This window comes from Pseudonaja textilis, chromosome 3 (genome assembly GCF_049901715.1).
Source record: "Pseudonaja textilis isolate UNSWEBS1 chromosome 3, rPseTex1.2, whole genome shotgun sequence".
NCBI classification, from domain to species: Eukaryota; Metazoa; Chordata; class Lepidosauria; order Squamata; family Elapidae; genus Pseudonaja; species Pseudonaja textilis.
Genome location: NC_141992.1, coordinates 21,159,527 through 21,303,705, shown reverse-complemented (window position 1 = coordinate 21,303,705; position 144,179 = coordinate 21,159,527). Strand labels below are relative to the sequence as shown.

The following is a 144,179-nucleotide window of genomic DNA, read 5'->3' as shown; positions in this document are numbered from 1 at the left end:
AAGAATGGTGTCACAGCATGTATCTTCCATGCAAAATCTCTCAGGCCCATTGTTTGGCTACTAGACAGAGTAGAGAAAAACTTCCAAAACTTCCAGAAGGACAATGTCAATCAGGATAGATAACTTTGAGGCAGGGGATTGAAAATTCTAAGGCTGTTTCTTATGTTCCAATTCATAAGCTGCGCAAGTTTGACCATCTGCATCTGGGACAAGTTGACTGTCCTTAGTCTAGCTAAATGTTTTACTGGCTCCAGGCTGGGTTACAATGAATTCAGTTTGGTTTAGTACAATGTTGGGAATTCTGAGAATTGAAGTCCACATATTTTAAAGTTGCTAAGATTGAGAAACACTGATTTGGTTGTGAAGGTCCCGGGAGTAGAGACCAGGAGACCTTGAATTCTAGTCCTGTCTTAGCTATGAAAGCCAGCTGGGTGACTTTGGGCTCTCTGTTAACTCATCCCACCTGTCAGACTTGTTGTTGTGGGGAAAATAGGAGGAGGAAGGAGCATTAAGAATATGTTTGCTGTTGTGAATTATTTGTTTAAAACAACAGTGAAGGCGGGATTTTTTAAAAGAATCTAAAACTATAAGTATTTACACCACTCCACAAAGCCAGAATGATAGACGTTGCCATATTTTTCCCCTTAGAAAAGCAGTGTCAAATTAGATAGAGAACAAAATCTGATTCGTAGTCTTCTGTAAGGCTTATGCAATCTTTAATTAAGAGAGAAGAATCTCAGATGCTTCTGGTTAGTTAGACGAAAGGGCCCAATTAAGTAGGCTGCTGAATCTCTGCTGCCAGCTGGTGGCTTCTGAGGGAGTCTGAGGGAGGCGGGCACAAAATGTGACACCAAACCAGAGCTTTGACTGGAAACCAGAGTGCTTTTCTGAGTTTCAGAAAAGCTTTCTTCCTCTTCCTGGGGAAGCATTGAGCATCTTCTGGGAGCAGATGCTGGGGTAAAAATAAATAGGGCTGAAATAAGGCTGATTTCTCTTCTCTGCCCACAAAACTATAAGCACCAAGTTCATTTCAAACAGACTTAAGCTTCTTGTGGGGGAAAAAAAAAAAGGAAACCCCTTAGCTAAACCCCTTAGTTTCAGCCCTCTGGGATCTATCATATTATTTTTTAAATTAGAACTCAAGATGGATAGAATCAGATACAAAAGACATGCCTACAACTTCAGATCAGAGCCCAAGAATTTGTTTAGAAGCACAACCTCTGGTTATCTCCCAAACATTTCTCATTTTGGCAAGATAGGGAATCCCACCCCCCTTTCTTGCAAATTAGTAAATGGGAGTGAGAAATTCTTTGCAATCTTTTAGTAGATTCCTATTAACAACCCCCACCACCACCACACACACACACATGCCTTCTTTGCATCCACCTTTTAGGGTGGATAAATTAAAATTCTCCCTCAAGCCTCATTTCTCAATCCATATTCAAATGGGTTACACCAGAGATGTCAAACTCGCATCATCACAGCGTCATCATGTGACGTATTGGCCAGTGGTGGGATTCAACTTATTTTATTACCGGTTCTGTGGGCGTGGCTTGGTGGGCATGGTGTGGCTTGGTGGGCGTGACTTGGTGGGCATGGCAGGGGTAGGTTACTGTAAAATCCCATTCCCCACCCCCACCCCACTAACCTGCTTTCCAGCTCCATTCTCTTATGCAGGGCAACAAAAGAAGAGAACAGATGGGGGTGGGGCTAGTCAGAGGTGGTATTTTCTGGTTCTCCAAACTACTAAAATTTCCGCTACCGGTTCTCCAGAATTGGTCAAAACCTGCTGAATACCACCTCTGGTATGGGGACTTTTTCCCCCTTCACAGGTGGGGGCAGGGCCAGCACGTGATGCATCCAGCCTGCAGGCCGCGAGTTTGTCACCCCTGGGTTACACTATCTGTGTTTAAAAGGGGGGAGTACCTAGAATCTTTCCTACATATCAAATTAATTCAGAAGGTGAGCTTTTACCATATTTTTTTAAAAAGCTTATTAAGGAAGAGAGTTTGCTTCAATCTTAGCATATCTGCACAATTAAAGGGTTACGGTTACGCTGTCCGGTTTGACACCAATTGGATTGAGACTTTGGTGCTGAAGTGGGGAGGTGAACAGTAGGATCACATTGGAAGTATGATAGATTTTTTGTGTGTGCCTGTATATAATCACTTTCAAAACCTCAAGTTTCCCTTCTTTCTTTGACTGACTTTCATTAAGCCTGAACCAGTGATGGGATTAATTTTTTTTACTACCGGTTCTGTGGGCGTGGCTTGGTGAGCGTGGCCGGGGAAGGATACTGTCAAATCTCCAGTCAGAGGTGGTATTTGCCAGTTCTCTGAACTACTCAAAATGTCCGCTACTGGTTCTCCAGAACTGGTCAGAACCTGCTGAATAACACCTCTGACCTGATCCCTGATTGAACAGGTAGGAAGATTACCTGAAAACATTTGGGCAATTGGACGGAGGATATAAACACTTCAGGCAAAAGAAGAACAGATGGATTTCCCCTTGAAATCAAGAGTCAAACAGAAAATGGGGAGAATTTCATGATGAAACCAGCATCACTTGAATGTAACTGTAACAATGAAAATTGAGGAATCAAACATTCCGTTTTTCTAATTACTACTATAAAGTTTTTTTTTTCTTTGTGCAGGCATCAGCAAACTCAAACAGCCATTGATTTGCTATTGTTTTCTCCTGGTATGTTGTGCCTTTAATTATTGTATTATTATTGTATTGTGCTTACTCTTTTTTTTTAAAGTACAATCTCAGCTTTGTAACAAGCCTCAATATTTCTTTTTGACTTCTAAGGTACATCCTGTCATTCTGTGGGATTTAACATACTATATACCCATACCCATCCTCTCCCACTTGTGACTGTATGACTGTAACTTTGTTGCTTGTATTCTTACTGTTTCTTAGTATGATTAGTATAGTTTCTTAGACTGTTTCTTAGTATGATTTGATTGCTTATTGTACCCTATGACTATCATTAAGTGTCGTACCTTATGATTCTCGACTCTTGATGAATGTACCTTTTCTTTTATATATACTGAGAGTACTTACACCAAAACAAATTCCTTATGTGTCCAATCACACTTGGCCAATAAAGTATTCTGTTCTATTCTATTCTATTCTATTCTATTCTATTCTATTCTATTCTATTCTATTCTATTCTATTCTATTCTATTGTGGCACTTCGTCTGCATAATTCTTGTGGGGTGCGAGTCCCTTGAAGCAAAGGAATCTCAGCCAAAAGACTGTCTGGAAATCACTTGGCAGCTCCCTCAGAGGCATAAAATCTGCCAATTCTGAATTTAGGGTCTTGCAGTGGTAAACAGATGTCTGCAAGAGGATCCTAGTGATTGGATCCAAACATCTCAATCCATTTCTGCCAATTCTTTCCTAGATCCCTGGGTTGTAATCCCTTGCTTAGTGAGTTAAGGCTTGGCTGTTTTCTTTCCTCTTCCAAGCAAACATTGGGTTTATATATGGCAGCTGAACTAATAAGCGAAGGGACTGTACCACTCAACCTGGAACTAAAAGCTACCACATCTTAATCTTGCCCATGAACAAATGGCAGCAACCAGAGCAATGCTAACAAATTCAGATTATGATTGCATTCTGGTCCTCTGGCTAACCTATTCTGGTTTTCGTTTTGCATGGGTGGAATTTTTAACGATCATGCATTAAAGTCATGTTTCGCTATCGGCACCATGAAGTGCTATCTCGGTTCTTTTAACACATTTTGCTGCAGGTAGAATTAGAGTTAATAGTTCCTGATTTAATTAAAATGCAGATAGTCCTTGACTTATGACCATAATTAAAGACTTACGACTTTCCATTGTTAAGTAAGCTGTTTATTGTGAGTCTGCCCCACTTTTGCAACTTTTGCCATAGTTGTTAAGCAAATCGCTGCAGGTATTAAGTGAATCACATCGTCATTAAGTGAATCCAGCTTCCTCCTTTGACTTTGCTTGACAGACACTGGATGGGAAGGTCTCAAATCGTGATCACATGACACAGGAACACTGCAACCATCATGAATACACACTCAAATGTGGGTCATATGACCATGGGATACTGCAATAGTCTTGAGAACTGGTTATAAGTCACTTTTTTCAGTGTCAGTGTTGCTAAACCAATGGCTGTAAGTTGAGGACTCTAGTCTATTTGTTGTGGGCTGTGCAATGAGAGGGAGATGCTGTTCCACAGCAACTGCACTGAAGTAAGATTGAACATTAAGCTGCCACTCCTGTCCCCTACTCACAGCCACTCATGCCCTAGTCACTTCCCATCTTGACTACTGCAATGTGCTCTACATGGGGCTGCCCTTGAAGAGCATCTGGAAGCTCCAGTTGGTGCAAACTGCAGCGGCCCACATGGTTGTGTGCACATGTATCTCCTCTCCTGCAGAAGCTGCATTGGTTGCCAATTTGCTTCCGGGTGCAATTCAATGTGCTGGTTGTCACCTTTAAAGCCCTTCATAGCTTGGAACCAGGTTATCTGAAGGACCATCTCTTGCCGGTCATATCTACCTGGCCTATCAGAGGCAAGGAATGTTGCGGGTCCCATCCCCGAGGGAGATACACCTGGTGAATCTCCCTCGGGGATGGAGTGAATCTCCCAGAAGAAGGGCCTTCTTTGTGGTGGCTTTGTCTCGCTGGAACATCATCTCCCCCAGAGATTAGAATGGGCCCCCACTCTAACACTCTTCCGGAAGGCACTGAAGACCTGGTTCTGCCAGCGGGCCTGGGGATCCCAGAGCAGAATTAAATGGCTCATGTGATCTGCTGTCCCCGGGGCAGGGGCGGGTTATTTTATTATATTATTTTATTTATTATATGACTATTCTCTTTTATTAGTTTTGTGGTTTTATATTTGAGGTTTTTATATTCCTGTAAACCACTTTCAGTCACTATGTGTGAACAGGCGGACAATATACATTTCCACAAACAAACAACAAACAAATAATAAACAAACAAACAAACAAATAAAAATGAAATGAAATGAAATAAAATAAAATATCAGGGAGACAGAATGCCATCTTGTCCACTATGGGCAGAAAAATGCCTTTGCCTGATTTCACCTTCAGCTTAAACATTCAACCCCTATAAAAGCACATGCAACCATTGTCCTTACATGGTAACTTCTGTTAAACCTTCAGGATCCCCTTTCTGGCAGATCTTTCCTCCAACAATTTGTAAACTCGAAGCAGGTTGATTGCATGATTTCCTCAGGCAGCTTCCAGTCACAGATAATTCATTAGCTACACCTCCTTAATTAAAATGCTGCCTGGAAGGCTGAACAGACTTGGAAATTGGCCAAATGTTCACCCTGAATTGGCCGAGGGTCAGGGCAATCCAATATGGCTTGCATTTGTGAATGGACAGAGTGCTGCAGGGGAGGCAGGAGCTTTTAGTGAGATCATCCAGGACCTGGAGGGTTTGGGGCATGAAGGGGAAAAAAAAAAGAATGAAAGTCATTCAAACAGCAGTATCAAAGTCCCTCTAATTCTCATCCTTAGAGGTCAAGGAAAGAGGCTACCGCTTGATTCTCATATTGTGCCAAACCAAAATGTGATTTAGTTGAATCTTATATAGGGACGCAGTCCTTATATAAGATAGTCAATAGTCTGTAACCATGGTTGATAGCTTGGCATGATGTGGAACCCTGCCAACAGCAATTAATTCAGCAAACTATAATTAAAGAAACCATTATGTGTGAATCCAGTCCCTCGATTTAAATAATCATAAAGAAGAGCAGGAGATTTGGGGCTCATTGTGCTCCACCTAATCTGTGTTGTTGTTGGGTAAAGGATGAAGGAGAGCAATTTAAGTGATCTCAGTTCCACTTAGAGCAATCCAATACCCTACATCAGGGGTCCCCAAACTTGGCAACTTTTAAGACTTGTGGACAGTTGAAGTTCACAAGTCTTAAAGTTGCCAAGTTTAGAGACCTCTGCTCTACATGATCTGTTCCATGTGTCTGGGAACATGGGCTTCCACATCTCTCAGAATTCCCCTATGCACAGAACTGACTTCTTAAAAGGGTATTTTAGAACTGGCAGCAATTTTATTTAACTTGAAGGAAGTTCCTATGTCCATCAACCACCGAATCTCCAAGTTGCTTTCACAGAACAGCTTGGTTTGATTCCCCACTGAGTTGCTTTCCACTTGGATTCGTCTTCTTGTATAGCACTTTGTTTGAAGCTGGCATCTTGCCTTGGGACTTGGGAGGAGAGACGGTGGCGGGCAGGGTGGCGGGAAGGCACACCAGAGAGGGAACTGGTTACATTTCCAGCTTTTTACTAATGAGATCTCCAAATGCCCACGGTGGGCTGTTCTCAGCATGAAGCTCTCGACAGCGAAGACAGCCAGGGCCATTTTAATCATTTCCAGATTCGTGTGGGAGGTCAAAGCCCAGGGGTACCGCTCCATGTCAGTTTTATAAACAGTGCAGTTTTTCCAGATGGTTACTGGCTCCAGCCTGGCTAGCAGGTTGATTGGGCCAGACCAAAATAACAACAGGTGGAGAACAGGCCACGGCAGGCAGCCTGACGCTATCTCCGTTTTCCATCCATTCCCCCAAATATTTTTTTAACAAAAAAGAAAGCAATTACAGATACAGGCAGATCCAGGAATGTGGAAAAGCAGCTAGGCATCTCAAAGCAGGGACTTTACTAAGCTAACGGTATGGGAACTGGCTTGTTATCACCGGCTTTTAATACAGCTTTCTCCAATTGGGCACCCTGCGGATCTGTCTAGATTACACTCCCAGAATTCCTTGCAGGCTGAGCTTCCTGGGTTTGGTTGTCCCATCCCATCTGGAGATGTCAAGCCAAGAGAAACTTCTTTAGTATTTTGAATCTTCTTCTCTGAAAATGGAGCCACTTGCCCTTAAAAATGCCAAAAGTATCAAAGGAAGTTATGAATCTTTATTTTCATTGGGGCATGGCTGGGGATGAAGCATGGGGAATCCTCTCTCCCCAAACACCACAGTCTCTACTAGAGAGCTGCTATTGATTTTTCAAAAACACAACTAAATTCCATTAGATGAAGGAAGATGAAGCACACCTAAACAATATGTTGGAATATATACATAATTAGGAAGAGATTTAAAATTCATACTTTTAAAGAAAGAAAAAAAGATAACATATGAAAGAAAGGGCTGATGACTAAACTCCTGGTCTCTGCAATGTCATCTATTAACACTTATGGAGTTGACACTATGCATTCAATATGTATGAAAGCTCCCAGGGGTTCACTTGTTGTTATGAATTCCTGATTATTATTCCATATATTCTCAGATTGGCAGAACATGTGACTATCTCCAGGAGATGCTGATCCAGAGGGTAGCTGCTGTGACAGAGAAGACAGGTCCCATTTGTGACATTGTTTAATTCAATGAATAAACACACTGTGCCTAATTATAAAGGAGTCCCTGTGGATTTTATTCCACTAGTCGTTGCTGATTATGGGGGGCAGGAATGATCATCTCTGTTTCAAGGCCATTAAGCCAGCGCAGTCTGAAGACACCTCTGTGGTCATCTGGCAGCTTGACATCACAGAACACTGTTAACTTCCCAGTGAAGTGGTACCTATGTATCTACTTGCATTTGCATGCTTTTGAACTACTAGTTTGACAGGACTTGGAGGTGAGTACAGAGCTCAGCCCATCGCCTAGCATTCGGGTCTCAAACCTGGGCTGCCGGCTTTCCAGCCAACAAGTTTCCTGTACAGGACAATACAAAAAAATTATCAGAAAAAGGCAATCCCAAATATGTCCCTCAAATAGTGGTTAAGGTATTGGAGTGAAACCAGGGGTGGGCTCCAAAAATGTTAGCAATGGGTTCTCTGCCTGGTTGAGGGTGGGCATGGCCATGGTGGGCATGGCCTAGTCAGCTTCTTGTACCATGGTAAGTGGGGACATTTTTTGCCTTCCCCATCCTCCCAGAGACTTTCCACAAGCCTCTGGGAGGATGAAAACGGCCCACCTGGGCTCTGGAGACTCTCTGGAAGCTGGAAACAGGACTGTATCTGGCCTTCTAGAACTTCTAGGAGGCCCGTTTTTCTCCCTCCCCAAGCTTCTGTGTGCACCCTACACTTATCTACATCCAAAACGGGCTGCATGGGGACTCCTGGGAGGGGCAGGGTGGGGTGGGCAAGGCCATCCAGGAGTGGGATTTGGGGGTCCTTTGAACTGTGCAGAATCTTAGCTAGGGGTTCTCCCAAACCCCCGCAAACCCCCAGGAGCCCACCCCTGAGTGAAACCAAGGTAGGTTCCCATTGGATCATGGAATTCACTGTGTGATCTTTCACCGGTCATTTGCTTTCATGTTGTGAAGGTAACACAAGAGGAACTTCTCTCCCATGCCTTAAGATCTCAGAGGGAACGAAAGATGATATATGTCAATTTAAAGTCAGAGGGGTGTTGTGATGACCCAGGGCATGGCACAAAGGCAACACAGTCAAATAAGCAATAAGGGTCCCTTTATTATCTCCAACTATCTGCCCCCATGTCCAGGTTACCTTTGGCTGGAGAAAAACTCTCCCAGGAACAGCCTTTAACTGTAGAAAATTCAGTCCAAAACAAGGTAAATACAAACTGTAACTAAAAATCCAAACAAACGAAGCTGAAGTAATTAACTCGACAGGGCAGGAGAAGGAATTTCAAACTTGAAAGCATGGCAAAACTCACACAGTTGGGAAAATGCCAGGAACACAGATAAGCCATGACGATACAAGATAAATTCACTTTTGCTCCCAAGAACTTGCTGTGCACAGCTTTCTCTTTTATACACTGGGTTCCTAGCTGCAACTAATGAAGGGAATCAGGGCCCCTTCCTCCCTCAAAAGCCATGCAACTCACATTGTTCCCTTCTCTGTTCCTCCCTGTGTGCCCTCAGATGAAGAGGGGGTGGGCCTGGGTCTTCCCCTGAATTCCCTCTCCCTTGCTCTATCTCTCTCCTGCTCTGCCCAGATGGACTTTGCCTTTCCCCAGTTTCTACCACAGCCAACGGAGCCACACTCCCACTCCCTGTCAGCTATTCGTCTTCCTCTTTGGAATCAGACTCCGATAGGAACATGACAGGTGTCCTCTTTTGACTTACCACAGCAGGGTTTCTCCATCTCTGAGACCATCGCATCTCCACCCTCTTAAGGCTGGATGGAGAACTCTGAGCATTGAAGGCCGCACATTTTAAAATTGCTGAGGTTGAGCAACACTTCATTACAGAATCTTTATTTCCAGAAAGGGTTCCTTATAAGTTTTAATGCTGACTAAGATGCCATGAAACAAGGAGCAGGTAGCAGAGCTTGTCTGGCTTCTCCTTTGGAAACCTTCAGAATTATCACTTGCTCGTTTTTATGGACAGTTACAGGAACTAAGCTGCAATCATTTCCTGCCATCCTACAGATCTTCAGTTAAGCCTGACTGGATTCAGTGAGATTGGCTTCTCTGTACAAAACATTTTAGAACAGGAGTCTCCACCTTGGCAACTTTAAGCCTGTGATGGCTGGGGATTTCTGGGAGTTGAAGTCCGCCAAGCTTAAAGTTGCCAAGGTTGGAGACCCCTGTTTTAGAGCATTGCAGATCTCTAGCCCTGATTTGATAAATTATCCTGTGCAGGACATAACAAAAAGGAACAGCAAAGGAACAACTATCAAACTCTTAATTGGTAAAAAAGCATTATACCAAGAAACTCAAACTGACCACATTGACTGGAACTGACTGTCCAAACATGCAGAATACTTGATCTATTATAAAAATGAATAAATATGTTCTTCCCTATAAAAACATATTCAGCAGTAAATAACTTTGATTTTTATAATGCAACATAACTTCCTCCCTTCCTTGAACACTGAAGAAGCGGGATAGAAAGGATATTGATATGCTTTTGAAGTTCTGTCAAATTTTTGAGAAAATTCCTTGGACCCGGACAACCATGAAAACAAACAAATGAATAATTTAAAACAATTAGTCTCCTTTATTAATTTAAACAGTACAATTAAAAGATGAGCAGTGGTAGATACAGGCATTTCATATTGACTCATCAGTATTAACCTTACAATAATATGGTTAAAATCAGAATAAAATAAAATAAATTATGTTAATGCTTAGCAAATATTATTTGTTTAATTAATTTAATTAATGCTCTCACAAGATTCTATATTTTATTCTGATTATAACCGTGTTACTGTAAGCTTGGCATTGAGTCAATACAAAATGCCTGCATCTACCACGGTTCATCTTTAATTGTACTGTTTAAATGAATCATTGAACAAATCAGTCTAGTGTTTTCATTTGAGGTACAAATTACCAGGCTAAAGGATTCTAATTGGGACACGTTATATGAAGGATTTAATATGGGGAAAGGTAAAAGAAAAAAGAGAAAAAAAGAAAAGAATGACTGCCAGGAATGAGGTACAATGATGTCACCTTTGGAAGAATTTAAAGATTAGGTTAAGGGAGAGATTGTCATGTAGAAAAACTATCTGTGTGGTCACTAAAAGTCAACAATGACTTGATGGAACATAAACAATCAGAAAATATAAAACCAGGAAAGAAGACAAGGTTACAAAATTATCATGTTTTAAAGATTGTGTGACAGTAATTGTATTTTTAAAAAAGTGAAAATTTTAGAAATATTTGCATGTGGTAATCAAGTCCAACCTATTGATAAAAGGCACAATTTAATTTAGAAAAAGAAACAGTTGTACAATTTGCCCATCTTCCATTTTATTTTAACAATGTGAGGTCTGATCTATCCAGGGGGTAGATGGCACACTCTCCATTCTATTCTCCAGGTGCAAGTTCTTTCTCTGTTTTGTTTTGTTTAAATTCTTTTATTATGGCTTTTCCAATTATTATCATTTCTCTATACTACCAAGTTACACGAGTTCCATGTAGTCATAACTATGTAACCAGGTGGGAGTGATTTTAAAGCTGTAGAATCTGTTTTGAAAAAAAAAAAAATCCCCTCTTACTTTGCCTCCAGTTTGGGGAAGAAGACAGGAATTGTTGTTGTTATTTGAATTGTACATTTACACAACTGCACTGCTATATGTACAGGTAGGACAACAACTGAGCTCAAAATTTCCATGGCTAAGCAACACAAAGGTTAAGTGAGCTGCGCCCAATTTTACAATCTTTTTTTTGCCCCTATTGTTAAGCGAATCACTGCAATTGTTAAGTGAATCCCACGGTTGTTAAGCGAATCTGGTTTCCCCATCGACTTTACTTGTCAGAAGGTCACCAAAGGTGATCACATGATCCTGAGACACTGTAACCATCATAAATACATGCCAGTTGTCAAGAGTCTGAATTTTGATCACGTGACCACAGGAGGCTGCAACAGTTGTAAGTGTAAAAAACAGTCATTAATAACTTTTTTCAATGCTGTTGTAACTTTGAAAGGTCACTAAATGAACATTTGTAAATCAAGGACTACTTGTAACCCCCCCTTTTTTTTAAAAAAAAATCTGCATTCTGTGTTGAACTGTGCAAGTAAAATATTTTTCAAAGCAGAGACAACAGAACAAATGCAGAAGCAAATGGAATTATGAACTTAGTAGATGGTAGTGGAGACCAAACTGCCCCCCCAAGTAGCTATGAATAGAATAGAATAGAATAGAATAGAATAGAATAGAATAGAATAGAATAGAATAGAATAGAATAGAATAGAGTAAAATAGAACGGAGTGGAGTGCAATGGAATGGCATGGCATGGCATGGCATGGCATAGAATAGAATAGAATAGAATAGAATAGAATAGAATAGAATAGAATAGAATAGAATAGAATAGAATAGAGGGAAGAATGGAATGGAATAATGAATGAGAATAGAATAGAATAGAATAGAATAGAATAGAATAATGAATAGGGGGAGGGGGGGGGAAGAATGGAATGGAATAGAATAGATTAGAATAGGGAGAGGGGAGGGAATGGGGAGAATAGAATGGAATGGAAATGGAATGAATGGAATAGAATAGAATAGAACAGAATAGAATAGAATAGAATTCTTTATTGGCCAAGTGTGATTGGCCACACAAGGAATTTGACAGGCAAAGCTTTATCTAAAGCAAATAAACAATCACTCTCAAACCATGAATCCTGCATTTCCAGCTGTGCTGATGCTACAAAATGCAAATAGTAAAACAGGTGACCTTCTTCTGTAATTAGAACGCCAAACATTGCTAGGTGGAATTAAGACCACATCATGGATATGTTACAAAATACACTAAATTCATGAACTTGCTCCTACGAAAGAGCCGCTGTTACATTTTGGTTAAATATCAGCATGATGGTGTATCGGAAATGAAAGGGTTGAAGGGTAGGATTTCCCTTGAAATGCTGCCGATTTCAACGAAGCGTGAAGCACAATCCTGTATAGCAACGTTTCTCATCTTTCCCAAAATGTAGATGTGTGGACTTCAACTCCCAGAATTCAGCATGGCAAGCCTGTCTAGGGAATTCTGGGAGTTAAAGTCCACACTACTTCAAGTTGCCAAAGATGAGAAACATTGCTACACAGATTTATATATACAGTATGTTTTATAAAGTACTACTTTGGGGATTACCGTCTAGGAAGCTTGTTTCCAATTTCAGATTTAGTGCAAACTACATGTTCCATTAAATTAATAGCATTCCTTTTTTTAATCCAAATTAGGGCCATCCAGCATGTAGAAGGACAAATTAATTCTTGTCTCCTCCTTGAAAAAACGTCTCCCTCTTTTGCTCAAACAAAAATACCCACTGTAGATCCTGCACTGCTGTCAATGGGATTTTTTTTTAAAAAAAAATAAGACTAAACTATTGCAAGAGGCTATATATGATTCTAGGCAAAGATTAAAGAAAAATAATATTTGGTAAACGGAGGTGATACAGCACATCAGATGGGAAGCAGAAGAAAACTGCTTGCAGAAGAAAACTTGCAGAAGATGTGCAAAATGAATTGATCATGAGGGACCATTTATATGCACATTGAATTTAGTTTCATGCCTGTTTTCAAATTGCTGCAATATTTTTTTTATTGCACCCTAACCCTGGAAACTTCTGAAAGGGCAGCCCAAATCATGCTTGATTCTGTCAACAAACAGGTTACGATTAAATTCTAGGTTTCTGAGCGTGAGAACTTAAGACAATTAAACTTGGACAACAGGGCTGCAGCCAATTATGGTTTTGCTACAAACGCAGCCAAGGGTTCCTCCTTTCCACCCCCCACCCTCAAGTGCCACGGCTGCAAACCATCTGTCCATGATTTGGTCTTAGGCTGCTATGTAGCCCAAAAGTGATGTGTTCACACTCAGACCAGAACAAGCCCATCAGAAAACTCTAGTTGTGCTTATTCTTTCTCAGAGGACTCCAATGTATTCCATTTGGATGGAAAGCAATCTAACAAGATACCACAAATGGCTGATTTGTAACCAAGGCACCCAAGGAAAGGATATCTAAGATGTTCTTAGCCAGCCTAGAGTTGTCAGGTTAAAAAATAAAAGTAGAAAGACTGAGAAGTCCTTTAGGTCCATGAATCGGGTCTTGTTCTTAAAGAGGAAAAGGAGATTCAGTACAGCATCCCTAGTCAGGAGTGCTGGATAGGTGACTGGAAATAAGACTGTTACCTTATGCCCTGCCTATGACTTTCCTGGCTAGGGTTTTACAAACAAGTGAATTCAAGGCAAGTCATATATTAAACACACCAACAGATTCCTACAAAATACATTGAGTAAACCAGATGGCATTGCCGTCTCCTGTTCCTTTATGATCCCTGATTTTTAATGGAGCATAAAAGATCACCTGAAGGCCCTTTAGAAAGGAAGGAAGGAAGGAAGGAAGGAAGGAAGGAAGGAAGGAAGGAAGGAAGGAAGGAAGGAAGGAGAGAGGAAGGAAGGAAGGAGGAGGAAGGAGAGAGAGAGAAGGAAGGAAGGAAGGAAGGAAGGAAGGAAGGAAGGAAGGAAGGAAGGAAGGAAGGAAGGAAGAGAGAGAGAGAGGAAGGAAGGAAGGAAGGAAGGAAGGAAGGAAGGAGGAAGGAAGGAGAGAGAGAGAGAGAGAGAGAGAGAGAGAGAGAGAGAGAGAGGAAGGAAGAAACTCTAGGGAATAATTTCACAATGCAAGTTGACCATGAACTAAGAACAGAGAGAGGAAAGTAATATTGAGCAAGCAAGAGTTGCATGCAAAAGCTATACTGTACGGAGCTTTCTTAGAGATTAGATTCTTCCCATTCCGTTGATCCAGAGGAATTCTTTTAAATGCTTATTTATAAGGACCATACGCAATCACATTCCTATACAGAAATGCTTGCAGATGCCTGCAGAAGGATGCCTGATTTTAAGAAGGTTCCAAAGGAGAACTGGTTGGTTGGTTGGTGTTTGTTTGTTTGTTTGTTTAAAAAAAGAATGTTGATTTGAGTCCCAGGAAAGTTTGAAGAATATACAAAAGGCAAGCTGTATTGTTTCTTTCAGGGTGAAAAATTAAATCTACTTCATCAAAAAAAAAAAAAAAAGAGCATTCATGGATCAAAGGTCCTTTTCTTTCTTCAAAAGGCAACTGGATTTTTTTCTTGAGGAAGAAGAAGAAAACGTTTTGCTTCTCATCCAAGACGTTTCGCCAGGGTGGATAGAAGGATAGGTGCTGACAGTTGAGTCTGGATGGTGGGGAGATGGAAGGATAGGTTCTGATAAGATGGTGGGCGGTGGTGGAAGAATTGTATCTTTGCAGTCTTCTGGTTGTTAGCACTCTCTGAGAGCTGTTGAGGCCACTTGGGGTTTTTATCTGTGTTCTCAAGGTCACCTGAATCAGGGTGCAATTTGTACCTAACCTTCCATCTCCCTGCTGAAGCTTCTTGGATGAGAAGCAAAATGTTTTCTTCTTCTTCCTTAAAGAAAAAAACCCAGTCCAGCTGCTTTTCGAAGAAAAAAAAAAGCACCTTTGAAAGAACCATGACCTACGCGACTGAGAAGCGCCGCAGATAACATTTGTGGATGTTTGCAACAAAAATAACAATGCCCTGTTTCCCTGAAAATATGACCTATCCTGAAAGTAAGTCCTAGCTTGATTTTTACATCCAATATAAGCACTACCCCCAAAATAAACCCTAATTAAGATCCCACCCACTCCAGAGTGCAAGGGTAAAAATTAAGCTAGGGTCGGGATGAGGGGGTGGAGCTGCCCTACTATTACCTTTGGACAGTTGTAGCCAGGCCTTGCACACCCCAACACCTGCCTTGCCGGCCCATTTCTTCTGCAGCCGGCAAGGCTGGCAAGATTTTCCTAAAGGTCTCTGTAGCTGATAACAAAGCAATATGGAGCTCTGTAATTGGCTGCAGAGGCCTTCAGGAAAGCCGTGCCAGCTGCAGAGAAGTTCCTGAAAGCCTCTGACAGAGAAAAGGAAGCTGGGGGTGATGCTTGCAAGTGAGGTTAGTCAGTAGATGACATCCCCCCAAAATAAAACCTGGTGCCTTTTTTGATGGCAAAAAAAAATCTAAGACAGGTTCTTATTTTCAGGGAAACACGGTACTTTACACACCCTGCTGGCTTCAATGGTGGCTCAGAGCGTTTCAGAATTCTTAGTATGGTGAGAAACCAGTGAGACCAGAAACACAACAGCCAATCGATATATGATTGTCCTGATTTTGATTTAATGCCATTTAGGAAGTCAGCCACTGCTGCAGGCAGCATGGAGTGACCCTGATCAGGAGGTTCCATTCCAGCCCTTGTTCCCAGGTTTCTAATTTCTTTCCCACATGACATGAGGTAGCTATTAACATCATCACTTGCCTTCATGGTTGGAGGGAGTGATGAAATGAAGGAATCTAGGCACAGTGCTGAATGAAGTGGTTAACCTCAGCCTAGATTCTACCACTTCAGATTGTAGATAAGTGGAGCTCAAATGATTGGATGCTTGTATATGCAATAAGAGATCTGTCTTGGTATACTACTGTGACAGGGGAGAATCATCTAACAATGTTCTTTCTGGCATTTACAATTCGTTTTGGTAAATTAAATTGTCATGGCTGCTGTTGCTGTTGTCTGGGGAATTCAACCATCGCAACATCTTTAAATTCCCTGTTCTTTTAGAAGCCAGAACCAATATTTTCAAATGTGGCCTGTAGTTTTAATTTAATTTGGAAAAGGAGGTTTCGTTGATTAGAAGTTCATTAAAAAGCACTGCACACATTCAAAAACACGTATGTGCTAAACCTTCCCCTTCTCTGCCCTCTCTTTCCCAAGCCAAAAATATCTTAAATTCTACAAAGCCTCAAAGATTGCAATAAAAAAAGATCGTGCATATTCAGCTACTCTATACAATTGGGCTTTGTTTGATCATTTTATTCCACATGCCAACTTAAATCTCTTTGGCACTGAATTTGCCCAACATTTTGGACTTTTTCAGGTAAACATACTCAAACAATCTGTGCAGTTTACCACAAAGGCTTAGAAACTCTATTTAGGGCAATGGGTGTGCACCTGAATTTGGAAGGTGTGTGAGCACTGTTTGGTCTGAAATATTCATGACTACTAAATAAGCATTAAGAAGAAATGGGAAAGCTTTGCTAAACAGAGTTAGCAGCAGTTCTCATCGTAAAGTTGTGGGATCTGACCAATTTAGGAGAAACTTTTCATCCCTCTCAGCTTCATCACTGCAAGGACTTTTAATAGTCCCTTGAGTTTTGTAATATGCTTAGCAGGACAGGAGAATTTCCTATCCAGCTGCTTTATTCCATACCAGATAAGATAAAAAGATGCAGAAGAAAGAGCTTTGAAACCCTTCAAACCACTTGGGAAGCTTTGCTAAAGTCTTGTGTACCGAGACACTTTTAAAAATATGTTTAACCATCAGATTGGCTTGCCCACAAAATATAGCTTTCACGTTCTCTCTCATCTGAGAAACATTTCTGTTAAGAAACAAGGTCACCCTAATCTTGCTGTTTTCAGTCTTCTGTATCCTAAATCTTACCAATCACTCCGTCAAAGGACCTGGGTCCCACCAAGATAGGGGAAAAACATTCTATTATTCCAAGAAGGAGAGGGAAAGAGAAGGAGAGAGAAATGAATTAAAGTAATTTTATTACAGTGTATCATTTCTGCCAATTTCATATCAAAGTGGGAGTTAATTAGAGCTACAGCAGGGTCCAATAGTCAAACCCGTCAACAATGAGAACTACAAATGCAATTTTATTATTTCATATTTAAATTTTATTTTATTATTTTAGTTATCTTTTGCTCCTAAGCCCCAAATGTGCAAGGTTCTTGCTGTGGTAAATGCACTTTAATGCACTAGTGCTTTGCTATTCTTCTTTGCTCTCTTATGTCATGGGCTGCATCATGATTTGGAGAGTGAAATCATGCCTCATTAGTCTATTTCTGCATGCAACCAATGCTACACTGTTAGTCATACAAGTGCTTGAGAAACACCATCTTGCTCAACTCTGAAGAACGGTGGTAATTCATATGTCCAATGCTCAAATAAATCTCCCTCCATGTCATCTCAGGTAAGTGGTCTGACTTGGAGCTGCTTCTGTCAATGCAGCAACTTCATCAGGTCTGCCCTTTTCTTTTAGACATCATCATGCTATGATAATACATGCTTTGGATATCTCCAGGTTGGACTACCATAATTTGCTTTAGATGGATCTTCCCTTGAAACATATCCAACATCTTCAGGCCACGCAGAAGCCAAAAGCACAGTTTGTCAAGAAGGAAGGGAGGGAGGGAGGGAAGAGGGAGTCAACCTATTTTCCAAAGCACCTTAAGAAACAGTGGATGGAAACTAATCAAGAAGAGAACCAACCTAGAACTAAGGAGAAATTCCCTGACAGTTGGAACAATTAATTAGTGGAAAGACTAGTTGTCTCCAGAAGTTGTGGGGGCTCCAATACTGGAGATTTTTAAGAAAAGATTTGTCTGAAATGATATAGGATTTCCTGCTTGAGCAGGTAACTTAACAGGGAGGCAAGATGGCTGCCATGCAATAGCATTTTTAGTGAGCTCCCTATCCTCCTATTATAGCTACTTTTATATGGATGCAAAATAGTTTTTTTAAATTTAATATTTTCTATCAATTACTTAAGTTAGTTTTATTTTATTAGGTGTAGTAATATTAGATTTTTAGATTTAAGATTACATAGCATTTAGGTTTAGATGACAAGTTCCGGAACTTATCAGCATTTGCCAATACTGTGGGAGTATGTTTTTTTAAAAAAAATTTAAATCACCCAAGAATGCAGAAACAAAGGCCAGCAGCAAAAGCAAAAAGGGTCTTGAAAAGAAAGCTTAAAAGGAGACATAAATTGGAAATACAGTTGGGAAGAAAGCCCAAATACAAAATGGCGGTGATGACAACCAGATAACCAAAGATAAAGGACTTATTTCAAATAATGGACTCTGCTTGAACAGGCAGCTGAACTAGAAGACTTCCAACTCTGTTGTTCTGTTACCACCATGTTTTGGAGCTTCATCAGTATACAATTCAGAGTTTTATTACCTGTATAAAGCCTTTAATGACTTGGGATCTCTATGTCTTAACTGACTATCTTACACCCCTCTGTTTCCTCATGCAAATTTGATCACAAGAGGGAAATACTCAGATTGTTCCATCACACTGTCTGAATTTTGTGAGAATAGCATGTTTTCAAGAGCAGATTCTAACTAACAAAATATTTCCCTGTTGTGGGTGGGTAGATTCTAACACTTGGACATTCTGAATTCTGTTCTGTGTTCTCTTCTGATTTGATACTTGAGGAGAGTTTAATATTAAATTTTCTTTTTTCAATAAAATGACTGAATTGAGGACATGTACATTTCTGCTTAAATTGTGAAGCATCCAAATGTGTATGTGATTGGATGCTATATAAATATCTAAATAAGTTTAAGAAATGCTTTTTTACACCATTCAGCTTAGATTGCATTCAGAGTTTGGAAGTGGATGTTATTGAAGGAAATGCCAATAGATTTCACATTCTGCTGACACTTGCTTCAGTGTAATACAGAGGTTTCAACTTGATTGCTTGCAATTCTCATTTATTTATTTAGAAAATCGATATCTTACATATAATAATCCTAGGCAGCTTACAGCATTTCAAAAGAAAAAATCAGAATAAATATAACCTACAAAACCCCACAAGACTATCACATATTCCACCGCAGTGCCACAACATCTCGCCAATTCCACATTTACTTTTGCTGGGCTCACTTCCATCCGAGCCCACTGTCTGAGTGAATAGCCAAGTTTTCACAGTTCTCTGGAAAGTTAATAGGGTGGAGACCTTCCAAAAAATTTTTTGGGGGTGGGGATACGGTTCCAAAGGATTAGGGCAGTTACAAAGAAATAAATAAATCATTTTTGAGGTCCTACAGGATGGCAATCTTTAAGGGAAGCGACCTGCAATGCACCCATTCTATTTGAACTGGCGGGACAAGCATAGGATATAGAATAATAGAGTTCAAAGAGACCTTCAGCAGATTCTGACCAGTTTGGAGAATAGTCCAACCCCCTGCTTGATCAGGAGACCAGATACTGTTTCAGAGAAGTGGTTGTCCAGTCTCTTTTTGAAAGCCTCCAGTGATGGAGCATCTGCAACTTCTGAAACTAAGCTATTTCACTGGTTGATTGCTTCCACCATTAGGAAATTTCTCTTAAGTTCTAGGTTGCTTGTCTCCTTGATTAGTTTCCAGCCTTTGTTTCTTGTCTTGCCTTTTAATGCTTTGGAAAAATAGTTTGACCCCCCTCATCTTTGTAGGAGCTCCTCAATATTGTAATCCTCAAGGAGAGGTGATACCACAAATAAACCATCTCCTTCTGTTTCTCACACTGATATGAATACATGACATCCATAAGTATTATAACTTCAGTTGTTGTAATCCTCCTTGGTCCAAGGGCCTCAGAGTAGGAACTGTCTGAGGAATAGCCAAGCCTCACCTTTAAGCAGTCTGTAATTATGGCTATACATGTGAGTTAGCCACACTATAAGCTTCATGAATGAATAAGAGTTAAACATCTTCCCTGGGTCCAGTTCCTCCTTCCTCTAGGCTTCAATGAAGTATTTCTACAAGAGGTATGTTTGTCTGAGTAGGGATGAGTCTACGTGCCCAGATGCTTCTGCTGTCATCCCATTCTGAAACACACAGGAAACCAACCAGTTCCAGATGTGAGCATCTCTACTGAGCATCTTAAACACTCACAGCAACTGCATTTCGTAATGCTGACCATATTCCTCTAGCGTGCATCTTTTTAATAGATGTGACTGGTGTTGATTTCTCAGTCCCAGCTGACATCTCCCTCTTCACACAAGGCTATTGCCAACTGATGTAGTGACTGTTGCCAATTGACGTGCTTTAAAAAAAAGTAATCTGTGCTGTTTTTTTTAAAAAAAACATAATCTCTTCTGGCCTTGCTATCAGTAGCATGATAAATACGGTTATTTGGTCTAAATGTGGAAATTCTCAATCATCCAAGTCATGATTGTCCCAAAGATACTTTTTTAAGAAGCAACTGGACTTTCTGGTTTTCTTTGAAGAGCTGAAGAAGCTTATTCGATAAGAAGTGAAACGTCTTAAAAAAACAAACAAACCAGAAAGTCCAGTTGCCTCCTGAAAAAGCTTTTGGGTTATTTGGTCTACTTATCAACTGCTTATCCAATATTTTTTAAAAAAACAACAGAGAATGACATATACTATGGTCCAGTTTTCCACATCGGAAAAACAAAAATGACAGTGAGAAGAATGATCACGACAGTAAAGGGGCATCCAGAACCACTATAGAAAAGCCCATAAGAACCACTAATGCAGAATAGATTAACACAGTTGGAAGGGACCTTGTAGGCAGAGGTGGTATTCGGCAGGTTCTGGCCAGTTCTGGAGAACTGGTAGCAGAAATTTTGAGTAGTTCGGAGAACCGGCAAATACCACCTCTGACTGGCCCCACCTCCATCTATTCTCTGCCTCCCGAGTCCCAGCTGATCGGCTGGGTCTTCTTTTGTTGCCCTGCACAGGAGAACAGAGCTGGAAAGCAGGTTAGTGGAGTGGGGAGGGAATGGGATTTTGCAGTAACCTTCCCCCAGGAGTGGGGTGGGAATGGAGATTTTGCAGTATCCTTTCCCTGCCACGTCCACCAAACAACGCCCACCAAGCAACGCCATACCCACCAAGCCAGAACTGGTAGTAAATTGTTTTGAATCCCATCACTGCTTGTAGGTCATCTAGTCCAACCCCTCCTCCCAAGCATATCCTACACCATTTTTGACAGATGGCAGTCCAGTCCTTCTTGAAAGCTTCCGGCAATGAATGTCAACATGTCAAGGCAAGATGCCAGCACCACTTGTACCAATGTGCCGCACCTTGTCTGCATGAAGCTACTTAAGCTGCAGTAAAACAATAAATACCTTCAGAGTAGAAGAGCATCTAAACCAATCCTCAAAGCGCTTTAACCTCCTGCCGACCTTGAGATGAGACAGACCAAGAAGAAATTCCAGGGCTGTAGGCTAGACAATGGGTTTTTTTTCAAAAATCACAAAAGAAGGCAGTGACAAATAATTTCTTAGAGTTTGCCAAGGATGTGAAATCTCTGAAGGTTGAGTCTCAGTCAAAGGACACTGTACACTTTTACTTACAGAACAATCCATGCTTAGCTCAACATGAATTCAGACTGGGACTAATTTATTACTCTGTCCATAGATTATCACGTTCACCATTCTAGAAGCAACCCTCACCTACTGGGATGACAAGCTAGTCCGGGGGTGGGGAATGATGACCCTTTGCTGGCTCAGGAATTCGGGGAGTTGAAATCCACAAGTCATAAAGGGGCCATTGTTTCCCACCTCTAAGCTAGCCCTTTGTGACTGAGTGCCATACAAAAGAGAATGAATACACACCTTTCCTGTTTTGAAGTTTCGGAAACAATCACACAACTGGTTTCAACTTTTTCTCAAGTCTTTTCATCTATGCCAACTCTGAGCAGAAAATGAAGCTCTGAATCATTCCCCCAAATATGGCCAACTAAGCTCTTTAACCTAAACTTTACTTGTGTTCTAGGTGTGGTATACAAAACGTCTTAAGTTGCAACATCAAACTTCTAAGAAGTTTGTGAGAATGTTTTGATCCTTACGAACCTTTCCCCTGCCATGCCACCCCACATTTGAGATGCCAGGACACCCAGACATCAGACATCATAATTGATTCTGTGGAACAATTAGGGTAGGGCTTTCTTTTTTTCTTTTTTTTCCCTTTATTGCAACCCTACCCATTTCGAGACTATATGTGCCAGAAAGAAAGAAAGTTGCAGAAAGAAAGAAAGAGAGGGAGGGAGGGAGGGAGGGAGGGAGAGAGAGAGAGAGAGAGAGAGAGAGAAAGAAAGAAAGAAAGAAAGAAAGAAAGAAAGAAAGAAAGAAAGAAAGAAAGAAACCAGGAGTATAGGGATTTTAAAGTGAAAAAGGAGAAGTGAAGGATTTCTAACTCTTAATCTGCTTTTCCTCAAGTCTGGCAAAGTGTGAAAGTAAACATATATTTGAAGACCATCAGAGGTTCTTCTCTTACCTACCCCCATAGGTGTGTGTGTGTGTGTGTGTGAGAGAGAGAGAGAGAGAGAGGGTGGTATTCAGCAGGTTCTGACCAGCTCTGGAGCAAAAATTTTGAGTAGTTTGGAGAACTGACAAACACCACCTCTGACTGGCCCCACCCCCATCGGTTCTCTGCCTCCTGAGTCCCAGCTGATTGGCTGGGTCTTCTTTTGGTGCCCTGCACAGGAGAACAGAGCTGGAAAGCAGGTGAGTGGGGTGGGGAGGGAATGATATTTTGCAGTAATCTTCCCAGCCACGCCTACCAAGCCATGCCCACAGAACCGGTAGTAAAAAAAATTTGAATCCCACCACTGTTATATCCACACACTAGCTTCTCATGGCATTTCAATATTTTTTTTTGTCTGTACAGTATTGTTTTGTATTAATTTAAGACAGTGGCCTGGTGATCAAGACAGCTTTGTTGGAGGGGGAGGCTCAACATTTTGTCCTAATTCAAGGGATTATGTTTTAAATGGATCATTTTAAAGCCTTGAATGAAAAGAATTTGTCTTTCTGGACATTTGAAAACAAAACTATAATATGGATGGCTTTCCCAATTTCCCAGCTGTTTATAAATACTTTTAAAAGGTGATTGTTCTATAGGGAATATGGATACTGGTGGTTTAAGAGCTGTCTGAGTTGGTCATACTAGATGTGATTTTTGTTTTGTAGTTTTATTGATTATAAATGGCTTCAAATCCTTTGTAGAAGGGGGCATAAATACTTGAACAAACAAAGGAAGGAGCAAATTAGTGGAGTCTAGTCTAGACCATTTGTTCCTTATAAAGTGGCCTTGATTTGCAACCATACAAAGACAAAGCTTCCATAGGAGGGAAGGAAAAAAGTCACTATGGCAGTTGCAACCGCATTGGTGGGATTCAAAAATTGTTACTAATGGTTCTGTGGGCATGGTGTGGCTTTGTGGGCGTGGCTTTGTGGGTATGGCAGAGGAAAGATACAGTAAAGTCCCCATTCCCTCCCCACTCCTGGGGGAAGGTTACTGCAAAATCCCCATTCCAACCCCACTCCACTAACCTGCTTTCCAGCTCCGTTCTCCTGTGCAGGGCAACAAAAGAAGATCCAGCTGATCAGCTGGGACTCGGGAGGCAGAGAATAGATGGGGGCGGGGCCAGTCAGAGACGGTATTTGTCAGTTCTCCAAACTACTCAAAATTTCCACTACCGGTTCTCCAGAACTGGTCAGAACTTGCTGAATACCACCTCTGTTGTGGTCAAGTCCACCATTTTGATTTGTTTTTTAAACTCCCAGGATGAATATTCCTGGAGAAAAGAGAAACATCTGAAGCATACAGGAGACCATCAAGGCACAGCTCTTCCCTTCTTCTCTCTTCTCATTCATTCCTCCTCCTAATGATTAAGTGTGCACACTCACATTTACAACCATACCAGAAAGATATATTTAGTGTGAGGCTTTGTGTAATATGCATTAACTCTTCATACACAGTACCAAAATACTGTTATTTGCTTATATAGTTCCAGTCTGACCTGCGGAAGTGGCCTTTTATTTCCTTGTGGCTTATTTTAAAGTTATGCTGCTTGTAGACGTGTCTTGTAAAACTTTGCATGTCGTTTTGCTTGCAGCTGAAAAAAAAAAGATGTTTGAGTATAAGAATAGAGGCGAGAAGATAGAGAAAGATGCTATTTTTCTCAAGCTTTTAAAAACTAGTCACTAAAAGAACTTCCTCAGTGAGAGTTAACAGAGAGAGAGAGAGAGAGAGAGAGATTAAATATGAGCCTCTTTGCCCATGAAAAATTACTAATTTAAAAGCTACTGGATTTTGCAATGCCAGTGACATTGGTTATCTAAAAAAACACGATTATCTAAAAAACATAAAATGTGCCTTGTGCTCATGTGTTAAATAGGAAGATGCTGCACTGTACTCTTTTGTGATTTGCCCTCTGAGGAGTCATTTTGTTTTGAAAACTATCACCGCTTTGAAGAAATAAGATTTTGCATAAGTACTATTCCCCATCCTTTCAGTCTGCTCAGAAATCATCAGTAAAGGAAAGAAATACGACATAGCTACAAAATGCTGTTTTTAAAGTAACACTTGGCCTTTTTCATTGGAACCTCCTCTGTGTGAAAAGGCTACTTCAGAACTTCCTATTACTGACAAAGTTGAGCTGCAAAACAACATACCCAAAATTCAGGAAACTGCTTTATATCATGGGGCCTATGCTGGAGTTGACTCACCTTTGTGATTAAAGGGCTTCATTCCCAGCTAGACAATGCAGACTGCCAGCTAGTGGTGGGATTCAACGCTTTTTACTACCGGTTCTGTGGGTGTGGCCTGGTGGGCGTGGCCTGGCTTGGTGGGCTTGGCAGGGGAAGGATGCTGCAAAATCCCATTCCCTCCCCACTCCACTAACCTGCTTTCCAGCTCCGTTCTCCTGTGCAGGGCAACAAAAGGAGACCCAGCCAATCAGCTGGGACTCGGGAGGCAGAGAATAGATGTGGGAGGGGCCAGGCAGAGGTGGGATTTGCCAGTTCTCCGAACTTCTCAAAATTTCCGCTATTGGTTCTCCAGAATTGGTCAGAACCTGCTGAATACCACCTCTGCTGCCAGTTAATCAGAATGAGTTAATTTGGATTCCCTTAGCAAGGGATTCAATCCTACGATCTCAGTGGTCCTTTTAAGTCTAGGCTTTTATTATTCTAATCTGGGATGGGTGATGATGTAACAAGCAATAAATATGTCCACAGCCAAGAGTGGATTGAGGCACCCCCTTTTTTTAAAACAACAACAACCCCTGCCAATTTGGTCTTCTTTGGAGCCTTGTTTTTCCTTTCTCCCAAACAGCAGAGGAAAGGCCGGGTGCTCTTACCAGAAGTTTGACCAGATCTCAACCATAGAGGATTTTGTAACTTCAGCTCTTCCTCACCAGTGTAAAAATACCAAAAAAATGTGTTTTAAAAAATGGGAGGGCTAATGATTTGGGGATACGGGTTATGCAAGAAGGGAAATGCAAAAGGTTTTGGGTTTTTTTAATATTTTCCTCCTTCTAATTCTGAAAAGGTCAAAGAAAACAGAGGGAATGTTCTCAGGACTATGGCAATATAGACTATGATTTAGAATTCTTCTCCTTTCCTTTCCTTCTTCCCTTCCCTTCCCTTCCCTTCTTTCCTTTCCTTCTTTCCTTTCCTTTCCTTTCCTTTCCTTCCCTTCTTTCCTTTCTTTTCCTTTTCTTCTTCCCTTCCTTTCCCTTCCGTTCCATTCCCTTCCCTTCTTTCCTTTCCTTCTTTCCTTTCCTTTCCTTTCCTTTCCTTCCCTTCTTTCCTTTCTTTTCCTTTTCTTCTTCCCTTCCTTTCCCTTCCATTCCCTTCCCTTCCCTTTCCTTCTGTCCTTTCCTTTCCTTTCCTTTCCTTTCCTTTCCTTTCCTTTCCTTTCCTTTCCTTTCCTTTCCTTTCCTTTCCTTTCCTTTCCTTTCCTTTCCTTTCCTTTCCTTCCTTTCCCTTCTGTTCCCTTCCCTTTCCTTCAGACAGCCTACACAGGCCATCCAGCTTTGCTTTCTTACTTTTGGAGGAATTTCTCTAAAACAATAATAGTGACATTGTTCCTCTACTTCGCTGGCGGTTTTATGGGGCTTGCCTGGGAGAAAGGTGACTGCGGATGCCTCTTGGTCCACATGTGTTTACATAAGGAAATGCATGTGGGTTTTGGGGTGGCGCCTGGTGTCAGCAGCCGCTCTCTGTACTCCTGACCCTGACAGAGCTGCTTTCTTGCTTCTGGGTACGTTTACTGCACTCCAGATGTGTGCTGGCTCCAGCATGGCTGCGGAGCGTCAAGGATCTGGCATCCCCTGGCTCATCGGTCTGTGGGGTAGAATGCCATGGTGGTTGTTTTAAAAGCTGTAATGTTTCTTGGTAACACATCGTGATTTATTCAGTCCTTGTTTGACAGAGCTGCTTTATCAAAAACTCATGTGAAGGATTTGCCAGGAGGGGCTGGGAAGGGGGAAAACGTTGGAGAGAGAATCACACACACACACACACACACAGAAAGAACACAAGTCATCCCTGGATTCAGGGCTTTTGTATTCTAAAAAAACCCACCTCTTCTACACACTTGAGACAGATGCAATGGGAGAGGAGCCAGTTCTTTTGCCTGGCCAAAACTTGCCCTTTACTTACTGCCATCTTTGAAACCTATCAATGGATTGGGATGGCTTCTCCAAACCACGGAGTCTTGGGATGAGTAGTGACAATGCCTGAGAAGTGGAATGGGAGGACTGATCATTTGCTGACTGAGATTTCTCAGAAAAGCTGACCACTGATTTGAGTGGTTGCTCAACCATATTTATTTATTTATCCATTTGTAGCCTGGTTGGGTTTGCATTCTATGGAGATTGTTTTGTAGCTATGACTTGTAAACTTTGTTCGTTATTTTGTTTGCAGCTTTAAAAAAAAGATATGCTGTTTTGTCAAGTTTTTAAAAGCTTGTCATTAAAAGAACTTCCTCAGTGGGTGTTAACAGAATTATTAGATTTGTTTTTGTTTGTTGGCTTATTTCTAGAACACAACCTATCTGCTTATGGCAGGAGTGATGCAGTGGTTAGAATGCACTCCTGCAGGCAAATTTTTCCCACAGCCTAGAGTTCAATTCTCACCAGCTCAAGGTTGACTCAGACTTCCATCCTTCCGAGGTTGGTAAAATGAGGATTCGGATTGTTGGGGGCAATAGGCTGACTCTGTAATATGATATTTGCTATCATAATGCAATTTTTCAATTTTTTGAAAATTTTCCCCAAATTTTCTAAAATTTTCCAAAAGTCTGGAACCTCAGTGGGCCAAGAATCATGCTGCTTGGAAGCTCTATTCTAAACTGGAGGAACCTGGGTTGAGTTTGTTGACCTAATGGAACCATCATATTAAGAGAATGTAGAATGCCAGGAAAGGCCATTGTTAGAGTGCAACCAAGAGGGAAATAGCCTTCACACTCATTGTCTAATAGTTTCATTCTATGGAATTCCTATGGGAATTGAGGTCTTAGATGAAAGTTTCTTTAATATGCTTTTGATTGATTGTATACATCAAGTCATTTTTGACTCCTACCAACCATAGAGATAGATTTTCTCAATCCCTAACCTTGTCTTTCATGTTTCCCAATGGTGCAGTCATTGGTGTACTTGAACTGATACCATCTACCTGGCGTTGATCATCCTTTTCTCTTTCTTTCTTTTTATCTTTTTTAAGCATTTGAGCCTTTTCCAGAGAGCTGGGTTTTCGCTGATAATGTGTCTGAAGTAAGAAAATTTCATCTTGGACATCTGTGCCTGGAGTAGAATACCGGGTTGATGTGTTCAATGATCGATCAATCTGTTACGTGGCTGTCATTCTCAGGAATCTTCTCCAACAGCAATGTTCAGAAGCATCAATAGTCTTCCTATCTGGCTTTTTTAAAGTCCAACTTTTGCTTCTGTAAAATATCACAGGAAATACCATGGCTTGCATGATTTTGATCTTTGTAGATATAAACATAACATGGCATTTGAATGTCTTTGCCCAGGCCTTCACTGCTGCTCTACCAAGTGCTGGTCTGCACCATACTTCTTGACTGCTTGTTCCTTTACTGTTAACCATTCATCATAAAAGGCAAAAGCTATTTTATATCATTAATCATAAAAGGCAAAAGCTATTTTTAATATTTTCATTGCTGCTTCTAAGGTTGGCTGTTCTATCTGTTGTTAGTTTGGTCTTAATTGAATTTTAGTTTCATTTTTTTCCCATGGGACTTTTTGACTTAGAACTCTATTGGGCTTCTGTAATCTCCAAGTGATAGGTTAACAGAGCTGGAAGGAACCTTGTAGGTCATCTAGTCCAACCCCCTGCCCATGCAGGAGACCCTACACCATTTCTCACAAATGGCAGTCCAATCTCTCCTTGAACGCTTCCAGTGGTGAAGCTCCCACAACTTCCAAAGGCAAGCTGTTCCATTAGTTGATTGTTCTCACTGTCAGAAAGTTTCTCCTTATTTCCAAGGTAAATCTCTCCTTGTTCAGTTTCCATCCATTATTCCTTGACTGAACTACAGGTGCTTTAGAAAATAGCTTGACCCCTTCCTCTCTGTGGCAGACCCTCAAATATTAGAAGACTGCTATCATGTCTCCCCTGGTCCTGCTCTTCACTAGACTAGCCATGCCCAGTTCCTGAAATCATTCTTCATATGTTTTAGTCTCCAGTCCTCTAATTATCCTCATTGTTCCTCTCTGCACTTTTTATAGAGTCTCAAATCTTTTTTTATAGTGTGGTGACCAAAACTGGATGCAGTACTGTAGCTGTGGTCTTACTAAGGCTTTATAGAGTGGTGTTAGTACCTGACTTGATCTTGATTGTATCCCTCTGTTAATACAAGCGTTGGCTTTTTTGGGCTGCCGCCACACACTATTGGCTCATATTTAACTGGTTGTCCACTAAGACTACAAGATCCCTCTCTTTTAAGAATAGAGCTTGAAGGTCCTTTGCATTTTCTGCTATCAAAACAGTGTCATCAGCATAGTGCGGATGTTTCAATGTTTTTTTTTCCTGCAAACCACACCTTCCCAATCCAGCTTCCCTTGATACAGCATATATTCAGCATATAGGTTGTATAAATAAGAAGAGGGCCTTCAGTCTTATTACACTACTTTGCCAGCCAGGAGCCACTCTGTTTCATTATCTTCTTTCCAGATTGGGGCTTTCTGACTTGTATATAAGTTTCTTGTGAGGACAATTAGATATTCTGGGACTCTTATTTTTCCGACCACATTCCACAGCTTGACATGACTAACACAATCAAAGGCTCTTCTATAACTGATGAAGCACATATTAACATCTTTTTGGTATTCTTTGACTTTTTCAATTATCAGCAATAATGCCTCATCCTTGCAATAGGTCACCATAGAAATTGTCTAGAAGAAGGTATACAGGCACTTCAAATTTATGTTGAACATATGAATGAAATGAAACATACTTAACATGTTTGGTAGACAGTAAAAAGGATTAGAAAATTTTGGATTCAAAGATTTAAAAAAATTAATATACAGTTGAGACCAGAGGCTTTTCTTTTGTTATTGTTGGATAAACAATTGGAAAAGTTATGGAACTTCATTTTTTGTATATTGCAATGGCAACATGATTATTGTATGCACTGAGATGGAAAGACTCAGCAGTACATGCCAAATGAAAGAAAGGTGGGGAAAATGCTAGAATTTGCTGAGATGGCTAAATTGACTTCTTTGATCAATGGAAAAAAATGTATTTACATTTATTGCTGACTGGAAATTTCTCATAAACTTTCTGCATGAAAAAGAAAAAATGAACATATGATTTATCATTTTAATTATTACACAGGATATATTATAAAAACAACAGAATTATTTTATAACCATAAGAGGTAAATCTATAATTGTAGTTATAACCAGTGGTGGGATTCAAATAATTTAACAACCGGTTCTCTGCCACAATGATTTCTTCCAACAACCAGTTCAACAAACTACTCAGAAAGTTAACAACTGGTTCTCCTGAACTGGTGTGAACTGGCTGAATCCCACCACTGGTTATAACTGCTGCAAAGAAGAATTGAATAGAATTCTTTATTGGCCAAGTGTGATTGGACACACAAGGAATTTGCCTTCGGTGCATAAGCTCTCAGTGTACATAACAGCTATATGTGATAAATCATGATCATAGTCTTCATAAAAATACATACACCTTAAATCATAACATCCAACACTTAGTGACAGTCATAGGATACTAAATAAGCAATCAACAAAATCATAGTAGGAAATGGAAGTTACTTCTCTATATCTTCTTCCTTTCTTTTCTCTTAGTTTATTCCCTTTTCTTGCATCTTATGTTTCTCTTTGATGTCTGTTTCTTACTTCATATTAGTTATTATATATACTCAAAGAGACGGGGGCGAAGGAGGGAAGGTGGGAGGGTGGGGGTGGGAAAGAGAGAGAGAGAGAGAGAGAGATGGGGGTGACTGACTCCTATCTGCATTATGTTGTCTTACAGGAAGTCCTCAATGTATGTCTATAATTGATCCTGACAATTATAATAACATAATGACGGTAATCTCATGATGGTAGAATGGGTCATCATCAAATGACTGGACTCGAGTTTAGGACCGTTTTTTGCAGTGGTTGTATAGCAAGCATCGCAGTCCTCTAATCAGTGAATGTTCTAATTATTAAGCAAACCCTTTGTTCTCTATGGCATGTTTCTTTTCCAGGAATTGGAAGTAAACACCAGTTTTTTTGAGGGGGCAGGGAACGTACAGGCATGGGCTTTCTATACTGGGGAAGGACACCTGTTCATGCAACTGTTTTCCTGTGCTGGCTGCAGAATGACTGTATCCTGGTTCAGGATGGTTGGCGGGGGCTGGGAGAGAGCAGATTCTTCCTGGGCCTTTCTCCATGTTCTTGTTTATTCATTTCTTTTCCCAGCTATGAGCCCACAGAGCTGTCATCTGGTGCACCCTTGGAGCCTATTTCAACACAGCAATTTGCAGCCGAGGACCGATTGCTTTGGACTAATTCTTGTGGCTGCTTCCACATCAAAAGCATTTGCAGGAGTGACTCATCCATATGGTTTGCTCACATGAGGGCAGGGACAGCAACTCCCAGAATTCATCCACCACCCCCAAGGATGATCACATGGCTAAGCCATTGGCATGTAGCGTTTCCTGTGTATGCAGCCACAGGAATGGCTCCAAACATCATGTTCCAGCTGCAGAAGTTAGACAGGGGCTCTTTTGAACATGAGATAATTAAACCTCAGCAGTAATCTCCTAATCCACAAGAGCTGGGCTGTTCCTAGTTGTTGCTGGGTTGCCTTAGAAGAAGCCCCACCACTTAATTCATAGAGTGTCTGCTGTAAATTTGCTGTCATCCTTTTGTACCAAGTTGCAAAACTGAGTGCAGACAATTAGAACATAGAATAATAGAGTTAGAAGGGACCTTGCAGTGGGAGTATTCTAATTCAACTCCCTGCCCAAGCAAGTGACTTTATATCATTTCAGATAAATGGTTATCCAGTCTGTTTTGAAAGCCTCCAGTGATTGAGTACACACAACTTCTAGAGGCAAGTCATTCCACTGATTAATTGTTTTCACTGTTAGGAAATTTCTCCTTAGCTTTAGGTTGTTTCTCTCCTTGATTAGTTTCCATCCATTGTTTCTTGTCCTGCCTTCTGGTGCATTGGAAAATAGTGTGATTAATTCAGCAATCCCTCTGATTTCCATCCCTTTCCCATCTTCTTAGCTGTTAAATGCCACATCCGCTCTCTAAAATAACTACAGATAGTCCTTGATTATGAATTTCCAGAATTATGAATATCCATTGATAAGGAAGATTGTTGTTAAGTGAGTCACACCTAACTTTATGACCTTCTTTGTCACTGTATTTTTCATTCATCCATTCATTCATTCATTCATTCATTCATTCGTTCGTTCGTTCATTCGTTCGTTTGTTCGCTCGCTCACTCACTCACTCACTCACTCACTCACTCACTCACTCATTCATTCACTTTCCATGCCACCCCTCTCATTGCTACAGCAACTCTATATTAAGTGAATAATTGCAGTTGGGGGGGTCAAGTCTCACTTTCCCCATTGACTTTGATCATGTAACTATCAGGATGCTGCCATAGTCATAAGTGCAAGGTCTAGTCATAACTTAATATACATAATATAATATAAAAAATATATTGTCTTGGATTCCAGATTTGTTTTGCAACAGAAAGACTGCATTTGAAAGCTCTTAGATTTTCCAGCTCTTAAGGTTGCCAACTTTTCTATCGCTCGATCTGTGAGTACTGTATTAAATGAGTATATACTGAGTGTCCTAGCATGGATAAAGCTTTTTCAATACCAAGAAAAGCATAATGAATTCTGTCCATGCAAAAGATAAGAGACACACAGCAGATTATTTGCTGATCGACTGGTGACACTCATCTGCATTAGCTCTGCACCTCCGCTGCTTTTGATTTGTACATTTATGATGTGATATTCAGTGCTCACTTGAAGTGTTATTCACACGGGTGAGAATGGATTCAGGAATCTTTAACTCAGGATTAAGTATAAGGCTTCTGTAACTTTAATCACAATGACGTGGTGGGGGGGCGAGGGTGGGTTAAGGTTGAAATAGGAGAATCAAAGGAAATGGGGTGGGGGCTGAATCCTATCTCACATGAGCTAGTTCACTTCACAGTTTAAGTAAACAATTCTCATATTCAAGTCATGGGGAGGGGAAGTGTGTTATATAGAAGTGCCTTTCTGCTGCTGTTTGGATAGTAGTTAGATGCCCAAGGATTTTGTATGGATCCTAAATTATTAGTGCAAAAAAGAAAGTATTTCTTTAATTTTTAGTAGGAGATATAAAAACTATCAATTAATCTAACTTTTATTGTTCTTCTGGGACATGAGGAAGACCTTATTAAACAAATGGTTTCTATTACTTTCAATTTTTTTAAAGGTTTCTCACCCACCCCCACTCCCATGAAAGTCTTAGACATCTCTATCAGATGAAAAGTATACTTCTACTTTGCTGAAAGGGATAAAAACGGTCATCCAAATCTTTGCTTGAGATGGATTTGTTTTCCGGTTAAAGTACACACATCATAGAATAAAAATGGGAATGGCGAGATGGGTCAAATGCTGTTTTTTGTATGTGTGTGCTCTAGTTCATCAGTGTGGGTCATGTTGATCTCAGGATTTTGAAAGACAGCAGCTGGTTGACTTCAGACTGCTTTTGAAAGCTGAGGGAGTAGAACCAGGAGCAGTGGAGAAGCGCTTTGAGTCTGATAATCTGGTAAATTGGATGAGATATCATGAATGTAACCCTGACAAGACAATTCAGCCAAATTAAGGACAGAGCAGAACTGACAGTAAGCTACTAGCTAACATAGATATCTGAGTCAATTGTAATATCACTTGGTCTCAAATGCCTCTTAAGCAGTGTGAAGACAATTGCCCAACTAGATGGTATTATTTGGTCAACCTTGTTGATCTTGAAAAACTAAACAGAATTGGGCCTGTATATCACCTGCTTATGAAGCCGCTAGGCCAGGGCTGTCAAACTCGCGTCATGACAGCATCGCTAAACTAGGAGTGGCCAGCGTGTGAGGCATCCGGCCCGCGAGCTGGGAGTTTGACAGCCCTGCACTAGGCAATCCTGGAAGAATAAGCTACACCAATGTTTTTAGACCTCAGCAAGTTAAAGATGTATGGACTTCATTTCCCAGAATTCTCCTACCAACCATGCTGCCTGCAAAATTTGGCAAGTTAAATCCACACATCTTGAAGTTGCTGAGCAGGTTAAGAAAACTAAACAAGATGTTCCAGAAAAAGGAATGGTAATCCACTGTTGGGAAAGGGAATGGCACCTCACATTTGCATTGTTAGCAACAAAACGTCATGGATGTGTACATGGTGTTATTAGATGTCAAGTTCAACTCAAGAATTTACCTATAGGGGAAGAAGATGGCTCCAACCAGCAATTAAGGTATTTAATCTTGAATAAGTCCTCTAGAGATCACTGCAATGTTATGACTCAGTTGTGCAATAGGGATTTGGTTTCACCTCCAAGCCATCAGTTTGCATGTAGTCTCAGCTTGGTTTTGGTTAATGAACCTTGGGGTGCCACTAAAGGGCAAAAATACTGAAAGCTGGAAGTTTACTCATTGCTGGATTAATGAGATTTCCCAGGATGTGTTTTAGCTTCTCTGATAAGAGTTCCAGAATGTGTAATGGAGACTCCAGATAATGCTGAAACCATGTGTTTGATTGATAAATCAAAATGTGTTATACATTCAAAGCTGTAATTGGAAGGAATCTTTTCCAGATGGAAGAAGGGTCAAGAAAAGATGGGAGGCTGGCTCCATAGAAGGCAGTTTCATTTAGGCAGCTCAAAACATTTCCAAAAATAAATTAAGAAGATGCAGAACTAAAGCTTTGGAGCTCTGGGAAAGCAGCAGACAAGCAGGTGAATTATCATCAAGCAGATTTTCTCTTTAAATAGAGACCAACATTGATAAAGGGGCAATTGGTCCAGTAATTCCAGGCATATTGAAATAAGGTAATCATTGTTGTTTTTGGAAACTTTATTAGTAAATAATTATTTTATATCTGTTTTGAGGAAGGCCAAATCAAGAGATAGACACCACTGGGATACCAGGAATGCTATACTGCTTGTTTTTTAAAGAAAAGGGTTAAGCAGGGCCTAATCGGAGTCTTTTTTTACATTTTCTATTTTCCCAGGGCTGAGCAACCATTTCAATCTCTCCCATCTCTTCCTCAAGGCCAGAGCTAAATTCCTCTACAGTGCATGAGAAATTGGCTTGGATTCCTACATCAGACCAGTCAGCAGAGGCAATGATGAGGGATTAGAGAAACACAGATAGTCCTCGATTTACAACAGTTCAAATTTACAATGGCACTGAAAAAGAGTGACTTATGACCGTTTTTCACACTTACGTCATTGCAGCATCCCCATGGTCACGTGATCAAAATTCAAATGCTTAGCAACTGATTCATATTTATGATGGTTGCAGTGTTCCAGGGTCATGTGATCACCTTTTATGACCTACTAACAAGCTAAGTCAATAAGGAAGCCAGTCACTTACCAGGTTACAACTTAACAACTGTCATGATTCACTTAACAAATGTGGCAAGAAAGGTCATAAAAGGGGGAAAAACTCACTTAACAAATGTTTCACTTAGCAATAGTGATTTTGGGATGAGTTGTGTTCGTAAGTTGATTTGTAGTTCTTTGAACGATCTGGAAGTTATGATTAAGCAATATTTTAATTGCATTGAAACATTCAGTCTTTGCAATTGTCCATGCTTAATCAGAGAGAGTTGTAGGTTTTGTGTACTACTTAGTGTAATGCATTTCAGAGCACTGGTATCATGCATGCTATTTAGGGGACACTACTAAAACTGAGGAGCACACCATTTATATAAAGCAGAGAAAATCAAGTCCAGATTTTTCTATCGGTGTTGCGAAATGTACTTTAGGGTTATGAAATCTGGCTAGCTCAGGTTTTCTGCTAAAATTAGAGAAATGGACTAGAGTATATGGAAAACATCCCTAGAGAGAGGGAGGAAGGAAGGAAGAAATTTTTCAAAATGCAGACATGAAGGGATGGTGTCTTGAATGTGTACAAACTTGCTGGCAACACATTGGGATTAAAATATCTCAAAAATAGTAGCAAGCAGAGTTGCAAGGCTATTGATTACTCAAAACACGTAGATTTCCATCTATTTCCTCCAACTTCTGCAGATACAGAATGTATTATTGTTGTTCATTTTTGAAGCACTGCTGAGCATCATCTGCCTTTTGGGAAAAATGTATCAAGAAATGTGAATGCTATGAAAATAATATTTATTACTTTTCTAATCCACCTACTAGTAAATCTTGTCTAGTACATCAGAACGCCCAGAAATTCAATCTCTTCTGAGTGATTAATTTATCTGGGATTCCCTGGGATTTATGATAATTTTCTTTTGTTCGATACAGGAAGAATGCATTATATTATTTTTCTTTTGAGCACCTTCTTGTCTTCCTCATAAAAGTGATTTAAATATGGTGGCAAGAAGGACCAGTTGATGTGGAGGATATATGACCATTTTTCTAGTGGCCTTCAGAGGGAAACCTCAGCAGCTGGAAGAAAACAAATTCTTGCTACCCCTCTAAATTTTGTCCTGTGGGAGAGGGAAGGGTTACTTTTCCTCAGTTTTCACAGTCAAAATAAAACCTGCATTTCACTTTGAATCAGGGAGGAAACCAACTCAGTAAGAGAACTGATAAAACTGATAAGTTTGGGAAAAAGGAATTAAAGGCTTATATTTTTTTTTGTTTTTACTTTGTTTAAAAAAATAACTTTAAAAGAAATGGTTTAACTTTCCTCTTCAGAATCAGATTGCCAGTAGCTTTAGCTTGCCTGGTGTGTTGCTCTGCCATTAGCTTTGTGGAAATTGCTTGATGTTTTCCCCATGTATAAATCCAATCATCTGCCAATCCCTGCAGATTATAGTATAGACAGTCCTCACTTTACAGCCACAATTGGGATCAAAATTTCTCTGGCTAAGCAAGGTGGTTGTTAAATGAATCGTGCCCAAGTTTATGACATTTCTCCCAAGTTTGTTTAGTGAATCACTGAAGTATTCATAAGGCTCTTAAGTGAATCCTCTTTCCCCAATGACTTTGCTTGCCATAAAATATGACCCAGAAGGTTGGAAACAGCGATCACATCTCAACCATCGTATGTACATGCCAGTTGCCAAGTGCCTGAATTTTGATCACGTGACCATAAAGATGCTGCAATAGTTCTAAGTGCAAGAACTAGTTCTAAGTCACTTTTTTAGTACTATCGTGTCAGAGCATTTGCAGCGTGACTACTAGTATGAGACAACCCTGGGGCAAAACACAGCACACAGAGACTTAGACATCAAACGATGGTTTATATACAAGACATATATAGAAATATATGTGGTAGGCAAATACCTGGCAAGCAATCAATCTTCTTAACTCTACACAGAGAACTCTGCAATGGATACAGGACATAAGGAAAGAGAAATATGCCCTTTAATGGCTGCCTTATATAAATACCTCTTAAAGTGGTAAAACGTCTAAAACTGGCAATGCTGATTCATCTTCATTGCATCAGGCTTACATTGCATCAGCTTTATAGCCAGTCAGCTCTTAAATCCCAATACCTTAACATATCGTAAGTTTCAAATCTGGTAGTCCTTGACTTACAACAGTTCATTCAGTGACTGTTTGAAGTTACAACAACATTGAAATAAGTAACTAAATAAGTAAGCCGTTTTTCACACTAGCAACCGTTGCAACATCCCCATGGACACATGATCAAAATTCGGATGCTTGGCTCATAGTTATGATGGTTGCAATGTCCCAGGGTCATGTGATCACCTTTTGGGAACCTTCTGACAGGCAAAGTCAATGGGGAAGCCAGATTCACTTAACAACTATGTTACTAATTTAACAATTGAAGTAATTCACTGAACAATTGTGACAAGAAGGGTTGGGGGGAAATTCCCCTTAATAACTGTCTCACTTAACAACAAAAATGTCGACTCAACTGTGGTCCTAAGTCGAGGACTACCTGAACTAATATTTGTGTTCATCGTTTACACTGTTCTGAGATTCGGTGTGCTTGTAGGGAAGAATAATGCTGGCTTGTCCTTCAGGCACACTTTACAAGTGCATGAGCCTAGCCTGTCTGGCCACCATAGAAAAAGGCCATCTGGAGGAAAGAGTCGCTAGTCAAACCCACAAGCGTTTTTCTTAAGAAAATATGTAGCTATCATTGTATTTACTTCCAAACAGCGGTGAGATGCTACCGGTTCGGCCCGGTTCTATAGACCTGGTAGTTCTGAAGAGCAGCAAACACAGAACCGGTTTGCTGTGACGACCTTTTGGTCATCTGTTTGGCCTACCCACCCTCCTGGGCTCTTGGCTCTCCTTTGTTTCCTGCTTTTTCAACCTCAGCTGCTTTGCGTGGCACAGCTGAGGTTGAAAAAGCAGGAAAGAAGGGGGTTTTCAAACGCTGCGCACCTGCGCACAGCGCTTGTCAGCTGTCCAGGCGGCACAGCTGATTTTTTTCCCCAAATGTTGTACACGCGTGTGCAGCTCTCATCAAACTGGTAACACTGATTGAATCCACCCCTTCTTCCAAATATGCCTTGGATGGTGTTGTTATGCAAAACAATATCCTTGCGGCTTTATGACTTTGTGAGTAGGTTTCTTGCAGTAGGACAGGGTTTTCTTTTTCCATCAGTCAAGAATGTGGTCAAGAGAAGATAGAGTCACATATTGCACAGGTCATTAAGCTATGATTTACAATCCATAATGGCTTTATTTACAGTATTTTCAAACACGCAGCTAAACCACATTAGCTCACTGCTTTGTGAGAATCCAGTGTAAGTGAGTTCGGAGGTGGGAAAGTGACAAGGCTTTTTGAGTTGATTCATCATCAAATATGCAAGTTGAGCAGCATTACGAAGTTGTGGGAACGGTTAGGATACCATATTTGAAACCTTTGATAAAGAACATGGATGTGTTTATATTCCCTACAACCTATAGCTTCTTTGGGAGAATTTCTTTCCAGTGAAATCATGGCTGAAATGTCATCCTTGCAGAGCATAAATTCAGCTCGATCATTCAGTGGCGGTTTTCCAGGTCTGGGATCGCAATGCAACCCCTTAAAAAAAAAAAGACATGACTCCTTTCTTACCGAGTCTGGAATTCCCCCAGAATATGATTGAACTGTTGAACCTTCAGACAGGCCCAGACGCTGGTCAATGCGGTAACCAAAAAAATCTTCTTCTATTTGCAATATGTACATTCCTTTCAATCTCCATTCTGCTGACTAACATGCTGATGCATGCACTTTTCCCCATGTTAATAAACAGAGAGCAGCTTCCTTCATTTGGTACCAACCAGCTCCTGGGCCCTGACATCAGTTGTTTGTAGAAGGTAGCCTGATTTCAGATTCTTTAAAAAAAAATTTTTTTTTAATTCAATATAAACATTAAAAACATTGAACGTGGTGGTCTTCTTTGATATACATTTCTGTCGATATATTTTGCATTTAAAAAGATAAAGAATTATGCACATTTATATACATATATATATTTAAACTTTGTAGTTTTAAAATCTTTCTCATTAATCCTCAAATATGAGATCCTTCATCTCTTCCCGATTTCACCTTAAAATCTTGTTTCAATTTTATGGACTCCCTTTCATATCCCTCCAGTAGTAAAATTTATTCCAAGTTTTATAGTATTCTGATTTATCTTTATCTTTCAATTCTAATGTCAACCTATCCATTTCGGCGCATTGTAATATCTTATCAATCATAACTTCCTCACTAGGGACTTCACTTGCTTTCCAATTCTGGGCGAATACCATCCTTGCTGTCGTAATTACATGTATAATTAAATAGGTATCGGCTTTGCTAAATTTCTCTTCCATTATTCCCAGTAAGAATATCGCTGGTTTGTAGCAAATTTTTAGCCCCATCATTCCCTCTAGCCATGTCCAAATTTTATACCAGAACTCCTGAGTTTTTTTACAGGACCACCATATATGATAGTAAGTGCCCCGTTCTTTCAAGCACTTCCAACAGTTGGGTGATTGGTTTCCGTACATTTTGGCTAGCCTAGCTGGTGGGAGATGCCACCTATAAAACATCATGTACAAGTTTTCCTTGTATGATGTAGCTAGTATAATCTTTTTGTTTCTCTCCCAAATTAACTGCCAAATTTGATTTTCAAATTCTTGATTTGAAGGCTGGGCAAAAACAACAGTTGGGTACTTGCATGTACTATGTCAGTAAAAAACTTTATCCTTTCCTAGGGCTTTAATACAGATAGCCCTTGACTTACAATCACAATTGAACAGGAATGAGTCCAACATTCCTGTTCCTAAGCAAGACAGTTTTGAAATGAGTTTTGTGACCTTTTTTTGCCACTAGTTGTTAAGTGAATCACTGTAGTTGTTAAGTTAGTAACCCGGTTATTAGATGAATTTGGCTTCCTTGTTGAGTTTGCTTGTCAGAAGGTTACAAAAGTCACATGACCCCGGGACACTGCAACTGTCATAAATGTGAGTCAGTTGCCAAACGTCTGAACTTTGATCACACAACCATAGGGATGCTAGTTGTAAGTGTGGAAAACAGCCATGAGTTACTTTTTCAATGCCATTGTAACTCCAAATGGTCACTAAATGAACTGCTGTAAGTCAAGGACTACCTGTAATGTGCCCTAAGGATAACTGTTACAGCTCCGGCAGTTACCGCCATTTAAATCATGAGTCTCGAGCCGAACTTCCAAAGCTTAAAGAAGATTTATTAACAGAAGACATGCCAGAGCTGCCTGGGTGTAGCCGACTCTGAGACACATCATTTATTGTCACCCTTGACCCTGGTCCTTCCCCCCACCCCCAGTGTATAGTAATTCATATTCTCCAATGGGACACATCCATAGCTAAGAGTAATCAATCATACTCCCCAATTAGAATTTTGTGCGGCAGAAACTTCGGTCACCTAGAAACTATCTTTGAAAACATTTATGGATTGCAAGCTGCCCACTACTTCCCCCTCCCTTTCTGTAAAAAGGACCATAGAAATATTTTATGAGTTGACCATAACCTTGTAAAGCATCCTCAAGGATTCTCTGTCTATGGGTATTAATGCCTTACAGAATTATGCAAAACATCCAGATGTCTTGGTGGTGCTTTGCTTTATCTAGGCTGGTCAGTCTTGTGTATATGACCACACCAGTTGCTGCTCCAACTCTAGGCAACAACAGGGTTGACCGTGACTCTTTCGGATAATTTGACTTAAAGTCTTTTGCCATTTTTTTCAGCAAATAGGTGACAAAGGGGTTTTTTTTTCTTTCTATGCAGAGGTGAATCCAGGGCAGAAAAGAAGGAGGGGTGTGTGTTGTGTATGCTTGTGCAACCAGAACGTAATCACTAGAAAGATGCAGCGATGCACCCTAAACAAACACACTTATCTCCCCGAGGGTCACACAGGGACTTGGTCGCTGGCACAGAGACCTAAGACTGTCATTCTATCTCAGGGCTGCCCCCATCTCTCATTCCACACATTAGCCTGTTAACTCTCAGTTAACTCTCTAGCTCTGCTGACAGACAAGACAGCGACTAAGTGCTTGCTGCAAAAGCTCACTTGAGAGTGTCTACATTTCAAATGGCTTGAAGAGTGGCGTCTCTTTAGTCTGTTTTCTGCATTTCATACGGTGGGTTTTTGCCTTGAGCAGCCTTCATCGATGAGAAGAGAAACAAGCTGCCAAAGACAAAGCAGCCAATATTCATCCTGGCATTCTGAGAGCCTCTCATCCCATTGTTTATATTTAATCAATCAATCAATCAATCGGAATAATGCTGGAAGGGGACCTTGGAGGTCTTCTAGTCCACCCCCCTGCTCAAGTAGGAGAACCTATACTATTTCAGATAAGTGACTATCCAATCTCTTCTTAAAAACCTCCAGTGATGAAGCACCCATAACTTCTGAAGACAAGCTGTTCCACTGTCCTTGCTATTAGGAACTTTCTCCTTAATTCCAGGTTGCTTCTCTCCTTGATTAGTTTCCATCCATTGTTTCTTGTCCTGCCCTCTAAATTGCATAGGTTTCTAGTCCATATGTTTGGAGGGAAAAAAAAGGTGAATGCGGGACAAAGCCTTAAGGTGGCCTCTGACTAAGGAAATGCGTCACTCGTTAAGAGAATGGTAATTTGCACAAAATGTCCAAGTACCAGAAGGACACTGAGAAGGCATTGCTATAATTTAAACAGAATGCAATTAAGTTTGCCACAGGAGGAAAGACAGTGACCTCAGTTGGCAGCTCAAAGAAATGATTTGATAGACAGCATCAAGGTTCTGATAACTGTCCCTTATCCCTTGCTTTTCTGTTTGCACATATTCATCTTGTGTAATCCATGTCTCTCTCTCTCTTTTTTTTCTCTCTCTCTTTTTATCTCACTTCTGGTTGCTCTAATTTTTAAACCTCTTAGGGCAGAAACCTGGAGCTTGGGGGTTGTTCTCTGTTTTCATTTTACTTTTGTCATAAAGAATCCATGAACACCGAGGATAACAAACTCTTATGCTTCGAGGAAAAAATATGATTCTGGCTTTGCAGAACTATACCAACTGTGCAATTAATATAGACAATTAATGAGAGCTCTCAGGCCATAATGCATTGCTAGGATTCTAAGGTGCCAAAAAAGGAAAAGGGGGAAAATGGGCTCTTTGTTGGCTCTGCTGCAGGAGAGGACTCCAACTCATGAAAACTGCACAATTGGTGGTTTATGCTGCATCAGAGAAGTTGTGGGAAGCCATTGTGGCTTGGGGATATCTATGGAGCTTCTAAATGGGGACAATGATCCTTTTAAAGAGTCCCACAAGCTGCATGACATTCACAAGATCGAATGGAGCATTTCCTTTGATATCTGAATGGCCCTCACAAAAGAACTGAACATTATTTTCACCAACCACCTCCTCTTTTTCAAAAGAACTACAGCTAATCGTGGGATCTGAATAAAAGGCATGTTGTCCTTTAATTTCCTGGAAGGTCTGTGACCCTTATGCTGGCACAGTAGGCAGTCCATAGCTTGGCTCCTGCTGACCAGACGTATCACATTGTTTAAAACTAGTTTGCCAAAAATAAAAGTCGTCTCACAGCATGGAAGCAATCCGTTCATACTGATGGATTCAGAGGACCAGAGATCTATTTGGCTGAAGATGCATTACCTTCCATACTCATGGCATCTCCTCCTTCCACCCCATTCCATATCCCTCAAACTGGACTTAAAGATAATGTCTAAATGCCAGCTTCTCTAGAAGGCATACTGCAATAGGCAATGTAAGAAAGATATCGTCTATATATCTCAACGACTAAATTGTCCCCCCGCACTACGCTGGAAGTGACTTGTAACAGTAAAGGGATATTCTTACAACACTTTTTGTACAATTTACACCTAAGAAATCAGAAGAATATTATCCAATATTATCCAATTGTGAATAGCATTCAGATTCTGGAGTTAACCTGGGCTGATCTTCCTCTAACCTCCTCTAAAATAGCTCTTTGTTTTGGACTCCATCTCCCATTATGCCCAACCAGCCTGTACATAAATCACACTGACTAGAGATAATGGGAATTGCAGTATGAAACTTCTGGAAAGAACACAGGTCAAGGAAAGCTCTTCTTTGCTATTTGGAAGTAACTCTGCCTTCAGGTGGACTTCTGAGGAAAAGTGAACTAATCTAAGCATCCTGAATTTCTGCTGAAATTGATTGCTAAAGCACCCAACTGGGAGTTTCTGGAGGGAACTGTTATAGTCAGAAACCAATTCTGGAAACCAAGCCATGCAGTGTGTGTGAAGGACTTCATTTTTGGATCATGGCCATTTAGATAGAAAAACGTCCACTTGCATGCAGTTCCCAGGAACAGGGTAAAGATAGGTTCCAACTAAATAAAGTCCTGGTGTTTTGTCCAAAGACAGCTGGCGATTTTAGCTTTAGGAATCAGACTTTGAGAGGACTTTACAGATGTAACTGATTCCTTGGGAATCAGAAATCAGAAAAGATGTGTGGACAAAATCAGCTTGAAGATCTGTGGACTTCAACTTCCAGAATTCTCCAGTCAGTAAAGCTTTGTATTCAATCATGACCAGTTTTCAGCAAAGCTGGCTGGAGAATTCTGGGAGTTGAAGTCCACACACTTTCAAGTTGCCAAGGTTGAGAAACTCTGCTCTACAGGATTGGGGAAATAACAGTAACTACAATCACAGAGGATGCTACGCTACCAATCTTGAGTAGTGCCTTCTTCCAGGCATCCTTCAAAACATATTTACAGGTACTTACAACCACAATGGAGCCCAACATTTCTGGTTAAGTGAATTTTGCCCCATTTTATGACTTTTCTTGCCTCAGTTGTTAAGTGAATCATTGCAGTTGGGAAATTAGTAACCCGGTTGTTAAGTGAATCTGGCTATCCCATTAACTTTGCTTCTCGGAAGGTCACAAAAGGAGATCACATAATCTCAGGACACAAGAAGTCATAAATATGAACCAGTTGCCAAACATCTGGATTTTGGTCACATGATCATGGGGATGCTCGAAAGGTCGTAACTGTGAAAAAATGGTCATAAGTCAATTTTTTCAGTGACATTGTAACTCTGAACATTCGCTAAACAAACTGTTGTAAGTTGAGGACTACCTTTATTGGGTTGTTGACAGCCATTATCTCATCGTTTTTCTACAAAAATAATGGTATACAGTGGTGTGGGGATACCTAGTCCTCTCCAACTACAGGTAGTCCTCAACATGTGACCACAACTGAGCCCAAAACTCATGTTGTTAAGTGAAAAATTTGTTCAATGAGTGTTGCCCCATTTTACAACTTTTCTTACCACATTTGTTAAGTGAATCACTGCAGTTGTGAATTTGGCAACATGGATATTAAGTGAATCTGGTTTTCCCCATTGACTTTGCTAGTGAGAAGGTTGCCAAAGGGAATCACATGATCCTGGAATACTACAATCATCATACTACAGTCATAAACGTGAATTAGTTGTCAAGCATCCAAATGTAAATTGATTTGAGCACCGGGATGCGAAAAATGGTCGCAAGTCACTTTTTTCAGTGCCATTGAAACTTCAAAGTTACTTTTCAAACAGTTCTGCAACCCAACAGGACAGACACAGACTTCAGAGGATAATTAGGACTGCAGAAAAAACCATTACTACCAACCTGCCTTCAACCGAGGACCTGTATGCTGCACGAGTCAAAAAGAGGACTGTGAAAATATTTACAAACCCCTCACCCCTTCAAAACAACGCTATAGAGCACTGCACACCAGAACAACTAGATGCAAGGACAGTTTTGTCCCGAATGCCATCACCGCTAAATAATTTCAACACTGTTCAACTATTTACAAAGTCTGTACTGCTATTATTGTTAATCTTCTCATCCCTCTTTATTACCCATCCCCTCACATCTGTGACTGTATGACTGTAACTTGTAGCTTGTATCTTTACGATTTATACTGACTGTTTCCTAGTATGATTTGATTGCTTATTGTACCCTATGACTATCATTAAGTGTTGTACCTCATGATTCTTGACGAATGTATCTTTTCTTTTATGTATACTGAAAGTATTTACACCAAGACAAACTCCTTGTGTGTCCAACCACACTTGGCCAATAAAGAATTCTATTCTATTCTATTCTATTCTATTCTATTCTATTCTATTCTATTCTATTCTATTCTATTCTAGTTCTAGTTCTAGTTCTAATTCTAATTCTAATTCTAATTCTATTCTATTCTAATTCTATTCTATAGTGTTGTAAGTCCAACTAATGCAGGGGTCCCCAACCACTGGTCCCCGGACTGGTACCAGTCCGTGGAACAATTTCTACCGGGCCACCGGTTTGCTGGGCACCACCATCTTGTTTTGATGAAAAAGTGCTTCCGGTGAGCTTTTCTGGGTAGAAAGCAGCTTTTGGGTGCTGAAAGAATCCTCACGCCTTAGTTTCATTGAGGGGGGGGGGGCGCTTCAAACAAAACTAAGGCGCGAGGATTCTTTCAGCACGCATGGCAAGGTGAGCCGAGCGACCATCGCAAAGCCGTCACAAAGCCCATTGACACAGTACAAAGGAGGAGTTGAAGGTGACGGGGAGAAGTGGGGATGGCTGGCTGCGGTCACTCAGCTTGCCTTGCCATGCGTGCTGATGCCGGTACTGGGCCGCAGCACAACAAAGGTTGGGGGCCACTGAACTAATGCATATTCAGACAGTCCACTCATCCTCGTCTTAGGCCCAGGAAAGAGTCTGCAGACTGCAGCAAGGAAAGCAGGAAGGAATTGCAGGAGGAAGCCTCCTTGGCAAGGCAAGGGATCCATTTGAACTTCTGTCCAAAAGAATCTTTTCCGAATGTTCTGCTGCTCCAATTGGCCTCGGGGTTTCTTAAAAAGAACAGGCACGCACCCAGCCTCTGCCCGGACAGCGCCCTTTATCTACCCCTCGGGCGAACTTTTGTTCCGTGGGCCGGGAAGATCAAGTGTGGAGGTGGAGCGCCGCAGGAGTTGCGGAAGGCCGGAGAGAGGCCGAGCCTGAGTCAGGCGTGTCCTCTGCCGGCAGCGGGTCGTGAGGGAGACACTGACGGTTTTCCAGGCGATGTCTACCAGCCATTCTGTTCCTCTTCTCGCCCTTCCTGGCTTGAGAAAACGGTAGAAGAACAAATAGGCGCGCATTCCTCAACCTTGGCAACTTTACGATGTGTGGACTTCAACTCCCAGAATTCCTCAGCCTGCCTTTCAAGTGTGTATGTATGTGTGGGGGGACAACTAGTAGGTGTGAGTTGTGTCACCCTTGAAAAACCCCGTTTCAGTGGTTCGCCTGGGGGCTCAGAGAGCTCCTATTACACCTCTGCTGATGCATCTCCTTTGCTGTGATGGTCCTGCTCTCTGGTCTATAACCCTCCATAGGAAACCCTGAGATGCAATGAAACAATTTCAATTCCCTCTCCCCCTTTTTAATAAGCAACCTAGAACTAAGGAGAAATTTCCTGACAGGTAGAACAATTAATCAGTGGAACGACTTGCCTCCAGAAGTTGTGGATGCTCCAACACTGGAAGTTTTTAAGAAGAGATTGGTCTGGAATGGTATAGGGTTTTCTGCTTAAGAAGGGGGTTGGACTAGAAGACCTCCAAGGTCCCTTCCAACTCTGTTGTTCTATTCTATTCTAATAATAAAACAGTAAATCCTTCTGATGCCAGGGAAACCTGATGAAGGGCTAGCTTTTGCTCCAGAAACAAATATGATTTGGGTATCATCACTGTGAAAACATGCAAGATAAACAGCAGTTCATAGCTTTGGCTTACTGCCAACTTCTCAAGACAAAAATCCCCTTTGTGTGCTGTCAACTTTTTTGTCTTCCAGCCCCAGACCGGAGGGAAGTCTAAATAAGAAGCGGGTCGGTAGATTGAGAACAGAATATTATTGGCTTGACTAAGTGGAATACTTAAATGTGACTGAATGAAGAAATGAATAGGAGGGATATATACAGGTAATTACCACAATTGGGACCAGAATTGCTAATCACGCAACCATGGGGATACTGTGACAGTCATAAGTATATAAGGATCATCATAAGTTACTTTTTTCAGTGTCATTGTAAATTCAAACGGTCACTAAATGAATGGGTTGCAAGTATAGGATTACCTGCACTGATTTCAGAATGGACTTATCAGAAAGGAATGTCTGTGTCTGTGTTTTATTTAATGTCTACCTTCAACTATAGAGTTTCAGCCACCGTTTTGCCTTTTTTGTCCCCTTCCTTGGTAACCTGTGGCAGCTATTTTGTGACATTTGTGCAATGTTCATAGCAGCCATTTGCAAGATCAACAAGCAGCTTGTTTCTAAAATTAAAAATTCACTAATTAACACCCCCCCCCCCAGATTTGATGGGCTAAGCCTTTTTTGGTAATAAAATAGTTCAGCGGGATTTCTACATTCAGAATAAGTCTTGCCTGTAAAACACTAGCAACAATTGCCAGGATTAAATCTGTGTTAATTTCATCATTCTCTAAAATTGTCCCAATACATTCAGAAAATAAAAACCAGATTTCCTTAACCTGATGGCCTCCAGATGGGTTCTATTTCAGTTTTCCCAATTCCTAGCCTTCATGATCAATGACTGTTATGGATGTTGAAATACAACATGTGTAGAAAGCTCCACGGTGGGATCATGTGATCCCACAACACTGCAACCATCATAAATGTGAGTCAGTTGTCAAGCATCGGTGGCACAGTGGTTAGAGTGCAGTACTGCAAACTACTGCTGACAGCCAGCTGCCCACCAGGCTCAAGGTGAAGTCAGCCTTCCATCCTTCTGAGGTGGGTAAAATGAGGACCCAGATTGTTGGGGGCAATAGGCTGACTCTATAAACCGCTTAGAGAGGGCTGTAAAGCACTATAAAGCAGTCTATAAGTCTAAGTGCTATTGCTATCCAAATATAAACCACGTGACCATGGTCAGGCCAGATGGCCATAAGTGTGAAAAGGGGTCATTTTTTTAAAGTGCCGAACCATTATAGCACCCTGGTACTAAACGTTCTGCTTATAAAATATGCCCTAATGCTTTTCTGAATGGGAAAGCAGATACAGCCAGGATTTTTTATATTATGAGGATTCAGTGGAATTTCAAGCAACACATCAAGAATAGCTTTCCAAGTCAGCTTTCGTGTTTGTTTGTTTTCCCATCTTTGCAGGAGAGCAATTTCATGATGTGCAGGGTGGTTTAATCAACATAAGGGAAATGTGAATTCATACAGAAATGCTTGCGGGGTAATATAAAAGAATGAAGCTGAAACATTCCTTTGTATAACTGCCATCAATTAGTGCATTTATTAACCCTAGGAACTACAGGAACTGAATCTTACTTAGCTCTTGTAGCTACATACATGCTGGTCCTGGTATGAAATGGTTGGAAGTCTTCTCTGTATGGAAAAAACAGGTTTTCTCTGAAAATGAAGGCAGGTATCTTTTCTTCTTCTTTTTCATCACCAGATCTTGAAATATGTTACTCTGGAGTGGAGACAACCAATTCAGATTAATTTCAGGCCTATAGTTAAATGATTCAACGCTACCATGATAATTCTTAATTAATCTATTCATCTTCTTTTCTCCCTTGTGCTCCCAATGTATTTTTCCTCTCCAAAGAGACTTAAGCTATGGTAGCAAGAATCTCAGCTCCATGTTTTCTCTAAAGTGGCATTCTGAATACTGTGAGAGCATTTAACCATTCATTCGTTCGTTCGTTCGTTCATTCATTCATTCATTCATTCATTCATTCATTCATTCAAAGGAGTTTTTCTCATGTAGCTCTGGGACAATCAGGACAGTGGGATGGGAGATACAGTACAACATAATTGGAGGTCATCAAGCTAGGGATGATTATCTGAGAATATTTTATATTGTACACATCTTAGAAACCATCAACTGTAGTCCGTCCTCCTTGCCAACTGCAGTAATCCATTGGTGAAGCATCCCACAAAGTGGTAATTCAGCTTCTATGTAAACAGTGATGAGTCCACATTTTCTAAGGCAGTCTGCTCCACTGTTACAGTTAGAAATTTTTTGATGAACAACTATTTAAAATATAAAAATATTGCTTCTTTTGCCTTCTGATCGACATTACCCCATTTTCAGAAAGTTGAAGACAGCTATCAAGTCCCTCCGCAGTCTTCTTTTCCCAGAACACTTTAGAAGATAGGCCCAAGATGGATATAGTCGCCTGCTCAAGCAGGTGATATAATAAGATGTTCTCCAGTCTTCTAAACATGTTGAATTAAACTCCTGTAATCCTCATGCTGGTTGTAGATGAAAGACACCAAGTTAGAGAAACCTCACTCAGATACTTGAGGGTGCTCCAACATTGGAGGTTTTGAAGAAGAGATCGGACAACCATTTGTTTGAAATGGCATAGGGGTTCTTGCTTGAGCAGGGGGTTGGACTAGAAGACCTCCAAGATCCCTTCCAACCCTATTATTCTGTTATGACAATTTGCCATGGCCAACTCACCACGGCCATCTCACCACAGCCAATTCACCACGGCCAACTCAGTATGGGACAAGAGTTACATTAATATCAAGGAAATAGTGGAATAGAATCATTAAAGAAACAGTACAAAAGGAGGGGCAGAATGAAATGTGAATGGCGAAAATTAAAATAACTTTTTATTTATTTTAAATAATTAAATAGAATTGTTAAAACGTCCCACGGCGAGTTGTCCCATGGTGAGTTGGCCGTGGTGAGTTGGCTGCAGCAAGTTGGCCATGGTGACTTGGATGTGGCGAGTTGTCCCATTCTTGCTCAAGATCTGGATGGATCTCGACAGACTAGAACACTGGTGCCTATCTAACAAAATGAAATTCAATGTAGAGAAAGGTAAGGTTTTTACACTTAAATGAGAAAAATCAAATATACAGATACACATTAGGTGAAACCTGGCTCAATAGCCATACTTGTGAGAGAGTCCAAGTGGACAATCATTTAAATATGAGCCAGTAGTGTGTGGAAGCTTTTTGTAGGGAGGCTTTTAAGAAAAGACTGGACCACCTTTTGTCTGAAATGGTATAATTTGTCTGAAATAGTGTAAATGCTTGAGCAGTGGGTTGGGCACTTGAAGACCTCCAAAGGTCCCTTCCAACTCTGTTATCCTCTCTGCAGTCTTCTTTTCCCAGGCCAAACACACTCAATTTCTGCTATCATCCAATCATTCTTCAGAACTTCTATCATCTAGGTCTATGATGGCTAATGCTTTCATTGTCGCATGCCGAAAGTGCACCCATAATGCAACGCGTGCATGCCTCATCCCCTGCACATGTGCATTTGACCCTTTTTGCCCCATGCACCTCTGTGCATGCATGCATGACCCCCTGCTTGCCCCGCATGCCTTTGCATGCAAGTGCAACCACCACACATGGCCTGCATCTCTGTCCATGTGTGCGCATCTCCCATACGCTCTCCACCCCCCATGCATGCATGGCAGATACCAGACAATCAGCTGGCTGGCGGGAGGCACGTGCATGCGCAGTGGACCTGATCCAAGGCGGCAACTTGCATGCCGGCAGAGATGGCTCCGTGTGCCACTTCCGGCCAGGGGTGGGATTCAATTTTTTTAACAACCGGTTTTGTGGGCGTGGCTTACTTGGTGGGTGTGGTTTGGTGGTAATGTGACTGGCTGGGCATGGCCAACTCAACATTACTCACATCGAGGCACGCATCTCCTCGTCTGGCCTCTCATGACTGTGGGGATGCTGCAACAGTTGTAAGTGTGAAAAATGGTCATAAGTCACTTTTTTTCAGGGCCATTGTATCTTATGTGGTCACTCCACATAAGCAAAGTACCAGCAAAAGAGGAAAAAAAACTCCAGAGAAGTTTCTGAGACAGGAAGTCTAGCCCTGCCAAGAATCTAATAAGGCTTAATGGAGAGGCAGTTTCTGTAAGCAACACCAGAATGTTTCCTTCCTACCTTCCTTACAGGATTAGGCCAGTAATTTCTTCTAACAACCGGTTCTCCAAACTGCTTAGAATGTTAACAACCGGTTCTAGCGAATAGGTGCGAACTGGTAGAATCCCACTCCTGCTTCTGGCACAATTGCCATAGGTTCGCCATCATGGATCTAGATTGCTCTCCTCTTAACATGCTCCAGTTTGTCAGTGGCTTTTTTAAAATGAGGTGCCCAGCATTAGGGACACTACTCTAAATCCAGTTTGACCAGTGCAACGTAAAGGAAAATGTGACTTCAACGTGACACCGTATCTCTGTTCACTGCAGCCTAGAAGTGCATTTGCTTCTTTACTTCAGCTGTATGGCATTATACAGTTAGATAAACCCTATCAGCGAAAAAAAGAGGTCATGGGATCGCAAGTCCTGTAGAATAACAAATTGATTATTAATTTCCCCCTTGGCCTCCTGGAAGAAGTTTGTTCACAGAGATAATTCGTTTTTGACCCCTGCAGACTTCTGAACAGAATGAATGAGAACCTAGGCCTTTTTTAAAAAGAAAAAAGAAAGAGAAAGAAAAATATTTGTAAGGGCAAATGAGGAACACGCAGAAAGCAAAATGAGTTAATGAAAGCTTAGTGCGCAAATGCTCCCTGTTCTGTATACAAAAGATTTAAGTAAAGCCTTCATTTGCCAGCCTTCCAATTCATAAAGTATGGCTCCATTTCATAATCCTACAACAGACAGGAAGGAATTCTATATTATTTACTTCATTTCAGAAATATCACTAAAACACACTTTTTTTTCAAAATAGAGGGGCTTCCCTTCCCATCTCACCCCTGTTGTCAGCATATAAACGGAGGGCATTTGCTCCAATGCAGTTTTTTAAAATTATCAGAGTGAACTGTTGAACATGGACCAGAATAATTATTTTTTCTTACAGCTCCTTGCCCACCCCACTAGTATTTACATTTTAACAGGAAATGTTCACCCATGTAAAAATGTCACAAGGCTATCATACAATCTGCAGATCAAGCGCAGACTTTGTAAACAAGCATTTTTAAAATCCCATAGCAACGTGTAAGACACTAAGTTAGTCTTGAAACGGGCATAATAAAAATAGAAACTACTTAATAACAAACTGAAGAGCTATTTGAGAAAGGCTGATTTCATTAATCAAAATTATCTTTTGATACTCTTGCATCAAAATGTTTAAATCTGGTGGTTTTTTTTTTTTTTCAAACTTCTAAGATGGATGGAGTTTAACTCCTGGCAGAGGAATTCTGGGAAGTGAAGTCCAAACATCTTAAAAGTTGTTAAGTTTGAAAAAAAAAACACTTTTAAAAGAAGAGAAAGGCACTCATATACATTATGTGGCACCTTGCTACTGTTCTGTTTGTGGCACATTGTTTTCGTTGCTCCTTGCAATCCATCTGGCAAAGAACGAAGTTAGCACTCACATCTAAAGATAGCAGTTTTAGTAATAAATATAGCAGTGTTTCTCAACTTCGGCAAATTTACAATGTGTGGGCTTCAACTCCCAAAATTTCCCAGCCAGAATGAAACAAGTGCATGCATGTAGTTGTGTACCCCACCGAATAAAACTTTACACTGATGGACACAGAGTTAACATTGCACCCTGGTCCCTCTTTCCTGTTCGTTTTTAGAGGAGTTAGTAGCACTTCCTGTTTCCTTACTGGTCACTTTATCTTAAGTGAAAAATTAAGGTAGTCCTTGTCTTAAAACTACAGTGGAGCCCAAAATTTACATGGCTAAGCAAGTTAGTTGTTAAGTGAAGTTTGCCCCATTTTATGACCTTTCTTGCTGCAGTTGTTAAGTGAATCACTGTAGTAGTTAAGTTAGCAACACAGTTGTTCAGTGAATCTGGCTTTCCCATTGACTGTTTGTCAGAAGGTTAAAAAAAGTGATCGCATGATTTTGGGACACCACAACCATCATAAATAAATGCCAGCTGTCAAGCGTCCAAATTTTCAACAAGTGACCATGGAGATGCTGCAACAGTCATATGTGTGGGAAGGGCCACTAAACAAATAGTTGTATGCCAAGGACTACCTGTATATGTTTTCACACACAGCATCCATCAGGTCTCCTCAGGGGTGGGCTTCAAAATTTTTTAGCAAAGGGTTCTCTGCCTGGTTGCTAGGTAGGCATGGCCATGGTGGGCGTGACCTAGTCGGCCTCCTGTACCACGGCGGGGGGTTGTTTTTGCCCTCCCTGGGCTCCGGAGGCTTTCTGGAAGCTGGAAACAGGCTCATTTGTGGCCATCCCGAACTTCCACGAGGCCCGTTTTTCACCCTCCCTGAGCTTCCGTGTGCTCCTGCACTTACCTGCATCCAAAGTGGGCCACGTGGGGACTTCTGGGAGGGGAGGGGCAGGGGGGGCAGCCAGGAGTGGGATTTGGGGGTTCTCCAAATTGTGCAGAATCTTAGCTAGGGGCTCTTCCCAAACCTCTGTGAGCCCCCAGCAGCCCACCCCTGCGTCTCCTTGATCTTCACCTCAGAAGAGAATCTCTTTTGTGGAAGTCCATATATTGGGGACAAAGAAAAGATAGAGAGCCCCAGAGAAGCCCAGTTGTATATAGGTAGTCCTCGACTTACGAACAGAATTGAGCCCACATTTTCTGTTGCTACGTGAGATGGTTGTCAAGTGAATGTTGCCCCATTTTACGATCGTTCTTGCCTCAGTTGCTAAGTGAAACACTGCAGTTAAAGATGGTAACACAGTTATTTTTTTTTAAAAAAAATCTGGCTTCCCCATTGGCTTTGCTTGTCAGGAAGTCACCAAAGGAGATCCCGTGACCTCAGGACACTGTGGCTGTCATAAATACGAGGCAGTTGCCAAGCGTCTGATTTTTCGATCGTGTGTCCAAGGGGATGCTGCCAGAGTCGTGTGAAAAACAGGCATAAGTCACTTTTTCCAATGCTTTTGTAACTTCAGTCAATAAATGAGAACTCTTGTAAGTCGAGAACTACCTGTGTATTATAATTTGAGCGTACATAAAATTAACTTTGGCACATACTTGAGGACTTTCTTTCTCTCTCCCGCCCTCCCTCCCTCCCAAGTGCATTTTGTGGTATTTCTCATGGTGGGTTTGTAGGGAAGGAGACAGTGTTTCTGCGACTCTGCTTTGCTGGGAAGCCTGATGGCATCCAGTGAACAAGGAGAGCCCTCGAAGCCTTCTGGCCTGAATTATCTGCTAACACAAATAATCAAATTCCAGCGACCACACGGCTCTGGCGCCACTAAACCAAGGGGGAGGCTTGGCCCCGGCATTACATTAGCAGGTGGCAGCTCCAGCTTGAGCCACACAAGATATTCTGGGGCAGCAGAATTTCTGGATGGGTCCCTAAGGAAGACAGCATCCCTCACAGTATCGTGGGAAGTTTTTAATGGCTCGCTTAAGGCTAGGCCTCTACAGTGTTTATATTAATACTTGCTTGCTGGATAGCCAGCCACTCTTTTCGGTCTCAGCTGGAAATCTGTCCAGCAGCTGAAAAACATCTGGTCATTAACCCTAGACAACATCTAATCTGGTAGCCCAGGGCTGGAGATTTCTGCAGTGAGGCAATGAAAATATAGTGAGGGGATTAAAAAAAATTTTTTTTTTGAGGCGAATAAGGAGAGAAATCTCTGTTCTAACATCATGGATTATGAAACACCAGTTGCAGTTGTATTTTTTTTTTTTTTTGATGTTTTGGTGTAGGGATGGAACAACACACACACACACACAAAAATATAGAAAGAATAAAAGAATAGGAGTCAGCAGTTTCCTCTTAGCTTTAAAATCCATTGGATTTCAAAGATTACTGTGCTTTAATTACCATCTTTCTATCTTGTCTACATCACAGAACTGGGGTAAGACTGTAAAGGACAGGACGAAAAATCATATACATCAGGGATATCCAACCTTGGCAACTTTAAGGATGGTGGACTTCAACTCCCAGAATCCCCAAGACAGCATCAAATTCTCCCATTCAATTCTGGGAGTTGAAGTCCACAAGTCTTAAAAGTTGCCAAGGTTGAACACCCCTGATGTATAGAATCCTGACAAAACTATCCACAGAGTTTGGGGACCAGAATTTCCTTTGCTAAGTAACACAATTGTAAAGCACAATTCCACATGAATATATTGCTTGATGAAGGCAAACCCAGCACTCCCCATTGCTATTGTTAATCGTGGATCATTAGTTGTTAGGCAATTCTCAGCTGGCAAGCAGGCCAGTATTTTATTTATTATTAATTTTATATACCACCCATCTGGCTGCCAGTAGGCAGGTAAGTGGCTACCTGCACTACAAGGTAAGTAAACACACTGCACTACAAATTACTTCACCATCTTTTACCCTAGCATGTTAACGTGAATCCAGCCTTGTGATTAGTTTATTGTTCAGCTTACTGATAATACTGCATCCTACAACATGTTCTGAATCTCTCCATTCTCTGCCTATTTTAGGAGTTAGCAATATGGCATCTACATGGACTACAACCCACCATCTCTATAAAATAATAGATGGCCAAAACGATCATGACTATTGATATGTCTGCTGAAACCTTAAGCAAGATTTTGGAAAGATCACATTTCAAAATACCTGGTAAAACAAACTCTTGTAAGAGTTTTATTTTCCACATGGTCTCATGAAATGTTAATTTATTTTTAATTTTGGAGTAGCACCTCTTGGGGATCCAGTTCATACTACACATATCACGTTAGTTTTATCTCTGGTAGCAGATATTTTTGTTCTAACTTTAGACACCAAATTGAGAATGTAGCGTTTACTGGAAAATGTTCCCAATCCCAGTCCCAAATGCAGTAATACCAATTGTCTTATGGCCAGTATCTTTAATAATACACCCTTGTCTCACAACTATTAAAGTAGACTACAATTATTGTTGTACACTGTTTTAATATGTAAGACCAATTGGCTAAGAATCTTTGTCTTATTGACTGAATAATGTATACTATTCAAAATCAAGTGCACTTTACAGATTATGATTTTTTGTGACAATTCAACCAAAATATGAAATCTTAAAAGCTTTGTAGAGGGGTGTAGTTTATAAATGAGTTACAATTCCTGAATTTCTATTAGGAGTTCTAAGTGTGACAGGACAGCGAATGATGTTCAGTTTCTCTATTCTTATCATAATCACTAAATTCCATTCACTGGATATTTCTGGATGAAACTCAGATTCAAATTTCACAGCCGAAGGAAGGCTTTGTGTATTGTTGGAAAAAGCAGTGTACAAGGACTTTTTTATTTTTAATGTTGTGTCTATATCTTAAAGAACAAAACTTGCAAGCTCAGGGAGGGAAAAAAATTGCGCATACATGTAGAAATCTGTTAAGATTCCAGTGTAAAATCTCCAACCTCATCAGTACCCTCACCTCCCATAGCTTCACGTCTTGGCATGAATGAATGGCATAATTGTGCCAACCTTCCAATTCAGAGATTATGTAGATTAAAGAAAAATGAGAAATAAAAGCAATGATGTAATGTACAGCATTCAGTTGCATTACTTAGGGTAGCATCGTTGATCAAGACTGCTGAATTCACACATTTTCAAAGGAGCTAGAGAAGATCGCCTTTTTCTTCTTCACAGGGGTAATGCCGCCTTCTCAGAACTGTTGATGGGTTTAAAAACTTGCTTTTCCAGAGATAGTCTTTAGAAGGTGAGAAATTCACTGCTGGAGATGTGCCAACACCTGGATCCCTCTGAGAATTCAGTACAGACTTCATGGCACATTATTTAATGTCAGGTGTGGCTGCCAGAGACAGACATATCTATGGTACTTTAGTATTTCCAGAGGAAATTCTAGGCCCAGAGATCTCTAGTAGATAACCACAATTTCATTTTATAAACATGTCAGCAACCTTTCCCTCCTTCAGCTTACAACTGGTTTGTAAAAGTGTACTTGTGACTTGATCAAGTTCTTTGCTGACTGAATAGTGGAAGGAATATGTTTTCACCATTTATCACAGGCCTTCAGTTGGACCCAATGTTGTGTGTGGCTAAATTTGTTGTGATATTTCTTGCATTTGTACATTAGTGCAATGTCCTCCCCCACCCCCAACCTTTCGGGCACTAGGGACCGGTTCCGTGACTAAAAAATTTTCTATGGACCAGAGGGGATGCGGTTTCACATGTTGCCTGCATCTCACAGGTAGGGTTTCATTTGTTTGCACAGCCCAGTTTCTGGTATGCCCTGACCCGATGCCAGTCCACGGATATGGGGTTGGGGACCCCTGCATTAGTGCATCCACTAGAATAAAGAAATTGTCAGTAATATTCAGAAAATCCCAAAGTAATCATCATGGTAACCATGAATACCAAAGCAACACTGTTGTGAAAAAGCACCAACACTGCTATCGAGATTCAATTCCTTCTTTGGATCAGGAATGTACAAATGAGCATTTCTAGGAAAGGGCTGCAAGATGATTAGAATTTATATAGATCAGCAATAAAAAAGGTGATCTCCAAAAACATGTTGTCCTTATTTTTAATTCTGAACTTTAATTTTCAAACATTTGGAAGGTCAAAAAATATATACCTATTAGCTGGAGACAACAGGAGTTATTCTCCCTCGTTTCTAGAGGTTTTCCATTCCAAGAAAGGTGATAAAAAAAATATCCAAAGCCCAGATGAATCATTTCACGCAAACTAACCATGACTAGGCAGTGATGGGGACAAGAAGACTGTAGGGCTAAGAAAATGAAAACTAGAACCAAGCATGCTCCCAAAGCCGCTTTGCAAAACAACACACATCTCTTATTCATAAGAGGCAACCAGTGCTGCTTTGTTGTTTCATTTCATCTGCCTTGACAAGCACTCGCAAGGGCTGGGAGAGGACTTCAAGTCTAGGGAGTCAGAAAAATCTTTACTGCCTTACCAACTTTGCAAACACTGATGGAGCCAAGCAAAGCAACATAAAATGCTGGTTGAGGCCAATTGCAGTGCTTAAAAAAAGACATTCATGGTGCAAAGCTCTTTGGGAAGGCAAGTCCAAAGTGCTTTGTACAGGCCTAGTAAGCACAACTGTGGCTGTTTTGACTGGCATTGCTCAAAGCAGCAATACTTTGCATGAGATGAAGGCCTTCCAGGTCATCTGGAAGGAGTGGAAAAAACAATACCAGAAGTTGAAAGAAAATTGTTGGGTGGGGATTCAAATCCTTTTGCTTAAAAATCCCATTGAATTTGCTGAATTGCTTATTACAACAGAAAAAAAAATGACAATATACAGCAACAGCTGTTTTTTCCCCCTTTTTTTTGCTGGAAAGCTTGCTAGCACCCCCTACTGGTATGTTACAGAAATTGCAGGTTTCTTTAGTCCTTTCACCCAATCTTTCCATTCCCCACAAATTCGTAGAAAAGAGAAGAAACTTCATGAGAAGTGAATGTTTTCAAAGAAAAAAACAACAACCAAAGTCCAGTTGCCTTTTGGGAAAAAAGCACTTTTGGGACAACAGCGACTGGATGATTAATAATCTCCACAGACACCCAGTCTTCAAAGTATTTACAGTATGAAACACTACCACTGTGGATGAAACCAAGATCAGGAATCTTTATCAAACAAACCAGTTGTAACTGCTACAATAAATGGGAAATAACTGCAATCAACTTTCTTGTTGCATTCCAATGATAAAAATATTTTTGGCATATACCAGTAAATTACTAACACTATTATAACACTGCCAATACAGCAATATAGATGGGTTGGATTGGGTTGGTAGGCATATCAAAGAAATTTGCATAATCTCTCTTTGGGAAGAGGCTACATATGTTTGTTTTATGTTAGTGGGTTATGGGTTAGTTACACTGTACTTTAAAAACAAAGTGCTGTGAACAGGCAAAGATCATGTTTGAAACAAGACAGGTTTTTGTTCATTTCTTGTATCCAAGGAGGGCTCTTGCAGAAGCTTCCAAGCCCAACTGATAGAGGTAGTCCTTATTCAGCAACCACTTGCTCAGCAACTGTTTGAGGTTATAGTTATGACAGTGCTGAACAAGAGGGCTTGCCATTCCTTGTAGTTCTAGCTATCACAGCATCCCCACAGTCACCATTTGGATGCTTTACAACCAACTTGCAATTGTGACGGTGATAAGTATTCTACAGACAGTGTTCTGCGGTGTTGTGTTATGTGGTTGCCATTTGCAACCTTCACTGCTGGTTTTCGACAAGCAAAGCCAACGGGGAGGAAGGCGGGTCATAAATGGTGATCATATGACCACAGAGGACACTACCATTGTGTGGGATTTGCCCAAGAACAGCAGCTAGGACTACTGAAATGGTTGTCCTAAGCAAGTGTGATGCCACTTTGTGCTTTATGACTACTTTACTTAGCAACGGAGTTGCTGGTCCCAATTACCGTAAGTGAGGACTACCTGTACATGTAAAAGAGTCAATACTTCAACTGCAATTGTACTCTTGACTTTGTTTTTGCTACACACATATTGCAGATGGCCCCAACTCTTGACATAGGCTCTCCAGGTCTTCACAAAACTCTCCGTGCCTCCTTCTGAACAGCATACAATGCAAATTACAATGTCATGTGTAACCTAGTTCACACGGACTAGCTTAAAACAACAGTAACCCTCAAAACAAAACTATACTTTAAAACATTTCTGTGACAATTCCTCTCTATTATTTCAGACACTGGTACATATGTGTGCCTGTACTTGTAGATATCTAGAAAATTTACAATTACTGTTAATAAGTTAAAACTGACAACTAATTAAATATCCTACATGGATTTATTGGCAGAGGCCTGTCCCGAGACTTTGTATTTGGAGTAAAATACCTATAGGAAGGTATATCTGACATTAATCACTGGCAGATTTAATTTCAGGCAATCCTCGATTTATGACCACAACCGAGCCCAGAATTTAAGTTGCTAAGTGAGAAATCTGTTAAGTGAGATTTGCCCCATTTTGCGATTTTTCTTGCCACATTTGTTAAGTGACTCACTGCAGATGTTAAATTAGTAACACAGCTCTTATGTGAATCTGGATTCTCCATTGGCTTTGTCAGAAAGTCGCAAAAGATGATCACATGACCCTGGGACACTGCAACCGTCATGTGAACCAGTTGCCAAGCATCCAAATGCAAATCACGTGACCATGGAGATGCTGCAAAGGTGGTGTGAAAAATGGTCATAACTTAAGTCATTTTTTTCAGTTCTGTTGTAACTTCGAATGGCCACTAAATGGACTGTTGTAAATCGAGGACTACCTGTACTGGAATGGTGTTGTTTTGATTCAACTCGACCATGTGATTACACCTTTCTTGGTATGTTTTTTTTTTTTAATCACGCTTGTGATAAGTTGAAAAATGTGCTGCGCAGAATTGTGTCAAGAGGCATGTAAAGGTTGTAAGGACTGCTTTGGCTTCAAGGTTTTGGGTGAGGGACCCCCTTTGCCCATCTCTTCTGGGAAGTGCCAGACATCCCTTGGGAGTCTGTTCTCGCAGAACAAGCAGCAGAGAGAGGATTCTGAGACGTCTTGTACAGAAGCCTCATCCAATTACTGAATGTGTTGTGCCAAAATAAATGTTGTTCCTCAATCTTTCTGGATTGGGGGGTGGGGCAGAGGGGGGAAGAGAAGGTAGTTCTGTGCAAAAGCGGGCTCACACCTGCCCTCGTGCAAATGAGCATGCAAAAACGTGCTTGCTTGCTGCTTGCGCAAGTGGGGATGTGTCGATGCGCCCGCCACTTCTGTGGCCTGGTTCTGAATGGCTCAAGGTGCAGAAGTGGGCCACAGCTCGGGGGTTGGGGACCCCTGTTATAAAGTGTCCGGAGATAACTTTAATTTAATTTGTAGTTGTAGAATTCCCTTGTCAAGTCAAATTTCAGCCACTTCACATAGGTCTAATTCCAACAATTTTACAGAACAATCCCAAATTATACCTAAATAACAGGTCACAGTATCGAAATATTTTTCTGAACTCTATAGCAATATTACGTTTAATAGCAGCAACAATAAATCACATTGAATCGGGCGAGTTTCAGTAACATCCATGGTAGTTGTCTAAGCATTACTAGTGTCCTCTAAAGATCAGGGTAATCATTTCAATGAGATAGTCCTCTCCAAGATCTCCAGTCTAAACATAAATACAATTACAGCACAGTAATATTAATGCACACTTTTTATTATATTAAAATCAGGCAATGGTCTGATACAATAAAAAGGCTGCTTATGGAATACTGTTAATTTTTTTTTAATTACAGAGGATGTTAAATCCTTACAACTAATATGCTCCTTAAAAGAGTTAATGGAAACATCAATTATTCATTGACTTGATACTTCTGCTTTTAAACGTTGACTTTTGCTTTTTGTTTTACACGAACACTGCATTTTTAAAAATTTTCGTTAAGAGGATACATTGGATTGTTTGCATTTAAGCTTTGCATCCACGTTTCAGCAGTCAGTGGTCCAAAACAAGGAGTCTGAAAAAGAAGTGATTTGCCAAGAAGCCTCACCCACCATGCATGGCAGCACCATCTGATTCTTTAGGAAAGAAAGGCATCTCCCTCTCTGCAGGTTGTCAGAACACAATCTCCTCTTCACAAAATGGATTTGTCTTTATGCCGGCAGGCTGCTACGGAGCCACAAAGTTATGCATGCCGATGAGCAGTTAACATGGCATTCAAGCAGAGGTAGTGACCTTCAGCTCAGAAAGCTGGAGTGTTTGTTTTAAACATCCATGTAGAGATCTTTCCGGAATATTTAGCCATTCTTAACAACAGACTTAGACGCTCCTGGTAAATTACTGCTCTTTCACTGTATCAAAACCCTGTCTAATATGTCAGCTATGGCTAGCTTTCTGGTATGGAAGCTGCCACAGGATAGGAAGGGAAGGCTGTTTGTGAGCAAAACCAGACATTCTTGTTTTCTCAGCTGGTGAAGATTAATTTATAGACCCTACCCATGCCCCACCCCAAAATTGACAAGCATGAAGCAATAATAATAATAATAACAACAATAATAATAATAACAATAACAATAAAATCAGGCAGTTTGCCAGCCACTTACCTCTTTTGGCCAAATGTAAAGCATCATAGAAGGGGCAAAAAGAAAGCAGCACCCCAACCATGACAAGAAAGACAGACAGGAAAGTCTGAAAAGTTCCCCCAGATCTGTCATCTCAAGGCCCTCATTCCAGGGGGGAAAGAGTGAGACAGATATACAATCTATGCCGTAGCAAAGGTTTTGGGAGAAAGAAGAACCTGCCCCAAATGGCTGTGTACGCATTCATTAAAAGCAGAAAAATAAAAAACCAACCTTAGAGACATTCAGCGTTTTACTAGAGCTTGCACAAAGGGAGGGATGACCAAAGTTACCAAAAACATCCCATTAGTAGTCCATACAACCCAGACACACCTGGTAATTGAAACCTTATGGCACAATCTTTTGGGAACGTTGTCTTGGGCAGGCCCTTTTGGATCAAAAGAGAACTGTGCAAGAATCAAGGATATTCTGGCTCAGACTCTACTCTTTTCAAAAGGTCTTGGGCAAGATCACGATCTATGGATTGTGCTCTCCATGTCTACTCTAATAAATAGCCCTGAGCATCAACTCTATTGCAAACACATAAAGAGAAAGGAAGAGAAAGAGGGAGTGGGAGAAAAAGAAAGTGTGTGTGTGTGTGTGTGTGTGTGTGTGTTTGAGAGAGAGAGAGAGAGAGACGGGAGAAAAGATATAAACCCAGGCCAAACACACAGCAATGTGATTGTGTGATGTATGCTTTTTATGCTTTTTCACAGTTGAGTTCAATGTGACACACTGGTCTTTTTGACAGTAATAAATTTAAATAGACTTTTCTTGATACCAGAAGTTCAACTATGTGGACAGTGGTTACACAGGACAGCATTATTTGTTATAGCACAACTTATTTTCAAATGGAAAAAAAAAAATTAGTATAATTTACAGTATCTCAAGATAAACTTTCCTTTGCAATGGGAACTTCCTTTCCAGTACTTGGAGATCTACAAGATGCATCTAGAAAATTTACTACTATGGAAAATGAAGAGAGCTTAAATTGAATGATGGGGCATGATTTTTCTTTTTGTTTTTTCATTAATTACTGTAACATTGTCCTTCAGGTGGTTGAGGAAGTTTCATATTTTCTTTAGACATCATAAGACGCCGGAGCTCTTGCAGAACAACTTTGATACTATAAGAATTCTGCCATTTTGCTAGGACTGATATGGCTCTTGGATCAACCTGGCGGAAAACAATGAACAAACTTAGGTCTCAAAGAAGCTTTATGTGCCTTATTTCAACAACGAAAACAGTCAGGCCTAGGAGTAAAGAGCTACAAAATTTCAGAAACACAAAAGGTGCCTGACTTGTATTCCTTGAAAGCTCCAATCTAGCTGATGCATCACTTTGTAAAAATGAGATGGTTCTTAAATACAGGTAACCCTTGACTTACAATTGTTCATTTAGTGGCCATTTGAAGTTACAATGGCACTGAAAAAAGTGACTTATGACCGGTTTTTACACTTATGGCTGTTGCAGGATCCTTATTGTTACATTAGGGGTGTTGAACCCACTCGCATCATGGCTGTATTGTGATGTATTGCAATGTCTTTTTGCCTTTGCCGAGCCGGGGTGGGTGTGGCAGTTTTACAGGCCTGGGTTACATGATCAAAATCCACACATTTGTCAACTGATTCATATTTATGATAGTTGCAGTATCCTGGGGTCATGTGATTTACCTTTTGCGACTTTCTGGCAGGAAAGATCAATGGGAAAGCCAGATTCACTTCACAACCAGGTTACTAACTTCAGTGATTCACTTAACAACTGTACCAAGAAAGGTCATAAAATGGGAGCAAAATTCCCTTAACCTCTGTCTCGCTTAGCAACAGAAATGTTGGGTTCGTAAATTGTGGTCGTAAGTCGAGGACTACCTGTAGTATGAATGGCTGTAGTCATGAATATTCCTATGTTAAGCATGCCAATACCCAGCTCTTCGGATTTCATACAATGTTTAATACAATGTTTAAAAGGAGTAAACAGTTGTCGAATCACTCAACAGAGGCCAATTCAAATCTGTAGAACCTGGGCTTTCAAGCCTTATTTGTTTACTTTGCACATAGTCTGTTGGTTTTGGAAAGCAGCGTCGTTTGAAAGTAGGAGGCAAAAAAAAAAAATCAAAGATGCCTTTTTCTTCTATCAATAGTTTTTATTAGTTATGTTCTGAAACTCATATTCCCTTTAATATCTAGATTATAAATGAAAAGTCTTCTATTACTTCATTATTTCTTGAATTGGTATATTGTCATAATTTCTGGTGATATATAAGATCAACAAAATAAATAAGAATCTTTTTAAAAAATCAGTTGAAAACATGTATATTGTAACAGTAAAAATAAAAAGTAAATCTCTACTAAACTTATTATTGGAAATAGAATTTGAGCAATAGCAGTAACCTGCATTTTAGTTACATATATTTTCATCAAAATAAGGGAATGATGCAAAGATAATCTACCCTTACCTATTTTGTTGGACTTATTACAGATATTGGAATATTGAATATTGGAAGAATCAAAAACTCTTAAGAGATTAATATAGAAACAGAGCATTATGTAATTAATATGTTTGAAAATAATATGCTTATTTTTCTTAGGCAGCTAAACAGAGGTATATCTCAACTACAGAACAATGAATAGTACAATTTATCTTTGATAAATGTTCTGCTATGTTAATTACTGGCACAGAGACAAGTTCAACAATATACAGGGTGTCACACTAGCCCACTAGATTAAATATTCAGGAGAAATTATTGTAAAGGATTAAAAGAGTAAAAAGTAACTCAATATTTAATAAATATGATCTCTTCTGCATGCACCAAATTGAAACAAATTTAAGCCATGGGATAGTTTTCATTATCACTGGTCAACAGAAGAGTTGTAGTTAAAGTAATTATATATATATCCTAAAATAATGTGTTTTAATTTCCTCAATCCCATTGCCCATTATTTGTGTACGGAAAATAATTTTTTTTCAATACTTACACATAACCATCTATAAAAAAACTACAGTTAGACAAATAATGCATTATACTTTAAAGCAGGGGTCTCCAACCCTGGCAACTTTAAGACTTGTGGACTTCAACTTAGCAAAGCTGACTGAGGAATTCTGGGAGTTGAAGTCCACAAGTCTTAAAGTTGTCAGAGTTGGAGACCCCTGCTTTAAACTTTATATAATAGGATAGAGAGTATAGACCCCTGCCAGATCCCTAACTGCCATAAGGGTCAGAAAGCTTCCTAAAAACACTATAGGGAGCCAACCACATAAATAGGAGAGAAACTAAAAAAAACCCAGGACCTCCTATTTCTGATTCAGATGGTCAACTCAGAAGGATTCCATGTTTAATTGCATACTCCTGCTTTTTCTCTGGAACAGGTCATCTGTCAGAACTACCAAGCCATCTTTGGAATGGAACTAGACTGGAATGGGGCTAGACAATCCAGATCCAGATCCTCTAGAACAGGGGTGTCAAACTCAAGGATCCAGCCGGCAGGGTGCTTAGATCCAGTCCATGGGGCTGGCCTGGAAACAGCAAAGGACCGACCTGAGGTGCCCCCTGCCAGCCAAAATGGAGCTCGGGGTGGGTGAGTGAGCACTGTCCCCGCATCCCGTTTTTGGACGCAACAGCCTTCTGCAGCCCTCTGCCAATATGCACCCACCCGCGGCAGCCCATTTTCAGCCAAGACAGCCTCCCCGAGCTCAGTTTTTGCTGGCAGAGGACTATCCAAACAAATTAAAAACAGAAGGAGAAATGTTTCCCCTTTTGCATTTGAACATGCAAGAAGGGACAGGAAAGGAGGAAGGGAAAGACAAAGAAAAAGAGAAGATGGGAAGAGAGCAAGGGATGAAAAATAAGGAAAGGGGAAGAAGAAAGGAGAAGGAAGAGAGAAGGAAAAAGAAGAGAAGTAAGTAAGTTATAATGAGAGTGAGGGAAGATCTCAGGGAAGTCCTGCCTTAGCACCTGGCCACAGGTGCCCCATGGCCACGCCAACCCCCAGCCTTCTGAGATCAAACACAACCCTGATGCGGTCCTCAATGAAATAGAGTTTGACACCCCTGCTCTAGAATACACAATGTTGATCAGACATTGCCCTCTTAAGTACCTGATTGACTCCCATATTATTGGCTCTCTGTAAGCTATTAAAACACTGAATGGTTTTAGAGAGTCTATGGAGAATAAAACATCCCTTGGTTTATTATTATTGCTGTTGTTCATGCATATGAATAAACAAACATCTTAATAAATAAATGTTTTTAAACCTTTTAATGACCATTTTATACTGCAATTTACTGTCAGAGGGAAGTGAGAAAAAGTGGTGAAATTTCCTTTTTCTCAGTAGCTTAAAGATATTCCTTTCAGTACCTCAAGAGGCATACATATTGAAAGTTACCTACTATATAAAATTAATTAAACTTGTTTTGGCATACCGTGGTTTTTCCTTCCTGGCTTTAGCTGCTCTCAGACTTGACAAATCTCATAGCTAATCTCAAGTGAAGGATTTGGGGCCTAGAATTAGCATTTCCTATTTGCCTTATAGCTCAAAAATCATACCATGTTGATCTATTCTCAGATAATGGGTAGATTCACTAGCACTGTTTATGAAAAGCATATTTGTATGTTATAATGCAGTAATACAAGCCTGTAGGTCATGTAATAGCAATAGCACTCAAATTCATATACCGCTTTATAGTGCTTTCCAGTCCTCTCAAAGCAGTTTACAGAGTCAGCATATTGCGCCCAACAATTTGGGTCCTCATTTTACCCACCTCGGAAGGATGGAAGGCTGAGTCAACCTTGAGTCTGGTGGGATTCAATCTGCCAAATTGCAGTAGGAGTAGCTTGCAGTACTGCACTCTAACCACTGCGCCACTGAGGCTCCTTGGTAATGTTACGAGTGCTGATACTAACTAAACGAAGGACAGTCTTAGGACACCAACTGTTAGGTTGCCAAATTTCTAACAGCCATGGCTCATAGAAGTTAACAGGTTTTCATTAACTATTAATTATCTCAGGCTTTCCTGTACAAGTTCTTTTATTGTTTTATATTTGATATACTGTTGTATTATTGTGTTTTTAAAAACTGGTCTCACACTTAAAATATTGAAGTTTCTCAAATGTTTACAACAGAAAAATGGCAAAACAGAATAATAAATAATTAGCTGCATGCTTACAGAAATGTGCTGCTTTTCTATTCTGCTTGAAAAACTGACAGAATATTACTGTTAGGATAGAAATAATGAAAAACTTACCACTCCGTTAGAACTATTTACTCCATTCATATTAATTTTCGTTACAAATCTTACAAATGGAGGTGCTTCAGGATATTTAGGGCCACATTCTATTTTAAGGCTATATATTCTGTTTTCATAAATAGTCTGTGGGGGAAAAAAAGAAATATTTTTGTAAAGGAATCCATAACTAAAGGACCATGGCATATAAGATCAGTTTCAAATTAGCGAAGCTATTTTCTTTCTTTTCTCCCACCCTCCAAATGAACATAATTTGCATGCACATAATACAGTAAACAATGATAACTACAGATGGACAAGTGCATCTAAAAATACAAAGATGTATTCCCCAATTCTTTTTTCTTTTTTACTATTTACCTGACATACGCGACTCCAAGTGTTTCGCAACAAATGGTTGTCTTTTTAAATTAACAGGATATACCTGCTCTTTGAGGGAGAGAACCTACAATTTGGCACTCTATTAAATTATTGCTTGGATGTAAATATTCTACTTTGCAAACAGAAGGAAATTCACTTGTATTCATCTTTGGTTACTTGCATGTTCTTTTTTTTTTTTGCATGTTCTTTTCCTTTGAAATAAAAACCACCGTCTTAGAAATTTTTTCTGTTATTCAATATCTGATTTTGGAGGTTATGGAGAACTGATGGAAAACTGTATGATTCTGCTTACCTTGGGATGTTGGGATCATATTCCAATTAAATAACTGTTTATATTGGGCTTCTCCGAGAATTACAAAAGGCAAAATAAATACAAAGTATCTTCCATAGATGCGTTCTATACTGCATCCTCAGTATAAATTATTGACTAGAAAATTCCATTTGTTATCAATATGCTCTTATTTTTTCTCCAAAGAACATTCTGGCTTATAAATGGATATATTACAAGTGCAACATGACAGTAATTAGGATACAATTTGGATTGCAACTTATTTTGATAAAAAATGATGCATACTTGAATGCTTTCTTAAAACTAGTAACCACATGAGCACTAGTCCCAAGCACAGAAAAAAAATAAGTACACCCAATAGATATACATGATGATATTTTTAAAATGTGACATTGTTTCCAGGCTGAACTCATTTAAACCAATTGGTTGTGACTGACAGCTAGATTCTTTCATGCCATGCTGAACTGGGACCTGATGGTGACTAATAAATTAAGACTACACCACAAAAGAAACTCAATTTAAAATTTATTGGAAAAGTCAAATGATTCATATATTTTATAATATAAGAATCAAGTTCATGAAATAATTAATAAAAATCAATATAATTGTTAAACATATAATAAATGGTAAATAGATTAGCTTATATTCAGCAGCAAAAAAGAATATTAATCTAGATCAGGTAGAAATGTGTTAATTTTCAAAATGTCCTAGGATAAGCATTTTGAAGCATCTAAATAAATAATTCAACATATAGAGAAATACTTATATCTACCATTTCATATTATAAACTTTGCTTCAAGATGAGTTCAACTCATAGTGTTTTTAGGACACGTCCATGCATTCCTGAAGAAAATTCAAAATACTTGATATGGTTCAGAGAAAAGTTAGAAAAGTTTTTAAAACTTCTGAAGCAAACTGTTTTTTTTTTTTCATGCTTCAACTAGGAAAATTCAAAATAAAAATGCCCTGTCTCTCCATCTTGAAAGACTTACCAAAGATTTAGCATTAGAAGGAATTTGACAACATAGCCTAGTATTTAGGAAGAAGTTCCCCTTTTGATTATATCAGCATTTTTTAAAAGCACAAGTACCTTTTAGTACCATGGACATAACATTTTCTCATATTCTGATTGGCTGCTCTATTTGTGATATTATCCTAGAATTTCATTTGGTTACTACTTCCTTGGATGTTCATTGGCTGGTTTTACAACTTGGGGCTTTCCAATTCAAACTAATGTTATTTTAATGGTTGTTAGATCAAAGCTGTATGTCTTGGAGTCTATGCTTCCTAATTAAATTTCTGATTCTCCAAACAATAAATCAAGACATAAGTCTATCCATCCAAATGTCGTGCTCTTGACATTCTACAAATGGCCCTTGAGCTTGTTTGGAAGTTCAAGCAATGTAGCACATTGTATGTTGTATGATTTGACATTCTCTTTCATGGAGAAGCAGTTTTGGGAGAGAGACACATGGAGTACTGAGAGAGGAAGAGGACACACCCTAGTGAGCAGATCAAACCTGGGATGGGATGGCCACCAGTCAGATTTCCTCACATCTATGTTTTTGACATAAAAATCACCTTAAGAAACTGAAGCTAAACTGAATGTTTCTTCTATAATTTCATCGCAAAACTTGTTTCTATATAGCAGAATGCTTTGTTGTAATGTAGCTATATTATAGGTAAGTATATTTAAGCAACATCAATGAAAATTAGTCCTGACATTTATAACTATTAGGTATCATGCTCTATATTCCTTCGTGATCAGATGGGGGTGCTATAAGCAAATATAAAACTCACAGTTTTAAGTTGTCAATTTTAATTATGAGGAATTGGTAACTGTACTATCTTTACTCCTTCGTATTTCAAAGTAAAATGGCATATTATTTATTGTCTAATTTTCTTTCAGTTTGTTTATAACATTTATTTTTGCATCTTTCATTTGAAGAGACTGAGAAATCCTACATGAATTCTTTAAAGCAATTTTGTTCAGACTTGGGTCCTCAAAACAAGATGAACAGATCCATTTAAATTACATTTGCTTCAAAGTCCCATTTATGAAAGATGTCTACAATTTATGCACAGCATATGGCATTCAAAAGTATGTTCATATCCTACTCTCTCATCTATTATTGTAAAGCTGAACTTTTCCCCACTGAGTTTTGCCTTAGCAGTTTTTGATTCATTATTATGTGCAAAAAAGAAATTGTGATTAAATTACCCAGTTAGTCAAATAATCAGTTGAACAACAATCAATTTAATACTACACTTTAAAAACATTAAAAACTGAAATGGAATCTCCATATCATTTAAAAAGGCAAAGAAAAGTTAAGCATGGGATTTACTATTATACAACCCTCTCATACTATGAACTACTGTATATTACAAAATCAATCACAAAAATAATGTTTCCTATTATAATACTAGAAAGCAGTTTTAAAACAAAGCAGTAGTTTTATATCTTTAAACTGATGCTTACCCTTGGGGGGCCAATTATCATGCCTGTCCATCTTGTAAGTGTCATATCTTCATCATCTTCAAGACCCCAGCTAACTGTTCCATCTCCTACTCCTTTCTGGCCTTCTTCTAGCTCTTCCAGCAGTCGAAAATTACGAGGAACCTTTACTCCTGGAAATAAATCAGATTAGACTTTTGAGATTAGAATGGTTGTTGGCAAAATAATATTGAGTATCTGGACCGAGGTGTCTTATTGGTGTGCTAAACATTTAAACAGAATAACAGAGCTGAAAGGGAACTTGAAGGTCTTCTGGCCCAACCCTATGCTCAAAACAGGAAACCCTATAGCCGTGATGGCAAACCTATAACACACGTGCCACAAGTGGCACACAGAGCCATTTGTACTGGCATGCGAGCTGCAGGCAAACTTACTTCACTGCGCATGCCCGCACCTCACAGCTGATTTTTTTCCAGTTGGTTTGAGGCCTTTTCCGGCCTCCCAAAGGCTTGGAAAAAGCCTCTGCAAGGCTTCTCAGGCCGAATTATAGGCCCGTTTTGTCACTTCCTGTAATACCGGAAGTGATGAAACGGGCCTATAATTCGGCCTAAGAAGCCTTGCAGAGGCTTTTTCCAAGCCTCTGGGAGGCCGGAAAAGGCCTCAAACCAGCCAAAAAATCAACTGTGAGGCACAGTGCAGGTAAGGGGGGGGGGGAATTGCGCAGGTATGCGCAGGGGGCATGGGGCGCACATTGTATTCTGGGTGCTGGCACACGAGTATGGGCGTGCTGGCCACGCACAATTTTTGGCACAGGAGCCCAAAAAGGTTTGCCACCACTGCCTTATAGCATTTCAGACAAATGGTTATCCAATCTCTTCTTAAAAACTTCTACTATTGGAGCACCCACAACTTCTGGAGGCAAGTTGTTCTACTGATTAATTGTTCTGTCAGAAAATTTCTCATTAGTTCTAAGTTGCTTCTCCCCCTGATTAGAATCCATCCATTGCTTCTTGTCCTGCCCTCAGGTGCTTTGGACAATAGGTTGACTCCCTCTTCTTTGTGGCAGCCTCTTAGATATTGGAACACTGCTAGTCCATGTCATTCCCAGTTAATAATTAACAATATAACTCTGATTACAATTAAATCCTGCTAAATCCTGCTTTTGTGTGTATGAGTAGCTGCAGCTAAAAGAAGCTATTAGTTTAAGCACCAAAGCACATATTAATAAATAATTAGCAACAATTATGTTTATAATTAGTTTGATAACAATCTGCATCCATGATTAATCTCTATAGAAGATACCCATTTGATTTTACAGAGAAGTTACAAGACCTTAGAAAAGTATTAAAAGAACAATTTAAATAGTAACTTCTTCTACAATTCATTTTACGTGGCAAATTAACCATGCCACGCTGAGGAGAAACTATAATGTCATTACAAGATGTTATTAAAAAGAAAAAGTATCTCTTGAGCTAAAGCTGTAAATAAACAGAAACATAAATATACCTTGATCATATCCTTATTATAACAAAAAGTTAAGCCATTTGCAGTGAGGAGATAAGAGAATCAAATAGAGAATGCTATCCATTCATAGAGTACACCTGGGAAAAGATTGGGAGTACAAGATTGGGAAAAAGAAAACAAAAAGTATATAAGGGGTCCTTGGTGCCCTCTGAGCTCGGTTGTTCTCCAGGATGGTGTAGACAGGATCCATGCATGGGATGTATTCAGCTCTGTTTGGCTATAGACTGAATAGAAAAACTGAAGACGCACGCATTCTCAGGTAAGTCTACCAACGTTCCTTTTCTTGCAGACCTTTCATTACACGAACTAGATAACATAATCAGCGCTAGTAAAAACAAAAAGTACATTGGGCAAATGACCAAAAAAATACAGCTTCTTTCAACAGATTACTCTGCTGTTTTGCTCATTACTATACACTGCTGCACAGAATGGAACAACACCAAGTTCCACAATCTGTTTTCCAGATGTGTGGCATAACAAGGGCTGCACTGGCTAGAACTGGGAAGTTGTGGCAAGATATTTGAAAAGCACCAAATGGGAAAAGCTGCTATGGATAATATTGGGTATGAATGATCCTTAAAAGTTACCACCAACATTTTGTGGGAATGCATACGTAATAAGCATTTAAGCTGCTTATTTCATAAGTCTAATGGAACAGAAAAAAACCCCGACAGAATCTCCCCCCCCCCCCTCCCCCATAAGCCTGCTGGATTCCTCATTCAGTTAAAACAGAACAAATAAAAACCATTCTATATTATTGCTAAGAGAAGTACATGGCTATGGCCATAGGATCCCCAGGAATTGATACTGACTGAAGGAAAAAAATTATATAGATAGGTTGGGAGCTTTAATTGTATTTGGACTATTTTTTTCTCTAAAGCATCATTCACAGGCATAAGCAAAATTAAGCATTTGTCAACCATAAAGTTGATATACAGTACTATTGCTAAACATAGTTTGTTTCCAATTACACCTGAAGTACCATCTGCTCCACTTTCTAGAAAAACAAAATCTTAATAAACATTATTTTGTTCCTTGGTAACACCAGCATCAACAACTGTAACCTAAGATCAACGAGTTTAAACTGGAGCGAGTCTTTGGAAACTGCAGCTAGTATTTCACATATACTGTACTGAGAAATCACTATCTTTCTAAATGCAATGCTTATGATTCATCCCATTCATTTTATGTACAGAAATACATGCAGTTAGGACCATTAGGGACCAAGGGTTTGCTGAAACAATACAGACTTGATGTACTGAACCTAACAGAGCTGAAGAAGCTTCTTGATGAGAAGCAAAAGGTCTTCAAAGAAAAACCAGAAAGTCCAGTTGCCTCTTGAAAAAGCACCTTTCGGATTACTGATGGAAGAGTTAGCGAGATAGAGTCTGCACATATTTCCAGACGCAGGAAGTTGCACGAAACCAAAATTGTCTGAAAGAAGTTCTGTTGGGTAGCTCATACCCTTGACCCTCAAGAAGGTTGTGTCGGGGACTTTCAACATGCCCTCTTTTGATGACGTAAGTGCAGTTTCAATCCTGGCAAGGCACAGCTTGACATATTCCAAAGCTGTGTGGTTTAGGGCTTTAAAGGTAAAGACTAGCAATCTGAATTTGACTGGAAAGCCTTAACACTAGTTGCTTGGGAGCTATTCACATCAGTTTTAATTCCGATTCTGCTGTTGTTTTTCTCAACTTACTGTGGCAGTTGCCAAGGGGCCAGAAATAAAACTCCTATAATCCAGAATTCTGGCTCAGCTGCTGTTTTCCATATTGCAAAACAGTTAGTAGCTAGGATGCTTCTTCTCTAGTGACTATCCATGATGTTGACCCCATCCACTTAGCTCACCCTCCACCAGTGCACATATTGCTGTCAAAGGGTATCTATCGTTCATTTGCAATAATTTTCTGGCAGGTCAGTCAAAACCAATACCAGCATCCTCTGCAGAAAACTTCACACAACTACCTCTCCAATTTCACATTCTCCTCATTTATAAAGCTTCTCTCCCACCTTTGATTCTATTCAATTACCACTCTTTCTAACTCTTCCACTTTCCACTCCAGCAAGTTTCACTTGTTTGCACTTAAATCCCAAAGAAATTACACTTTAAAGTAAAATCTTGCATTAAAACTGACAATGAAAGCTTGATATTGGAATTGACTAAAATAGATATTTAACCTGAAGCCACCTTTCAAAATACATTTTAATTAAAAAAAAACCCTGAATACATTTTGAACTGTCTCTCAAAGACACTGAGATCTTATTGCAGCCATTTGGGCTACAATTTAGGCTCTTCTAAGCAGGCCCTCAGATTCCATTTAACTGTCATTCTTGTCCTCAGGAAGTGGCTTCTTCTGGTAACTTTTATTTGTTATATATGCTGCATTAAATTTTACTGCTTTTTAAAAAGGATATAATTTTATGATTGTATTGACTTTAAGCCATCCCTGCATGAGCATTACTCATTAGTAAATGGTTCCTGAGTGATGTGCAAGCATAAAAAATAGGAAGATCAGTAATGTATAAAGTGAGGATGTAGAACTTATGGCCGTCCAGATGTGGCAAACTACTGGAACAGGGTGAAACATTGAGGAGTGGAGGTACCTATGAAGTGACAAAACTATTGAGGCACCATAATTTTTCACAGACTTGTCACAGCTATTTGGAGGGTCTTTTTTTATGTCTTCTGAATATTTTCAGAAGATACTTGGAAACACTGCTATTGAAATAACACAAGGTGGCGAGAATATCCAATACACCTTCCTCCTATTTTCTCCACCACAACACTGTGAATTATATTAATATAGGGGAAAAATACATATGACTAAATGCCAGTTCCTCGAATTGGAAGTTAAGGGATGCACCTATGATAATCTGAAAACTTTAGATGCTGTTCGACTTATTTAGTTTTTGCAAGTGCTGTTTCTCATCCTGAGCTGTGTTCAAATGCTTTACACTGCATGGAAAGTGATATAATTCCAATGGAGGCAACAGTACACATTTGTCAGCCAGGCTAATTTACTCCTGTTTCCCAGTGGCTCACTGGTGCTGTTAACTCTCCTTGATGGTCTCTCATCAAAGTTGAAAGGAAAAATCTCAGCTGACCTGTGTCAAAATGACCTGTCTCCTGCCCCTAGGTTTAAACAATGCTAAAGCCATAATCTGTTGAATCCAATGGATTTGGGTTTGGTGTAGCAGTTACGGTGCTGGTCTAGAAAACTAGGAAACTGCGACTTCTAGTCCTGCATCAGCCATAAAAGCCGGCTGGGTGATAAGTGTGATGCCTTGAAGGCCATCTGCAGGGAGACCAGAAGGCTTCCTTGTGCACTTGATTCGCCACTATAAAAACATAGAGAAGGATCACACAAACTAGGGATTTCATCCAGCAATGCTCTTTTTATTTCCTAACTGCTAATAGGCCTGTCCCCAGAAGAGGGTGGGGTGAGGGGTGTGTGTGTGGGGGAGAGGAATTTCATACATTGTAATGATAAAATGTTTCTCAAGTACCTTAAAGTCCCATCCTAATGACAGAGGTAAGGTCTTGTTTCTAGGTGAGTGCAAAACATTTCATTTTGAAGGATTTCTGGCACAAAATGTCATAAAACACCACATTTTGAGTGCCAAACTTCTGTCTTGAATGTAGATCATTTCCAAATGCTTGAAACACATAATTTCATACACAAAAACAGTAGTTTTAAACTTGAAAACGGTTCTGCAAAATATCAGTTTTAAAATGATTCAAAACAAAGTATTTTTTATTCTTTTCCCAGCTTGAATATTAGGGCTAAGGGATACGTTCTAGGAAGGATTGATATAAAATTTAGAAGATCTCTTGTTTGTCTGATCTGGAACAAAAACCACCTCATATCTTTTAAAAGCAACAGAAAGACATCTCTGCTAAGAACATGACTGTCTACACATGAAAAGTGACAAACCCAAAATTAAGTCGGAAAACATATCCTTGAAAATAACCAGAGAAAATGGCCTGACTCAACCAACATTAAAAAAAGCTATTATACTACCCAAGGGCTGAACGGATCTTAAAGTAGACTAGCAGAAGATTTATATGTATATTAATGCTTTACTGGAACAGTTTAATAGGAACAAAATATAACTTGGCAAGATTGTTATTTAACAAAAAGGTGCAAATTTACATTTTGGTAGTGTCATGGCTGTTTGAGTTATAGACTTAGCTACATTAAAAGCCTACAAAGCAGTTAAGCATTTAATGTTTAATTGACCACTGTCCAAAGTTGGACTAAAACATTATTCTGCTCTACGAACCAATATAAATGTTAAGTTGGCAATAAAATTCAAACTGTTTGATCATTTTGGTATTTCTTTGCCAAGGTTTGCTGATATAAATAAACATTTTCAGTTTTATAATAGTTCTTCACCTATTATCTATGTATAAGGCGTTCACTTCCTGAACAGGACAAAGCCCACAATTAAGCCAGTATCAATCTTTTTTCACCTGTGTTCCTCTTGAAATATTCTAGGAAAGTAGTTCTCAACCTTTCCTTTACCACAGACCCCCTTTAAATGCCAGTACCTTTTGTGGCCACAGACCGTGACCACGGAACTCCAAGACTTAACTCAAGATTTAAAGCATAACTTTTCTTCAAGCCTACGTGGAACCCCTGTGACAATATTTTGGCCCCTCAGGGGTCTGTGGCCCATAGGTTGAGAACTATTGTTTTATCCTCAAATGTTCATTATTTGACTTCTAATTGCCATTGCCAGATTCAGAGAAATGGAGAGCTGGAAGAATTCTAATTTGTATAATTAATTTGGAAGATACACATCAGATATTCATTTCCAAATATGGACCGAACCAAATCATCAAGCATTCTTAATGTTATAATTACATCTTCTATTAAGTTTAATCCTGAATGTAATTAAGGGGACAGAACATATTTTTCTCTTCCCCTACCTTCCACAATATTACAGAATAATTTATAAAGTGCATTCCCTCTTGTTGACAGCAATGATCAATCAGTGTATTTTTTTTTTTTTGCATACATCAGTTGTCTTACCAATTCTTAGAAGGATTTGGGTTCATAACTCTACCACATTTTAAATCTAAATAGAGAACACTGAGACTTGAAAATATATGAAGCTGAATTATCATTAAGTATATACAATACAAGGCCAGCACAAACTGGTGAATATCAACTCAGAAGTAATTGCCACTCAGTTCAGTTGGGTTTACTCAGACAATAAACAGAAGAGTCCATTACTCTGGACACCTTTGCAAACTCTTTTTAATCTTAAATGGTATTTATCTCCAAGTAGATATGCAAAGTTGTTTTCTCACTGTTATGAAATGGTTTGATCTGTAGTGCATGTCTCATCTAAAATTAGCATAAAATCCAGTTATCTGCATAAGAAAGTAGCAGTTTAGCAGAGTTCTCCAACCCACTGTATGGAGTGATTCTAAATTCTGTTCTTTACTAACCCTGCATCAGCAATACTTTATTATGTGGTTTCAAGCAGAGTAAACAAACCAGCTGAAAAATGTCAGTGATTTGATGATAGATCTATTGCTGCTACAATGATTGACATTTGCTGTTCCAACAGAGACAGCAAAAGAAACAAAAGGGGACTTTACATTACATCTGTCCTAATCTTTGTATAACCCAGAAAGAGGGAAAGCAAAACAAAATGAAATTATGACAATGGATAATAGAGCACCCGCATCTTAATCTTAGTGATTATCAGAAACTCACAATTAACTTCTGGAAATTAACTCTAAATCTATAAGCCTGCTCATTATTATTTATTTTCTAACTGCGAGTATAATAAGTATCCACATCATTGTAGAAATTATTCATTTATGGGGGAAAAAATCCTGAAGAGAATGGATTCGTATTTTCACCATCACAAAAACACTGTAAGAAAAAAACATGTGCACAAACAGTATCTGACATTTTTTTAAAAAATGAAATAAAATATAAAAATAATACATTTAAAAGAAATTTTAAAAGGGCAGGCTCGCTGGACTATTAGGTATTTTTCCCCCTGCAATTGGTTTTCTATGTTTCTAATATAACCAGAGAAACTAGCAGGCAGATGTGCTCTACAACTCTCTACCCATGCTATTTTATACACAATGGCTGACATGGCAAGATGTTGATAATGGTGTCTCTCAAGATAAGATTCTTAAAGCAATTCTTTAATGGAACAGGAGATAATCCTTGTTTAGCGACTACTTTGGATAGCGACTGTGGTTACAATAGGAATGAGAAATCTTGTGATCAAGCCTGGCATTCATACCTTCACAAGTCGGTAAAGGTAAGCTGAAGTAAGATCATAAGCACAGTCACAGTTTACCTAGTGACTGCTGTGTCCCTTAACCAAGGGTTTTCAAACTTCGCAAGTTTAAGACTTATGGACTTCAACTCCCAGGATTCCTGAGCTAACATGACTGGAGGAGGAATTCTGGGAGTTGAAGTCCACAAGTCTTAAAGCTATCAAGTTTGAAGACCCCTGCCCTTAACAATCAAGTTGCTGGTTCCAGTTGTGGCTAAACAAAGGCCACATGTATGAATAATTTGCCTTATCATTTTAGTCAACTTAAAACTGCAAATCAGCAGCTGAAAATATTATAGATGTATTGAATTGGCTTAGCAACTTGAAATGAAGCAGAATAGAATAGAATAGAATAGAATAGAATAGAATAGAATAGAATAGAACAGAACAGGGATCGCCAACCTTTTGGACCTCAGGGATCACCAAACTCATAATTTTAAATCCTGGGGACCACTAACTGCTTCTATGGGCATGGCTTGATTTGTGGGTGTGGCTTGGTGGTCATGTGACTGGCTGGGCATGGCTTGTATTTAAATATTATAAATATTTATATAAAATATTGTTCTGTATACAGAAGCCTGATGATGGCAGATGAGATTCTGCCGAAACGTTGCTACAACTTTAAAAGCACAACTATAATGACGTGGGAAAATACCCGAACAAAGCTGAATACCATGTGTGTGTGTGTGTGTGTGTGTGTGTGTGTGTGTGTATACTATATGTATATGTAGTCCTTGACTTATGACTACAATTAGGACCAGAATTCCTGTTGCTAAGCAAGGCTATTGTTAAGTGAATTATGCCTGATTTCACCACCTTTTTGCCTTGCACTTAAGTAAATCAACATGGTTGTTAAGTGAATCCAGCTTCCACCACTGACTTTCCTTGCCGAAGCTGGCAAGGAAGGTGGCAAGTGGAGATCACATGACCCTGGGAAGCTGCAACTGTCATAAATACTTGTTGGTTGCCAAGTGCCTGAATACTGATCATGTGGCACTGGGAGAATGCTGCAGCAGTCCTAAGTGCAAGGATCTTTTGCAGTGTTTCTCAACCTTCTCAACTTTCAGATGTGTGGACTTCAACTCCCAGAATTCTAGGAATTGAAGTCCACACATCTGAAAACTGCTAAGGTTGAGAAACACTGATCTACTGTAAGTCACTTTTTTCAATGCCACTGTAACTTCAAAACAATCGCTAAATGAATGGTTGTAACTTTAGAACTACTTGTACTGTTTTTAAATTGAAGGAATAAACATCAATAATCTGCACTACTCTGATAGCCGAAAATGGACCACCATGAATAAAGGTGACTAAGATCTCTCTATATAAAAATGTGTGTGTGTGTGTGTGTGTGTTCCAGCATAACTCTGGAACGCCTCGAGCAATTTCAACCAAACTTGGTACACAGATCACTTACTCTCTGGAAAAGAAATACTGTGGGGTTAAGACACCCCTAACACCCCTCAGGGTATGTGTTCTGTTAAGATACAGCCTATAGCACAGCGGTGTTGCCATGGTAACGCCTTCACAGTACTCCACAAGGGGGCTCCCTCTGGTAAGAGGGAAAATCCAACATTAGAAATTACGTTTGGTCCAGACATTTTCAACAAGGCTTTGATTATTCTTGAGGACAAATGTATGGCCGTGATCAATAAAACATTACTGAAACTCGGCTTGCTTGCACCACTACAACGTCGAACAGCTTAGTGCATATATCGGGGACAAGAAGTCATAGCCTCTTCAGGAATTGCAGAGACGTTAATGGAAGGAGGAAGGATGGCCCATTCTACACTTACGTTGCCACTTTACATCACCATTCCTTTCTAATACAGGATTGGAATAAATAAATACCCGGGCAACGCTAGGTTATGTAAAGTAGACTACAGTAATGACAACAGGTAGAAGAACCAGCCCAAGAATTGGTAATGAAGACCTTGAAACACTGGATAGTTTCTGCCTTTTATGATCAACCATCAACAGTAAAGGAACAAGCAGCCAAGAAACACATTGCAGGCTAGCACTTGGTAGAGCAGCCATGAAGACCCTGGAAAAGATATTCAAATTCTATGATAACTATATCTAAAGAGATCAGAATCGTGCAAGCCATGGTGTTTCCTGTGATAATCGTGGAAGTGAACATTAGTTTCAAAGAAGCAAGGTATGAAGACTCTTGATGCTTTGGTGTTGAAGAAAATTCCTGAGAAGACTGGATGGACAGCCAAAACAAATGAAAGAACAAACAAAACTCAATGGAATCAACAAACAAATGAACCCAGAGTTCCCACTCAAGGTACAAATGACCAGGATAAAATTATCCATTATCCAAAGGTATAGCTCCCTACAGAAACCTCAAATACTAGAAAAAGTGGAATGAAAAAGAAGGAAGACCAGCAATAAGGTACGTGGACTCAGTTATACTGGCAATGGATGAGCAGTTGGAAGCAGTAGAGGACCAGATCAGGGAGAGATTGTCATGGAGAAAATCTTTCTGTATATTCCTAAGTGATGGCACATCCCTACTTGATGGCACATAATCAATCAATCAATTAACACTTCACAAGACAGAAGTGCTGGAATTCCCATGTCAGAATATTTTATGAAACAGGCCAAACTTAACTCTTTCTGCATCACAAATCGTTAGTGTATAAGCCACTGCTATAGTACACTGTCACATCCTATAGTTTTAGGCCAGTATTGCAAAGTTGTATCACGAACTAAGTCCAATATGCTGGTACAAAGGTTGAAAATAAAAGTCTCAGTGTTTCAAATGTGGCTGCTGAAACAGTAGGTTTGTAGGAACATATTTCCAAAATACAACATCCAAGCAGGACATTTGACCAGAACAATAAAACTACTTTAAAACTGCTAAAATGAATGTTTTGATACTAACAATTGTAGAATTATGAATTAACTTAAGATTTTTCATTTCCTCATTCAAAAATTGTTGCTATCGCTGCTATATATTTTTGTTGAACAGAATTATCTGCTCAGACTGGGAAACCTAAGAAACAGTGTGATACAGTGATTAAAATACTGGATCTGAATTAAAGAAACAGCATATCTTTGGCTATTAACAGTATTTTGCCTTACAATAATTATAAGCAGAGAAGGAATTAAATCCACGGAAAGAAGTAAGATGCAAATGTAATAAATATCTGATCATGTAACTTTATTACAATTACAATATTTTTGTACCCTTTTGAAAGATATTCTCAAAACAGTTTTGCAAACTAAAAGTATAGAATACAACAAACTAAAAATGTGATACAAATAAAAATAAAGTCCATTGAAATATAACAGAGAAAGCAGTGGAATAAAACCTTCAAAGATTAAGAACAAATTAAGAAATAGTTATAGGGGATGGCAGATCCTGTCTTTTGTCCCTACTTATCTGACAGATCTAATTGGCAGGCACATGACAGAGGGCTTCCATAGCTCATCTTAGCATTCAGACAAGTTCATACAGGTTTAGGATGGTATGCTACTTCCTTTGTCAGTGGGGTTTTGGATTATCAAAACAGTGTGCAAAAAGGACTTCAGAGCAGTGCACAAGCCAAAAAAGGATTTGAACATGCTATTCTTGCGAACTCTGAAGAATAGTGCTTTATTGTAAAAACCAAAGAACAGTCATTTTGCTTGTGTTCAGGAATGCATTACATTCAGTAGTATAACAAAACAATTTTGAAATGAATTACAAACTTCATGCATTTGGATAACATTATAAACATGGCTCAAGCAATGCAAAGACAGCTATATCAAATCAGTAGGTCAGCTTCAATCAGACACATTACATTTAAACCAAACCATGGACAGCTATTTTCTGGCTAGGTTGTTGGGGACAAGATAAGCCAATCATTGGAAGCAGAAATGTTCAGTGTTATCCAGATCGGTCCCTGCTGTATTGTTCAACAAGTCCACTATAAATACAATCAAATAATAAAGATGTCAGGCATCACCCCATTGCCACTATCAAATACAGGATGCAACTATTCTTGATTTCCTTCATGTCAGGGGGAAGAGAAACTAAAGTGGCCTAAGATTGCTTTGACAACAAAGTGGTTAAATAAACATTAAATGCAATGTACTTATCTTTTGATTTTTATTTAAAAATGTCACTTAAATAGACTATAGAGTTTTATAAACCAAAACAATTGCCGGTTACACTTAATTTCTTCTATATAAATTTCAAGCTGGAAACTAAAATGAAAGAAAGAAAATAATTTCTATAAGCTCAAGTGAAAGATTTTTACTTGTTCTACTGGGTACACGAATATCATTAACAAATGTGAACTAGACAGAAATTCTTTCTCTTCCAATTTATTGAATGTGTTCCAGTCTATGACCAATCATTTCCTCCAAACTAAGGACCACAAAATAGCTTCTTCCTCTAAAGATACAGTATAGCAGATTCTACCCTAAAAGATGCTTCCTTCCTCTTCTGCCCCAGGACTGGCAAGTTGCTGGATAAACTACAGCTTGATGATTTGCCACATTTCTTGTATAAGAGAGGATTCCAGCTGGATGAGATAGTAAATAAATGCTTTAGACTCTAGGGACAATAAACTAATTACAGTACCTATTTTTAAGCTAAATGGACAAGTACAGTAGTCTAATCTCATAGAAGTCACTTATCTATATTAATATTGAGGAATAAAGGATGTCCTTATTAGACTGGAGTCCTTGTGAACTTTCAGAAAAATAATTCTCAATAAATAGGATTTATGAGCCAACATTCATAGGACTGCATAGTTAATATGTTAGCATTTCTTATCACTTCACTTTATATAGACAAAAGATGCTGGGTTGCCAGACTGTTTTAATGAAAAATGTCTGCTTTAGAAAAATCATATTTATTGTTTACCCTCCCATTTGAAACAATCATCTCCATAGAAAGATCTCAACATCCTAGCCTTTTTGATAACTTTTTCAACAAAACACAAGGAAATTCCATTTTAGGGATGGAAGCTTTTAATTTGCCAAAAAACATTTTTGTTACTCACTCTTATGAAGTATTATGTAGAACAAGTTTTTCAACATTTTATTTGGCATCATCCCTTTCTGAACCCATTATTAACTCACTGAGACCCTATCAAGAATTATTCAATCATAATATCATGTGATCTATATCAGCGCTGTCCAAATCTGATTCTCCAGACATACTGGACAATTTCCTCCATTTATTTGTCTAATATCCTTTTAAGCCATCACTTCAACTTCTGGCAATAACATTTACAACTTTGTACTGTAGATAAAGATGTAGGTTTCCTGGAAAATTTTGAATTGGAAAAATTTTCTAAACAAATTTGTTACTAGCAGTATCTACCCACCTGAGCAATTACTTTCCCCAGAGACAACCCTTTCTTAATTAAGCTAGGAACCGCCCCACTATGTGGTTATATGCAAAATATATCAAAATATTCTTCTTTTTCTCTGATTAAATAAACAGGGACAGAAAAAGCTGTGGGGAAGTCACAAGTTATAACTAGAATATAAGGTTATGTGAATAGTCATCAAATTCAGTGAATAAGCAGTTGTAGAATAGAAATCTTGTCTGGAAACACCTCAACAGTCTCCAGATTGTCCTCATAATCTCTGTTGCTTACAATAAGTCAGCAAAGACTGCAGTGTCTTCTTAAAACCAACTGAAAGCTACCAGTAGTATTTAAAGACTTGGCTTGAACACAGACAACAACCAAGGATGAAATCCTATCCAGCTATAAGGTACTCCGAGCAATCATCTCTTCAAATACCATAGATCTATCAAACAAACATAATTCATGTCTAAAACATTGGATTGTTTTAGGATTATAACTTTTGCAGAATACAGAATAACACAGTTGGAAGGGACCTTGGAGGTCTTCTAATCCAACTCCCTGCTTAAGCAGGAGACCCTATACCATTTTAGACAAATGGTCGTCCAGTCCCTTCCTAAGTCTCCAGTGTTGGAGCATTCAAAACTTCTGAAGGCAAGATGTTCCACTGGTTGATTTTCCTTACTGTCTCCTTAGTTCTAGGTTGCTTCTCTCTTTGTTCACTTTTCATCCTTCGGTTCTTCTGGTGTGTTGGAAAATAGGTTGACCCTGTTTTTCTTTATGGCACCCCTCAAATACTGGATCAATGCTATCATGTCAGTCCTAGTTCTTCTTTTCACTTTTCATCCAAATCTTGCAACCATTCTTCATATAGCAATAGCACTTAAGACATTTTATAGTGCTTTACAGCCTTTCCTAAGTGATTTACAGAGTGAGCATATTGCCCCCAATAATTTGGGTCCTCATTTTACCCACCTTGGAAGGATGGAAGGCTGAGTCAACCTTGACTCAACCTATACTTTAGCCTCCAGCCCCCCAATCATCTTTGACATAATTTAGGATTTATTTATTCATAAAATTCATTGACAGCCCATCTTACCTCAGCGTAACTGAGAAACTATAATGCTGGGAATGACAGAGTGCATTAAGCTCAAGATAAAACGTCACTTCCTAGTAGTGAAGCCTAAAAGGATCGTACTAAAAATCTACCTAAATGAAAGTTCTTACATTCAATTAGGACTTGAACTCCAAAAACCATTTAAATAGTGGCAGTGGAGAATATATGCAACTCAGGGGTCAATGATCAGAAGGCACAGAAAAGGCAAACAGCCCTCTGGGCCATAACCTCCACCCTTCAAGACTCACTGCTTCTGAACATGGAGGTTCCAAAAAGCTGCCAGAGTTTACATACATCTCCTCCCACCTGCTTTTTCTGATTTCTGGTGCAATCCAAACGGGACAGCTCCAACTTCCATCACCCGTACAGCAGGGTACCCACCAGCTCTACAACTAAAGGAAGCTTCCTAGAAGGAGATTTCTTTAGACTCTCTCCACTATCAGACCCTCTTCCTTTCCCACTTCCCATGGACTCCCCTGCCACACCAACAGGATGCCCAAGTTGCCCCTTCTTCGCCCATTCCTGCAGGATACTGACTCCGGGGGCCACCGCCCCTTTGTACGCCTGGGCTGTCAAAACACGGCTGGCCACTAGATGGCGGTAAAGACTAAAGACTTTCATGTCTTCTCCTTGCCAGCACCCTGCTGGTTGCCTGGATGGGTTCCATCCCATATACAGTAGCATGTCCCTCGGGCCCCAGACACACCCAGCCGGCGAGTCCGGCTGGTTTGGGAGCCCGCGGGGACGCCTTCGGAGCCCCACTCCCAGGAGAAGCAAACCCCCGGCAGAGTCGCCAACCCCCTTCTCCCTCCCCGCCGAGGAGCGCCTTCCTCTCACGGCCCAAGCTGGCCTGGGCTACCGGTCCCCGCTCACCCGAGCCCGTGGTGGCCGCCATCTTGCGCCGCTGTCGCTCCAAGCCCGCCCTCCCCACCGCCCACGTCACTTCAACGCGGGAAGTGAATTGATGCTGCGATTAAGGCAAGTGGCTGCGGCAGCTGGAGAGCGGGCGGGCGCAAGACAGGGTTAAAAAAAAAAAAAAACCGTCGCAGGCCATCGAGACCAAAGCCTTCCTCTCTCCCTACTTCTGGGTCGGCGTTTGTTTTTCTGGTGCAGATATACCGTTTGGGAAACGAGCACATCCGGGAGGGCAACTTTCAACCTCTGAAGAGCCGTTGGAGGGGGCCCTGAAATTTGGGTATATATATATACATATATTGAGGGTTTTTCTTTTGGAAGAAAAAAGATTGGTGGAAAAGACTGCTGTCGGAGTAAATCTCTAGTTTGAATAGAGATTACGGAGACGTGGAGCCCACGTTGGCATAATAAATCAGGAAGCGACCTAATAGCCGATTTAAGAGTTTACTTCCTGAAAGGCTAATTGGTTTGCATAATATCTGGTTTCATGCGAATTATCCTATTATTGCACAGAAATTAGCCGCTCTCCTCAGCGCCACTTTTACAGTGGATTTGCCTGCACACGCATACATACACAAAGAAAATGTATTTTCTTCTGTAGAATGAGGCAGTTAGCCCCAGTCTGGATAATAAGGAAGGGTCCATCGCATTTGAAGGACATGAAGGTTTGGATTGTAAGTAAAACAATGGCTTCAAACTTCCCAGGTTTGAGAAATCTAGGAAGTATAGTAGTCCTTGATTTACAATAGTTCGTTTAGTGGCTGTTCAAAGTTACAACTGCACTGGAAAAAGTGACTCATGGGCCTTATTTCACAGCCACCATGTTTGCGGCACCCCATGATCATGTGATCAAAATTCAGATACTTGGCGACTGGATCATATTTATGACAGTTGCTGTGTGCCAAGATCATATAATCACCTTTTGCAGCCTTCTGACAGCGGGGAAGCCAGATTCACTTAACAGCTAGGTTACTATTTCATCAACCGCAGTGATTCACTTAACAACTGAAGCAAGAAAGATCGTAAAATGGGGCACTTAACAAATGTCTCACTTAACAAAAAAAAATTGGGCTCCATTGTCATATGTCGAGGACAACCTGTATGTTACAAAAGGTCACGTGTTCCCCAATCTTTTAAGATGTTAGACTTAGCTCTCAGAATTCTTCAGGTAGGGATGATTCTTGAGGAATTCTGGGAGTTGATGTTTACACATCTAAAGGCTCTGAAATTGATACATAGTCCTTCATTTACAACAGTTTGTTTGGTGATTGGTTTAAAGTTACAAAGGCACTGAAAAAAAGGGATTTATGAGCATTTTTCAAACTTGTGGCAGTTGCAGCATCCCCCTGGTCACGTGATCAGAATCCAGATGCCTGGCAACTGATTCATATTTATGACGGTTGCAGTGTCCCAGGGTCATGTCATCACTTTTTGCAACCTTCTAACTAGCAAAGTCAGAGAAACCAGTCACAATAATTGTGTTATTAATTTAATAACTGGAGTGATCCACTTAACAAATGTATCGAAAGTTGTAAAGTAGGGAAAAACTCATTTAACAAATTTCTCACTTAACATTAATTTTGGGTTCAATTGTGGTCATATGTTGAGGACTACCTGTACAGATTTAAACGTTTTGACTCTAGATCTATACAAAATGAGGGCTTGGCTTGGGTGGATATAACTAATTGCATCGAAGAGAGAAGGCAGCGGGACATATTCTTTCAAAATAATTTTGTGCCTTGGAGTCAGTCTTGACTGCTGGTGACCACATGGACAATTCTTCAGTTTTCTTGGAACTTTTAAAAGTGGTTTGCCTTTGCTTTCTTTTTCTTCCTAGGGCTGAGAGAGAGGGACTGGCCCAAGGTCATCCAGCCGGCTTTGGGCCTAAGGTAGGATTAGAATTTGTCATCTCTGGGTTTCTGGCTGGAGGTCTTTAAACGCTGTTCCAACTCTCCATTCAAACCCTAATCACCTGGATTAAAATTAATGAGATTTCTGTTAATACTTCCACGATGGATGCGTTGACTTAAATCAGAGATCTCTAAATTTGGCAACTTTAATACTTGGAGACTTTAAGACTCCAACCAGCTGTCTGGAGAATTCTGGGAGTTGAAGTCCACAAGTCTTAAAATTGCCAAGTTTGGGGACTCCTGACTTAAATGAAGCCATCCCCTTTCTCAAAATTGCTATGTTATAGATGGGATGTTTGTCTGAGGGGTGTTGTGCCTAGTTGATCTTGGATAATTTCCAAATAGAAAAGAAAAAAAGCTCTTAAGTAAATCAGAACTGTTTAGTTTAGTTTGAAAACTAGTTAGCTAGAAAATCTATGTGGGTAGATTTTCCCAGACTAGGTTAGGAAAACATCCTGAAGGGAGGCAAACCACTTTCACATTGTTGCTACCAAAATTACATGGCTGTGTCCATGTTATTACCAGGAGTTGACCTCAATTAGAGAGTCTCTTTAAATCAAAAGGATAGCGCAGGGGAGTTCAAATAAACATGGCACTACTCAGAATCTTAAAAGGCTCTGGAAATATGTATTTACAAGATTGGGCCAATACAGCTAAGGGAAGAGAACTCCAAGAAATCCTCAATAAAAACAGTTAATAGTGTATACCTGTGTTTCTCAGTCTTGGCAACCTTAAGATACGTGGACTTCAGTTGTTGAAATCCACATATCTTCAAGATACCATGGCTGAGAAAAAAATGCTGTATACACAATGAAATATGCTGCTAGATTCCTATGGAAACTGGCCACTTTCCCAGTGAGTGTGGTTCCCAACAATGAATACAAATTAGACTGGGCTTTGTATCTTCTAGCACAGGGATGTCAAACTCAATTTCATTGAGGGCCAAATCAGGGTTGTGTTTGACCTTGGGGGGGGTGCGTGGTCGGGGTGGTGGTGGGCATGACCAGCTCGATGTCACTCATGTTGGGTGCCTGTGGTGGCCCGAGTGCTCTGCTAGTGAAAACAGAGCTTGGGAGGGCCGCACACGGCCCTCTTGAGGTCCATTTTTTTGGCAGAGGGTTGCAGGAGGCTGTTGCACCTGAAAACAGCCCAGGAGGGCCACACGCAGCCCTCACAAGCTCTGTTTTCACTGGTAGAGGCACCTTGGGCTGGTCTGTCACTGTTCCAAAGGTGGCCCGGCGGCCCAATCTAAGCACCCTGCTGGGCGGGTTTCATATCCCTGTTCTGGCAGAAATCATGGAACTTCAGTGGGTGTTTGCTGAGGTCCTGCTGTGGTCTCAGTGCAAAACTGGGAGGTTGAAATATTTCTGATCTTATCTTTGGGCTATTTGGCTCTTCCATATCACTGGAAAGGAACGTGTCCACCATCCTTCTATGGAGAAACCTCTATGGAGAATTAATTCTGAACATTGTCAGAAAAGTACTGACATGGAACAACTCATACTGTACATACTAAAACTGTACCAGTTTAGGTGCTATAGTTACACTTGTGTTAAAGCCTCAGTGGGAGAGCTAGAATTTTGACCACCTGTTTTCCTCAGGAATTCAAATTAAAATGTCTCTGACAGATTATTGACCACATCTAGTGAAGAAAAGAACAATTCCACTTCTATAAATGATTGATTTCAATGCTAGCTGCTCCTCCTGTTAAGAAAGCTTTTAACTTACACTTAGCTGGAATCTAAATCTAAATACTTTGTGTACTGCTTTCTAGAAGAAATAAGATTGGTTCCCCCCTTGATACTTTTCCAGAAGACCCTGAAAACATAGGCAGATCTGGGAATCCCAGATTTATATGGAACTGATCAAGTGGCTGCAATGAGAGGTTGAGGATATTACGAGTTTTATACCGTTGATTTTAACGTTGTAAGCTGCCTGGAGTCAATGTGTGTGAACTGGGCAGACATATAAATTTCTTTAGTAAATAGATAAATTCAGGAATGATAGAAAATAGATCTTCATTGTATGTGACTTCATTTCAGATATTTGAAGAACACTATCAGATTCCCACTCCATTTAAAAAAACAAAAACAAAATTATGTCCAGCTTCTTCAATCCTTCTTCATTAGATTTAATTTCATTCTCTTGTCCTTCTTTTAAACTACTTCAACTGCTCTTACTCTTTAGAGTTTGGTGCCCAGAATGCATACAATACTCAAAGTGAGGTCTGACCAATATTTAAGTATCGAGGAACTGTTCCTTCTTGTGCTTTGTAAAGTTTACTCATGTGGGTGCATTTTAAAATTACATTTGCCTTCAAGCGTATGTGCACAGGAATGAAAAAAGGTTAAAAAGATAAGCTACACCTGTGTGATTGAACAGCAATCTTTTTTTGTATATGCTGTGCACATGTAAATGGTAGGGCTTCAATCATGTGGTCCCGGTCGCCATCTTGACTCTTTTGACTTCCCCTGTGGAAGCCTCATGAGCTTTTTTTTCTCCTGGCTGCATCATGTTGGTGACTTGGGTTCAGCCTGTGATCACCTACAGTTCAACTGATGCAAACTCAGGTATTCATAATTATACACTTATGAATTTAATTTCTATTTTTTTTTTTGAGTTACTACTTTAAGGCCTGTATTTTTCAGTAGTTGATCAGACAGCTTCTTTTAAAGTTAAGGAGTCTTTCTAGAATTACTTATTATGTAGTATCATCAGGAACAAATAGCACCACATTCCAGCCCTTTAAAAGAATGTCTTTATATTCCCATGTTTTTTTTAATGTTTTTATGGTTGCAATATCTGTCTTTGACCAGCAGGTGTCTTCAACTTCCTAAAAATGATGCTGTGGCAAAATTGAGAAACTAAAATGGTGAATTTAAAAGTGCAGAATTCCCTTTTAAATTTAGAATTATTAATCTAGAATTACTAGATTTACACTTCACATTAAGCTATGCATTATTTTAACCATGGTTAATTATGTATGACTGTAGCTTATACTTACGATTTATATTGACTGTTTGCTAGTATGATTGATTGCTTATTGTACCCTATGACTATCATTAAGTGTCGTACCTTATGATTCTCGACTCCTGACAAATGTATCTTTTATTTTATGTATACTGAGAGTATTTACACCAAGACAAATTCCTTGTGTGACCCATGATAGACAAATTGCTAATTTGCATAACACCCTAACATTAAATTGTATTCTGAACTTATGAAGCCATTTCCGGCTTCTCACATACAAAAGGGTGGGATTTCAATTGTGTGGTTGTAGTCACCACAATGTTAAAATTGTTCTGGGGATGCTGCTGCAGATCCACATAATGTAGATGCAATACAATTTAAAGGAAGCTTTTTTCTACACCAACTCTCAAATGTTAGTAATTGCCTTGGGTGCAACCCCAAAATAACTGGAGCACCACTTAAACACCATCAGCGCTGACAAACTTACTGTCAACTGAGAAAAGGCAAGCTTTCTTCAGAACAGCTTACATCCTGCAACTATACCTTTTATGATCATTAAGCCTCTGCCTATCCCAGATCCTTGAGAAGGACTCAATAGGTGGACAAAACTGCCAAATCTACCCTGAATATCTCACTATGCGGCAAACCTTAAAAATACATATCTATTTCAGAGACTTTCAGTGGAGACAGGGAGAACTGTATTAGACTGTTCATTCATCAGTATGGAATTCCTTAAGATTTCTGTTTTTCATTCCTGGCTCCAAGATAGAAAAGAGATTTCATTACAGTCTCACTTAAATTCTTGGTCTGTCATTTCCCAATATTTCTACAAAATTGTATACTAGTGATTCTGAAATATTACAAACCTTTGGAATATAAGCAGCATCATACGGAAAAAAACCCACCATAATCTTGAAGCTGATGCCCAAGCATGAACAGAAAACATCTAACTTTTGTAGAAAAATGTCTGTGAAGATTCTCAATTATCCAGGTCATGTCCCAAAGGTGCTTTTTCCCAAGGCAAAAAACAATAAAGCCCAGTTGCCTCTTGAAAAACTTTCCAGACCAAAGTCCAGTTGCCTCTTGAAAAAAAGCACCTTTGGGACCACCATGACCTGGACAACTGGGAATCTCCATAAACATCCAGGTCATTCTTGTCCCAAAGGTGCTTCTTTTTCAAGAAGCAACTGGACTTTGTTTCCGCCCACTTGAAAACATTTACTCATCCTAAAAGCTGAACTGAAGAAGCTTCTTGGATAAGTGAAATGTTTCCAAGGAAGAAAAAAACAAGTAAGTCCAGGTGCCTTTTGAAAAGCACCTTTGGGATGATTTTGTAGATAATCTTTGGCAGAATTAGTTTGACAAATTATTTAAGCAAAGTAATTATTTCTAAAACAAATGAAACAAAAAACATCCACCAGACCTTTCAAACATTTAATACATTTATTGTGGCAGGTAAAACTTAGGATCATAATTAAGAGTCAGAATAGAAAAATTAAAAAAAAGTTATCAATTAAAAAGTGTGAATGTTTTATTGGTTTTTGTTCAACTAGATCTGGAGGCATGCCAGTTCAGATTTCTGTCTAGTATGAAGTTTATTTGGTAAATAAGGGAACTATTTGCTTCTCTAAGTATAACATAAGAAAGTATAGTTTTGGGGAAAAAATGGGGTGGCAGAATAAATGATGAGATTTGCCTTCGGGTTGAGAAAGGAATGTACGTTAAAGCAATGAGTGGGCAGTTTGTGGACTTTTCCTTAATCTCACACTCAAAATGGGCCCTCTTATAAAGTCAATAGTACACAGTTGGTTTCTGCAAGCATTGATATCAATCACAGTATGGCAAGAGTCATGAGAAGGACACTAGGCTTTAGTGCTTCTTTCCTTGTACAGTCAGCACTTTCAATCAACATAGTTGATTGGCTGCCTTCAGTGCCTTTGGTCCAAGTGGCTTATCAGCTAGAATAACTAATGTGACTTTTTGTGTCAGCTATTCAGTTCAAAAATTTATTACCTGCTGTAATGCACCAAAATAAAACCAGATACTTAATAAAGCATTCAGTGCTTTCCCCACGTAAGCAAATTTGACGCTGCAGATGGTCACATCAGAACTGTGTTCCTTGTGGGGCAAAATTTTGCTATAGAAGAGGTGACTTTAGGGTTTCTCTCAGGTGCCAGGTAGCTGAAATAAAACATTTCAGTACAACCAGAAATATTTTTAAATACTGGTTGGAGAAGTCATCGTCTTAGATTGGAAAGAGAAAAGGCTCAGTCTAGAAAAATTTGGGGTCTCACTGGGCCTGATCCAGATAGGCTTCCAGGAATTTGCCTTCCAGGATGGCTAAATGGAGAATGTCTACTATGTACCCAGTTCTTTCCTGTAATCTAACATTCATTTATACTGCTCTGAATTTCTGGGCCATAGAACAAAATAGCAGCAAAAGTTCTAGTATTTGCAAACATGAATTGCTGTTAGCTAATAAGACAGAAAATGACATCTCAGTTGTGAGAACGGAGGAAGCAGAAAGAAAAGGCTCAAAATTACCATGCTGTGATTTGGATGGTACTAAGGGGCAGAAGAAGGGAATTTGGACAGATTTTCCAAATTCTATTACACCCTACCAAAACTCCCCCCCCACACACCTTTTAAGATGGACTTCAATTCCTCCCCTGCCAGCTTGCGTGTACACACACAGAGAGTATGAGAGAGATCATTCAAAGCCAGTTTAAAAGCTGTGTTTCAGCAGAATAGAAATTGAAATGCTTCACTGATGATTGTTGTTATTATGGCATCAGGCTAGAAACTGATAGACTGAATTCGACTCTCACCTTAAAACACAAAGCCAGCTGGATGACCTTAAGTCAGTCACTTTCTCTCTTAACTCTAGGAAGGAAGGAAGGAAGGAAGGAAGGAAGGAAGGAAGGAAGGGAAACCACTTCCAAAAATCCTTTCCAAGAAAACTGCAAGTACTACTCCAGGCAGTCAAAAGGAATCAACATTGACACTGACCAGAAGGAAAAAACACGCCCCCTTTGCACACAAAAATGGACCTCCCAAGTAAGAAATATGCTAACTTGCCCAAAAGATTAAAATCTTAATCAGAAATCCTGCTATCACAGTAAAAGCTGAGAGACTCTCTGTGATACTTGCTTTTTCAATGGAGTGTTCTTTAGAAGTGGTACTTGTATCTCTCGTTTGCCTTCATCTATTTTTTAATTATGTCTCTTAGTTTCCATTTTTTAACTTTAGTGTTCTTTGTTGAGATTTTGGAGTGCCAAAGGCAAAATGCTATGAAGGTAAGACATATCAGTCATGGTATGAAGTTAAGAGTTTGTTCTTAAATAGAAAAATCTCAAACATACAAGGAAGAGGGAAAATGTGCAAACTTTTTCTTAAATTAAAAAAATACAGAAAGTTGCATTTTAGACACAGATTAGCCATCTAATCTCCTTAGAAAGGCACAGAAGTCTATCGCAAAAAGAAAAAGTGTTTTGTAGGACACTCCTGTATAAAAAACAGAAAACCCATTGATTTTGGTTGTTTAAAAAACCCCTGGAGATGCAATTTTACCCTTCCCCTCAAAAATGGCCACAAGACTTAACAAATGCAATTAGTGTAATTGAATTGCTTTGTTATAAATTATATACATTCAGACCACATTAAAATTATTATTACATGTTACACTGAAGTAGTAGTTAAGGCTTTATGATATTTACATGAAATGAGCAAGCACCTTAATCACACACACCATTAACTTATTCTTTCTAATATTTTAAATTTGACAATGACCAATTTTCTGTAGCTATTTTAAATATTTTGGAAGAGGAATCATACTGAATAAAACCAATCACTGAACACTACATGATCCAATGGAAGTAATTTAAATCTGACATTTGTGCAGAACACAAATTCTGTCCAGCTTCACTCCCATCCCAAATTGCTACCAAGTTAGCTTGTAGGCTGATACAGCAAGGAATGGAACACTTCTTTATTTTAGGAGACAGTCAGCTTTAAGTAACCCTAATGAACTAGGATGAGACTCCCAAATATTCTGTTGAATGCCACATGGACAATGTCTTGATATGATAGCAAGATGAAGCAACTGGAAGGAAGCACCAAACACTTAAGTGCATTAAAGTGATGACAATGCCTTTCCCTCCGAGTCTCATATAGCAACTCTGAACGTGTTCTTTAAAAACCCGGGAGCTAGCTTGCTATCTCTGCCATTCCATATGGCCTTAAATCATTTTCAGAGTGGAAATTCATGTTGATACAACACATTACCGTGCCAATGACAAATGTTACTAGGAAGGTACACTGCCTTCTCCAACTAATGGCTTTGGAGGTTCAAGGATGACAATGTTCTATTATCAGCAAATGTGGCTAACAGAAGGTGCTCAGTAACAAAGGAGAATAATCCATTTGAATTTTCAAGTATTGTTTTGAGGAGTGAGTCTTTTAACTGCAGTCTGTTAGCACTTTTTAAAAAGCTTTGTGCTTTAGTCCATTATCTTTCTGCAAGTCTTTTAATTTGGCTGATGGCTTTTTTTCTTTTTTAAAAAAAATTGGCAACAGGTTTTCACAACAGCAGAAGCCTGGCAAGGGTTATTTTATTTTCTGGGCCCATTTCATGTCATCTGCTCTGGGTTTTTCTCCTGTTAGTCCTTCAATCATATTCTCCAGGAATCTCCAAAATTTGATTTTTTCCAGTGGGTAGTTCAGCCAGCCTAGAGATGTTAAAGAAGAGGAACAATATGTGAGTGTAAATTGGCAAGCAGCATATTTGGTAACAATTGTTTTAAGATACTATTGCATAAAATAAATGTAAGAAATAAAGATGTTAATTTAAGAGAAGAAAGATGCAATTTTTACTTTTATTCGCACTAAGCGGAATTGTTTTGAACTTATTCCTCTAACTACTGAAACCCATACAAGAGCATTCTAAAGCCATTTAGAATGGCAGACTTTTAGTGCAAACTTCACACATTAAAATAACCCCTGGTTTATCTAAGGTCTGTTAAACTCAGTCTCTGAATGAGTTCAGTCAAACATATCAAACCACACTAAGTTTTGTTTTGGGTTAACATGTGAAAAGCCATCCATAAGATATGGTTTATAGCTTAGCAGTCTGTGCATTACCAGACTGACACATTTAATAAACCATGACTTACAATGAATGTGAACCAATCTGAAAACTGCAGTTCAATTTAATAGGTATAGCCTTCTCTTCAGTCAATTCTTATTTTCCATTATTTATTTTCTCCTGTCTTTAATCTCTGTGTAACAAGAACCCAGAGAAGGACATGGAACAGAACAGGAAAACACAAAGTACACAACAGGAATGCTCAGCTGTCCCCCCCAGTATTAACTGTGTCTTAAGAAAGCTGTTTTGCTAGATAAAAAATTAATTTCTGACACATAATGAGTTTCCCTTCATTTTACCTGTAGTAATACAGAAATATGTCTCATGTGGAGACACATGGTGGATCCGGTGGTGTTTCCGTGGCAGGATAATGTGCCAGTCCTGCAGAAAAATTACCCAGCGAGGAAGACCAAAGTAGGTATGAGACCACTTGTGAATCTGGTTGGTCAAGGTTGCAAATACAGACAGGGCAAAGACGTAGCACTCCCAAGGACATGTTTGATGTAACGTTTCTAAAAATAAAGAGAATATAGAATTTATTGCACTCTCACTGAACAACAGCTAAACCGTGTGTTACAATACAACTGCTTAATAAGTTCACGCTAATAACTAACTTTTGCATCAGAAGTAACACTGTACTCCAATTTGTATGACAGACAGAACTGTCTACTTTATTTGTTGTTTGCCCTTAACACTTTTATTTACTCCATATTTACGGTGAAAAACTTCATGAACCTTTTTTGGAAATGCACATTGAATTAACTCTATTGTCTTCAAAGGCCTGCTCACTACTCTTCAGAAGGCTGTGTCTAGTTTCCTCATGGATCTGCCGGGCCTGGGACTTACCTGGTGATAAAGAAGCTAATTTGTAGGCCATGTTTGCCAACGGAACCACTGTCAACATGCAGTTATCGCCATTGGTTTCTATGAAGTCATGCCTGGTAATTGCTGTTGGATCAATGTGATGTTCTCTGAAAGGCCTAATAAATGCCTGAAAGTAGTAAAAAGCAGGAAGTTGAAACTAGTTTTTAGCTCAGATGAGATCTGCGGACAAGCTAAACACTTAAATAAACAACACTTAAGTAAGATGCTTCAATATAAACAAGCATAGTTTAAGTTCACAAAACTCGCTGAGGCAAAATATGGTTTGTTCATTTGTGACTTAGCATGTTGTGCAAAGACAAGCAATGTAGTTTTGTTATGTTGATTCAACTATTACTTATTAAACTAGCCAGGCTAACCAGGGCTGAATGCTATGGGAAAACAGCCAAAAAATGACAATTTAGGTTTGTCTTACTTTAAATATTATTTAAAATAATAAAAACAACCTCTTTTATTGATGATGGATGGTTCACATATCACAACTGGATCAGATGATGGGATGTATGTACAGAGAAGGCCAGGACCCAGGTATGGATGGAATGGACATGACAGTGAGGAATATGAATTCTGATAAAACATTTTATCTTGTCTTCATTTCTTTGCCATAAGCAGCCTTGCCCCTTCCTGTCTTCTCTCTCTCTACAGAAGGAGGGGGGTCACAGGGGAGCGGGGGTGCTGCCTCAGACAAAGTTAAAACTGCTTTTACTTTTCTCTGAGGGAGAGGGGATCGCGGGGGTTCTGCTTTGAGCTGCTCTGCAATAGGAAAGGGGTTGGAACTGCACGTTCTTAGCGAGGCAGAAGTTAGCACCTTAAACCACTAGCCAGGATGTTAGGAACAAGAATAGCCTGCTTATAAGAAAACCCCCAAAAACCACATAGCTGGCACGTGAAACTAGGACACTTTGCAAGATACCCGTGACCTGGGGTGAAAAACAGATGACCCAACATTTAGTTATGTAGGGGGCTGAGATCCAAATAACCAATCAATATTATCTGTTATGCATGCATTATTAGGGGAAGGGCAAAGGGCTGAATGCGACCACCCCTTGACTATAAAAATTGCTGAAGGGTTGTAATGGAGGCCTTTGGTTATCTTTTGAACCAGGGTCCTTATATCTTGGTACCAAAATAGAAGTATATTGTATCACGCCTTGTGTCCGGTGACTTATCGGTTTTGACAACAAGCAAAAGCCCAGTTTTGGGGACATCACAACGAAAAGGTTAGTGAATACACTTTCTTTTCTTCCCTTTGTGCTTGCATTTCCATCCTTGACTTACAGGTTTACTGTGAGATTATGTTATAAATCATCATTAATCTCCAAGACCACGGTTTGCTTAACTTTGGTTAACTCAATAAGATGCAATTATCTGGTTTTACTATAACATGCTATGTCACAAATTGCAATTTATGTCAATTATAGTTTAGCATGATTTATCTAGTCTAAGGCACATTATGGTTTAGCTCAGTATGTGAATCCCAGTAGAGGGTTTTCATCAACCATTATTTCTCTTAAGTATATTGAACTAATAAGCTCAACTAGTAAGTTCATCACACACACACATGAAAAAAAAATCAGACCTTTCCAACTACTGGCAGATCTACCGATCCCCAAGTATCTGCTCCCCAGTGCACTAAACCGGATACAAAGTCAGCAGTAATGACTCCTGCAACTTTAAGAGACAAGGGCGGGGAGGGATAAAGAGGAAAGTGAATTATTAGACATTTGGAGCAATACAAAGATAGTGATTTTTTTAAAGAATGTCGATAAAAGAGGTACTATTTTGACAGATACTTAACAGCCAGTAATGGTGATGCTTTTCCAAAATAGCGTCATAATAAGCCATTCAAACAGCTAGCAGACCTCGACAATCTTATAGAATACCGTATAGGCTTAGAAGCGTAGGAAGAGTAGTCTAATCAGTAGTTGTAGGGGAGATCACCAAGGATTATCAGGATAATGGGCTAGACTGAAAAGCTAAAATGATGTCCTAGAACAGGGGGGTCAAACTCATGTCGTCACAGCGGCATCACATGACGTATCGGGACTTTTTCCCCCTCACTAAATGGGCGTGGGCCACATCTGGCCCATGGGCCGGGAGTTTAACAGCCCTACCCTAGAAGATGACAATGGCAAGGCCCTTCTATATTGACAAGAAAATCACATGTCTATAAGGTCCCCAACTGTCAAACTAGAATCAAAGAATAGCTTAATTTTGATCACTATAAACCATGTGTATTTTCAAAGTCCAAATCTAGTCAATTAAAATACTGTACCATCAAAATACTGCACCAATAACCATTCATAAGTATAAATAAGCATTTCCAAAATGCCACACACTTACATGCTTATTTTTCATTGTCCTTACAGTACAGTAAACTATACATTAAAGTCTCCTCTGAGCTGGGATCTTGGTACTTCAGAGACAAGTTGTCATTGTGGCAACAACACTGAAATAATCTCCCATTGCCTTTTTCTAGGATATTTTTTGTCTTCTACCTATTCAGGTTCTAGGATATACCGTGTTTCTCCAGCAATACGGCCTCCCCCAATAGGAAGTCCCAGCATGTTTTATAGGCATAAAATCATATTAAGCCCCTCCCCCCAAATTAAGGCCTATATTAAACATGCGAAATGAGGGGGAATGGCGGGGGGGGGGGGTTGCCGTTAGGAAGTGCTTTTGTTGCATATCTGGATAAGGTGCTGCCTGCATTGACTTCGGCTTTGGTGGGGCACTTCGTATCGGGAGACCTTCCACCACTGTTGCTTTCCCTTCTCCCTGTGCTGCCGCAGCGATTAGAGCAATGCCGTGGCATTTGGTGCAGCCAGCCAGGGCTCCTCCCTGCAACCGGAGCCTGACGGAGACACTCGGCTTCAGGCGCTCCTGTCGCCGCCTTCCCTTCGCCTTCGAAGGCAAAGCCAATTCTTTTAAAAACGATGCCCTACTATCAGTACGACAAAGCCTCCCCTGCCCGAGAGGGCAGCCCAACCCCATGTGGGGAGGCGAATCTCCCAGGGCCGCAGCGCAGGATGGGCCCACCCCAGGAGCAGTGCCTAGCCGCCGTCCCTGCCTGGTGCCGGGCAGAGCATGAAGAGCTTCACCTGGGGCGCCCAGCGCAGCTGACAGGTGGGCCCTCCTGCCCCGCAGTGGAACTCTCGCCAAGGCAGTAAGCGCCTCCCCGCGCTATCACTGCCTCGGGCGGCCTCTCCCGGTGGCCCCTTCGGGTTCAGGCTGGAGGGACTTGGGAAGGAAGCCAAGCTCGGGGCGGCCCGGCTCTTTCATTTGGCAGGTGGGCACGTACCCGCGGCTTGCTTTCCCGGCTCTGCCCAGCCCGCCCAGCTCTGGCATGGCCCTGGCGGGATGAGTGGAGGGCCCGGTGGGAAGGTGCTCACTGCCTTGGCGAGAGCTCTGCCGCCGGGCAGCAGGGCCTGCCTGTCAGCTGCGCTGGGTGCCCCAGGCGAAGCTCTTTACGCTCTCCCGGTGCCAGGCAGGGATGGCGGCTGGGTGCTTCTCCCAGGGTGGGGCGATCCTGTGCTGTGGCCCGGGGAGATTCACCTCCCCACGTGGGGTTGGGCTGTCCTCTCGGGCAGGGGCAGGAAGGAGCCCTGGCTGGCTGTGCGTGGCTGTGCCAAATGCCGCAGCATTGCACTAAATGCCGCGGCAGCACGGGGAGAAGGGAAAGCAACGGTGGCAGAAGGTCTCCCAATACGAAGTGCCCCACCAACGCTGAAGTCAACATCCAAGCCGTTGCCGCCCGCCTGCCCAAGGATGCAAGGGGGAGAATTAAGTCACCCCCGAAAAGACGGCCTAGCCGTTTTTTCGGGGGTCAAAAAAAATTAAGGCCTGGCCTTGTGAGAAACACGGTATTTTGAATTGGTCCATATTTCCTTCACAGGCAAAATGATAAATAACAGGTTTGATCTTGCTAGGAGTGACAGACTTCTGCCAAACAATGCAGTAGTTAAAAAGAAGATTCATTAAATCAATGACTAAATAATTTAGGTCTGACTAAAATACATGGTTTGTTGAAAAAGCGTACTATGCAGGAAATAAATCACTGAGCTATTGGGAGGTATTGAAATGTGGTATTAATTGAATCGGGCCACCCATTATCAAACAAGATGATTAACAATTGCTAGGTTTATCTCAAGGAGGATCTTAAAAACTTTTAAAAGCACTTATCCTGCCCTTAGTATGTATACATACATTATACAGAACCTCTTCCAAATGAAAGCATGTAAGTCTTCAAGAACAAAGTAGCACAGTGTTCATTTTGAACTATGCAGCAGTGTTTCATCATCTTGGCAATCTGAAGGTGAGTGGGCTTTAATTTCCAGAATTCCCCAGCAACCATAGCAGTGCCTATGACCAAAGGGCTGGAGCTCATGTGATTCCCCAAGTAGCTGATTTATACTGTGATCTAGCCCAAGAATTCTACAATACTAATGTAATTCTTTGCTTTTTAAGGACAATTTGTCAGATTTTGATCAGAGAATAGAAACCAGAATAGTCTAAAGTTTTAAGCAGGTCATTTGACTCAAAATAGGATTTATTAAATGGCTCTATCAGGAAAAAGAAGGGAGGGTTACAAAATAAAAGTACAATGTGGAAAGGAATCTTTTGTTTCAGCTTCTGTAAGATACCAGGCTGCCCTTTATCATTTCTTTGTGTCTCTGTGTGTGTTGAAGTCTTGAAGTCCAGATTACAAATGATCACTATGCAGCTATTTGCTTCAAAAGTCATAAACAGCCATCAGCCATCTTCATATTGTAGAATTATTTTGTTACTAAAAATTTGAAAACTAAATAGAACCACAGATTGGTCAGCAAACACATCACTTTTAAAATAAAATAAAGTGCTCTAGTCCAGGGGTGTCCAACTTTGGCAACTTTTAGTCATGCAGACGTCAACTATCCATGTTGGCTAGGAATTCTGGGAGTTGAAGTCTACAAGTCATAAAGTTGCCAAAGTTGGACAGCCCTGGACTAGTCATTATGAAACTTACTCTTCCTAGCAGCTCAACTCATCTCAAGAAGGAAGCAGGTGTTACTGGAAAGTTCCTTGTAGGCTGACAGATGCATAGCAATGGGTGGATTTTAAAATGTCACTACTCAAAGATATAATTTCCTGCCTTCACATAATTAATTGTCCATTTAGTTTGGGCCTAATACAGTGTGAAGACTCTAGATTTTGTTTTCAATTTCAGAAATGAAAAAATACAAACATGGCTTTTGATCAAAATTTTCTCTTCCATTAGGCTACTTAACTGGGGCATAGGAAAGATGATTATTCCCCAATTAGCAAAACTCCAGATTAGGGAAAGAGGCAAGGCGATAAGAGGTTACTTGTAGCTATATACAGCGTTTACTTTAGCAATCCGAAGAAATGAATACCACAAGTTGGACTGCTTCCTTATAAAGCCCAGCAGACCTGGTTAACTCCCCACTCCCATTGAAGGGGGCCACTGCATCTAAAGCAGACCTTGTGAACCAAACTTTTATAGGTCCTTTGATTCCCATCACAAGAAGGGGATGCACAAATACAAATATATAGAAAATAATTTCCTCACAGAATCGTATCAGACTGAATACTTTTTTCTCAATCTAAAATGATTCTGAAGGACAAAGCATATAATAGTTTTGAATGCTTTGAGTAAAAGATGAAGTGTAAACATGGGCTTCAAAACCAGGATTGGGGCTCAAACATGCTTGAAAAAGAAGATATATGACATTGGCTGCAAATATGATTTTATTAGAGCAGATTTTTTCCCCTGACTATAAATGCCACATACTTCTTTTGTTAGGTTTTGATTTATGGTTTCATGTGTCACTATTTGTCGAAGCCTTGCATGTAGTTAGGTGATGTAAAAATGGAAAGAGATTACAAAATCTCGGAATCCACTCTAATAAGCTTTCTGCAGAGCAGTTCAGGTGACTATGAAATCCTGCAATCAGATATTAGCAAACATAAACAAAGTCAACAGAACCCAGGATGCCAAAATGGAATTATGACACAATTTGGTTTGGTCAGTCATATTCTCACCAATTACGGTAGTTCTGGGAACTACACCTGAAGTATAGGATTCCAGATTCCTGTCGCTTGCTAACGCTTGTGGAAATATTTAAGTGCTACGTGAGAAAACATTCCAGAAGTATGCCAAAGCTACCATCAATCTTTGAAGGGAAGACAGGAAAATGAAGTTGGGGGTCGCAGGAGCTTTAGTCTAATTTATTTTGGCAGCACATGGCTGGGAAAGGTTACACCCCAAAACTGGGAAGAGACAGACGACTTTCCAGATGACTGGAAAGGGTAAAAACAGCTATGTTATCAGGCAGGAGCAAAGTCAGGAATGAGGCCACCACACTCATAAAAGCTGAGTAGGGGACGAAGTTACAGGAACATATCTTGTTCTAAACAAGACACCTCCTGCTTTCTAAATCCTCTTCCGGATTAAGCCTCTGCTTTTAGTCCTGCCTGCTTGGAATGTATTGCAACATCAATTCCAGTAGCCTCTGAAAAACAGAAGCTCTAGGCAAGCTACCTACAGAGCAGCACATGCTAAATTCTGAAGATGTCATAAATGCTTCACCTTTCTGTGGAGGAACAGAAAGGAATGGAGTTCTTTGAGTGCTGATCTGGTATGGCACATCAGAAAGCAGCTGAGTACCAAAGTGTCTGCACTGTTCTCAAAAGATAATTCTTGAAATTTGTCCAAATACAGGTAGTCCTCTACTTACGACCACTATTAAGCCCATCTTAAGTCACCTTTTTTCATTGCTGTTGAATGGCCACTAAATGAACTATTGTAAGTCAAGGACTACCTGTATCAACTGTACGTCTTTTTACAATAGAAAATCCAATCTAGCAAGATTTCTAGAACACTGATCACCAGCTTTCACCCTCACTTCCATCATTCTTCTACTGTGTTGAGTCCTCTGCCAAAAATCTTGAAAGTCATTTATGCTTGAAAAAGAATATGAATGGGAAGCAATTTCTCCCATGGATGCTTTCCCTCTCCAAGGATTTGTGTTTCCTAGCTGTCCACTATCCTTGCATGAGTTAAAAAGAAACAAGAGTCATGCCAAGATGAGCCCTGAATGGGAGTCACAAACCCTATTTGGAACCAAATACTCCCCAAACATTTACTGTGTGGGGCAAAATAAATCTGTGTACTGATGGTGAATTGGTGTTTTAAGGTTTTGATGAGCAGGATAGATTATAGAAAGAAAAGTGATACAACATAACTTTTAGAAAGAGGTGAAAATATATTTGTACTTATAACTACTGTGTAGACTATCGGAAACCACTTCTTTTATATCTTTTTTCTTTTCTATTTTTCTTCAACTTTTTTTCTTTTCTTGCACTTTTTTTGCTTTTTCTTTGATTTCTTTGATTTTCTTCTTCCTATGTATTTAATTTATAAAATTAAATTGCAAAAACTAAGAAAAGCAATTCAGAACAAGCGTAGAGGAAAGTTAAGCTCAAAAATTTTGTTTTTGCATGACAATGCCCGACCACACACAGCAAATCGCACTCGAGAAGTCCTGAATGCTTTCAAGTGGGAGATTTTTCCTCATCCGCCCTACAGCCCCGATCTTGCACTAAGCGACTACCACTTGTTTCTGAGGATGAAGACCTGGCTTGGAACACAGCACTTGGACGACGACACGGAACTGTGGGCAGGCGTGACTGACTGGCTCAAATCTCAGGCAGCTGAATTTTATGACAATGGAATTACAAAGCTTGTTCACCGCTATGATAAGTGCCTCAATTTGTTCGGTGAATATGTTGAAAAGTAGTATTTAAGTGTCACTTTCAAGTGTATATAATAAAAAAATTTTCCTACACTTTGTTTTTTTTCTATCGCAAAACGTAATCTATTTTGTGGACAGCCCTCGTATAAAAATTGATTCTATGGCTCTTATTTGTATTAGGCACAGATTCAGTACAACAGCTAAAATATATGCCCCACTTGAGTTGAAGACTTTGTAATTGAGTGCATGAAAACTTTAATTATATATTTTCTCAAAACCAATGGAGTATTGAAAATGAATGCAGATATAACATTTTATTGTAAGAACTGGAACACACAAACTTATCAATAGATCTCTTTGTTAAACTATGGTTCCTCTGAAGCATTTATAATTTATAAATACTTGTACAAGGAAAATATAATTCTGCCATTACAATGTCTATTACTGCATCAGGTGTTTAAGTACATAATCTTAGCTTCTAGGAACAGGATGAACAGAGACAATTAAAAGGAAATACCTGGAAGTTACTGTTCTTACTTTTTTGGCACAATGTAGTTGAAAATTAGGGAATTTGCGCAACAGTGCAGTACAGTGCCAGGTCCACCATCTTGCTCTAGGGTACTGCCTTTGTGCTGAGGGGAGAGGTGGATGGAAATGGTGTGCTTGGGATTTTTCTGCTTCTGCTGTTTGGGAACTAGGGAATTCCCAAGACGGAATGGACTCCTTCCGATTAGTTTTTACCAGGCCAGGGGAGTTGGGATTGGGAAACAGGAAGAATTACTTTGTGCTTTGCATGGGGACTTCAGATTCCGCCTGACTTCATCCAATTTCTCTCAGTAAAAAAATTTTTTTAGTCAACTCAATAGATTTAAGGGTCTTGCTTTCCTGAGGGGCCGATTGGGACAGGTTTGACATACAGATAGTCCACAATCGAGATCAAAATGTATGTTGCTAAGGAAGATGTATCTTAAATGAATTGTGTCCCATTTTATGACCTTTCTTCCCACAGTTGTTTAGTGCAGTTGTTAAGTTAGTAATACAGTTGTTAAGTGAATTTGGCTTCCCCACTGACTTTGCTTGTCAGAAGGTTACAAAAGGTGATCACATGACCCTGGGACAGTGCAACCGTCATAAGTATGGGTCAGCTGACGAATGTCTGAATTTTGATCATGTGACCATGGGGATGCTGCAACAATCATAAGTATGAAAAATGGTCGTAAGTCACTTTTTTCCAGTGCCGTTGTAACTTTGAATGGTCGTTAAATGAACTGTTGTGAGTCTAGGACTACCTGTACTGCAAACTGAGTTTCTGCACAATTTCATAGTGTGGGTGAAAAAGATTGTATTAAGTTACTAATAAAATGAATAGTTAATTGAGCCCCCAGGACAGAGAAATTAAACAAACGACATGAAGAACAAACAGCTTATCTCAGGAGCTTGGCACTTTGCTCAGGAGGCAGGTGCTTTTTTACTACCGTTTCATTTCAATATAACCTTTGAAATGCAAGCGGTGGCTTCTCTGAAGTTGTTAATATTTGCCACTTTATTACAACTATGGTAGATGAGGATAATTTCTCTTTCTTAATTTAAAATCTGGCTAATTCTAGCTAACAAATTCTTTCAGTTTTTCCGTTAAATATATCTATTCCCTCCAAGGGATTTTCAACTACTAAAACCAAACTTTCTCCAAATGCTCTGAAATTATATATCTCCCAGTAAAATTTTAATCTTGTGTTACATTTCTAGTAAGAACTTACAAAGCCAAAATGAACAATGGTGTAAAAATGGGCAATCTTGTTTTGTTCCTTTTTGTATTTCATAAGGTTTAGTCAATTCACTACTGACCATTATTTGTCCTGTTTGTGAGATATCTCTCTCTCCCATTTGAAGAAATGAGAACTAAAATATTAGCAAAAGTATGTGAATGGAAGATCAAAATGAACCTGAGAAAAAAGTAAAATATCTGTGTCCATATCCTACATAACTTTTTTGTTATTTCAGAAAACTTGTAGAATGAAATTAAGAAAGATTTATTAATGTGGGAAATGTTGCAACATATATACAGAAGCCTGATGATGGCAGATGAGATTCTGCCGAAACATTGCTACAACTTTAAAAGCAGTTACAATGACGTGGGAAAATACCGGAACAAAGCTGAATAACATATATCTATCTATCTATCTATATTCTAATAAAGATGAATATATGACCTAGAAGGATGTCTCTATTTTGAACAATTTCAGTTTTGAAAACTGATGCACATTTTAAATAATGGCAAAAAGACTTATCCAAATGTGTACAGCAGGGCAGGAACCCAAGGGTTAAATATAAAACTCCCAGGGCAAAAGAAAGAGAAGGGTTAGGACAGCCTAACATTAATTTGTACCTTTCAAGCCTGTTTGGTTTGGATGAAGCAATGGGTTCTGTTTGACAAATGATAGAATGTCAGAACTGAAAATCGTAACTTGAGATTTGGAATGGCATGGTTTAATGAGAAATTAAAATGAAGTCAAGAAAATAATTGACTGCAGAAGCACATATTTTTAAATGGTTTTCAGATGCAGTTTAAGGAAAGGTTCAATATGAATAAAAAAGCAAATGGAATTGACAAATATAAAATGGAATTGGAATTATGTACAAATTATGAATAGATAATAGGAAAATATATACATTTTTGTTAAGATTTGGGAGGTAAATAGATTAAAGATAGCATAACAAAAAGGGCTACTAAATTTGGATATAAAATAGAGATGTATATCTGAGGCAGAATGTGACTAACAGCTATTAAATTCAAACTGTGTCATAATTTAGGAGAAAATTTCTTTTATGTACAACAATAGAAAAAATAATGAAATTCCCACAGTGCAGGAATGAATTGTGAAAATGTTAGAATCTGCAGAAATGGAAAACCGACCTTCTAGTTCAAATAACAAACTTTTTTTTAATTGTAAAAGGTTATATGGATTTTTTTGCTGAAAGAAAAAAAAATCAATTGATGACTAAATAAAGAGGCGAAGAGTTGGAAAATACTTACAAAAGGAAAAGGGACAATAATAATGTAATTATCTGTTGAAAGGAAGCTCAAATAAATCTGTACATTTCTTAAATTTGGACTTTTTCTTTTTCCTTTCCTTTCCTTTTCTATGAAAAAATCAGTATATATTTAAAATAGGGTAATTTTTTTTCCTGCTTCCCACACTATACTAAACAGGTATTCACATTTTTAAAACTATGCATGTTTAATTTAGCAATCATTTGTACTTCTGAGCAATTAAGTAATTTATAAGTCCTTGTTACTTCCAAAACTCATCTGAACAAAAATCCTCTTTTTATTGTTTAAGTTTGAGCTTAAGTTTGAGGATAATCTAAAGAACCACTTTAAGTCAGACAAGACCAGATACCAAGTGCTGCTCCTAGGTGACTTGATTTGAGATGGACTGCGTGTATATAAGCAAATGATTTACCAGAACTGGTGTGACATTTCTCTGAAAGTGTTCCATCTTGGATGACAACATCCTACTCAATAGTTTGCTCAGATAGAACAGAAATAAGGTAATGATAAACCAGGCCTGTATCTGTAAAATGTTCAGATACAGAAGTTTTATATTTCAATATAAAGCAAGATTTTAACTATATTTCCATGTTCAATTTATTTGACTCTATAAAATATACAAATAGTTAAAATAAAGTTAAATAGTTAAAATTAAATTAAATAAAAATCAGATCATAGAAGTTTAAGATTTTCTTTAGCTTGTATATCCTTCTCAAAGATACTCTTGGCTTTGGGCAAATTATAACTTGGAAGAAGCTTCCAGTCAATTTTAAAGCAAACTGCATTATCTTTGGGTTTTTTTTATAAGAATTGTGTTGTTTCTGTAGTACAAAACTCTTAGTTGGAGCAAATCTAGATCTCCTTGGCTAGGTCTATGGAACAACCCATTTGTCTTGGCCTTAGATTCAGATTAAAAAGAAAGACCGAGGCATTCCGTTCAAGAGGAAAAATTAATCCACTCTGAGTAACAAATAGAACTGAGATCCCATTTTACATAGAAATATTTATGAGTGGCTGCCAATGATTATAAAGTCTTAAAAGTTTATTAAGTTATTCTGAAGATATTATTGAAGGGTATGGAATAAATACTGTATATTAGATGAACAAATCTTCACCTTCCGTTTTTCATTTCCTTTATATAGGACAACACACATAGCTTTAATGTGGCATTTCTCCTAGAAATACTCTGGGGGCAAAATCCAATGTACTGGATCATATTGCTTTTACTTTATGCTTTTAAATATTATGCCTAATTAGGGCACTTTTGATTAAGTTTTTATCCATTTTTACCCTGCTGCTTATGTCAAGAGAAAGGAAACAACACAAATACAAGCACAATTCAGAATATAAATGGATAAAAGAACCATATAGATAAGCACAGAAATTACTCCCAAAATATGGCAACCTGCATAAAAACTAATGCATACTTACATATACCAACAATAATTGAGAAGGCATGCTCCAGTCTCAGGCAAAAGAGAAGTTTGTAGAAGTTGAAAGACATCAAGGAGAAACATAAGATGACACTAATCCATTCCTGAAGCCTTTTCCCTGTAATAATAATAATAATCATCACCATCATCATCACCACCATCATCATAATTTAAAGCATGGTACTTTTTGCTCTGCTTGTATTAAAACAGTGACATTTAACTAACACTTAATATGAAAGTCTTGGAGCAGGGGTGTCAAACCCGATTTCATTGAGGGCCGCATCAGGGTTATGTTTGACCTGGGGGAGGGGTGGACTGGGTGTGGCCAGGGTGGATGTGGATCACTTATGTTGGAGTGCCTGCGCCTGTGATTCCTAAGCTCCATTTTCAACTGCAACGGCTTCCTGCAACCCTCTGCCTGCAAAAATGGAGCACAGGAGGGCTGACCATTTTTGCTGCCAGAGGCACTGTGGGCTGGGGTCCTTTGCTATTTCCAGGGCAACTCTACTGGCCAGATCTAAGCACCCCACAGGCCAGATCCGACCCCGGGCCTTGAGTCTGACACCCCTGTCTTAAAGGAAAAGATACCAGGTAGTCCTCAATACAAGCCATGAGGATTGCTAAGGGAGGCAAGACCACAATCACTTTGCTTATTCACCTTTGTCTCCTCGATGGCTACATGGCTTGGGCCTGCCCTCCTTGCTTGTGAGCTACAGAGTTCTTCCAAAGGTAAGTCTGTGATAGGTGAGAGGGTTGGGAGGGTGTGGGACCCAGTGGAGTGGGAAGCAGGCCCAAGGCCTGTGGGACCCAGTGAAGAGGGTAGGGTGGGGAGGATAGGATAGGATAGGCAGGGGCCTACTGCAGCTTCCCTACAGTTGGTCATAATGACTACAGAGAACGGAGCAGTGACTGCAACTTTGAAACTGGATCATATATAGCTTTGGGGGAATCTATCATAAGGTCTACTGGTTGCTAAATGACCAGTTGTACATCAAGGTTTACCTGTACACCACTTCTCTTTCTGGCCTAAAATATTTCCTGCTGATTGCTTAAAAAGGGATGAGCAAGACTTTACCCTAATTTCTGTTAGAAATAGCTGGCAGGCACTTTTTCATGTAGGTATCTTCCATTAAAAGTTGTAGATGGTAAATAAAATTTGTCCTCTTAGTAATTTATTTCTGAATAAGCCCATTTTGGATTTATATGAATATTTAATTATATCCATATTTGAAATATTGTACTTGGCACATTATGTTTTACTTGAATAGGTCAAAAATACTCGTTTTTTTAAAAAGTTGGGTTAATGAAATGTAGGAATGATCTCAGCACTTGGATCAGTTTGGCTTCTGTGTGATCAAAATATTTTATCAAGCACTCCCATAATTCTGAATTCTCCTTGCTTATAAAACTATACAAAGACAACAACTTCAGCAAGCATAAATGCTAGCCTTATCTCAGGGAGAGGTACACACAGTTCTTCTGCCTACATCTTGCAGTATGTGACTATGTTTTCTCAAATGGAAAAAGAAAATTCAAAAGTAGTGGGTTTGTGGAAGCAGGTTGTGGAACCCACATAGCTCTAGTATGTAGGACAAAGCATAATTATTAGATTGACAATATGTTTTTAAAGTATATGTGAAATTATTATTATTCTAATTCAGTATTCATGACATCAAAGTTAACATTCTGCAGAGAAGCAATCACACCCTAAACAGAAGACTTTATATGTTAAAGTCCACAAGGAACAATTAAGATGTTCAAAACATCAGGGCACTTATATTTTACCTCCCAAAGGAAACTATGCTCAATCTCCTTGTGAAAGTAATCCTGCCATTTCAAGTCAAACACTAGTTCTGTACATATTAAGCAAGCATTGATTAAACTATAATTTACTGAATAAATTAACAGGGCTTACATAATACATTAAGTCATAAATCAAGATTTAAAATGCACAATGAACACAGTCATATAACATCCTAAATTAGAATCAATTAAATCAACTACACCTTACTGTGAAACTAAAGTTTCAGAATTGTTTATGTATAAGAATGAAGTTAACTGGAAAGTGCCTAGATTAATGTAATTTATAGTTAGTAACATGATTTGATGTTTGTTACAGTGGTGGGATTCAAAAACTTTTACTACCGGTTCTGTGGGCGTGGGCAGGTGATTTGGTGGGTGTGGCTTTTTTTGCACTCCCACCCCATTTTGGGGGCCTTCCTGACCTCAGGGGAGCCTCTGGGGGGCGTTTTTGCTCCCAGAAGGCTCACCTGGGGCTCAGGAAGAAAAAAAAAAACAGAGCATAGGAGGGGCACGCAGCACTCCTCTACACTCAGTTTTGGGGCCTTCCTGATTTCAGTTTGTATTATCGTTTATCATTGTAAAAATCCTTAATAAAAAGGATTTTTATTTAAAATTAAACGCATTCAGGAAAAGAATACATTACATAAAAAGAAATATGGAAGCACATTTGCTGTAAATCTACTTGAGATATATCTGTCAGTGCACCAAATATTTTTTTCATCCATACATCAGGCAAAACATTAACAAGATTATACAGGTTGCAAGGCCACACAGCTGACTTAGTGTCCTAAGGTGGGACTAGAACTCACTCTCCTGATTTCTAGCCTGGTGCCTTAATCACTGGACCAAACTGGCTCTCTTAACTTAAACTGTCTTGCTTAATAACATGCTAACTATAGGCCCAACACAGCCCTCCAAAAATTCAGACCTCATGGGCACTTCCTGCAGAAATTATAAATTAAATAGCATTTGGGGGTAATTAGAAATTCCAAATTAAATTGCCAACCTATTATAATGCTTTTACATTATTTATGATGTGATCATACTTTGAACATTGTATGGATCTTCTAAAGGGATCCCATCAAGGGTAAGAAACAGTACAGAAGGCAACAGTTACATTGATCAAGTGGCTCGAAACAGTGTTTCTCCATCTTAATCATTTTAAGGTCTCATGAGGTCTACAATTTCCAGAATTCCCCAGCCAACTGGAGAAGAATGGTCTATCTAGACCAGGGGTAGGGAAACTTGGCTCTTTTATCACTTATGGACTTCAACTCCCAGAATTCCTGAGTAAGCCATAAAAGGTTCCCCATCCCCAGCCTACTGGTTTTTCAGTTGTGGGGGAAATCAATTTTTGACTTGAATGGGACATATACAAATCTAATATACAAATGTATATGTCCTACATTTGTATATTAAACAGTCCCATTCCGGTCAAAAATTGATTTCCCCCACAACTAAAAAACCAGTAGGCCAATTCTGGGAGTTGAAGTCCATAAGTGATAAAAGAGCCAAGTTTCCCTACCTCTGGTCTAGAACTAAGTTTTTGTTTTTTTTTTAACAAATTTTATTCAGTTTTTCACATTAAAAACAAAAATCTCTTTTTAGTGGACAACATATTTCTGGGTCATCACCTTTACATACAAATATGACAGCAATTATACATTCATATATGCATACTTAATTCTATTATTACCTTTTCCATTCCAAATTTTCAGTAAGGAGAGAAACAAACACATTAATTCTAGCCTCTTTCATTAATCCCAATCGAAACATCTTTTTGTTTCATTTCAATTATTTCAAATATAATCCTTTAATATTTATTTTAAAAATAAATATAAACAATATGTGTTTGCCTAATAATAATAATAATAATAAAGTTACCAATGTCTCTCCTTGCTTTTAATAGTCTATATTAACTTATTAATTTAGCTGGTTCTTTAGTCTGTCATATTCCCTTTCCATTACACATTCTTTTTATGAATTCTAGATTAATACAAATTTTAACACCCCCCCCCAAAAAAAGTATAGGTAATTGCAGAAATATTCTTATTACCCCTTGTCACCCTGCAGAATCCCCTTTTTAATTCATCAACCATTATCTCTGAAAAAACAATTTCTTTTCAACATTTTACTATTTCTGTATTTCTTTATTTCATGCACCTGTTTCTTACTGCTTCTCCTCCCCCTCTTTTCCCCATATCTTTTCTCATTCCAGTTTATATCCCTCTCTTTCTTAATATCTTCCTTTCCCCTTTTCTGCTGGGTCTGTCTGCCTCTCCTGACTTCACAGGTATTCCCTCTTTTGATTGCCTTCTTAAGTCTCAACTTTTTAACTTTCCTTATTTCCCAACTTCTTTGTAGTGTTCTTTGTGTTAATTGTCTATTTAAAATGTCTTCTCCTTGAGTCGACTCCTCCTCCTCTGACGCTCTTTCTTCTTGTTCTTCAATCGCCATTTCCATTTTTTCTAACACAGAGCAAAGTGATTCGCCTCTTTCCTGTAGTAATTCTCATATTTTTAAGTTCCATTTTTAATTCCCGAAGAGATATCATCATTACATATTCATATTTCATGATCGTTAAAGTCCACAAAAAAACCACTTTTACTTTCCTTCTTTCTTCTTTCAATTTTCTAAAGTTCTCAGTTATTCCAGCCCAGGGTCTATACCAAAAACATCAATCAATCCCACAGTCAGTCTTTCCTTGCTTTTTTCTTTACTCTAGTTCTGCTTTCACTTTCTAAGATTCTTACTTTGTTTCAATATTTCTGTGATGTTATATCCACACAAGTTCATTCAGAAACAGGATGTTTTCCTTTTTGTTTGAGCTCAAGTTTTTGGCAAAAGGTGACACTCTCCATTATACAAAGTCTTCACCTTTTTCCCCTATTTTTTTTATTTAGGGTTTTTCGAACCTCAATATTCCAGCACAGTCCAGTCTCGAATTTGTAAACTCTATTATTATTATTATTTTTTGACAATCTTAAATCCAGCTTTATTTTATGCCTGTTTATTCCCAAAATATTTTAGTCCAATTTTGTTAAATCTTTAGTTCCAGCTTCTTCCTTTCCCAGTTTGAAGCCCCGGTTAGCTGTCAAAAATATTTTCATTTTTTCTCTCTGTCCCTTTGTAATTTCGCCGCTCACTTTTCTTTTCTTAAACATTCCATGTTACCTTAATCCTGGGGTACTTTTGTTTAGTTGTATTGCCCAGTTGTCCCGGTTCAGATGTTATCCACCTCTTTCTTCCCTCCTGCACAAATCTTAATCCAGCTGAGTCCTCTTCGGGGTGGCCATTTTAAACCACCGCTGCAGTTGTCTTTGGGGGGAAAAAGACCAAGCCCGGGGGGGGGAGATGTGGCTCCTCTCAACCTGGCTTGCAGCTTCCCCTTACTCCGCCGCCCCTCCAAGGCAGCTTCAGCCCCTAATCATAATAATTGGGGCTCTCCAACGAAAGAGCACGGACCATAGCCGCAGAGTTGCGATCTACCATCCGTCAACGAGGAGGCTCCGCCTTCTTCCCATCTAGAACTAAGTTTTGTATATGGAAATATTACAATTTGGATTCAGATATTTAAAAAATACTAATAAGGTAGGACATGCCGGAGGCATAACAGAATGATATATGGTATGAGGAAAATAAGTCAATATTTCCTCTTTGGAATTTCTAGTGCTGAGTTTGGTTGTTTCCTTGCAGACATTTCATTACCTAATTAGTGGGAGCATTATTTTCTTCATGATAATCAAAAAGCTAAAAAGAAAACAACGTTCCCACCAATACTGATATGAAAGCCACTGTATATAAACAGAGAGCAAACCCAACTCCCTCTAGTCCTGAAGATGTTACCTAGTTGTGTAATGAAACATTTGCAAGAAAACAACCAAGGACAGAGAGCACCAAGTACTCCACAGTAGAACACTGAACTACAAATAGTTTATTCTATTAGTACCAATATTTCTCTTTCACACTGTAATGTTAGAACCTGAGGATTTCTAATGAAGTTAATGGTAGTTTAGAGCTGTTAAAATTAAATATATTTCAAACCTCCCAAAACGTCCCACTGCCAATGATTCATTCACACATCTGTCTTTGGATTTTGCACGAGGCCAAGTAGTAATAAGAGATTTTACATGTGAGCATTGTTATGTGAAGCCTTAAGTAAGAGAACAAAAACTCTTTGTATAAAAACCAAAAATGTCCCAGAGGATATTTTTGACAAAGCAGTTTACTGAATCCTCAATTAACAGTAAAATATGTTATCTTTTTCATCAGAGCTGTTTGTGGAGCAATCAAAAACACAAGACATGCCACTGTAGCTTCTCAACCGACCACCTTCTGTATCTGTTAAAGACTATCACTCCTATAGTCTTAGACTACTGGGACAATGCTGGATTATGGACCTGAATTTTAAACTTTTGAAGAATGCCAAATTGACATGAAAGGCTATGTTAAGAGTTAAGAATGTGATTCTGCTCTAAACATCTGTATTCCAAAGCATACTTTATGACTGGGGAGCTCTGCAATATTTTATGACTTGCCAGGTGACCAAATACATCAAACAGCTTCTATGGTGTTTCTGAATTGAATAAACTGCAAACAGATAAGGTTGTCTTACACACTGAAATTAAGTTCAAACTTGAAAAATTGCTACTTAAACACTGAACATTTACCAGTTAAGACAAGGAACTAATAAACCAGATTAAACCAAGCAGTTCAGCTGATACTTTGCATGAATAAGCTTCATTCATTGGTATGTAGGATGACTGGGGTGTTACCTTTCAAAGCAGAGAGAAAAGCAATTCAAAAATCACACATGCACTCCATGTGGAAACACATGCTATATCCTGAATGAAGGAGAGAGCCAACATTTTTATAGCATTAGGTGTCAGGTCAAGTATCAAATGAAAAGACTTAAGGGCGACATTTTACAATCCATTTTTACAGTACTTGTAGTACAAGATTCATAATCCTTGCTTGATTCAGATCCCATCCACCAATTTGATTTTTGTTTCTGGCTTTCTATTTTTAAACCCTGTAGAGAACAGAAAAGGCTATCTCTGAAGTTTTCCAGATTTCTATATTACATGCCTGCCAAACCTTCATTATCTTAAAATGCTTATTCAAGCCTTTGGAAAGGAGAAAAGGACGAAATCTATCTTTGAATGGATCCAAACAAGATTTTGAATATGCATGCTTATTATTATTATTAGCTACTACTAGCCCTACTGTAAGGGACGCAGTGGCTCAGACTCTGAGCTTGTTCATCAGAAGTTGGCAGTTCAGCGGTTTGAATCCCTAGCGTCACGTAACAGAGTGGGCTCCCGTTACTTGTCCCAGCTTCTGCCAACCTAGCAGTTCGAAAGCATGTAAAAATGCAAGTAGAAAAATAGGGACCACTTTGGTGGGAAGGTAACAGCATTCCGTGTCCTTCGGCATTTAGTCGTGCTGGCCACATGACCACGGAGACGTCTTCAGACAGCGCTGGCTCTTCAGCTTAGAAACAGAGAAGAGCACCACCCCTAGAGCCAGAAACAACGAGCACACATGTGCGGGGGAGACTTTACCTAGCCCTACTATATCTTATGCCACATATTGATAACTCCCCAAAAGGTTAATTTTTCTGACCCAGTGATATAATCTGAATCAAGGATAACTCTGGACAATGTCACCCCAGAGATTTACCCTGCTTCTACTTTAGCCTTCTTCAAAAAGGTCTTTAAAATCTGGCATTTATCCCAGACTATCCCAGATATTGAATTAGATTGGATGGATGGCTCCCTGTGGGAATGATGTATGATTGAGATGTTGGTTTTATTCTTTTTGAGCATTTACTATTTTTTCCTTTATTGTTGTGCTACATTATTTTTAATATTGTGTGCAACTTCAGAATTGCTGTGGAGTTGGATGACCTAGATTTTCTGTATCTCAGTTTCAACTATTACTTTATGTAGACTGGCCCTATTGAGGGTTGTCGTTCAAAACATTTGGAGGACACTCCAATTAATGCTCATTCATTAGATTATCATTTTTGTTAACTCAAGATGGCATATACACCCCTACCTCCTAGTTTCCTCACATCAACTCTGTGAGGTGGGTTGGGCTGAGACAAATTGATTGGCACAAAGTCATCCAGTTGGCTTTCATGCCTGAAGCATCACTAGAACCTAATCATAGCTGTGCAGTTTCTAGCCCAGCAAACTGGCTCTGAAACTGATAAGAATTTCCCAATAGAATCAGCACTCAGGTTTATGAGAAAAAGCATGCGGCCAGATGCAATGATTATGGCTGAATCAGATTATCAAATTGCATATATGATTGTTGTGCTGACAGAGAATTTTGAACCAGTAATTTTTCAGAAGGAAGACTACCCACATGCTCCTGTTTTTCTCATGCTAAACTGATACCAACTATGTATAATGTACTTTATATAACCCAGAAGAACTATATAAAAGAGTCAGTTGGCCTAATGGTTAAAGATGCTGGTTTAAAACAAGAAGAGAGTGGCATTAAAAATAGTTCAATGATTTTGACCTATTTTCTCTCAACCTTAGAAAGAAGATACCTGCAAATCACTTTCAAAATTTTATCCATCTGTCCACATAGTCATCAGGAGTCAAAATAGTATACAGCACAGATTATAGTATCAATTTCTGCCACAATCATTAAGGAAAACTTTTTGGGGACAGGAGAAGGAAGAAAAATATATTTACTTAAGAGATTCCCCCTCCCCCTTCCACTAATCATGTCCGTTTCTTGGAGACTGTCTAGACAAGTCCCTATAGTTTGCTTGGCAAGGCTTTTCGGAAGCAGTTGCCATTGTTTCCTTTCTAGGTTTGAACAAGGTTAACCCAAGGTCACCCAGCTGGCTTTGTGCCTAAGGCAGAGCTAGAACTCATGATCTCCTGGTTTCTAGCTTGATCTTTTAACTGCTCACCAAAAGAGAAATGATTGAGTTACTCAATTAATCTTGAAAGGCATACTGTACTATGCAAAGGCTAGAGTTGCATATAAATTGCATAAAATTTTAAAATGAATGGCATAATGTTTGAATAAAATGTGCAGCTTTTTGTAACCAACAAAAGCTGTTTGAAATAAAGCTAATACTCTACAACTGGTGTGTCAAACTTGCGGCCCATGGGCCAGATGTGCCATGCGCTAGACACACCCACCCCTGGTTTAGCAAAGGGAGAAAAAGTCACAATACAACACGTGACGCTTTGAGTTTGACACTCCTCTACAAACTATAATGCCCTGGATTTTGGACAAACCTTCAGAGAATCTACGGACAAAAACAGAGGGACTTAGATGACAATCATTTTATAACACATAGGATGTCCTGATTTGTACTAGGCCATGATTTCCAAATACACCCCAACTGATGACAAACAGAGACAATCATAAGATGACAATCTTATGACAATCTTATGTCAATTATAAGACATAAAGTAGAGTTTGCTTTTCCATTAGCAAGATGTATGAATCCATAGTACATAGATTAGCATGGCTATTTTGCTAGAAGTCATTTTGCCAACATGAGCATACTGCTTTAACTCTTAAGAGGGAAAACTGTCTTAAAGAGTTTGATTTCTAGTCAGATCATGAAGTTTTCTTGACAACAGCATGAAGGTGGATTTCCACTTTAATCTTGTGGTATGCTTTTGACTACTCCCTTGAAATTTTCAGCAATTTCCATTCCAGACAAGTAATAGGGTTCCACTTCGTACATTCATAAGGGGAAACCCAGAGTGCATTAAATAGGAAGCTGAAGACAAACCAAGCTCCTCCAAGTATTTTAACATGAGTTTTCTGATTTTGTAAGGACAACCTGAGATGCTCACCCATTACTGACTTGAAAAAGAAAAGAAATATTATCTGTACATTCTTAAACCAAATACCTGAACAAACAGGTTAAAACAAGAAGACAACAACTGTAGATGAGGCCCAGCCCTTATTTTATGTCCCATACCTTTTTATGTCCTCTTTTAAGACTAGATTTACTGCTTGGCCCAGGGCCGTAGCCAGCTTGCAGCTAAGGCAGCGTTAACTGAATTAAAAAGATCCTACTCTCCAGATTTACTAAATCTGATCCGGAAATGAGGAAGGGATCCTAACATATCCGACATCAGCTACTCAGCGCCACTTTTTTTTAAAGCCTGTGAACAAAGTCAACTGTTTTAAATCCTAACTTGCAGATTCAACTTGCAGATTCAACCCTTATAAAGGCTCATTCCGACGACCTGCCCGGGCAATGTGTTTCAAGGAGCCGTTCAAGTGCGCAATAATCCCAGGAGAGGCAGAGAAGGATGAACGAGATGGACGAACCGGGCCACTTTTCGTTAACAGCCTCGCATCACTATCCAGGGCCCACCGGGACGGGCGAGGGACCCTTTGAAAGTCTCTCCCACCCCCCGTCCCTCCTTACCGGGGGAATACAGTTCAGCCAGCTCCCGGGCTCCCGCGTGCTGGGGTCCCCACCGGGGACACGAGTCTTCGGCTGCTGCTGCTCTTGCTTCTCCTTCTTCCTGGGCAGTTGACGCAGCGGCCTCCGCTTCGGACGACGCCCTGGCCGGCTCTGAGCCGGCTCCAGCCGTCCGGAGCGGGGTGCACTCGGGCATAGTTCCGGCGCGGCCTCGCTCCCCTTCTTCGTCGGGCGGCTGTCGGGGAGCAGCCTCCCTCTGGAGCTCCGGCCCGGCCGCTCGCGCCCCAAGGCCAGGGGAGCCGCCTGCCGCCCGCCCACAGGGCAGGGACGAGGGCGGCGGCGGCGGCGGCGAGAGCAACATCGCGACACAACCCGCCCCACGGCCAGCCAGCTGGCACTCGCCTCTCGCCGCCCCTCAGTCCTGCCGAACGAGGCGTCAGGAAGAGTGACGCCGCTCCGGCAAGGAGCCGGCCAATCCGCGCGTGCTCGGCTCAGCCAATAAGCGCCCCAGCCTTACTGAGGCGAGCGCCCGAACCGTAGCCCATCGGTTCCGCCCACCTGGCTGGCGAAAGGGCGGTTTTTGCGCGCGACGCTGAGCGGGTCACGTAGGACCGCTCCGGGCCCGGCCGTGGGGCTCCCGTGAGGGTGGCTTGTGGTGGGCGGCGAGCGCATTAGATCCTGGACGTCTGCCGGGCTTCAGGGCGAGGCCGCGGCAAAATCGGGATGGAAAAATCTGAGCGCGTTGCCCTGTAGTCGTGCTTTGCATTTCATTTTGCACGGTGGTGTAGGGAACAAAAACCCTGCAAATGTTACTTGAGGGTGGAGGGGGGTGCCTTCCCTGGGAATTAATGAAGTTTATTCTTTACTTCTTCATTCAATAGATGTTTGTGGTCGCTGATCTGAAATGCAAACTCTGGACGGCTCATGATGGCAGTAAAATCCAGCACGGTAACTTATGACATCGAACATGTAAACAAGCTAAATACACTACTAACATGGGAAGCATCCTGCCCACACGCTTTTATCTTTCTTGGTGACTTCAATCTACCTCATATTGACTGGACCCTAAATGAATGTACAACTGAACCCATACACGCAACCTTCTACAATGCTGTTACAAATCTGGGACTGGAACAAGACTAAACAACTGCCTCGATCTCATCTTCTGTAATAGTTTGAATTTAATTTACGGAATACAAACTAAAGAACCCTTTTCCAGCAGTGACCACAATATGATTGATTTTTGTCTCAACATACGCTTACACAAAAATCAACACAATGATGTAATCCCCAGTTATAACTTCAAAAAAGGCAACTATGATCTTATAGACAATGATCTCTCATCCCTTGATTGGCAATCTCTATTCACTGGATGCAATACTGTTGAAGACCATTACAACATATTTTTACTTGAAGTCAAAAGAGTCATCAAACTATATGTACCAACAACAACTCCCCGCACCAAAAAAAAAAACAGATTACCCATAACAATAAGGAAGCTTCAATCCAAAAAGAGATCACTCTGGCGGAAAAACAAATCTGGTCACATTGCCAATTTCAAAAGCTGATACAAAAATTTATGCCACCAGATAAAGACTGAATGTACCAATTATCACATTAAACAAGAGGAAAACCTATGCACCAATTCCACCTGCGCTTTTTACAATTTTGTAAACAACAAGCTAAAAGACTCAAGGTCCATCCCACCCCTGATAAGACCTAATGGTAAAGACTGCAACAACGACACTATTAAAGCCAACATCTTTAACACATTCTTCGGCTCAGTATTTGTAAACAGCAATGGATCATGCCCAGTATTTCCTAGCCGAACCACAGACAACTACAGTGATCTAATACATATTGATTTTATAGAAGACAACGTTGAAACAACACTACACAATCTAAAACCATCTCTATCTATTGGACCGGATGGAATATGTGGCTACTTCTTTAAAAAGCTATCCACTGCCATAGCTAAACCTCTAAGCATAATCTTTGAAAAATCTTTCAGGACCAGCTCCTTGCCTAACCTATGGTCACAAGCCACAGTCATCCCCATCTTCAAAAAGGGAGACCCCAGCCTAGCTGAAAATTACAGACCAATCTCCTTATGCTGCATCTCCTGGAAAGTCATGGAATCAATTATTAACCAATCCATTATCCTCCACTTAGAGACAAACAACCTACTCTCCAATAAACAATTTGGTTTCAGGAAAAAACTATCCTGTAATCTGTAACTCTTACACTGCAAAAACATATGGACTACACAACTCGATCAGGGCAAAGCAATAGACATGATCTATATAGACTTCTGTAAAGCCTTTGATTCAGTGGTACACAACAAACTACTCTTAAAACTAAAATCTTACGGTATATCTGGACACTGCATAACTGGATAGTTCCTATCAAACAGACAACAAATGGTCAAAATTGGGAGCATCCTATCAAATTCTGTACCTGTCAACAGTGGTGTCCCCCAAGGCAGTGTTCTAGGACCAAGTCTCTTCATACTCTACATAAATGACCTCTGTGAACATATTAAGAGCAACTGCATTCTCTTTGTTGATGATATAAAGCTATTCAACATCACAGACGATACTGATACCCTTCAAAAAGACCTCGACTATGTATCAGAATGGTCAAACAAATGGCAACTTCAAATCTCAACAAATAAATGCTCTGTCTTACATATTGGCAAAAAAAATGAGAAAATAAAATACAAGCTGAATAGTCAAGACCTTGCTGATGATCCAAACTCTGTCAAGGATCTTGGAGTACTCACCTCTAATGTTCTAAGTGCTAGAGCCCACTGTAACTACTAAAAAGGCATTAAAAGTTGTTAACCTAATCCTGTGTAGCTTTTTCTCTGATAATATCACACTACTAACTAGAGCATAAAAAACATTCACTGGATCAATACCTGAATACAGGTCATCAGTCTGGAACCCGCATTACATATCTGATATTAATACAGTTGAGCAAGTCCAGAAATATTTCACAAGAAGAGCTCTCCACTCCTCTACTCATTGCAAAATACCTTATGCCACCAGACTTGAAATTTTAGACCTAGACAACCTAGAACTACGCCGCCTTCGGTTCGATCTAAGTATAGTACATAAAATTATATATTGCAATGTCCTACCTGTCAATGAATACTTCAGCTTCAGCCATAACAACACAAGAGCCCTGTAAAGAACCTTGGAATACTCATCTCTAATGATCTACCGTGTTTCTCACAAAATAAGGCCGGGCCTTATTTTTTTGACCCTCCCCCCCCCCAAAATAGCTAGGCCATCTTTTCAGGGGTGACTTAATTCCCCCCCTTTGCAACCTCGGGTGGGTGGGCGGTGACAGCTTGGATGTTGACCTCGGCGTTGGTGGGGCACTTCGTAACGGGAGACCTGCCACTGTTGCTTTCCCTTCTCCCTTGCTGCTGTGGTGTTAGAGCAACACCGCGGTGTTTGGCACAGCCACGTGTGGCCAGTCAGGGCTCCTCCCTGCAACTGGAGCCCTGCGGAGACACTTGGCTTCAGGTGCTCCTGTCGCCGCCTCCCCTTTGCCTTCGAAGGTAAAGCCAATTCTTTTAAAAACGGCACCCTACTACAACAAAGCCTCCCCTGCCCGAGAAGGCAGCCCAACCCCACATGGGAAGGCAAATCTCCTGGGGCTGCAGCGCAGGATCGGCCCACCTCGGGAGAAGTGCCCAGCTGCCATCCCTGCCTGGCGCCGGGCAGAGTGTGAAGAGCTTCACCTGGGGCGCCCAGTGTAGCTGACAGGCAGGCCTCCTTCCCGGCAGCAGAGCTCTCACCAAGGCAGCGAGCACCTCCCCACCAGACCCTCCACTCATCCCACCAGGACCACGCCAGAGCCGTGCAGACTGGGCAGAGCCAGGAGAGCGAGCTGTGGGTGTGCGCCCACCTGCCAAGCAAAAGAGCCGGGCCAACCTGAGCTTGGCTTCCTTTCCAAGTCCCTCCAGTGCGAACCCAAAGGTGCCACCGGGAGAGGCTGCCCGAGGCAGTGATAGCGCCCACCCATCCCCGGACAGGGAGGTGAGGTGATGGCAGCACAGCTTCCCTGGCCAGCGGAAAGAGCCTGAAGCCCCCCGTCCTTTCCACCCCTCACCCAGCCCATCCCCGTCCCCACGCATCCCCAAATGCGCCGGCAGCTCCAAATGCTGCAGCGGAACGGGCATCAGGCAGAGGCACTGACTCGGTGGGGCTCAGCTCACAGGAGGACGTGGCTCAGGCCATCTCCTTGCCTCCCTGTCCAGGATGGGTGGGCACTATCACTGCCTCGGGCGGCCTCTCCCAGTGGCCCCTTCGGGTTCGGGCTGGAGGGACTTGGGAAGGAAGCCAAGCTTGGGTCAGCCCGGCTTTCGCTTGGCAGGCGGGTGCGCACCTGCGGCTCGCTTTCCCAGCTCTGCCCAGCCTGCACGGCTCTGGCGCGGCCCTGGTGGGATGAGCGGAGGGTCCGGTGGGGAGGCACTCGCTGCCTTGGTGAGAGCTCTGCTGCTGGGAAGGAGGGCCCGCCTGTCAGCTGTGCTGGGCGCCCCAGGTGAACCTCTTCGGGTGGGTTTCTTAAAAAAAAAAAAAAAAAGGAAGCTATTCGAACTTTACTCCTTTCCCTTTTTGAGCTCAAGTAATTTGCCCCAAATTCCTTCCTTAACAACCTTAAGGCTGCAATGTGTCTCCAGTTGACCAATTTAGTTGGGATTTGAACTCGGAACACAAAAGGTTCATCAACTACTGCAGAGGCAGCTGCCTTGTGAGGATTAGGGGGCATATTTGACTTTGAGAGAAGATGCCTAAAAGTAGACTGAAGTGAGTTCAGCACCTAATGATCTCAGGATACACTCAGACAGGTTTTTCTGACAGTGGTAAGGAAGTGATGGTGTTTTCAATTCATCACCCCTGGGATTTTCTGGTGGCCTCCAATCCAGTTCTAATCTTACTGAAATCAGACAAGATTAACCAGGTGCTTTTGAGATTAGACTGGGAAGCAAAGAACAATAATTATTTCTGGATATATTTATTTATTTAATTTCTATAGCCACCCAAACAAGTGATCAAGCTAGCACAGGTAGTCCTCAATTCCTTTTTTTTACTGACTGTTTGAAATTATAACAATGCTGAAAAAAGTGACTTGTGACCATTTTTCATACTTTTGACAGATGGTTGCAGTATTCCCATGGTCACATGATCAACAGAGACACTTTGCAACTGACTCATGTTTATGACATTTGCAGTGTCCTGGGGGATCACCTTTTGTGACCTTCCAACTGGCAAAGTCAATGGGGAAGCCAGATTCACTTTATAACCGTGTAACTTAACAACTGCTGGGATTCACTTAACTACTGCAGCAAGAAAATGGGCCAAAACTCACTTAACAAATGTCACACTTAGCAACAGAAATTTTGGGCTGAATTGGGCTCCAACATTTGTAAAAGGTTATCACATGTCCCAGGCACACTACAATGGTCATAAATATGAGTCAGTTGCCAAGCATCTGAATTTTGATCATATGACCATGAGGATGCTGCATCAGTGGTGCGAAAAATGATCAGAAGTCACTTTTTTCAGTGCCGCTGTAATTTCGAATGGTTACTGTTGTAAGTCAAAGGCTACCTGTATAAAATCATGATTTATAAATTCCAGTGGTTCAATTCGGCACTAAGCCAAAACCAAATGAGCACAGTGTAAAACCAGTCTGACCACAATTGCAAGAAAGGTCTTTTCATTTTTTAGATTGGTCCTGCTTCTAAAGCGTAAGCTGCCAGAAATTATGTGGAGTGAGGTGGCTTCTAAATTGTTTTGAACACATTAATACATAAATAAATCAAGTATAGCCTATCTTTAATCCATTTTCTTTGGTCATTCAGCAGCCAGATGTTTGACAAGAAATACTAAATCTTTGTTTTCAAAGAACTGCGGGGGAAAAACAAAAACACAATTTCCCCATATTATTAGTTGTTCTGGATAGTGCTGTTTTTTCTACCTATTGCTTTCAAGAGGCACATTATTTTATTTATTCCCAGCTGGGAAGTACAGGCAGTTCTTGCTTAAGTAGGGTAATTGGTACCAGCAACTCCGTCACTAAGCGACATGGTCATAAAGCATGATGTCACATGACTGCATTGACTTACAATATCACTTGCAGCAGTTCCAGTTGACGTTAAATGAGTCTCAATGTCAACTCATAAAACATTTTCTATACACGTTTTATAATTGTCAACAGAAAGAGGTGGGGAGTTTCAAAGAGTAGGCAGCAGCGTGGAATCGAAAGTACATTCCATTCATATTTTCTTCAGAGACTGATTAGATGACTGAAGCTTCTGCCATGCAAATATCTAATTGGAGAGCATGATTGATGACTCTTGGTTATGGACGTGTTTTGTTGGAGAATATGAATTATAATATACCCAGAGGGGTGGGGGGAAAAGCAGGGTCAAGGGTGTCGGTGAATTACGTGTCTCAGAGTCGGCTAAGCCCAGGTCATGCCGACATGTTAACTTCCAGTAAATCCTTTGAAGTTTTGAGAGTGTGGCTCGAGACTCATGATTTAATTGGGGTAACTGCCGGAATCCTGACACTCATACTATTAGGCCTTGTGCAACTTCCTGCTGGTTTCTCCATTGACTTGGCTTGTCAAAGGATAGCAACGAAGGTTGCAAATGGCCAGGGCTGGGATGGACGACAACTTGGTTGTGATTACAAGCAAGTGCTTGAATCATGATCATGTGACACTGGGATGCTGCGACAGTCACAACTATGAGGGTGCATCTTAAGGTTCATAATGTTGAACAGTTGCTGAACAAGCGGTTGTTGTAAATGAGGACTGCCCATAAGAAGAAATGAAGTCCAACACAACCAGAATGCAGTGACCTGAAAAAGACTGAATGAGTTACCATTGCTAGTAAGTTAATCCTTTCCAATATTTCCTTGCATAAAAGCAAGCCTCCTCACTCTTTAATCTTATGCACACTTCCCACTCTCATCCTCTCCCCTTCTTACATGACTGGCTTAATGAGAACTTGGGAAAATTATGAAAACTGATCTGAAAAAGTTAGCAGAAGTGATATTTAGTTCTTAGAGAAGAAAAACAGATTATTATGAGCAAGCTATTCTGTTCATTATGCTTTGCAGCAGAGGTGTCAAACTCAAGGCCCACGGGCTGGATCTGGTCTGCGGAGTGCTTAATTCTGGTCCATGGGGCAGTTCTGGAAACGGCGAATGACTGGCCCAAGGTGCCTTTGCCAGCAATAACGGAGCTTGGGAGGGGTGCGCGTGGCCCTCTCAGGCCCCATTTTCGGCCTTGTCGGCCTCCTGCAGCTCTCTGCCAGCAAAAACAGAGCCCAGGGGGGTGGTTCCGTTTCTGCTGGCAGGGGCCTTCAGGAGGCGTTCCAGGCCGAAAACAAGGCCTGGGGGTGGGGGCGTGCACCCTTCCTGGAATCCATTTTCACTGGCAGAAGGCTAGCAAAACAAAGCAAAACAAAACAAAAGGAGAAATGTTTCCCCTTTTGCATTTGAGCATCCAACAAGGGAGAGGAAAGGAGAAATGGAAAGAGGAGAGACAAAGACAAAGATGGGAAGAGAACCAAGGAAGGAAAAAGAAGGAAAGGGGAAGGAAGAAGAAAGGAGAAGGAGGGAAGGAAGGAAGGGAAGTAAGAAAAGAAAAAAGGTAGGAAGGAAAGTCCTGCCTTAGCACTTGGCCACCAGCAGATGGCAAGGCCCCTCTAGTCTAGAGCAGCAGTTTCCAACTGGTGGGCCGTGAGAAAATTTTGGTGGGCCGCCGCATGCTGAGGTGGGGAAGTGGGGCAATCCTGCAGTCTCCCTAGCAAACCCATGTCATGGCTGCTGCCTCCTGCCTCAGCGAATCGAGGAGGCCGAGCAGCAGGGGAAAGAGCGCGGACCTCCTGAGCCACAGGAAGCAGCTGCCCTCAGGTGAAGGTGTTGCGAGGGGGAGGCTTGACCCCGTATTCCTCCTCACTGGAAGTGCTCACATGCTTAGCGGAAGGAGGAGGCTTGTTGGTGGCCAGAGGTCCGGTGAGCGCTTTGTGTGTGAGTTCTTTGTGTGTGAGTTTCCTCTGACTTGGGGGAGATATGAAATGACAGGAAACCAGATTTGTGGGGCGGGGTGGCTCTGCTTGTTATACTTTTTTTTTTGTTATAATTAAATAAGCATTTTTATATTTAAAAATATATATTTATATATCTTTATATATTAAAATTAATTTTTAATTAGTACATTTATATTTAATATAAAATAAAATTTTATATTAAATATATTATCTTTTTTTTTAAATTCATATTAGTGGTCCTCAGGATTTAAAAGTATGAATTTGGTGATCTCTGAGATCCAAAAGGTTGGCGACCACTGGTCTAGAGGACAAGGGTTTTGCGCTCTCCCTGATTTCTCCTTCCTCCACTGGAGACAATGGATCCCCCCAGCCCCACCCGGGCCACCACAAGTGCCCCTGACACAAGTGATGTTGAGCTGGCACGCTCCCCCAACGCCCCGTGCCCCCTCCCAAGGTCAAACACAACCTTGATGCGGCCGTCAATGAAATTGAGTTTGACACCCCTGCTTTACAAGTAATAAACCACAATTGGGACCAGTGAGTCATGCCAGATTATATGACCTTTTTTTGGCCAAGGATGTTAGGTGAATCCCTGTTAGGTGCATCATGTGATCATTAAGTGCAGCCAGCTGGGAAGATTGCAAATGGTGATCCCCTGACCCCAGGATCCTGCAACCAATGTTAATATATCCCAGTTGCCAAGTGCCTACATTTTGATCTCGTGAATGTTGGAATGCTGCAATGGTCATAAGTAAGGGGTTTCAGTGTTGTTGTAACTTGAACTGGTTGCTAAACAAATGGTTGCAGGCTGAGACCTGTGATATTGCCCCATAGCCTTTCATGCAATGGAGCAGTGAGAACGAGAGAGCAGGGAATAAGTAAACCATGGCTAATCACACAAGCATTTGTGTACACACACACACCTTTTGAAAAGAAGGAAGTCGGTTTTACAAATAAGAATTCAGCTGCAGAAAGTGTAGAAGGAAATCACAAAGAAAAGGCAGACTGCTCGGCGAACTGAGAATTGCAAATTTGCACAATGACGCTCTGAAATTTATTAGATCCTGCAGTCAACTTCTCAGTACACTCAAGTAACACTAGAGAATATCACAGAATATCAAGGAAGTGGTATATTGGTTTTCCTCAGAATGGGTTTAAACAAAATTCTCAGTAGTTTGTTTGGCCTGAGGCTGGAAAGGAAGATTTCTTGTTTTTCTTAGTTGCTTTTGGACTACTCACTTTAGCAGTACAAAATCAGAAAAGATACTTACGTGATGTTTCAACCTAGTGATGAGGACAGTTAAGAAGAGCAGGTTTCTGTGACAATTGCTTGGGGAGAGTGGTAGCTCAGTGGTTTGGAAGGTGGAGTAGATGCATTTATCTAGAGCAGGGGTGGGAAGTGATGGCTCTTTTATGACTTGTGGACTTCAACTCCCAGAATTTCTGAGCCAGCCATACTGGCTCAGGAATTCTGGGAATTGAAGCCCACAACTCGTAAAGGGGCCATCATTTCCCACCCCTGCTCTAGAGTTTCTGTTGCTTGCATGTTTAAATGAGGGCCTCTTGATTTAGCTCCTTTCAAGTCAGGGAGAGAATATACTTACAATCATGCATCTCGAGCATATCAGGAGCTTTTTGTTACAATTGAGGTTTTGTGTGCTTTGATTCCCTTCTGACATCCGCTGTGGTTGAAACAGCATACGCAAATTGCTATTCTCTATTAACAGGGAAATTCCTGTGTAGGTGGCCATCCTACTAAATTTGCTACTGTCTTAGCAGACAAGGCTTAAACTATTATACTTGTATCCTGAGTTACCTCTAAAGTGTTAGAATTTGATGTATCTCATATACTCTGATACTTGGTTTCTTTATTCACAAATTAGGTGAATTTACTTCCAAGGACACTGCAAACAACTACAGAGTTTAATGCTAATATTTTGCCTGGTACCCTGGAAGTACTTCATGCATGGCAATCTTCCCTCCATGAACTGGAGGAACTGATGTGCTTAATGCGTGTCTAATGAATGGAACTATGACTAAGGAAGTCCAGAGTTGAAATTAACTGCACAAATTTGGACGATTGTTCTGTCTGAATCCAAAATCTCTCACTGTGTAAGAAAAAAAAATGAGAGGCATGTTTTATATACTGTCTTGAACTCCTGCAGGTAAAGTAGAATATAAATTTAATTTAATACAAAAATTGAAAAACAATTATTTTCAATATATTTGGAAACACAGATTATGGAAACTAAGGCCAAGTAGAACAACTTGTTTGATTGTTTAATTAATCCACATGGCTGCCCATTCATGATTTGTGTCTGTTTTAAATTTTATCAGGAATATGCTGTTGCATATCAACATTGGAATCAGATTTCACTGAGCTCTAAAGGCAGAGCAAACTTCTTGCAAATTCTTGAATATCTGAAGAACATTTGAAGTATATTTAAATATCTCCTACTTCTACTGCCTTGCCCTAAAGCTTGTGGAGTCACTGAGACTCTTTCTAAAAGATTAATTTCTCATTCTGCTAGCCACAAGGAGCCTTGACTATCAAAGCTCTTCTTAAGATGCCTGTGAATCAAACTGATGTATTCTATAATCAAGAAGTGCTTTTATCCACAGAGAAGTAGAAATTCATTCTGGAAATGATGGAGACGAGTTGCCTAGTACCCCGATCAATCAGGTGAGACAGGTTTTGCAGCTTCCATGTATCTCAAAGTAATTATTTCAGAGTAACAGTAGCCCATACAAATAGTCTTGGAATTATAGCAATAGCACTTAGACTTACATACTGCTTCATAGTGCTTTACAGCCCTCTCTAAGCACTTTACAGAGTCAGCATATTGGCCCCAACAACGTGGGTCCTCATTTTACAAACCTTGGAATGATGGAAGGTTGAGTCAACCTTGAGCCGGTCAGAATCAAACTGCTGGCAGTGAGCAGTGATACAGTGTTCTAATGACTGTGCCACCACGACTCATTGCAACTAAAATGTCTATCACCAAATGATGCAGTTAAATGCGTTATGCCCAATTGTACAAGGTTTGTTGCTGCAATCGTTAAGCAAATCATTCAGTCATTAAGTGAATCTGGCTTCCCCCATTGACCTTGTTTGATGGAAGCCCCTGGGAAGGTTGGAAATAGTGATCACATGACCCCCAAGATCCTGCAACTATCATGAATAGATGCCAGTTGCTAAGTGCCCAAATTTTTATCATATGATCACTGGGACATTGCAATGGTCATAAGTGTGAGGACTGGTGGAAGGTCACTTTTTTCAACACCATTGAAACTTTGAACAATCATTAAATGAATGGTCATATGTTGAGCACTGCCTGTAATGTACACAACGCAAATTCCCATTTACTAGCTCTCCAGGTGAGTGAAATTCAAAAAATAGCAGCACTTTCCCAAATACATATATTGAATAGGCTGCCTTGCCAGTCTTCATGGAGAAAAAAACTATCTGTATGTGGTTGCTAGAGTTGACTTGATGGTGCATAATTTAAAACAATGTTGTGATTCTGATGACTTGATGGAAGAATCAACAGGCACTGACTAAAGGGAGAAAAATCTGTCCCTTCCCTGTCGAATTCAGTGAAGCAGGCAGCTCAAACAGACACAACAAAAGGCTCATTCAGACATGTCTTTTATCACTGTGGGCTTTCTTTCAGAAGGAGAGAATCACATGGTTATGAGCCGGAGAAGATTTTGGCCTGTAAAATCATGCCACCATTTTTAGTATGACTGATCCCTGCCGTATGGAATGGAGAGTGGAAAGAAGTCTTTTGACAAACAAAGCAACTGTAAAATTATTTTTTTTAAAGACCTTTTTTAAATTCTACCTCTATTTTTTTATAAATAACACAAGGTGGTGAATATACTTAATGCTCTTTCTTCCTCCTATTTTCCCCACAATAACAAACCTGTGAGGTGAATTGGGCTGAGGGAGAGTGACTGGCCCAAAGCCACCCAGCTCAGTAAGTCCAACCTAATTCAAGATAGTTTCTAAATGAATTATTGTCCAAGGCATTGGCTAGTTTGCTTTGTGGAGGATTAAGTTTATCTAATACGTGAAGGCGTAGTCTTGTTACCAGGGTTCAGTAAACATACCATAGTGACTAATTTGTACATAATACATTGTTTAAAACCATATTGGCTGAGGTAATATCACTTTGAGCTACAATCTAATAGGACACATTTTGACATAGGTGGCTTTTATTCTGTAAGCCAAACTATCATGCTCCTGGCTATTTTGTGCCTAATTATATAGTACAAAGCCAAGGCGGTTACTCTGTGACACAGTATGGACTCAGACTTAATTAATTAAATCATGGCTCAAATGAATAAAGGCTCAAGATGACAATGGAGATTCTCAATCATCCAGGTCATGGTTGTCCCAATGGTGCTTTTTCCAAAAGGTACCTGGACTTTCTTGGTTTTTTATCCCCTGAAAATCTCCAGATCTTCTGCTTGAACTGATGAAGGCTCAGGATATTGCACGAATACAGCCATGAGGATCTTCAAAAGCATATCTGAGTCTCTTTGGTCCCAAATGTTCATTCTGTTCCACTGCTGAGTCTGTTTTGACCCGGCTGAAGGGTATTTGAAACTGCAGTAACAGGTCTGCCTATGTTTTTTTCTTCCTTAAGTGCTGTTGCTCTGTAGCAGGGGTCTTCAAACTTGGCAAGTTTAAAACTTGTGGACTTCAACTCCCAGAATTCCTGAGCTAACATGACTGGAGGAGGAATTCTGGAAGTTGAAGTCCACAAGTCTCAAAGGTGTCAAGTTTAAAGACCCCTGTTCTATAGGGCTTGGGGGCTATTCATTTCCACATTTGCAATAACTCCTCCACCACAGGTCTTCCGGCCTTCAGATCCTTAAAAGGGATGGCTGCCTTGATGTTTTTCCATTCCCCCCTCTCCCAAGAACCTCTATGACCCATTTTATGTATCTGAGGAATTGTCCTTTTCCAAGAGTCTCTAGTCTACCCATTCAATTTGATCTAGAATAACAGACCACCAGACTTGGAAGGAACCTTGGAGGTCTTCTACTCCAACCTTTGCTCAAGCAGGAAACCTTGTACCATTTCAGACAAATCGTTGTCCAATCTCTTCTTAAAAGCTTCCAGTGTTGGAGCATCCACAGCTTCTGAAGGCAAGTTGTTCCACTGATTGTTCTATCTGTCAGGAAATTTTTCCTTAGTTCTAAGCTGCTTCTCTCCTTGATCAGTTTCCATCCATTGCTTCTTGTTCTAGCCTCAGATGCTTTGGAGAATAGCTTGACTCCCTCTTCTTTATGGCCACCCCTGAGAAATTGGAACACTGCTATCATGTCACCCCTAGTCCTTCTTTTCATTAAACTAGATAGAACCCAATTCTGGTAAGCATCCTTTATATGTTTTAGCTTCCAGTCCCCTAATCATCTTTGTTGCTCTTCTCTGTACTTTGTTACTCTTTCTAGCGATCCAGGAGATTGGGCATGCTGCAGATCCCAACAGCAACTGGCGGGAACTAAAAGATCTTCTTTGCTGTAGCCCCTGCTTTGTGGAATATTTTCTCTCTTGGAAAAAAAGACCTTTTTCCTTTAAAAGCTTTCTTTAAAAGCTTACTTGCAGGTCTGGGCTAGGAATGTGTTAAGAGTTCTGTTTCTTGGCTTTACTCCTAATCTTGACTACTGAACGTTTTTAATTTTTGGAAGTTTTTATTATTTTTAATTGTTTTTAACTGGTTTATAGTTTTTGAAGAATAAGCCACAAAGAGTTATTTGGCTGAGATGGGCAGCTATAGAAAGGAAACAAACAAACAAACAAACAAACAAACAAATTAATAAGCAAGCAAGCAACGTGGAGAGAAGCCATGGATGGGATGTAATTGAGAAGAGCCATAGTGGAAGAGCAAATGCTACAAAAAAAATGGTATCTTCCCACTGAAAAAAAAACCTCAGCAAATGAGGTTAGTTCAAGTACAGCTTCTTATGTTGCTGGAGAGGCTGACACAGACTAACTAATTTCTATCCAAGGTAACCTCAAAGTCAGAAAGGAAACATTGATAAATGCAGTTGCCCTGAGAGCAACTTGAGCATTGAGTCTCCTTGAAGCCAGGCTTAATTCTGAATGAGCTCATGGCCAGAATATGGAAATAGTTTGTGATTGTTTTGAATTTTTCATTCTGGCTTCCCAGTTCAGGCTCTGTAGGCTCCTGATGCAGCATCAGGCATTTGTCCTGCAAGGCCCACCCATATAGATATTTGCATGACATCATAACGTAGGTATATACAAAAGAGAGCTGCTGGCAATGTTTTATTAAACAAACAAAATTTAACAGCAGAAAATACGACTTCAGCAACCGAGTGATCAATGCCTGGAACTCACTACCTGACTCTGTTGTTACATCCTCAAACCCCCAAAACTTTAACCTTAAACTGTCTACCGTGGACCTCACTCCATTCCTAAGAAATCTGTAAGGGGGCATGCACCAGTGTGCCTACCGTCCCTGTCCTACTGTTCCCATTTATTCGTACTCATTTATTATATTTGTACTTATACCTGTTTATACCTATATGTTCATCTGTTATGTTCATATTTATACTTGTCAGGAAGCCCTGTTGGGAGCCAATGCAAAGCAAGAGACAAAGCAACATGATGCATGGGGATAGCAAGTTCCCACTGTAAGAAAGTGATGGAGATAGTGTTGTTTTTGCACAGAAAGGACTTTTTGAGAAAAGTGGGTTTAAAAGTCCAATAAGGTAACAAGGGTAACAAGTTCAAGACTGGAAACCGGGAAGGGTCTGTTATTCCGATAGGCGAGTCAGATTGGGCAGGCAGATTAGTTAACAGTTTTAACCACTCAGTCTAGTAATACAGTGGAGAAATTAACTGCTTGTTTCAATTTATTATGCTTATGCTGCAAGAATTGTAAGGAAACAAGAAACATAGGTTAAGAAATCAATTTTGAAATGGGAAAAGGTAGTCTAGGAAAAAAAAGGGGGGAGCTGGGCAAAAGGTGAGGAGACAGATAAAACACGGGGAAGTCCATGAAGAGAGGGCAAGAGGCATTCCAAGAAGATTGTGACTGTGTAGTCTTTCTCAAAGTGGGGCTGCAGGGAAGGGAATTGTGCTTCGGGTTGAGGGAATAAAAAGCAGGTGAAATCTATTCCTGGGTGTGCTCACATAGCTGGCCACCTGCTCTTGCAAAAATCTATTTTATAATAAACTGTTTGCTGCTTCACTTTATCACTCTGTCAAATTTCTGACTGGTGAGTCCTGTTGCATTCTTTCCATCCTTCTGAGGTAATAAAAGGAGGGCTGAGATCATTGGGGTGTAGTAAACCGATGTTGTAAACCGCCCAGAGAGTGCTGAGCATAGTGTAAAGCACTATGGAGCAATATATAAGTCTAATGCCATAGCCATTGCTATTACTATTCCGGACCAGATCCAGCCTCTGGGTTGGATTTCAAGAGATTTCCCCACGTACAGAATTCTGAGGAAAAAGATGAAGATAACCCTTCTTCACCAATAGCAATAGTGATTAATCTTCTCACCACTCCTTGTCCCCTCCCCTCCCACTTGTGACTATATGACTGTAACTTTGTCACTTGTATCTTTATGATTTTTACTGACTGTTTCCCAGTATGACTTGATTGCTTATTGTAACCCTATGACTATCATTAAGTGTTACACCTGATGACTCTTGACTAATGTATCTTTTCTTTTATGCACACTGAGACCATTTGCACCAAGACAAATTCCTTGTGTGTCCAATCACACTTGGCCAATAAAGAATTATATACTATACTATACCATAGCACTTAAAGTTATACAGGTAGCCCTCAACATATGACCACAATTGAGCCCAAAATTTCTGTTGTGAAGTTAGACATTTGTTAAGTGGGTTTCACCCCATCTTATGACCTTTCTTGCCACAATTGTTAAGTGAATCATTGCAGTTGATAAGTTGCTAACCCGGTTGCTAAGTGAATCTGGCTACCCCACTGACTTTGCTTGTCAGAAGGTTGCAAAAAGTGATCACATGATCCTGGGACACTACAAAAGTTATCAATATGAACCAGTTGCCAAGTGCCTGGATTTTGATCACATGATCGTGGGGGATGCTGCAAAGGTCATAATTCTGAAAAAGGTCATTAATCACTTTTTTCAATGCCGTAGTAACTTTGAACAGTCAACTAAATGAACTGAATGGTCACCAAATGAAGTCATCTGTTGTAAGTCGAAGCCGAATTTATATCGCTTTACAGCCCACTTTAAGCAGTTTAGAATCAGCCTATCACCCCCAACAATCTGGCTCCTCATTTTACTGATCTTGGAAGGATGGAAGGCTATGTCAACCTTGAGCCGGTAAGAATTGAATTGATGACAGTTGGCAGAATTAGCCTGCAATACTGCATTCTAAGGAGATGCGGTGGCTCAGGGGCTAAGACGCTGAGCTTGTTGATCAGAAAGGTCAGCAGTTCAGCGGTTCAAATCCCTAGTGCCACATAATGGAGTGAGCTCCCGTTACTTCTCCCAGCTTCTGCCAACCTAGCAGTTCGAAAGCATGTAAAAAATGCAAGTAGGACCACTTTGGTGGGAAAGTAACAGCACTTAATCATGCCGGCCACATGACCACTGAGACGTCTTCGGACAGCGTTGGCTCTTCTGCTTTGTAATGGAGATGAACACCGCCCCCTAGAGCCGGAAATGACTAGCACATAGTCCTCCACATGCAGGGGGAACCTTTACTGCATTCTAACAACTGTGCTCCCATGGCTCTAATTATGATAGGTGTGAGTTGATCTGGAGGATTGCTTTAGCAGGCGTTCAAAATTCTGCATTTTACCTAGGAGCAACAAAGGTCTTTCCAGAAATCCACGTGACTTTTCTTTTGTATGTTTGCTTGCCTTAAAGAGCTTGACACACCCATTCCATTACTAACTAGTCCCAACCCTGTTCATTGTCAGAATTCAGGCAGGGCTAGTCAAGTACTGCCACCTTCTGGCTGTTTTTAAGGGCACATTAATTGTAATTCTACCCTCTGTAAGAATAGTATACAGATACACATATACCCATACAAAGAATAACAGAGTTGGAATGGACCTTGGAGATCATCTAGTGCAACCCCCTGGTAGAGCAGGAGTGTCTATTCCAAATATTAGCCTCTACCTAGGATGAACACAAATACAGTGCAGCAACCCAGAACATAACAAAAGCAGACAGACCACCAATGCAATATCCTTCAACAAAACGCAATATTATCAGGACATGTCTGACTACTCAACCCACTGCAGTACAACCAACACAAGATGCGAAAAAAATTAACATTGCCATATATCCCAAAGGTGTTTTTCTCAAGAGGCAACTGGACATTCTAGTTTTTCTTTAAGGATGTTTTTCTTCTCATCCAAGCAGCTTCTTCAACTCTTCTTGGATGAGAAGCAAAACATCTTCAAAGAAAAACCAGAAAGTCCAGTTGCCTCTTAACCCAGAGGTCTCCAAACCTTTGTGACTACCATGACCTGGATGGTTGAGAATCTCCATAGACACTGCCATACATCAAAAACACCTTAGAAACACCCAACAAACTATTGCAAGCGCACAACATCACCATAGCATGAACACCAACTGAAGTCCTCCAAAACACCTTAAGATAATCAAAAGACCCAGTAGCCCAAGAAGAAAAAAAATAGGAATCACCTTCAACTTATAGTGTAAGGACCATAAAAGCCACTATGTAGGACAGAGAAGCAGAAGACTGGTAGATCATTTATTAATTGATTGATTTGATTTGACTTGTCAAATGCTTACAATATAATAGAAATAAGAATAAACATAAGTATAAACACATGAAATAGGTATGAATAATTGGGGACAGGGACGGTAGGCATGATTGTGCGCTTATGCACGCCCCTTATAGACCTTTTAGGAATGGGGTGAGGTCAATAGAGGTTAGTTTGAGGGTAAAGGAGTGGACGTTTAAGCATATGACAACATAATCAGGTATTGACTACTCTGTTGCTGAAATTGTACTTCCTGCAATCAAGTTTGGAGTGGTTTACATTAAGTTTGTATCTGTTGTGTGCTCTTGTGCTGTTGCAGTTAAAGCTAAAATATTCATTAACTGGTAAGACATTGTATCATATAATTTTATGTACTATGCTTAGTCATCCTTGAACTACGCTTAGAATAGTTCAAGGATGTCTAAGCCTAGAATCTCAAGTCTGGTGGTGTAGGGTATTCTGTTGTGAACAGATGAGTGTAGTTCTCTTCTTGTAAAATACTTCTGGACTCGCTCAATTGTATTAATGTCTAATATACCGTGCGGATTCCAGACAGTGGAGCTGTATTCAAGTATGGTCTAGCAAAGGTTTTGTATGCCCTAGTTTGCAAATCAGTATTACCGGAGGAGAAACTTCATAAGATTAGATTTACAGCTCTTAAAGACTTTTTGGATTGTATCCATGAACATCAACTAGCAGTCAAAAAACACAATAAAAACCCCTTAATTTCACAATACATGGACAGTTTCAACCATAGTTTCAGCTGAGAAAGTGTGAGTGTCCTAGACTAGGGGTCCCCAACCCCCTGGGTCATGCATCTAGATAGCACAGGAAACCATGTCCGTCCTCCCTGGTTGGTGGAAAAATTATTTTCCATGGAACTGGTCTCTGGTGCCCAAAAGATTGGGGACCGCTGTCCTAGAAAACTAAATCCTAAATTTTTGTTCCCTTCTATTCAGTTGTGTTTGATTCTCAGAGACTGCTTAGACAAGTCCTTGCAGTTTTCTTGGCAAGGTATTTCAAACGTGTTTTGCACTTGCCTTCTTCCTAGGGCTAAGAGAACGTGACTGGCTGAAGGTTACCCAGTTGGCTTTGTGCCCAAGGCAGGACTAGAACTCCCAGTATCTAGTCTGTTACCTTAACCCAGAGGCCTCCAAACCTGGCAACTTTAAGACTTGTGGACTTCAACTTCTAGAATTCTCTAGTCGGCTATGCTGGCTGGAGATTTCTGGAAGTTGAAGTCCACAAGTCTTAAAGTTGCCAAGTTTGGGGACCCCTGCCTTAACCGTTACCCTTGATTGGCTCACTAATTCTATTACTAGCACAAAAACAACATTACTAAGGGAAAGCAGGGATGAATTAAAAAGATCAGTTTTACAGAAGAATGCTTATAACAGTTAGAAGTTCAGACTGCTGAAACCAGACAAATATTCTTTTTGACAGTCTACAAGATCCAATTCTCCTACCTTACTTTAAATATACACATCTTATCGCTATTTATGGATATTTATGCTTATTTATGCTCATTAAACAGTTTATCTCTGATATAACCAATTATACCATGCATTCCAATTATTATCAAATGCTGAAGACTCTTTATTTTTAAGAGCTATGGTTAAATTGTCCATTTCTGCGCAGTCACATATTTTCTGAATGACCAATTGATCTGTAGGTAAACGGGATGATTTCCAGCACTGGGCAAATGCTAATCTGGCCGCAGTTAGAATATGAATTATTATGTATTTCGTCTTTTTAGGAAAATGTTTATCAGAGATCCCTAGTAGGAAGAACTCTGGTTTGTATTCAATTTGATCTTTGGTTATCTCCTCCAGCCATTTTCTAATTTTTGCCAGTATTTCTGGGCTTCTTTACAGGTCCACCACATATGAAAGTAGGTTCCCTCTATGTTTTTACATTTCCAACATTTTGGACTAGAGTTTGGGTTCATTTTCGCTAACCTCGAAGGGGTAAGTGCCATCTATATAACATTTTATACATATTTTCTTTGTACGCAGATTTCGTAATCTTAATGATTCTATTCCAGATCTTTTCCCATTCTGTTAATGTAATGCTTCTTCCAATATTCCTACTCCACATTATCATGTTCCTTTCACTATCTCTTGCTCTAATTCTACCTCCAATAAATATTTATAAAATTTAGAAATATTCTTTTTATTTGATCCTAATAAGATTTTATCTAAGTGTTGTAATTTGCTATAAATTCCAAACTCTTTGATATCTTGTTTGTATCTACTATGGATTTGTATATATAACCACTGATCAATTTTAAATCCCTGTTCCTGTAAGTCCTGTCGAGTTCTTAGTTTCCCTAAAGGATCTAATAAATCTTTATATTTAGTCATTTTTGTTATATCCAAATTGTTGGGATGAACCATTGCCTCCATTGTTGAAAGCCAAATCGAATTTTTAAATAATGTTTTTTACATTTTTTTCCAATTAGTTAATAGTGAATCTCTAATAAGATGTCTATGAAAGTACGCCTGTTTAGTTTTCCCCACATCCCATAGAAATGCGTTGCCATCCTCTCTGAAGGTCGTGCCCTTCCAAGGCTAGAGTTCTTTTATTCCGTAAATTGACCCAGTCTTTTAACCATAGTAAGTTGGCTGCCCAATAATATAATTCCCAGTTTGGAAGCGCTAGCCCACCTCTACTTTTTGCATCTTGTAAGGCCTTAATACTGATTCTAGCTTTTTTCCTTGCCAAATAAATTTAAGAGTTACCTTATTTATATCATCAAAAAAATTTTTGGTAATTTTATTGGGATTGTCTGGAATAAGTAAAGGAGTTTTGGTAAAATGTTCATTTTGATTGTGGCAATCCTGCCCAGTAAAGAAAGCTGCAACTTATTCCAGGATTCTAGATCTTTCTTAATTTGCTGTAACAGTTTATCATAATTATTCTCTTTGAGTGATTTACTATGTGGTGTTAACCATATGCCTAAATATTTGACCTTTTTGTTGCCTGTATCCCCATGGTTTTTTCTAATTCTTTCCTCTGGTTCTCTGTTAGATTTTTAGTCAGTAATTTCGTCTTATTTCTGTTGATCTTTAGTCCTGCTACTGAACCATATTGTTCTAGTTCTTTTATTAGATTATGTCCTTTCTCCATGGGATCCTCTAGGAAGAAAACCATATCGTCTGCAAACGCCTGTAATTTATATTCCTCTGCCTTGACCCTAACCCCTTGAATTTCAGGATTTTGTCTTATCCGCGTTAACAATGATTCTAAAGCAAATATAAATAAGAGGGGTGAGAGAGGGCAACCCTGTCTAACGCCCTTTTCAATGCTTAGTGGGCCTGTTTGTTCACCATTAATTAGTATATTGGCTTGTTGGGTATTGTAAATTGTTGTGATAATATTCTCGAATTTAGTGCCCAGATTCATGTTATAGATTTTTGTATTGAAGTGCCAATGTAAGTTATCGAATGCTTTCTCCGCATCTAGAAACAAGAGTGTAAATTGTTTCTCTGGATGAGCTTCATAATATTCTAAGACGTCAATAACGGTTCTTAAATTGTTTTTAATTTGGCGGAATGGAAGGAAACCATTTTGGTCTTCATGAATGTATAAATTTAAAACTTGTTTTACTCTATTCGCAATAATTGAGGTAAATAATTTATAATCGGCATTTAAAAGTGAGATTGGTCTATAATTGTTGATATATCTGGCATCCACATCCTCCTTCGAATTAACGCAATCAACGCCTCCCTCCATGAGTCTGGCATTTTGGCAGCTGAAAGTACTTCATTAAACACTTCCAGCATCAGAGGCCCTACTAAATCTAATGTGGCTTTATATAATTCTACTGGAATCCCATCTGGACCAGGGGATTTATTATTACATTGATTTTCCATTGCAGATTTTAACTCAGACCATGTAATATCCTTATTTAGTAATTCTTTGTCTCCTTCCCCTATTGTTTTATCATTCGTATTCTCCAGATAAGTTCTTATTTTATCCTCATTGATTTCTTCTTTTTATATAATCTTTGGAAATAGTTTAATATAATATCCTTTTTCTTCTCAATCTCATGTTGTGGGATGCCTTTCTCATCTATTAATTGGTGTATCAATCTCTTTTCTTTTTCTTTTTAAGTTTATAAGATAGCCATCTTCCTGGTTTATTGGCGTGTTCAAAATAATTTTGTTTGGACCTTCTCAAGCTAACTTCTAATTTATCTTGTTCAATTAAATTCAGCTTATGTTTGGCTAGTATTAACTGATTTTGTAGTCCTTGAGTCTTAGGGGTTTTTGTAATTGTGTTTCTAAGTCTTGGATTTGTTGTTGTAACGCGTTTTGTTGGGCATAAATTCTCTTGTTTCTCATAGCATTATAGGAAATTGTTGTGCCTCTTATAATTGCTTTCATAGTATCCCAAATGTTCTGTTTTGAAGTTGTTTCATTATTATTATCTTTTAGAAAATAATTTAGCTCCTCTTTCAGTTTATTAATATACTCTTCTTCGTTTACAATTTGGTTATTTAGTGTCCATCTTTTTTTATTCGTCTCCTATCCCTCCAAATTAGCTGTATTGGGTTATGATCAGCCCATTCATTCGGTAGAATTTTGATTTCTTTTATTTCATTAGCCAAGTCCAAATCCATCCAAGCCATATCTATTCTGGTCCAAATCTTATGTGGGTTAGAATAATATGTAAATTGTTTTCCTTCAAGATTCCGTTCCCTCCATAGATCTTTTAAATTTAACTCTCTCAACATTTCCTTACATGCTGCAGAGAGTTCCTTTTCCCTTCTTGTTTTTCCCCATATTACTATGGTCTTTCTGGTAGTCTGCAATGGAGTTAAAATCGCCAATCAAGCAAATGTTTCTTTTTCAAAGCCTACTATTTTTTGGTGAAGGTGTTTAAAAAATTTCCCCTGGTCATCATTTGGGGCATAGATTGCTACAAGTAAAAATGTGATGTGGTTTATCCAAACTTGTATAACCAGAGTTCTTCCTTCGGGATCTTCTTCTTTTTCTTCCGTCTCTTTGTTTTTTTGTTTTTTGTTTTTCTCTCTTTTATACTTCTTCTTTCTTCTTTTTGGTTCAAGACCGAAACATTTTTTTTTTTCCCTCTCTTTCTCTTCTTTCTTTCTTCTTTTTCTCTCTCTGTTTCTTATGTAATGTTGTTATGTTATTTTTTTAATTGTAAATTCAATAAAATTTATATGAAAAAAAAAAAAAAGAAAATAGAAGTTCAGACTGCTGAAGGTTCATTTGCAACCAGCCACAATATTTCTTACGTTAGTTGCTAAAAATCCTCCAAGTCCTTGGAACTGGAATTATATCTATAAATACTTTGGGTGGGGGTGACATTTTACAACTTCAAAATGAAAGCCAGGAATATTTGGCCCGCTTAAAAGCATGGCCAGCCTGAATATTGAAAGTGTGTGCATGTTAGGAGTGAGCGAGCAAGCAAGAAACACTCATGTGCCTATAAATAAATATTTGTTAAGCAGGGAGTGTCTCACTCATGAGCTTTAACCAAGTTTATTCCTAATGGCTAGAATGTCTGCAAATGAGACTAGCTTGTGCCAACTCTGCCCAACAGTGGCCTGTCAAAAGCTTACAGGCTAATCTTCCCTACCTACTCTTGAGGTATACTGGCACCACGGTACCCATAATTCAGAGTCCTATGGAATTTTGCCACATGCCAACCTATTGGGGACACAATCTGTCACCCACAGCGAGCAAACCAGGTCTGCTCACCATACATGGTGCTGTTATCTGTCCCAGGTTGCAATCCATGAGCATGAAGTAAGGATGGTTTCCTCTGTTGAGTTGAGAGAAAAACAAAGATTTCGGCTGCAGATTTGCTCTGTTGTCTTTCCAGAGTGTCTAAAGATTGAATCGTGGCAACTGGACAAAAAAAACTTACTTTCGTTACTCATCCAAGCAACTTCACTGCTTAGAGCAAAATCCCACAGTGTTAAAAAGAAGGCCTATAAATCTAGTGCATTCAAAATAAATAATTAAGTAAGCATATCAGTAAGTGAGGACTAAAAGCAAAATAAATTGATTGGGAAGAGGTAAGGAGCAGCTCACGGGTGCGATTCAACTGGTGTAACAACTGGTTCGGTTAGCGTGCGCAGAGCGATCTCTGTGTTAAACAGCTGGAGCACAGCAATCTGCTTTGCCGGGCGAACCAGGTGAGCTTGAAAACCATGATATAAAGCACAGAATAGAGCTGGGGCGGGCGAATGGGCCCAACAGCTAATTGTCAGGGTGAACTGGTTCACTCACCGCTGATAGTTGGAGATATCAGTTCACCTGAACTGTCCTGTCATTGCTTTTTTTAACCACCAAAAGCAGCAGATTTCAGTCTCAGTATAACAGTTGGGTGCCATCTAGTGACAAAGCAAAGTCATAGCAAGGGGTGGAATATGGCAGCTACATTCTAGTGCCCTGGAGACATGTTGAGATTAACTCCTAAAATTCTGGCTAATGTGTACTGTACTCCTTATTCACTTGGAGAGCAACAGATTGGGGAAGGCGCATTATTGTCTGTGTCAGTGGAAAGGCAGGGAGGATGGGTAGGTGAATTAGCTGGGGTTGGTAAAGGCAAATTCAGGCTGTTTCTCATCTCTCTGTTCTTTGCTACCAATATGTAAGATTAGACGTTTCTTCAAAAAAAAAACAAAAAAACAAAAAAGGCATGGGAAATGGCACCAGAGATTGATGAGTATAAATTTCTCTCCATCTCCTTCTAGGAACAGCCTCTGATGAACTGAAGAGGTCTCCAGTTTCTGTGATTAACAAAAATTCTGTGAATTTGCATATTTTGCAAATAACCACCAAGATTTTTTGCTCTCCATGGCATTCAGTGTGCAAATAACCGCTGGAACCTCCAAGACCATTATTGTTTTTGGCTTTTCCATTTTCAGAATTCCTCTAAGCCTCTTCCGACACTTCATCCCTGACTATTTTATTTCTGATAATGAATTTCCTTTGATTTGCTAAATGTTTATGGAGATTCCTAGCTATCCAGGTCGTGGTTGTCCCAAAGGTGCTTTTTCAAGAGGCAACTGGACTTTCTGGTTTTTCTTTGAAGACATTTCGCTTCTCATTCAAAAATTGAAGAAGTAAATATTGCTAGCATACTTTAAGCCGGCTCCTTACTAGATAATAGCATTTTAGTGCTGCCATTTAAGAAGAGCCATACATAAAAATAATGTTCAACTATAGATTTTATATTTTTTATTTTTCCACCAGAGGGCAGCAAATG

General features: G+C 39.9%; 2 protein-coding genes and 2 long non-coding RNA genes across 4 annotated transcripts; 2 read left to right on the top strand and 2 right to left on the bottom strand.

The window, feature by feature from the left end:
• Positions 1-61,253: 61,253 nt before the first annotated feature.
• On the bottom strand, positions 61,254-85,721 carry UBE2V1 (ubiquitin conjugating enzyme E2 V1). The gene is made up of 4 exons (XM_026697492.2): positions 85,675-85,721; positions 70,561-70,709; positions 67,415-67,540; positions 61,254-63,349 (listed from the first exon to the last, which is right to left on the bottom strand). The coding sequence occupies exons 1-4, from the start codon at positions 85,694-85,696 to the stop codon at positions 63,203-63,205; spliced, it is 444 nt and encodes a 147-aa protein (XP_026553277.1). The 5' UTR covers positions 85,697-85,721; the 3' UTR covers positions 61,254-63,202.
• A 97-nt stretch (positions 85,722-85,818) lies between these two features.
• LOC148126027 (uncharacterized) lies at positions 85,819-94,797 on the top strand. Its single transcript, XR_015742696.1, has 2 exons — positions 85,819-86,390; positions 93,496-94,797. It is a non-coding gene; the product is annotated as an uncharacterized LOC148126027 (long non-coding RNA).
• Positions 94,194-121,773, bottom strand: PEDS1 (plasmanylethanolamine desaturase 1). The gene is made up of 6 exons (XM_087929004.1): positions 119,086-121,773; positions 108,859-108,978; positions 98,201-98,292; positions 96,586-96,730; positions 96,039-96,251; positions 94,194-95,323 (listed from the first exon to the last, which is right to left on the bottom strand). The coding sequence occupies exons 1-6, from the start codon at positions 119,441-119,443 to the stop codon at positions 95,202-95,204; spliced, it is 1,050 nt and encodes a 349-aa protein (XP_087785130.1). The 5' UTR covers positions 119,444-121,773; the 3' UTR covers positions 94,194-95,201.
• On the top strand, positions 96,730-107,418 carry LOC148126026 (uncharacterized). The gene is made up of 3 exons (XR_015742695.1): positions 96,730-97,276; positions 97,339-97,841; positions 104,066-107,418. It is a non-coding gene; the product is annotated as an uncharacterized LOC148126026 (long non-coding RNA).
• Positions 121,774-144,179: the final 22,406 nt, after the last annotated feature.

Bases quoted from the DNA above. Each gene is read 5' to 3' on its own strand.
- UBE2V1 (XM_026697492.2), bottom strand. From the start codon at position 85,696: ATGGCGGCCACCACGGGCTCGG. The intron at 70,710-85,674 runs GTGAGCGGGGAC...ATTTATTTCCAG, and splicing joins GGCGGCCACCACGGGCTCGG to GAGTAAAGGTTCCTCGTAAT. The intron at 67,541-70,560 runs GTAAGCATCAGT...TTTCCCCCACAG, and splicing joins TGATAATTGGCCCCCCAAGG to ACTATTTATGAAAACAGAAT.
- PEDS1 (XM_087929004.1), bottom strand. From the start codon at position 119,443: ATGTTGCTCTCGCCGCCGCCGCCGCCGCCCTCGTCCCTGCCCTGTGGG. The intron at 108,979-119,085 runs GTAAGGAGGGAC...TTATTATTACAG, and splicing joins GGCTGAACTGTATTCCCCCG to GGAAAAGGCTTCAGGAATGG. The intron at 96,252-96,585 runs GTAAGTCCCAGG...CTTTATTTTTAG, and splicing joins ATTAGCTTCTTTATCACCAG to AAACGTTACATCAAACATGT.